This window comes from Phragmites australis, chromosome 21 (assembly GCF_958298935.1).
Source record: "Phragmites australis chromosome 21, lpPhrAust1.1, whole genome shotgun sequence".
In the NCBI taxonomy this organism is placed as follows: Eukaryota; Viridiplantae; Streptophyta; class Magnoliopsida; order Poales; family Poaceae; genus Phragmites; species Phragmites australis.
Genome location: NC_084941.1, coordinates 4,845,129 through 4,987,997, shown reverse-complemented (window position 1 = coordinate 4,987,997; position 142,869 = coordinate 4,845,129). Strand labels below are relative to the sequence as shown.

Genomic DNA, 142,869 nt, shown 5'->3' with positions numbered 1-142,869 from the left:
CTGTTCACATGACTATAAATATAGGGGACCTGAAGCCATTAGTTTTCACCCCTATCTCCCTTCGTCCACCTGTGCATTGCTCAGTAGTACTTGTGGAACCTTGAAACCATGGTCTCCACTCCACCATCATCTCCTGAGCAATATCCAGCATCCCAAGAAGTGGGATCTCTCACCTCAAGGCCTCTCTCCATGGTTCCGCCAGGAATCATCATTATTTCCTCTGACGATGTGGAATCGAGTGAGAGGCCTATGAGGAGAGGGAACAAAACATCTGTCGGAGGTCATCAACCCTTCACCTGGCACCTTTGGCTCTTCCACAATGCTGAGGCTATGGAGCGAGTGGCTCAAGAGTCAGCGACGTGGGTTTCACAAGAGGGAGGTGAAGATGGTGGTGATCTTGACAAGATCATCGACTAGGTCACCAATAAGGTTTTTGGTGAGGAAACCCCTAATCCTCCAGTGGTGAAGAAAACACAGTTGTCTTCTCCATCAACAACCGTCAGATAATCTCCATGTCCCGCGGAGGGTCATTCGGCTTCATTGGCACCGGTCAGCAGCTCTAGCGTAGGCAGGGTCTTTGTCTCGGCTACTCTTATCCACCCTTATGCTAGCCAGCGACCGACTCTCGAGGCGATCAACTGCTACCCCAAGGAAGAGCAAAAGAGGTTTCTTAACTCGTTTGAGGGCAAACAGGGGTCCACACACTTTTGAACTCTTGGAGGCGGTGAATTTTCACTATTTGCAAGAGCTAGGCGAACTTTTTGTCACTTTGCACTAGCCACGCAGGTTAGAAAGGAAAAATATGTAATAGACTAGTCAGTGCGATTGAATGTTGTTGGTGATATGCCCTAGAGGCGACCGCGTATGCAGATTGGATCTACGAATGAGATTTAATATGATTGAATGTCCATTAGGATTTAGAGTTATGATGGACTTTAATGAGATCAAAATCCCATTAGCGTACTCTGTATAAGAGGAGGCAGGAGCCGTGGGTGCATGGATTGATTTCGCCACCAAAACCTTGGCTGCCACCTCTTCCTGAACTCCCTACGAAACCCTAGTCGGGCGCGCGGTGCTAGCACACCGGTATACAACGTTCCATCCTTGTACATGTGGATACCATGGAGGCACTGCTGCGATTGCTGTGGTGCTGGTCGGCGATAAGGACACTAGGATGGGTTCGACTACTTCTTCATCGCAGTCGAGGATGTGGTCGAGGCTTCCTATTCATGGTTGATGAGGTGGTCGACACTCCCTAAACAAGACTGCTAGCTGGTATGGAGGGACTAGCTTTGCTTGCTCAGATGATCTAATTAATGGGCAAGCCCCACTCAAAGCAATTCAGTCCTAATCGACTACTTCCTCTACGTGGTCGCAAAGCTGGTTGAGGACGTGGTGCCCATGGTTAGAACTGGTTGAGAAGCATGATCACCTGCTCGGAGTTGGTCGAGGAGCGTGACCACCTGCGTAGGGCTAGTTGCGGATTTGATCGAGAAGATGCTCGAGGAGTTTGACGCGCACGATGTTGGATCGGTCTACTCCAACTCTTTTTCCGCTACACCGCGCGTCAAGTGATAATGATCTGTGATCTTCTACTTGCATGGTTTTCTTGGTGAATGCGGTAGAAAATTTTGTTTTAAGCTAGTGTTGCTAACCCGTTCCCCAACAGTGGTATTAGAGCCTACATGCATAGTTTTTGATCTAGATCGGTCACATATATATTATATGTGGTGGTAATAGATAGGATCTATTATTGTTCTTGTGATTGATTCATGTGATGGATTGGTCGATGCACAGTTTGGTAAAATTGGGATCAGATTGAGGTGTGAGTCATTGGAATCACACGACCAAAAAGATTAGCTCAATCTCCCCCATGGCCACGCGTGCGACTTGCCCCTACCGGCTGGAATTACCATCGGGGCTAATAGCGCGCGTTGTTGTATGGTTGGAAGAACAACAGATCGAGGTTGTGTGTGTTGTCGTTGTTTCTGAAAAATCTCACGTGATGATCAATATGATTGATCTAGTGGAAATTAAGACATTGTGAATGATTCAAAATCGACTTGATATGATCAATTTGATGAGATTTTCATAGCGATTTCATAGATACGATCTATGTATTTTTGAGAGGTTTTCATAGCTGTTGAGTAGCATACATGCATAGATCATTATAATAACATGTTCACGTCGTGATATTAGAATTCATTTCTATGTTTAAGTCATTTTTGCAGAGAATGTTGTGATAGGTATGACCTTATTATGTATGTGATGCATGCGTGTAATTTTTATGGCCTGCGTGTCACGGTTAATTGCAGCTAAAGGCTGTCATGTTATTGTATAACGGCCTGCGTGCCGACTTGTGATGCTTCTTTTTATCTTGTAATTTGTCTAGTGCTATATGGTGTAATAGAGTAGCACATTATCATGGAGACTTGGAGCATGATGGCACAGAGGACAAGACCGCGGCGATGGAGATCACTATGTGAAAAGGTCATACTATGTCATAGTTAATATGATTGTCTGTGATGTTTATTTATGTTCTTGTCATACTATTCTTTCATGTTTTATATGCGGCGGATATGATTACCATGATAGAATAGTTTCTCTCAGAAAAATTAAGAGTAATTAATTCCCTTCTAATAGCTGCACCTATATAGGTTTTGATCATTGTTTGATAGGTCTGTCAAAGTAGGGTGCCATTATTTATCTTAACTAGTTAGGGTGGGTGTTGGACATCTACACGTATAGTGTTGATTTACTTAACAAGCTATCAAAACGGTTTTGGGCTTGGGGCATGGTGTTGGGTGTTGGGGCATTGGATGCCACCCAACAAACAAGAGTTATATAGAGATGTTATTAGTAATGTATTGTTTACCTAGGTTTCTAGTAGTGATGTCAAAGCTCACTAGAACCTAGTTGAATATGGATCTTGTCCTATTGTATGGAATTAAAGGGAAACAATTTCAAAACATACAATGGGAGTATCTTCTGATAAATTGTTTATTGGAGGATACACACAAACATTGTGTTGAAGCGGTGCATATATTTTTGTTGTAGATTTTGGAAGTAGTTTCCCTTACCTTTTCGAATTAAATTGTAACGATTGATATGACATTGAATTGGGAATTGTTCTCACTCAATGATGCAAATGGTGCGTTCTAGATGTTCTTGTCCCTATGAACTAGCTTAAAGATGCTATCTTGTAACTCATAGAGTTTATAAGAAACACCATGATTACTCACTTTATGTCTATTGTCTCACATTGAATATGACTTTAATATGATTGAAGGGCATATTGCTTTGTGGAGAACCAAGCTTGGCTAAACGATACTTGACCATGAAAGCCTCACTTATGTATATGTTCAGAAAGTGTGACATAGCACTCAAAGAGCCATAGTCATACAATGATAGTTTAAAGGGAAACCGGGAATACTTGGAGGTTCTCAAGAAAAGGAAAGGAAGTGTGACTTCTAGACCTAGATACCAATGATATAGACTTAGATCTTGCCATTTTCTTTTGTAAATCTTGGGTAGTTGATACTAGAATCAAACTGGAGTTTTTGGCAAAATGTGAAGTTGATATATGCATCAGCAATATAGCAAATGGTTGTTGTGTTGGCCGATTGGCACTATAGCATTATTATTACCCTTAGAGTTTTGAATGGAATAATTGTTATTCCAATCTTAACTTGATTATGACCATAAAATCTGTTTTGGAAGTAGAGGATTGTGGACATATGTTGTTTAGCTTTCTAGCAACTTGGTCCAGTCATGATCTATTGGTGAATGGATTTTGAGGATATGTAAGTCTATAATTTTGATTGGCCCCACTTTTATTTGGCATTATTGCTTGTGTTATATGAATAAGAGACGTATGGAGAAGCTCCATAGGGATGGTTTTCAAGATTCATTTGATTTTGAATCATTTTACATGTGCGAATCTTATTTACTTAGCAAGATGACTAAGTTGCTTTTCACCAGTCTAGGAGAAAGGGTGAGTGAGTTATTAGCTCTTGTACATATAGTTGTATGCGGGCTGAGGAGCTCTATGGCTAAAAGTAGTTCTCGGTACAAATCTGAATTCTTCAAAAAGTTCGAGTTTCAAAATGAGGTACAAAATTATACCGGCAAAATAATTACATTCCAGCGATTGGATCGTAGAGATGAATACTTGATCCATGATTTCATGGCCATCTAAAGCAATGTGGAATTATTTCACAGTTGACTCCACATGACATGCCTCCGTGAAATGGGTGTCTAAACGGACAAACCATACTTTGTTGAACATTATTCGGTGTATGATGAGCTAATTTGATCTTCCATTTTCTTTCTGGGACACGCTCTAGAAATTGTTGTTTTCACGTTAAATATGGTTCCATCTAAGTCTATGGAGGAAATGCCATATGAGATATAGACCGGGAAGTATCCCGTGTTGTATTTCCTTAAGATCTGTGGTTGTGAAGCCTATGTAAAACGTTTGACGTCTGATAAGCTTACTCCCAAATCAGATAAGTGCTTCTTTGTGGGGTATCCTAGGGAAACCAAAGGATATTATTTCTATAACCGGGAAAAAAGAAAAGTGTTTGTCGCCAGGAATGATGTTTTTATAGAGAAAGAGTTTCTCTCAAAGAAAATTAGTGGGAGCATGGTGCAACTCGAAGAGATTAGGGAACCATAAAAAAATATTTCAGCTCCTACCGAACCACAACTAGATGTTGCAGAATATGTTGTGGAGACACCAGCCCCACGTCGGTCAGAAAAGGTCAGTCGTGCACCTGAGAGGTTTATGTTCCTAAGCACGGGGTAGTGTGATATATTATTGTTGGATAATAATGAGCCCAAGTACTACACGAAAGCAATGGTGGGACCAGACTCTGAGAGATGGCTTGAGATCTGAATTAGAATCCATACGAGAAAACCAAATTTGGAACTTGGTCGATCCACTCAATGGTGTAAAAACTATTGAGTGTAAATGAGTTTGAAGGAAAATGGGTAGACACTGATGGAAATGTTCACGTCTGTATAGTACGATTGGTGGTGAGAAGTTTCATGGTAATTCAAAGTGTTGATCATGATGAAACATATTGCATGTCGCAATGCTAAAAGTCTATCAGGATCATCTTAGCAATTGCTGCATATTATGATATGGCAAATGGATGTCAAAACGGCTTTCCTTTATGAAAACCTAAGTTAAAGCATGTATGTGATACAACATAATGGTTTTGATAATCCTAAAATATGCTAGGAAGCTATGCAAGCTTTGATAGTCTATCTGTGGATTAGGCAAGTATATCAGAGTTGGAATTGTCACTTTGATGATGTGGTCAAAGGAGTTTGACTCCATCAAGAATGAGTAAGAACCTTGTGTTTACAATAAGGCTAGTAGGAGCACATTTATGTTTCTGATCTCATAAATATGTATGACATATTATTAATCAGGATGACAATCTAATGCATTAAGTTTCTCAAATCTTCATTGAGAAATGGTTGACATTATAAATAAGGCATAAAGACCTATAGAGATAGATAAAAGGAGGTCAAAGTGTTGGCACTTGTGAGAATCAGTGTGTGATGACATCTGATGAGCATGATATCCTAAATAAAATACCCAGAAAAAGGCTAATGAGATTAAGCCGAAGAACACACATTGACAAGGTATTGAAATAGTTCAATATGCAGGATTCCAAATAAGGTTTCTCTTCAATGCCATATAGCGTCAATCTTTGCGAGACTCAACGTGTTGTGATACCTGATGACCAGAGAAATCTTAATATCAATCACAAGTCTTGTTGATAGTCATTCGGAAAAATCATCCTCTAGTACTGGATAAGAACGAGGATGTGACCAAGGTTTTTGGAGGAAAGAAAATGTCATTGTAAATGCTTACATCGATGCTAGATTTCAAACCAACAAAGGAATCATGGTGTGAAATCTGGTTTTATGTAAATGATGGAACAGTGAGCTAGAAATGTTCCATGCAAGAACCATTACCTACTCTACAACTATTGCTAAGTACACCACCGCTTTTGAAGTCGCATTGGAAATTGCTTGGATCAAAAAATTAGTTTATGAGTTATGTGTGGTTTGCAATGTGTTCAGTCCAATGAATCTCTATTGTCGATAGTTGACCTATTGCCCGAGCACTGGGTGCATTGGTACCACCATAATTTCGAGCATGTACTTTGTTATGGATACATCATTTAAATTGAATGGAGAAGTGATGTAAATATATGCAATTGGTATTGGATGCCTACTAGATTGGATCCATTAGCTTGTCTTATCCTACAACATGCAGGAAGGTGCACCAACGAGCAATATGTATTGGATGCCTATGTGACTGGCTCTAGTGCGAGTAGGAAAGTTTTATTGATATGTCGTAAAGGCAATCATGAGGATGATTGTACCACTTCTATGTTTGTGTTGTCTCGAGTAATTTGTTACTTTGTTCCTTGAATGATCATTATAGACATTGATTAGCAAGTATGTGACTTTCTCATAAGACTTATTGTTTGATATCATTCTAAAATGGTTCCTAGTTTCATATCAACATGTGGAACAATGATGATTCACAAACCAGCACATGTATTAATTGATGATCATGTTTCATGGATCATAGATATGGAGATATTAAACCAATAATGTGGGCACATATTAGCGATCATGGTGCTGGATAGACCCACCTCGAGACATTGCTAGGATAGTTATATGAAGTGTCATCAGTTGTGGTCTTGAGTGGTGTACCTGCAGAATTCTTTGACCTGAGATCGTTATTGATTCCAGAATGCGTAGTAACACACTTAGGGGCTTCCAAACGCTACTCCATAACTAGGTAGTTATAAAAGTTTCTTTTGGGTATATTATGAAACATGTCATGGGATGTGAGCAATCAAGATGGAATTTACCACTCCTAGATAACAGGAGAGATATCTCTGTACCCTTCGAGGTAGTTGGATTGAGAAAGTGCATGACCATGCCAATATGATTAAAGAGTTAATCATGATGAATCCACTACTTGATTGAGTGAATGATCGAGCTATCACAAGGGTGGCACGAATCTCGCCTTGCGCTTAACTGGTATCGTGTGGTAAAGGAATGGTGCATGTGTATATCAAGGTTCAGCCGATATGATCTTTATGTGTGCTCGGGAGTCAATATGTGTTGCTAGGTACCGCTATTAACTTGCAATTCGGAAAGAGTTTCCGGGTAGCATTCGTTTATACATGAACCTAACGGGTCATATACTTAAAGGGATGGAATTTAAAATTTGCATGAATCGACTCTAGTGCAAGTGGGAGATTATTGGTGATATGCCCTAGCGGCAATCGCGTATGCAGATTAGATCTGTGAATGAGATTTAATATGATCGAATGTCAATTAAGATTTAGAGTCACGATGGATTTTAATGAGATTAAAAACCCATTAGCGTACTCTATATAAGAGTAGGCAGGAGCCGTAGACGTATGGATTGATTTCGCCACCAAAACCCTAGCCGTCACCTCTTCTCAAACTCCCTGTGAAACCCTAGTTGGATGCGCAGTGCTAGCATAACAGCGCACGATGTTCCATCTCTGTACATGTGGATACCGTGTGTAACACCCTAATTTTTAGCTTTGTCAATTATTAAATTTTTTCCCACGAATTAGTTGATAACATCACCATTAGCATAGGAATAAAATAATATTTTCATCAATCAAATAAATAACTTATGTTATATTTTGATATGTTGTATTCATGTTGCTTCTGTAGACTGCATTAAAATCCTCCCTCCCTCTTTCTGTATTTATCTGGGTGGAAAAAAATTTCTAAAATAAAATGATAAACTTCGATTAACCTTTGTGCTGAAATCTTTAAAACTTAGCCAGCCCACCTTCCTTTTTCTTTTCTTCTGTTCCTTCCTTCGGTCCTCTTTCTTTTCTTTCGCTTTTCCTCGTCACCCCAAGAAAACCAGAGGCCGGCCTATTCTCTTTCTCACCGAGCTGAGCTGAAACCAGAGCAGCCCAAGCCACGCATGAACGTACGTACCCTGTTCGTCTCCTACCTCTTGCATCGTTTGTTTCTTCTCCCAGACCACCATGGCCACCTAGCAGAGATCGTATGAATGCGCATTCAAGTGCCCTAACACCCAAAAATGAGCAAAATGGGTCACCTATTCCACCCTCCTTCATTTCCCACCACCAAAGGTGCAAACCATCGCCCGTAATGGCCATAACTGTGACCTCTACTCGCTGGCATTGTACGTGCCTTGCCACTATTCTGCTCCCTTCCTGCAGCTATAAAAGGCACCACATCAATTACCCGGCCCTGCTAAACATCTCCGAACAACCTCTCACTCCCTACCGCCTTCTAGGGGCGAGTTCACGCCATCTTCCCCGGGTCCGGTGAGGCCGCTCGCCGCCACCACTGTTCTGGTGAGAGTTTGGCCACTGAGTCTATACAAGATTTGTTTGCTGACCGTTCCTATTCTACCTTTTTGCCGGAACCCTCTGCTGATTGCCGGACTTGAAGCTGCCTCAGCACGCCAGAGTCTGGACATTGTTATACGTGAGTTATTGCCGCCGGCCATCTCCCTTCACCATCGCCCGTCCCGTTTAGGTGAGAAGCATCACCATGCTGCCCTCTTTTCATCTTGCACATTGCAGACCTGCTGCGCCACTCCACGCCGGCAAGCTCGCTGCCCAGAGACGCTTGCTATAGGAAGCAGCTGCTGCGATCCTCCTTAACCAAAGCTGCAACATCAAAACAACCCACAATATTGTAGACTTGAACAAAGGATCATTAATCTCTTTTTGAAGCCTCGCGAACCTGTTTAGTTCCCAGCTGAACATCATGCTGATGTAGTAAATAGGTCTTTTCCCTTGGACGAAAATTTACAATGTCTGCCTTATCTTTTTCCATAGAGTTAAACCTTTAGAAAGTCTGTTCTAAACCGTCCAAACTCTGATTTGGACGATTCTTATGTCCAAAATTTTCTAAAACCACACTTTAGCCAAACACGACTAGCGTCTCTCGGAAGCTGGACTGTCAGTCACTCTAGGCTATCTTATTGAGACTTTCACCTTTGATTGTGGAGCTCTCTTGGTTGTGATGTGAGTTTCTTCTTTATAAGTTATGGTATGAGTTTCTTCTTTGTGGGTTGAGATGTGATATTGATCTTGAATTTCTTGGCCTCAAGGATAGTAGGTGTGGCAAAAACAGTCTTACCCTCCCCATTGTAAGCCATCCTGTCAAAACCCAACGCCGAAGCTAAATTTGTCTTAACTGCGCATATTTTTGTCTTGGTCAAAATCAACTTCATTTTTCCTTGCCTTCTGAGCATTTCTCCACAAGAAAAAGATATACTCATTCTCAGCCATGAACTTCTAACTTGTCCTCTAACCTAGCTGAGCTTGTGCTTAAGGATGATACAGGTGAAACAGTTTGGTTGTACATCATTAGAATTCTCAACACTCTCCAATTTAAACTCTAGCTCCTTTATGCACTTTGCTTTCACATCAACATCCTTTAAGAGCGAAAGGAAATTCTTGTAAGCGTCTAAGAGAGTAAGTCTAGACTTCTCAAAGAGCTTCTTCTCGGCAGTCTTAAGCCGACTAGTGACTTGAGCATGGAAAGTCTGAAGCTCAGCAAGCTCACTCATGACCATAAGCCAACTATCACACTCCTCATCCCTAGCCCTAGACCTAAGTAACTCAAGCTCAGAAGATGAATATTCGAGTTTAGACTTGAGTTCCTTGACTTCACGATCCGCTTTTTTAAGCAATCTATCCTAGCTAACAAGCGCATCATTCAAGGTATCGACCTGAATAGAAAGTTGGTTATATGAGGGTGATACCTCAGAAGAATTAAGCTCAGGTCACTGTTGTTGTCGTCTGCCATGAAGCAAAGTTCGGTGAAGTCCTTGTTTTTCTTCTTGTTCTTCATTGCTGACTCCTCCTCCTACGAGCTCTCCTCCTCGCTTCAGGAAGTGTCGACGTCACTGAGCGCCACAACGAAAGCTCGAGATGCCTCTTTGGCCACCTTATTGTCCATCTTATTGCGGTTCTTGAAGAAGGACTTCTAGTTCTTCTTGTGCTTGTCATGATCGTGGCCGCGATCTTTCTTCTTCTTGAGTTTTGGGCAATCCACCTTGAAATGAGTGGTATCATCATATTCATAACATGCCCAAGAGCCACCTCTCCTCTGGTCTCTTCTGTTGTTATAGAAGAAGGTGAATTTCTTCACGATCAAAGCAAGATCCTCATCATCAAGTGTGTCCACCTTCTCCTCTATGATAGAAACCAAGGAAGACAAAGCAAAGCCACTGGGTAAAGGGTTAGCACAAGAAAAGCCAACTCCAGCAGGACTACCATCACTAGGTCCTAAAACTAATGTCATGTTCTAAGACATGGGGCTTCCTAGGACTCTTCTAGACGCCTTGGCTATCTCGGTGGATTTGAGCTTGCTGAAGAGTTCATCATAAATCAACGTATCATAACTGAATGACTCCTTAATGCTTGAGATCTTCACTTCTCATATGCTACGGTCAAGAGCGTATCGAAGCTTGATCGCCCTCACATGGTAAGAGTAAGGTAGAACCCCAGTCAATCTAAAATTGCTAACAATCTCATCAAATTGAGCAGACATGGGCATCCAAAGACTCTCCAGGGCCTTACACGGGTATTTGATATTCTTGATTATTAATGCTCTAACGTTGAGTCTTGATTTGTTTAGTGCCTTCATGAAAAACACTAAGAGCAGTACAAATATCATGAGCAGTACGGAGGTGCTGAACTTTGTCAAACTCATTAGGACTCAGACTAGTGAACAATATATTTCTACCCTTGTTGTTTGCTTCGTATTGTTCAATTTGAACCTAAGTAGTGCGAGCGACTGTAATCTCATAGTTAGAGTCTACAACCTCTCATATTGCATTTCCTTGGCTTAGAAGATAAGCCACCATGCACACCTTCTAATAAGAAAAGTCATAACCTTCAAAGAGCATAATTTTACCATATCTCTCCATTACCGCCTACTGATCACAAAACCGGTTAGAGTCAACCAGTGATCAAACCCGCTTTGATACCAATTGTAGGATCGAGATTGGTGACTAGAGGGAGGTGAATAGACGCATAAACAAATTTCTTATAAAATTGATGGTCTTCTCCTATTCTTGAACCCAACACACCTCAAAACCATATGCAGAAGCAAAAGAGACAAAAACATATTGCAAGGCTTTTGTAACAAACGTTCCTCTTCAAAGGATGAGAACTCTAGGTTCCATTTAAGACCATATCAAGAGTCATGGCGTAAGAAAGCAATAAACTTGAAGAGAAATTCTTGAACACAAGAGAACTGGCTACTGGAAGAAGAAAATTTTCAAGTTGATGGATTCAGAGGGTTGGGATGGTTCAAGATCAACTCATATGCGAAGATTAACCCTATATCAACCAGAAGAATACCTCTTACAAGACAAAACAAGAGCAATGTTTAAGGAAAACGAAAATCAACAAAAAGACACCAAAAATGTGCACCAAAACCCGAGAGCCAAAAGTAGGAGACTAGAAGGAGATGAACTCAAGTATATGCAAAAACAACTTTCTTCATTAAGCTAAGAGGAACTCCCTCTTTTGACAGATTATAAAATATTTTTCTCACAAAAGCTATCACCTAAACATAGGCTAAGCACCCATCTCTCCCTCTCCACACAACACAAGTGGAAGCTCTCAAAACTCTCAAAGGCTCTACCAATTCCACCAGTCATACCTCTCTATTTATAGGTCATGGGGGCTTGCTTAACTCTTAAGCAATCATGCCCTTAAACTGTCCTTCACTTATAATGCACTCCCACCTACCATTAGGGGTAGTTTCGTCTGAATTTTTCTTCATCCATCGGATGGCTGTGGCGCCTGCATGACTTAGCTTTGTCCTGACGCAAGCTTCGTGATGATGCTACGTGCACTCCATCTCCCGAGGTTTTTGCAGCCAAACCGAGAAACTGTCTTGCACGCTTCTCAAAGCGTGACTCATAGCCACTTGCATACACCTTATGCAAGCATCCCGATGATGACACATATATTGCATCTTGCGATTTTGATCACCAGCAAATCTCTCTGGCTACCGATCCCTCGAGCCGCCTTGTCACTCGCACTGGCTTCCCTTTCACTTGACTTTGTCAACACACCATTTTTATCCTTCATCTCATGCTTTACTTGACCTCCACGTGTACAGCTAGAATCACCATTGGCTCCGCCTGGCTCCCTCAATCATCTAGCACCAAGCTCCCGCTTAGCCTCGATCTTCCTGTCGCCGGCCACCAAGTTGCATCCACCACCTACACATCATGATAAAATCTAACATGAACTTCCAACACCATTTAACTCCATCATAAGTTAGCCAAAATCAAAATCTCTGCAAAAATGACACATCTCTGAAAAATCGTGAACACCGGATGATCTGGTGTTCACTCCTCCTGAGCGCCGGACCATCCGGCGTGTTCAACTTAGCAGACTAGGCTGTTTGAAAACCTCTCTATAAGAAATAGTCCGGTGTGTATTTATGCCCATCGCTAGACCATTCAGCGTATCCATTCTTGCCAGAACCCGTTGTGCACCCTATCTGGAAAAATTAATTCGACGAAGCATCCGGCGTACACATTAGCCAGCACCGAACCATCCGGTGTATATAAGTTCGCCACAGCCAGTTTGCAACCTCTCTACAAGAAAAGCTTCGGCTTTCACTGATGCCCAACGCTGGACCATCCGGCGTATATTGCATATGAACACTGGATCATCTAGCGAGTTTATTTTCTTTAGCGCTAGATCATCCAACATGCACAATTTTCCTAGACTTAGAGACAAACACGCCAACTCTATTTTCTTTGTAACTTTGGTTAATTGTGACCATAATTACAATACATGACCATGCCAATGCAATATCAAAATCACCAAACCAAATCAACATCATTGTCAATCACCCATCCCATTTCAACTAGGTTTCTCAAGTTCATCCCTCGATCTTGGAATAGCTGCGGCTGGAGGCATGACCTGAATAGCAGGCATCCCTAAGCCAAGTTGACAAAGAATATCAAGGTTCACTCGACCCTCGACCGTCCATCGATGATGGGCGATATCGGGTGCTTGCAGAGGTCTAGTCGCGGTAGTCCCTAGTGGTAATCCTTCGGCGATGCCGATACCATGGGTGGCTGCTGCCGCTGCTGGATCTTTAGGGATTCCTACATCATTGTTCATCATAGTGTCTGGATCTTCTGTGCTTTGCTCGTTGGGGGTGCCGTCAGCTCCATCCATAAACACGAATCGATCTGTTCGGCTGCTCTGGTCATCAACGGAGTCTTCATTGCCACTTTCCTGACTCTCCCCATCGTTGTCGGTGTCTATGAACTAAAGAACGCTAGGCTCCTTAGGATCCCACTCGAGGTGCCCCACCTCGCAGTATGCGTCCAATGGGCCGGACTTGATGATCCCGGTATGGATCGGTTCACCTTGATCGTCCTAGCTGTATGCCATTGTTTCGAAGGTGACCTCCGAACCGGCAGGGGGCGATGTGAAGATGATCGCCACTGACTCGAAGTGGTCATAGAAGCCGGTATCAGATAATCCAACACAAACGTGCACTTGAGACATGATCGATCCTAAAAAAAAAATAGATACTTTCGAAGATTTGTTTCTAACAATATGTATGTAATTAGTCTGGGGTACCTTCGAGATCAGGAATCGAGTACGAAATAAGACACGCGATGTAGATAGGTTCAGGCCCCCAGCTGGAGTAATACCTTACGTCCTGTGTAGATGATATTGTATATGGATTATCTCAAGTACAAGTAAGGTAGCTAGTCCATTACAATGGAGTAGATCGGATTTGAACTAATCTAAGGTTGAAGTCACCGAGTATCTCCGCTAACAGGATCTTGGTGCTTGCGTCAAGTTATGTATGCATTGCTCTATTGTGTTGCGAGTTGAGTCCTCCCGGGGGTCTAGGTCCCCACCTTATATAGGGGTCTTAGCAATACTATGGAACTAGCCGTAGTCGATAGGGAGTCTTCCGTTTTGTCGGCTAAGGTAAGACAGCTGAATCCAGTCTGGATACTAGTTGTACTCGAATCGGTTAACCCGATCAAGACCTTCCTAGTATAGATTTTCATGATCTTCAAGTGTACCGAGTTCTGCAGATTCGGATCCACAATATCTAGAGTTGTCTATTAAGCATACGATATACCATATCCGTATATGATATACTCTTATACTTATATACACTATAATTAGATATTCAACAAGAGCAACTTATTGTATTCCTCAAACCAAATAAGAAAATTAGGAGTGAGATGATCATCACCCCCTGGCTCCCTAGGACTAAGACTAGTGCGCATTACTCGGAAATGGTCCGTTGGATGAGAATCGGACGTGTTTACAAGCGGATCCTAATTCCGGAGTGGGAAACATTGGTTTCTCCGATTGCACTGGATTGAACTAAGAAGGCTGAAGCATGGCGTGGGCTGCTTACTTGGCTTCTACGGGTTGAGTAAACTATTGTCCTCATAGATTTCACGGGTAATTACCCCATCGGGAATACAGATGGAGTTAGACTAACCTATAAACCCGTGGGGTTGGCCTTTCTACCATCTCTTCGGAGACATCCGATAAAATTAGAACAATACAGAAAAGATTAGTATGACCCCTGCGCAAGGATGATATGTACAAATGGAGAAATGGTTCAGATTTTTTTGAGTTTCCTAGCTTTCTTTTTTTTGGGTTGGTTCAAGTTTGCAATATTTCACAGTCAGTAGCCATACGGCGAGGCCGATTCTGCTTCTAACTCGCCACCCTTTTGCCTAATGCTTGCACTCCATAAATCGTTGTCCATCTGTTTGTTTTTTTTCGAGCAGTGTAGTCCATCTCTTTAGCTAATTGAATTCACTTACACCAGCACTCAAATGCCTACCGTTTCAACAGGAGCTCTTTTGCGGAATACCCTTGTATTTCCTTCAGAAGACATCTCTGTACATGATGCTACGCACTTTAGTTGAGTAAAAAGAATACTTCTATCTAAGTAATTTTATTCAAAACTTCCCAGAGTATACAGGTTATGCTGTCTGTTTTTTTATTCATTTTCCACCTGCAGCCGTGCATCTTTTTCATCCTGAAGCTTCACAGGCACTGGTCTTACCAGTGACTACCGAGGCACCGATACATTGTTTACATTCGATAAAATTGGAAGGTTTCTTTTCAGAGGATGACATTCACAAATAGAGAAATGCTCCAAATTCCTTTTTCATCTGTTCTACAATAGTTTGGTGGAAATTCCTATTATTGCATTAAGCAGTATGGCCTGTATGTATGTGTACGTCATGTTGAATCGCCATTTAATTTGAGGTTCCCCTAAAGGAAGTTATGCAATTGTCTTTACTGTTCTGGCCTAATTTGAAGCACAACTCAATAATAGAGCAATCAGACTGAAAACGGTAGGTACAACTGCCTGACTGTATATGAGAATGAAATTGTCATCAACTGATTCAGGACCAACTTGATTCTGCATAAGCAGTTCCATCCCGGACTAACATTCTCTGGAGCACTAAAATACACAAGGCAAGGACTACAATATGGATCCAACCACAGCATTGGATACCGATACCGAATTAGTTGCAAAACTTCTGTACAAAATCAGTTACATCTTCAGCCAAGAAACAGAAAACCTTTCAAGTCCTGACATGTTTGGTATTTGCTGCAATAAACTCGAGCAGTATAAATCTATCCCGCGAATGTTGGACTCACATTTACCAGGGTACTGTACGGTAAACGTTTGCGACCCTTCTCAGTGGTGTAAGTAATTTTGGTATCTTCAAGATCCCCAACCACGAGCTTCTTTGCAAGCTACTCCAGATCAGTGGTTCATATGGTGTGAGTGATGAAGAAGTTGAAGTCATGATGCTGGACTCCAAGCTGCTTAAGCCAGGAGTCTGCCGCACCAAAGAGGGACCCCATCCTTTTATAATCTCCTGTCCATGGGTTGGTCCAGAGAGAACCTTGTATCTTGTGTGCTGCAAGGCCAAATGGAGGGAGTGATACTGTGTTGCTCTTTTTATCCATATGGTCATTTTGTTTCCCATTGGCAACTGGATGGCAACAACCATTGGCCGTGATGTCAAGCGCGTGATCTGTGGACAGGAAACATAACACAGGTTACCGTGGTTCGAAGACAGTACTAAGGTCATCGTTCATGCAGCTGCGGTGAAGCCAAGAAGTCAGGTCCTAACATGCATATCATTGTCAAGCTCAAAGATCTGGCTTGATTTGTACTCTAAGATCTTTTTAATCTTCTGAAGTAGATAACTGGTGTGCCTAAGTGCTTTTGCGCACATTGCAATCCAAGTAAGCTTGCTCCAAATATAAAAGAACTCTTACTCCATGCTATTTGCTATAACATAGATATTTCTAGTCTTTAAGAAACAATTGCATGTATAAGAAGGAGCAGTGAAGTCATGGTACATGAGAAGGCAGTCTCTTTCCTCCTTTTTATTGGGAAAGAACTGCTGTCACCAACTCTTTTTTTTAGTAAGTGGTTTCCTTAACTATACACTTAAAAGCTAAGGCATGAAGCCTTTTGAATCTGCAGTTGACAATTTGGATGCAAAATAGCAAGCTGAACAAACCCTTGAAGAAAACTCCCATACTCTTGTAAGCTAAGGCATCTACTGATTTTAAGATAGTGTGGCATACCGGTATGCAGTAAAAAGCACATCTTGACATCAAAGTATATAATATGCATATTTTGCAATATAGAAACATAACTGAAGCATCAGTGCACCTTTTCCAAATATATAGTTCATTGTTTGAAAATTAAAGACCACTCAACCAACCAGTCTCAAGCAAGGTGAACCAGATTGCCACTCCTCTTTCTAAGTATACATAAAACATATGTATCAATTACTTAGGGAATTCTTTTCCAAGGCACACAGACATTCTGTTCTTGTGAATGATAATAATGTTGTAATGCATATCATCATGTAATTTGACGAAGGCAAAACTTTGAGCAAATGATAAATTTTGCATTAATTAAGGCTTAATGTTTTATGTGTGAATAAGTGCTAACTCCCAATAGAACAGAAGTATTAATATTAGAGAAAGGAGCTGTCATCATATCTTGTGACCTTACGGTCATGCTCTTTCAGGCACAACCCAATCAAATTCAGGAGAGACACACGGTGCAGTGAAATTTGAATCAATACGCCTACACCAACATCCTAAACAACATAAAGGGAAATCATCCCAAGGCCCAAAGATCAGAAGAATGTTGATAATAATATCATCGATGGCAATGTTCAAGCAGCAATGGTACAGAAGCCAATTGAAATAATGAAATTCTTGTGCCATGACAGTTGACAAAAATGGTACTAAGTAGTGCCCGCTGTGCAACAAAACATACCTTGAAATGAGGAGGAAATGGTATGGTACGTTAGGAAGCATGCAGATAAGTCCTTCACGTTGCGCTGGTAAGGAATGTGGTAGATAGGATACCTAGTTAAAGTAGCAGACGTGAATGACAATGGTGACCACTATCATCACTGAGAGGAAAATTAACAACAAATGCGTTTCTGGACCTAGAAACAATCACTACTATTTAGAAACTAAGGATTATCGAAGCACTCAAATCTATTGTAAAACTGATAAAGCACAAGTTGAGTGCCGTGCAACAGCTTCCAATCTAGAAAATCATTTGCAACGAGGAAAGTAGAAAAAGCATGCAAGCGTGATCTTATTTCACGAGACTCCTAGATAATTTAACCGTTTTATCTGCCAACTCTTTCTTTCTTCAAAATAACATAAGCAATGGATATAATTTCGACCGTACCAGGCAACTGACATCCAACTAACAGGCGAAAGGTCGCTACTCTTCAACGATGTCAACCCAGGAAAGCCCTGTGATAGTTCATATACCTAAAAAAGATAATGATATGAGAACAGTGATTCATAGCAGAGCTGAGATAAACTCACAGCAAGGACATAGAAATTCACCTTGTCCATGAGTGGGACCCTTCCATAAGGTGAGCCGACTTCAAAGAACTCAAAGTACAAATGCCCAGGGCGCTTCCTATTGCCCCCTAACACATCACAGTTAAACATTGATTCGTCAGAAGTCGAACTCCAGGATCTTGACATCTTCTCATTGTCCTCATCATCACTCCAGAAATCCATGCCATTATCTTCACCAAAACTCCTGCAGAAAACATAAAGCTAAATTGGCCTACAGTTCAAAATCACCATGAACTCAAAACTTCAGCACAAGCAAGGATCTCTTGTTCAGACCTAGATGCAGTCAGGACTTTGTTGGTGTATAGCTGTATCCCTGATAGGTAGGGAACATAGTACTGAACTACTTTCTCCCCTCCAGGGAGCTGCACTGTAGCTCCGGCACCGTACGCGCTCCACTCGTAGTATTGCTCCCAGAGATCTGCAAGATTGAAGTACTCGACGCTTTCTATATCGGCGTGGTTCCAAGCGTCGGCCGACAATCGTCCATTCGTCTGGATCAAAATGAACATCGTCTCACTTTCAGAGAGTAAGAAAAATAACATGCCTACAGTAGCTAGCTACCCTACATATCATCACCCAATAACATTAATAAAACAGTTGAAGAGCAGGCAGAATTGACATAAGGGAGCCGAATTTAAGATTGCCATAATCACCACAGCTGTATCACAAATTCCCAACTAGGCAGAAGGAAAGGGTAAAACTTCATACTAGTACAATTCTCATAATAAAGAAAAAAAAGCAGTACTAGAACACTGTCATAGTGTCATCAACCATTTCACGAAGACATTTGCCATCAGATCAGAAAAAAAAGGCAGAATGATCCATCAGTAAATAGATGAGCAGTAACTAAAAAACATTCCCCCCCCCCCCCCCACACTAAGCGGTGCAGAGAAACGAGTAAATGAGAAATCCGAAACTCCCAAGACGCCACAGATCGGCACGGACCATGTCAGCCACGGCCAGAAACTAGCAAGAACATCAGAGACACGAGCTACACGGGAAGCAATTGCGTCACCTTGGGGAGAATGTGCGTCTCCACGGCGGGGGTGGTGCAGTCCAAGAAGCACTGCAGGTTGGACGGCGGCCGCCCCTTCTCCACCATCTGCCCGCCCATGGCTCCTCCTTCCCTTCACCTCGCCTCTCTACACGGCTCCTTTCTCTCCAATCACCCACAACAATCCGTCGACCAAACCACTCCGGGCGGGCAAAGAACCCCCCAAGAAACCGAGCAGGCAGCAGAATTCCACCCGAATCTTGCAGCACTCTGCAGTTTACACCTCTGTGCAAGAACCGAGATTGTCAGGAATTGAAGCGAGGAGGGGAGTGGGAGGAAGAAGAGGACGAGACTTTATTCGGACCGAGGAAGAAGAGAATCGGAAGAGGAGGAGAAGCGGGGTATGGCCGTATGAAACGGGCTTCGGTTTGCTTTGCTCTCTCTCTCTCATTGTCGGACTCCAAGCCCCACCCCACGTCACGTACGCGGTGGATGCTGAGTCCGTGGGCTGGACCCGGCAACCCGATGGAGGCATCGCCTGCCCGGACCCGTTATGATTTATTCAGCGGCTTAGGTGTTGTGTTATTTAAGCCTAAACTGACATGTAACCATGCATGTGAACACTATGGACAATTTGAGCAAGTAAACATCAGCGATAAATCACCACCATAGGTTATTTTCAGATGAAGAAAAAAATATAGGTAGAATCATATCTTATAATTATCTTATGTAACTGAGTGTTATCCAGTGAGATATAGATACAACATAGTATGTATGTGGTGTCTATTTTAAGTCCGAAAAGAAAGTATTGCATCTTTTGTGCTCTAGGATGGTATATATGGTAGCTATCAGATAACAATATTATTCTTTGGTATCAATGAATCTATATAATTTTATACTTGTTCATATAGAAGAGGAAGGAAATCTTTTCCAAGTGAGGAAAAGGTGTGGTTAGCCAAAATTCGCAAGCAAAGTGAAAGAAAGAGACATTCTCTTCTTTCCATACACACCACCGGCCAGTATAATCCAATAACCTGTTAACCCTCAACGCAAAACCGCATCAGTTAAAATATTGCTTTCCAGCTTTGACTCGTTGTCATGCCTCCGGGCCCACTCGCTATCCAAAGCAAGGAGCCACTCGGCTGAAAGAAAAAAAAAACGTTAAGGCATGCTATTTTTTGTGGATCCAATAGCCCGTTGATTGACATACTTCCAACTTTGTCACATTCTTAGCTTTTTTTTGTCACACTCTTAGCTTTTTTGTACATACTTCCATCCATGCAGGATAAAACCATCTGGGATTTTTGAAAAGTTGCTTGGCTTTTTTGCAACTAAAAACTGGTAAGGAATTTGCTTCTTTTCTGAACCTTTTTCTCTTGCTGATTGAAAACACTACTTTAGGCTTTTGGTAGAAGGAGATAATTGCAAATTTGCCACTGCTTTGAACCGTTATTGTAAACTTGTCACTAGAAAATTAAAAAATAGCACCAGAATTGTCGTGCGAGTGACATTCTAGCAAAAAATAAAAAATCAGTGGCAAATTTGCAAATGCCCTGTTGTAGGGATGTTTCATCCTAATTGTACTCTTCTTCTTTTTTTTGCGGAAAGGGATTGAATTAGATTAAACCATCAAAATACATCCCCTTTTTGCGAAGAGGTCCCTGAGAAAAAAGAAAATTACATATGACTCACACAGAGAACTCCAACCCATCTTCTTCATCGAAACTGGCAACCACTGCTGCTTCCCACGATGACGGCGACGAAGAAGCAAACAGAGCCGATTTTGAGGCCACTAACCGCACCTGAAGTGGAGCCCACACATGTAGAAGCCACAAAAGATGCGCACAGACGAGCTCGGAGGCTCCGCCTCCGCCAAGCCCCTGTACGCGCAAAGAAACACTGAACGAGCATCGACCAGCTCCACTCCAGGCGAGGTCGGGCAAAAGACCGGCACTAGATCTCACGGAGCCACCAAAGAAACTAGCCCAGAAACGAGATCCGATGCCGCCAGCGGAAACACCAACGGCCCGGAAAGCAACGCTGCACAAGGGGACGGCAAAAGCCTCCAATCCTTCTGCAGAGAAGACTAGAGATACTAACCATTCCTCTGTCGCACCGAAGAAGACACGGAAACCACCGCCGACGCCGGAGACGACAGGGAAGGAGAAGACCCGCACGATATTGACACCGAGACCTAGCTCGACGAAGATCGCTGAAGACAAAATCTTCCTTTGCTTTCCTCCGCTCAGGATCTTCAATGAAGCAACGCCGGCAAAGAGATCGCCACCGGAAGATCCCACAACGGAGAAGAGGCGAAGGGAACAAAAGATCACCAGCAACCATGTTGCCATGGATGGATCTAACTACCTAGATCTAAAAACTAGACCCTAAAACCAGATCCATCAGCGGATCTTGCTTCCCCTCCCTCTCCGGCGCCGGAAAGGCCACCGGAGAGGAGGGGAAGCGACGGAAACCACGCTGGGAACAAGAACGCCGGAAAAACGCCTTTTCACCCGCTCCTTACTGTAGAGAAGGGGAAGCCCCTATGTTCTCCACGCACTTCCTAATTGTACTCTTCTGTTGCTTAATTTAGTGACCATTTTAGCTTACTTATTAGATGTGTCGAGAGTTTAAGCAGCCTTCTCCATGCCTTTTCTTCCCGGGGTCAATCTTTTATTGAAAGCGAATATATATGGTAATGAGCACAAAGTGACCATGTGAAAACAAAATTACTTGGCTCGAGACGGTCAAGATACGAGAGTATATGCATCGCATTTAAAGAAAAGAAATGGATATTAATAAAGATGAATACTGAGAAGATATGGATCTTAATTAATTTGTGAACATCCATTGTGGATACTTAGGTGTACAATTTAATAATTAGTGATTTGTATTTAAATAAATGGTCTGGGTATAAATGCACTTACGAATATTCTTAGTGAATATGACCTGTCACGGTCGAGCTCGAGTATTATTGAATTCTAATATGAAAGAAACCAGTATAAATTGCCGTCATGTCACGAAAGTTCCTATATTTTCTTTTATAAAAAGAAAAGAAAAGACGGTTAAGAGTTTTGCATTCAGAAAGAGATGAACGCCCGAGCTGATCCAAGAAGGCAAGAACACAGTCCCCCGCTCCCCCACACCACACAAGCCGCTGGCGTGCTCCCCGCCATGGCATGCTGAGTTGGTCCATGCAGAGGTTGCTGTCCGTCACCAAAGGTCCAAAACTATTAGCTGTCTCGACCACAAATTCGATGGAATTTCTTGGCTGGATAGTTAGGTTGTGGGCATGAGACCTTAGTTGGCAAACTGCCCCATCGAAAAAGAAATTACAAACTACCTAGCTGGAAATTGAATATTCACTACGTAAAAAAAAAACTCAAAAATAACGGATCATAATTATTATAGGTAACGGGTTTGTTACCCGTCACCTGGACACATTTCTGATGATCAGTCATACCCGTCACTAATAAGATCATTGGTGATGAGTCAAAACTTAACCGATTACTTATGACTTGTAATAAATGACGAGTCACAATTATGACCCGTCATTTATGATTTGATGAACTTTTTTCACGTTTTTAAAAACAAAAAAGTCTCAATTTTTTTTTTTTTACCAAACAAGCCAAGCCTTTTTTCAAAGTATTTTCAATACTTGCGTTCCGCGGGAATCAAACCCGCCACCTCTCTCACACGCGAACACCCTCACCAACTCAACTATTACGTTGTTGTGATACGAAGCAGATATTTTATCCTTTTAAGCTTTGTTACCGAAGGTTATAGATAACGAGTCATAACATGACCCATCACCTAATAAGTTATGACCTATCACCTATGTATATGTTACCAATTTTAATTATAGGTTGCTTCAGAGCTTAACTGCAAAGAGAATAAAAATACTTTTAATGGTTCGATTCAAAGTTTTGGAATCAGAGAGTGGGATTAAAGTTCAATTGAACTGTTCACTTCGGCCGTAAGCAGCTGCAGAATTGAAATAAGCACTATAACTAATGTTTCAAGTAAGTGATCCGGAGCGCTCTCGGTAAAACAGGCATAACTTTTGCATATGGACTCCGAATTCGATATTTTTTTGACTCTACGAATATCTACAGAAAAAATTACATCTATTTCTCCCCGATCTTATCGGGTTCGGTGAATTTTTCGAGGCCAAAAAATGACTTGGAAGATTGAGTTCTCATCCCCAGAAGTTTCTATACTGTTTTCAAAATGTGTGTTTGTGTCTATAGCCGTCACATCTTACATCAAACTTGAGCAGATATATACAATAGTTTCTATTCTAGTGCTACTAATATGAGAAAAAATAAGAAAAAAATAAAATAAAAATAAAAAAATTATAGCATCATTCTATGTACATATTTACTATATAATATGTAGTTGATGGGCTAATACATATAATATTTTATCAAACTGATTGACTAATACATCTAATAATTAAGTAATTAAAATTCCTTCATCTGCTTTGTTATGAAACTGGCTATTAGCGATGGATTAAAACTTGACCCGTCACTAATAACTCTTTAGGACGACCCGTCGCTAATGAGTTATTCATTAATGACAGATCACAACTATAACCCATCACTTTTGACATAAATGACGGATCATATTATAATATATTGCTAATTTTATGTCTCTTTTATTAGTTTTTTACGTAGTGATAGTCACGTTTAGTCGCAAAACAAAAGCAAAAAAGAAGAATTAAAACATTATTATCTTGTCTTGTCTTGAGCGAAGGGAGTGGAAGTCCTTTCTAATTTTCTGTGGAAGTCCAGAGGAATCTGGCCCACCTAATTTGATCCTTCAAGTGTGGGATGATGTGACAGGGAGGAGAGAGAAGATAGGGTATTTTCATTGGGGTCACTGGTTTCATTTCATTTTATTTCTTGGAGGGAAATTTATTTATTTATTTGTGTTTAGATTTATGTTAAAAGAGTAATGAAAAAAATATAAAATAAATGAGACAATCAACAAATAAATAGATATTAGATGAGAGGAATAAACAGCCGAGATAGATCCCATATATATAAGAGTACATAGAGTTGTATCTTCCCTTGTTTATTGGAGGGAGCATTTGATCCTCGAAACAATTCCTGGTAGCCTATATGGAGCACTTGACTGGAAAAGATGATACCCACAACAATCAGTGTGGTGGCAGCAGCATCTTTATTCGCATGCGGCGCCTGTTTGTGCTCTCCATTGCTCCATGTCTCGCATTGGCGAGTCCTTTTCTGCGAAAACTTAGCTTGGAGAATTGGGTTAATGGTGTCGGCCATTAGTCCAAAAAAAATGCAATTATGTAGACTCTAATATAGGTTAGATGAGCCACTGAGCCATCTTGATAATACACAAACATGCTAGTAATTAAGTGCTATAGTGCATATCACATTCTACACTAGGCTTTCGGAAGAGACTTAGATATTTGGGTGAATTTCACATGAAACGGCTCAGGACGCAAAAATTCACATGAAATCAACTATTCAGTTGAAATCGGGAAAAATCTTACCTTCCAAACGTGGGCTTGACATAGCTAGAGCATAATTTGTGCCATTTTTCCAAGATATGCATGAGGGGAAAAAACCATTGTGACATTTTTCATCCTCGGTTTTTCTGCCTAACTTATGTTTCTATCCAGACCGTTAACGATTGCGATCCCCAAAATTTTGACCTCTTGTTTGGATCACCCTGGAATTCTGTGCACATTAACAGCAAGCATCTGATGTCCCCTCGTCAAGGATATATAAATTATAGTATTCGTCTTGACAGGATTGACCTAGCTACACGGCTGTGCAGTTAGGCAGCTCAGCAAGATCAGCCTCTCCTCGATGCCATTAGGATGAAAGTGACACACTGGAGTGACCTGGCGCAGATAATCCAAGTCATAATCAGGAGATTATATGTGACAAACAGACCTTGCCAGCTCTGTCCTTGTCAGAAGAGCTGTGTTCTTGACAGGTCACTGATCACATGCTTGGTGGGCTTAAGTTTTTATTTTTATTTTGTCAATTATGCTACATGGGTTTATGGGACATACGAAGGATCACCCTTTGCGGACAATCTAATATGCCGACTTTAATTTGGAGAATTTTGGGCGCTTTTTGTCGTAAAGTTATGTGGCAAGAAATTACCAGTGGGCCACGGTGCTATCCACGTGGCGCAATTGTGGATTCCATTATTGTGTTTTAGAAAATCTTGGGGGCGAATTTTTGTAACTGGCTATGGAGTACAAGAGGAGGTTTTTTTTAATTGTATTACAAGAGAAGGAATTTCACTCGATTCTATAGCCTCATCATTGGTCATCACTAATGTTGTATTGAAATTTAGTAATAATATAAAGTGACAATTGCAAAGAAACCACTACTTCTGTTGTTATTACAAGCTTGCTACTAGAAAATTACAAAAATATCATTAAAACTGTCATTCGAGTGGCATCCTTACAAAAAATAAAAAACCAGGGAGGTATTTGCAAATGCCCCTAATATAAATGTTCCACACGAGTCCTCTCCAATGAGCTCATCCTCTCCATCCACGTCGGTGGTCGGGTAGCAAAAGGAAAGAATGGAGAGAGTTAGGGAATGAAGTCTCTCCTTCCTCTTGCGGCATAGCATCGAGTAGATCTTCAGGACTTCTTGTAATCCTCTTTCCTTCAGCTTACATGTAAAAAAGCTCGAAACCTTGTTAAATGAAAGAATCATATTTCTACGCAATGCATGTGTATGACTGTGAATCTTTCGTGAATACAAGAAGCATTCAAACAAGTATTCGACTTTTGTTTCTTTCGAGTAGCTTAGGGAGTTTTGGGATCTCTTGTCAGGATGTTCATCGCGAAAAGCATCTTAGCTTTTAGGAACCTGAGGACGCGATAAGGTTTTTCGCGGTCCCTAAAAGATGTTCTTCCCTTCTCGTTAGAAATATGACATGCACGACAATTTTTGTAGGCCGAGTATATCTGAAGCCCCCGACTGGTTATTGGGGAAAGATTCATGGATGGTATCGGTGTATCAGGAACCGGGGGTCCCCGAATCCCGAGGCCAGGCTAGCAATCCGCCACATGGCGCCATCCCACGAAGTCTCCACCGCCAGGTAAAAAAGATCGAGTCCCAGGAGAGGGCGCTCGGGGCCACAGTCGGTAGTCCCCGAGTACCCCAGTTCCCCGATGATCCATGAAGTCTAAGTGCCGGGAAGAAAGTGCTCGGGAAGGTGTGCGGTGACCTCCGAGCACCCAAGTCCCCCGACGACCAGAAAAACTAAGTACCGGGAGAAACGTGCCCGGGGCCACTAGCGGTGGCCCCCTGGGTACCCAAGTATCCCGATGACCCACCGAAGGAAGTTTCGGGAGAGAGTGCTCGAGGCTGCGTGTAGCAGCCCCCGAGCACTCGGTTCCCCGAGGATCCGTACAAGTGTGCCCGGGAGAGAGTGCTCGGGGAGGTGAACAGTACCCCCGAGCACTCGGTTTCCCGAGGACAAGAAAGGGCATTCTCGAGAGAGAGTGCTCGGGGAGGTGAACAGTGACCCCCGAGCACTCGGTTCCCCGACGACCCAGATAGCCCCCTGGCAGTGGCTCCCGAGGGGCCACTGATGAGGTGTCAGCCAGTCAAAGGCCCAAGGCCGTATTTAAAGAGCGTGCGTGGCCTGTCACCTCCAACTGCTCCCGCCGCGCTCAGCGTCAGTTCCTGCCACGTCCTGACAGAAGGGCGTGGGGTTATTAATTGCACGGGTCCCATCCCGTGCCATCCGGCCCGTCTCGGGATAACATCGTAAGGGCCGAGGCGTTCCGTCTGCCGCGTTGCTGTGGCAGGGGAACAAGACAGGGCGGGCACGCCGGGCCGCTCTGCGGCTGCCCGGTGGGCCCCCTCCACGGCGCCCGTTGCCAGTGCATTTATGGTGACGGATGACCGGGCGTGGGACGCATTTTTCACCCCCGGTCACTTCGCCCAGAGGAAATGATGATGCCCTTTCCATTTATGGTATCTCGGAACTCGTGCTCCCCCTCCCATTCGGGGCACGCTGCTGCCGGCGGGTATTTAAAGCCGCCAGCGGCACAAAGGAAAAAACGGCTCAGAAGTGTGGGAAAGCAAGTAAAAAAGAAACAACGGCTGAGAAGGGAACAACACAGCACAGAAGAGAGAAGAACAAAGAGCCCTAGGCTCTAAGATAGATAATCATTCTTGTAACCAGCAACATCCTTGAGGGACTTCCTCAGGGCATTTATAGTATCCATACAGGAGTAGGGTGTTACGCCCCCATGCGGCCCGAACCTGTTTAAACACCAGTGCATTTACTCCTTTCCGCATTAGATCACTCCGCACCGCCGGCCATCGCATTCATACCCATTTATTTCTCAGGCGAACATATTCAGGATCATCCCCCCGGCCGAATCTCTAAAAAGGGGTCCCCCAGGATCCCTGCGACAGGAGTTCACCCTCCGACAAATGGGCAATCTAGAAATCCGAGTGTGCGTATGGGCGTAAGTACCCAAATAGTGCCTTATCTAAGCTCTTGAAGGCATTGAATCGAAATAGGTAAAATGACATATATTGATTTGTGTAATATGACAACTAATATCACAAAATATATCTTAAGTACTTACACATAGAACTTACGAAGTTGGTTGATATTAAAAAAAATTTAAGGGCTTGACCATCCTCCATAACTAACATATACGATCTTAGTCTGTTAGACTCGACCACCCTATAAGGACCTTTCCACTTTGTAGATAGTTTGCTACCATTTTTCTGGCTCTATACGAGTAGTGGAACTAGATCTCTGGGTCCGAATGATCTTTTGTGGATATTCTGGTCGTGGTAGCACCAGAGAGCTTGCTGATACCGTGCTAATACCGCATTGATCTTATCAACACTTGCATCCTTTTTTCGAGAGTATTGAGGTCGTCCTGCCTTCTCGAGATTTCATCCTTGTCAGTGTACAGTTTGACTCGGGGAGATTTGCTATTTAGCTCACAGGGTAACATTACTTCGACCCCGTAGACTAGGAAGAAAGGCATTTCACTCGTCATCCTGTTGGATGTCATTCGGAGTGCCCATAGCACATTAGACAACTCGAAAGCCCAAGCTTTAGCGTAGGCGGATAAGCGGTTGAAGACACGAGTCTTGATTCCTTGGAGTACTTGAACATTTGCCTGCTTGACCTGTCCATTACTTTGTGAATGAGCCACGGACGCAAAGCAGACTATAGTGCCTAGTCCTTCGCAGTAATTGATGAACGCCGCACTGGAGAACTGAATGCCGCTATCGGTGATAATTCTACTCAGGGCGCCGAACTTTGTCATGATGCTTTTCATGATGAACTTCTTGGCAGCTTTCGAAGTGATTTTGCCGACTGGCTCAACTTCAATTCACTTGGTAAAGATGTCGATTGCGATGAGTAGGGTCTCAAAATAGTCAGCCCCTAAGTCACGAATGGCCACGATAAGCAGATCGTCTGTAGGGCTTGAGCGAGTTGATGTACGCGTTTCCTGTGAAATTGATAGTTGGTACATATTTTTACCAACTCACTCGTATCATGGAGAGTTGTAGGCCAATAGAAATCTTATCTAAATGCCTTCACGACCAAGGTTCAGAACGAAGAATGAGCTCCGCACATCTCTTCATGGATTTCTTCGAGTAGTTCTCTACCCTGCTTCTAAGAGATACATTTCATTAGTACTCCGTGAGCGCCTCTTCGATAGAGGACGCCGTCCACCAGGGTATACATCATGGATCAACGAGAAATTTGCTCGGTTAGTGCATCATCCTCTGGCACAACTCGATCTTAAAGGTACTTGTGGATTGGATCCATCTACGAAACTTCGCTTTCAAGCTGAGCCACGAGATCCCCCGCGACTCCTTTTGGGGCGTCGATCCTTAGCAAGCCCTCAAGCTGGTTATAGGTCTCGTAAATCACCACTTCTTCAGCTATAGCATCTGATGATTTCACAGACAGCTTTGAGAGTTTCTCTATAAAAATCCCGGTTTGTCCTGGAGATCGTAAGAATACTAGACAGGCAAGACTATCGGTGAGGCAATTATCCTTCTATGGGATATATTTAACCTCGAGTCTGACGAATTTCTTTTCCAGCTTCCTCACCTCCACGAGGTAGTCTGTCAGGACCCCGAACCCGAGTTTCCCTGTGCCTCCTATATCAGTCCCTGAATCAAGTAGCTGATACGCACAGAATTCAACAGAATAGTATCAAATACATACTTCGAATAACATAAAGTAAAATAATTACCTGAAAGGCATAAAAGATGGTCTGGTGGACAAAGATCCACAGCAGATCAGTCAAGCAGAAGAGCCTACAACGTAGCAGAGTGAAATGAACGATGCAACACAATGCAACAGGAAACTCGGGTGCAAACACGACCTTAGACTTCTTTTCTTCGACTTCATCTGGGTTGAGGTTGATCTCCATCTCAACAATTTGAAAGCAACAAGACTGAGTATGGAAGGTACTCAACAAGTCTTATACTACTTCACGGGGTTGGTAGATGCATAATGGATATTTTAAGGATAAGGCTTTACGGCATAGTTTTAAGCGTAAAGCAGGTTTTATGCAGGTATCCAGTTATATTATCTACTGTTAACCTTTTGAAACAAAGGTAACCTGGTAGCAAAGCTTTTGAAATAGTTTTAAAACAAGATAATCTGGTAACAAAGCTTTTAAAACAGTTTTAAACAAGGTAACAAGGTAATAAGCTTTCAAAACAGTTTAAACAAGGTAATCTGGTAACAAAGCTTTTGAAACAGTTTAAAACAAGGTAACATAGTAACAAAGCTTTTGAAAAGATTTTAAATCTAGAAAACAGTAACAAGTTATATCTGGGGGTTTTGATCCTGGGAGGGGCTACACCTCACTCCGCAGTCCCTATTATCTCATCTGGTGTACCTCTAGTACCACATAACTTCTGGCGGATTGAACCAGAAATCTCATCACACGGACATCTAGTCCAGACACTCACTCATTAAGACACACGCACCCTGATACTAATCAAGTGGGGTCAATGCTTCGCTTGTCCATGACCACGGATATGGCTGTTCGAATAGATTTACACTCTGCAGAGGTTATACACTGTACCCACGCGATATGCTCAGCCTCCATCCATTGTAAGCGGAGGAGTGAATCATACCGAGACACTTCAATCACTTTTCCTGCCGGACTTTTCTACGTGATCCATCAAGTTCTTCAGGTCTCGTATAGAGGGCAGACCCCCGAGGATCGACTGGGGTGGAAACTCCTTCGCGCATAACCTGAAGACACTTGGCTCAGCGTTGCCTCTCAAGCCTCCTAGTATTATGCCCAATCCAGTCTGATGAAAGAAGAGTCAAGTCCTGCCCATTCAGGACGCATGGTTGCACTAGGTGGCTTAGCATGACGGCCCAAGACTCGGTGCTTAAGCGGCCGAGGCAGGCATCTTCAGTGTTGGCAATTAGTATCACCTCAAGCCCCCAACGTATTAGATAGCTTCCAACTCTGAGGACTATCCCGCTTGCCCCCGCTAAAACAGTTTTCACCTATTTTTACACATCTCCAGCCATATCCCACATGACATCAAGAATTTCACAACCATCACAGGATTCACAACCATCAAGGATTCATGGTATATGAGTTATCATTGATAACAGTAAATCGATATCTCCGAAGAGACATATTTTAAAAGCGACATCTCCGAGAAGGTGTATTCCATCCTAAGCATGATAGATATCAAGGCATCGTCCATCATTAATATATTTAACAACAGGTACTCCTAGGGTGATATGTATTCTGGATGATTACATGTAAGGCATGGCAGTGTTAAAAGGATTAACTATTACAAGTAGTTTGAAAGAAAACGTAATACATAGCACATGTGTCGGTGTATCAGGAACCAGGGGTCCCTGAGTCCCGAGACCGGGCCGGCCATCCGCCACGCGTCACCATCCCGCGAGGTCCACCCTGCAAGATAAGAAGAAGCTAAGTCCCAGGAGAAGGTGCTCGGGGCCGCCGCCTCTGGTTCCCGAGCACCCCAGTTCCCCGATGATCCGCAGAGTCCAAGTACCGGGAAGGAAGTGCTCGGAAGGGTTCTCGCCTACCCCCGAGTACTGTAGTCCCCCGATGATCCAAACAGCCAAGTGCTCGGGAGAGAGTGCTCGGGGCTGCACGTGGCAGCCCCCGAGGACTCGGTTCCCCGAAGGTCTCCCCCAAGTGCTCGGGAGAGAGTGCTCGGGGCAGCACGTGGCAGCCCCCGAGGACTCGGTTCCCCCAAGGTCTCCCCCAAGTGCTCGGGAGAGAGTGCTCGGGGCTGCACGTGGCAGCCCCCGAGGACTCGGTTCCCCGAATGTCTCCCCCAAGTGCTCGGGAGAGAGTGCTCGGGGCTGCACGTGGCAGCCCCCAAGGACTCGGTTCCCCGAAGGTTCGCGCAAGATCGTCCGACGACTCAAAGGGTCCCATCGTCGGGGTGTCAGCCAGTCAAAGGCCCAATGCCGCATTTAATAGGCACGCGCGGCCTGACATCCTGATATCCTGACATTCTCAGCTGCCCACGCCCTAGTGTCAGATCCTGCCATGCTCTGGCAGGGGGGCGTGGGTCCATTAAATGCACAGGTCCCGTCCGGTTTCACCCGGGTGCCTCGGGATAACGTTGCCAAAATCGAAGCGCTCCGCCTGCCACCTGCCCTGGCAGAAGAACAAGACAGGGTGGGCGCACCGGGCACCTCTGTGGCTGCCCGGTGGGCCCTCTTAATGGCGCCGGAGGACATCCACAGTGGCGGGTGGTCGGATGCACGCCGTATTTTTCCACCGCCCCTGTCACTTCGCCAAAACGGAATGATGACGCCTTTCTCCGTGGCGCCTTGGCATTCGCGCCCCCTCTTTCCCATTATGGATTAGTCGAGGTCGGCGCGCCTATAAAAGGAAAGGATGGAGAACACATAAAGACAGACCGAAAACAAGGTGAACAAGGCAAGAAAGCCCCGACAACCCTCAAGAAGCACCCGAAGCCCAGATCAAAAGGCGAAGAACATCACAAACAAGCTCAAGCCAAGCTAGAACACGAGAGTCTCAAGCTCTCTGTAGACAGCTCGCCCCTGTAACCAGATACATCCTTGAAGAATTCCCTTCAAGGAGAGATATAACACTCACACAGGAGTAGGGTGTTACGCCCCCGTGCGGCCCGAACCTGTCTAAACCCCGGTGCACCCATCTTTCTTGCACTAGGTCGATCATCTCCCACCACCAGCCACTGTATTTATTTCCGTTCCCATTTATTTCCCAGACAAGCTCGTTCAGGATCATCCCCCCGGCCGAATCTCTAAAAAGGGGTCTCTCGGGATCCCTGCGACAGGAGTTCATCCTTCGACAGCTGGCGCGCCAGGTAGGGGGGAATATCCCTGAATTTGTTTGTTTCGCTTTTTTCCACAGGAAAAGATGGCTGGTGGGCACCGTCTCCAGCGTTCCGGCTCCACTTCCAGTGACGGAGTGCTGCCCGACGCCTGGGAGAGCCCAGTTGCTGCTGCGTTCCAGCAGCAGCCGCCATCCACGTGCGCGGTTTTTCCTGCTCAAGGGGATCAAGGCGCTGGGCCCATCAGGGCCACCGCCGCCGCTGCTGACGCACTTTCCGACCCCCAGCAGGAGGTCGGGACCCCGGCCGCTAGGTCCGCCTCTGGACCGCGTCGGGTGCCACCTCGGCGCAGGCTCGCATTCAGCGAGGTCGGCCCAGGGAGCGCGCTGCTTGCAACGCATGCTCTCCTCAGGCACCCGCCCGTTCAGGCCACGCCGAACACTCCGGAAGGCCGGTGGATCCAAGATGTCGTCGCTTTGGTCGGCACTGCCCATCGCCAGGTGCAGGCCGGGAGTCCTCGCACCACCTCTCAGCGTGGTGCCGCCAGAGACGGCTCCTCAACGGGCAACGCCCGCACGGGCCGAGGGGCCTCCAGGCGGAGTGCCGTCCCCCTGGCCGTGTCTGAAGCCCGGGACCTTCGCTTGCGCCTTGATGAGCGGAGGGGCCACGAGGATGCCCGAGTTACTCTCAAGCGCTGGCAGGAGACCCGGCAGGGGGTCGAGGCAGAGGACCAGGTTCCTCTCTCCCGGCCCGAGGCCACCGGGAATCCCTGGCTCGCCGCAACTCGCCACCAAGGACCCCTATTCGTTCTGCGGGGTACGGCACCGGCTGCCGTGCCTTCACCACCGAGCTCCGCCGGGTCAGGTGGCCTTCCAAGTTCTGCCCGAGCTGCCGGAGAAGTACGACGGGTCCATCGACCCCGTCGAGTTCCTCCAGATCTACACAACGGCCGTCCAAGCGGCCGGAGGCAGCAAAAAGGTGATGGCAAACTATTTTCATGTTGCCTTGAGGGGCTCCGTCCGCTCTTGGCTTATGAACTTACCCCCAAGGTCTATTAGCTCCTGGGATGACCTGTGCCACCAATTTGAGGCCAACTTTCAAGGCACGTTTACGCGCCCCGGTTTGGAGTGCGACCTCCACGCCATCCAACAGCAGGAAGGGGAAACGCTACGGCGCTTTATATAGCGCTTCAGCCAGGTTCGCAACACTATTCCGCGAGTGGCCCCCATGCTGTTATTGTTGCTTTCCGGCAGGGCGTCCGCGACGAGCAGATGCTCGAAAAGCTAGGTACGCACGAGATCGAGACCACTGCGGAACTCTTCGCACTGGCCGATAAATGCGCCAAAGCTGCGGAGGCCAGGGCGTGGCATGCTCCTCGCCCCGCCTCCGACCAGCCAAGTTCTTCCCGCTCTGACAAGCAGGAAAACAAGAAGAGAAGGAAGCGCGAGACCGCTCCCGTTGAGCCGACCCAGGTCCCCGCTCATAGGGTGCCGCAAGAGCCCGACCGCCGGCAAGGGCGCCGGTCGGGCGTCGACCGACGTCCCGCCAGGGCCCCTGCTAGGGCTCCTCCTCGGGCCTCCGTGCCCACGAGGGCCCCGGCACCAGCTAGGGCACCGGCTCCCGCAAGAGCCCCGGCCCCCGGCCGAGCTCCTGCTCCAGCGAGGGCCCCCGCTCCCACGGGGCCCGAGCCAGGTAAATGGTGTCCCATACACCAGACCAGATGGCACGACCTCACGGAGTGTCGTACGGTCAAAGGACTCGTGGAGCAGCGCCAGAGGGAGCGCGACGAGTCCCGCGGAGGAGGCGATGCTGAGGTCGCCCCCGACAACGCCGAGCTCGGCTTCCAGGAGCCCGAACACGCCGTCGCCTTCATCGACGGAGGCGCCTACACACCTTGCTCGCGCCGTGGCATCAAGGTCATGCGACGCGAGGTGTGCTCGGCAACCCCGAGCGAGGAGGCCGCAAGGCCCCTGAGGTGGTCGGATGCTCCGATCACATTCAGCATGGCTGATCACCCCGCCAGTACTGCAGCCGTGGGGTGACTACCTCTGGTAGTATCCCCCACTGTCTGCAATGTTAAGGTTGGCAGAGTGCTGATCGACGGTGGTGCCGGCCTCAACCTCCTCTCCAAGGAGGCTTTTGATAAGCTGCAGGTGTCCTCCAGACGCCTAAAGCCATCGCTCCCCTTCTGTGGAGTGACCCCCGGGCACTCCCTGCCCCTCGGGCAGGTCGAGTTACCCGTGACGTTCGGGAGCCGGGACAACTTCCGCACGGAGTGCGTCCTCTTCGACGTCGCGGAGCTCCCTCTCCCCTACAACGCCATCCTCGGGCGTCCGGCGCTCGCCAAGTTTATCATGGCCGTGCATTATGCATACCTTACGGTTAAGATGCCCGGCCCCGCGGGCTCCATCTCCGTGATCGCCGACTCCGGCGGTGCCATCTCCTGCGCTGAGCAGTCATACATGGCTCGGGTCTCAGCGCAGGCCGAGGTTGATAGCTCTCCAGGGGGCCCGGGACCCTCTTCATCCAAACCCCGACTCGCCGCCGACGCCTCTGTTCCGACGAAGGAGGTCGTGGTGGGTGAAGATACCACCCAGGTCGTCCGAATCGGCGGTGACCTGGGCAGCAAATAGGAAAGCGCGCTCGTCGCCTTCCTCCGGGCTAACGCAGACTTGTTTGCCTGGCAACCGTCCGACATGTCTGGGATCCCTAGGGAGGTGATCGAGCATCACTTGGCGGTGCGTCCGGACGCCCGCCCGGAGAAGCAGAAGGTTCGGCAGCAGGCGCCTGAGCGCCAGGAGTTTATCCGCGAGCAGGTCGGCAAGCTCCTTGACGCCGGATTTATCCGAGAAGTCCTCCACCCCGACTGGCTAGCAAACCCAGTCATCGTCCCGAAGGCCAACGGCAAGCTCCGCATGTGCGTGGACTACACCGACCTAAATAAGGCTTGCCCTAAACATCCCTTCCCCTTACCTCGCATTGATCAAATTGTAGATTCAACTGTGGGATGCGATCTTTTATGCTTTTTAGATGCAAACTCTGGGTATCACCAGATTCGCATGGCCGTAGGGGACGAGGAAAAAACTGCTTTTACCACTCCGGTGGGGACTTATTGCTACATGTCAATGCCTTTTGGCCTGCGTAACGCTGGATCCTCCTTCCAGCGCGCTATTCGTATTACCCTTGACTCGCAGGTTGGTCGCAACGTCGAAGCTTACATCGACGATCTCGTGGTAAAAACCCGAGACCGCGCCACCCTGCTCGAGGACCTTGCCGAGACTTTCAACAGTCTCCACTTTACCCGCCTCAAGCTCAACCCAGAGAAGTGTGTCTTCGGGGTGCCGGCAGGCAAGCTCCTTGGTTTCTTGGTTTCTGGCCGAGGAATCGAGGTCAATCAAGAGAAGATCCGGGCCATCGAGCAGATGCGACCCCCGGCTCGACTCAAGGAAGTCCAGCGTCTCGCCGGCTGCATGGCAGCCCTCGGGCGCTTTATCTCCAAGCTCGGGGAGCGAGGGCTCCCCTTCTTCAAGCTTCTGAAGAAATCCGGTCGTTTCGACTGGACGCCGGAGGCCGAGCAGGCCTTCCGCGATCTAAAGAAGTACCTCACTTCGCCACCCGTGCTAGTGGCTCCCTCTCAAGGTGAGCCCCTACTGCTCTACGTTTCGGCCACACCTCAGGTCGTGAGCATAGTGCTGGTGGTGGAGCACGACGAGTGTTCAGGGCCGGGTGCTGGGTCCCAGCTCCTAGAGGTCCCTAACCACTCACCTGTCCTCGCGGCTCCCCCTGGGCAAGGGGTCCAGCCCGAGCACACTGCTCCTCCCAACCAGGGAGTCGAGCCCGAGTGCCCGGCCAGCCCCGACCGTGCCGCCAAGCCTGGGGGCTGCGGCAGCCCCCCGGGTGGAGCCGCCGTCCGGGCTCACCGGGTGCAGCGACCGGTGTACTTCGTCAGTGAAGTCCTCCGGGAAGCCAAGACAAGATATCCCCAGGCTCAGAAGCTGCTCTATGCCGTGCTCGTTGCTTCCCGGAAGCTGCGCCACTACTTCCAGGCGCACAAGGTCTCGGTGGTTACCACCTATCCACTGGGACTCATTCTCCTGAACCGGGAAGGTACTGGGCGCGTCGTCAAATGGGCAGTTGAGCTGGCGGAGTTCGACCTACATTTCGTCAGTCGCCAGGCAGTCAAGAGCCAGGCACTCTCCGACTTTTTGGCAGAGTGGACGCCCGTCCCCTACATCGTCCCAGAAGAGATCTCTGCCTATCCCGGGCACGACGCGCCCGGGTACTGGGTCATGCACTTCGACGGCTCCCTCTCGCTGAAAGGCGCAGGGGCCGGAGTGGTTCTCACCTCCCCAACGGGTGAAGAGCTCCGGTACGTCGTGCAGTTGCAGTTCCGCGCATCCAACAACATGGCGGAGTATGAAGGTCTCATCGCCGGCCTCCGTGCTGCGGTGGGGCTCGGGATTCGTCGCCTCCTGGTCAAAGGGGACTCCCAACTGGTCGTCCACCAGGTGTCTAAGGAGTACCAGTGCACGGATCCTCAAATGGCGGCGTACGTGGCTGCGGTCAGGAAGCTCGAGAGGCGCTTGATGGCCTGGAGTTGCGGCACATTCCTCGCCGCGACAACGCTCTGGCCGACGAGCTCTCTCACCTGGCCTCCTCACGTGCGCACGTCCCTGCCGGAGTCTTTGAAGAAAGACTCGCACGGCCTTCCGTCCTGCCTGCCGAATAGGATGAAGGGGAAACCTCGAACTCAATTCAGGGGACCCCGGCGGTGCCCTCAGTGGGAAGCCCCGTCAGGGCGCCGCCGTCCGGCGAGTGTGCTGCGCTCGCCGAATGTTCTCAAGATGCCTCGTGGATGTCTGACATCCGAGGGTACTTGAAAGAAAAGTTCCTACCCGGGGATGAGGCGTCTGCCGAAAGAGTTGCTCGGCAGTCCAGACGCTATGCCATAGTAGATGGGGATCTCTACCGGCGTAGCGTAGGAGGTGTACTCCTGAAATGCATCTCCCGGGCAGAAGGCGGCGATTTTCTCGCTGAGGTCCACGAGGGCGAGTGCGGTGGCCATTCATCGTTCCGCACGCTTGTCGGGAAGGCCTTCCGGCAAGGTTTCTACTGGCCTACAGCTCTCCAGGATGCTTCCGAGCTGGTTCGGCGCTGCAGGGCATGCCAGTTCCACGCAAAGCAGATTCACCAGCCAGCTCAGGCTCTTCATACCATTCCCCTGTCATGGCCTTTCGCGGTCTGGGGTTTGGACATTCTGGGTCTATTCCCCCGAGCAATCGGGGGCTATGCATACCTATATGTTGTCATCGACAAGTTCACCAAGTGGCCGGAGGCGGTCCCAGTCATCAAGGTGACAAAAAACACGGCGCTCCAGTTTATCCGCGGTATCACCAGCCGCTTTGGCGTCCCGAACCGGATCATCACCGACAACGGCACCCAATTCATGAGTGCCCTGTTCGGGGACTATTGCGAAGACCTCGACATCAAGCTCTGCTTCGCCTCCGTCGCTCATCCTCGGAGTAACGGGCAGGTCGAGCGCGCCAATGCGGAGATACTGAAGGGCCTCAAAACCCGGACCTATAACGTGCTCGCTAAGCACGGGAAGGGATGGGTGGACGAGCTGCCAGCCGTGCTGTGGGCTAACCGGACTACGCCAAGCCGCACCACCGGGGAGACTCCGTTCTTCCTCATCTTCGGCGCCGAGGCAGTCCTCCCCTCCGAGCTCACTCTGGGCTCCCCTCGAGTGCATGCATACTCTGGGGGTGAGCAGGAGCAGCAAAGGCGCGACGACGTGGACTACCTGGAAGAGCGTCGGCGGCGTGCCGCCGTCCGGGCGGCTCGGTACCAGCAGAGTCTGCGGCGTTATCATCTGCGCCATGTCCGGGCCCGATCTCTCGAGGTGGGGGACCTAGTTCTCCGACGCGTCCAGTCACGCGAAGGAATGAATAAGCTATCCCCTGTGTGGGAATGTCCCTTCACCGTGATCGCTGTCCCATGGGCAGGTTCTTTCAGGTTGGCGACGGAGGAAGGACAGCCACTCCTGAATCCGTGGAACATCGAGCATCTCCGACGCTTCTACCCGTAGATGGTCGTGCTCGCGGCTCAGGTCAGCAAGGCCGGGGGCTTCTCCCCGCCCAAGCAGTCCGAGGGCTCCGCCCCTTGGGTAAGTCACTGTCGCCCAACCTTGTAAATATTGCACATTCAGTATTTCAATAAGCAATCGCTATGTCGAAATATTTTTCTGGATTCCGTATGTTTAATCTGTCTGGTGAGGTGTTCGGTTGTGCGAGAAAAAGTTCGCTCTCTCATTTTCCCCGCTGATAAAAGAATCTCAATCGGTATGCATGCGAGCAGTCGCCGCTGACTTACGTCCGGCATGGTAGGCTGTGGTGTTCGGTGTCGTGGCAGGCTCCCGGGCACTACCGAGTTTCGGGGTGCTCTGGGTAATCCCATCGCTCGAGCTGCTCGAGTAGTCCGAAGCTCAGGCCCCCGGAGCGGGCTGTCGGTGCTCGGTCTAGTCTGTCATACCCGGGCGCCACCGAACCATAGGACCTCTGGGTTATGCCTCTGTCCGCTCTTGTCCACCGGTTTGGGTATTCAAGAGGTCTCGGGTCGAAAACGAGAGCAGTTTATAGCAAGTACCGCACTAACAGAGCGCACCAGACAAAAAAATTCTATATTCTCTCTTAAGTCACAGGCTGGCAATCACGAGCAGTTCGCCCGCGAGGGCTTCAATGCCCCGGTCTCTGGTCGGCCCCAAGGGTCTTCGGGTGTTCCTACCACTTAGGCATGGGTGGTCGAGATCACCCGACCCCGGGAGCCTCGTATGCCTCTGGGCACTCGGGCGCTCCGTTGAAAGAACCAAGTCCCCGGGCACCCGAGCTCGGAAGAACACCCCTCCTGGATCGGTTGGCCGGAAGGCCGACAGCTGTCCGGTGAGTGGTTATATTTAGACAAGTCTGCTTTCAGTAAATTTATATTCCCGAGTCATTCCCGGGGGCTCTCGCGCTTTAATCTGTTCGGCGAGGTGGTCTCCTCGCACGCAAAACCCTGCCGCGTGTCTACTTTTTCCCAGAACGACAGAGCGGTTTGTAGAAAGGAGTACCGCGCGTGCGGTAATGTCTGACCGAAGCCCTTCGTGGTGGTCGTGGTGTTCGGTCCGCTTTTAAGGACCCCGAGCACTACCGAGTCCTCGGGTGCCCTGGGTAATCCTATCGCTCGAGCTGCTCGAGTAGTCCGGAGCTCAGGCCTCGGGGGCGGGCTGTCAGTGCTCGGTCCGGCCCGTTTTAAGCCCAGGCACCACCGGACCACGAGGACTCTTGATCACATTCTCGCCCGCACGCGTCTCCCGTCTACTAACTGAGTGGTCGCGAAGTGAAAAAGTGTTCACCGGGCACAGCGTGTTCCGTGCTGGATCGATCTATGTCCCGGGCAAGGAAGTCTGTGTCTTTGTTTCTTAACTTAGACAATGCGGACTCGCGAGAACTCGAGGGCCGACTACGCCAGCAACAGCGATCGGGACAACTTCGTTCTCGGGGATGGGTAGGTCGGGAACGGCCCGACTGAATACTCCCCGGAACTTCCAGGCAAAACATCAGAAGAAACATCAAACACTCAGAGAAATTGGAGTTGCGAGCCCAAGGAAAAGCTGCCATTATATTCACAAGACATATACAAGGCATTTTTTAAGGGTTCACTCCTATATTTACATTCATCAAGACGACAAAAGAAAGAAAAAAGCTACAAAAGATCTAGTCGGCGGCGGAGGCGTCGGCTGAATCCTCTGAGTCGTCCCCGGGGGCTGGCAGCGGTGGCACCTCTCGCCAGAAGCCAGCCGCCATCACGGCGGCAGTGCTCCGGACCGCCTCCCGGGCGGCCTCTCCCTCAGCTTCGACCACTCCCTCCCGTGCCAGCTCCAGCGGGAAGTTCGGGTCCCTGCTTCGGTAGCAGGCCAGGACGTGCTCGGCCACTGCATGTGCCAAGCCACGTCCCTCCCGGGCGGCAAGTTCTTGGACCGCCCAAGGCAGGGCCTCAAGGCGCTCGCAGACCTACTGAAGCCCTAACACTTGTCGTGCGGGGCCGTCGCCCTTCTGGTCTTCGACGAGCCGTCCAAGACCGCCCTTCTCCACGGCCCGCTGCATCCGCCAGAGTATATCCTCCAGCATATGCTGCAGGTTGACCCGCGAGACGAACGCGGTCTCGAGCTTCTCCTTGGCAGCCCGCAGCTGCGCCTCAAGCCCCTGGTCCCCGACCGGACCGGAAGAACCGCCAACTGCTGCGGAGCCAGCAGCCTGCTTCGTCTTGGCCACCATCTCGGATAAGTCGCGTTCACGGGCGGTCAGTTCCGCCTCGTGCTTCGCGTTCTCCTCCGCCCTGGTAGCAGTGGCCGCTGCCGCCGCAGCAGCCTCGCCCTCTCGACAACTCAGTTCACCTTCTCGGCGACTCAGCTTGCCCTCCCGCCGGGCCAGCGCATCCTCCTGTTGGGCCACCGAATCCTCCCGGGCGCCGAGGTCTGCCGTCGACAACTCATTGTCCACCTCCCGAAGGGAGACATCCTCCTCCCAGCGGCAGATCTCTTCTCTGATCTTCCGGAGGTCGTCTTCTCAATGCTGGAGGTCGGCGCGCGTCTTCTCGGCCGCACCCTCCCGGCGGGTCAGCTCAGCTTGCCGCTCCTCCGCCGCCTGCTCCCGAGCTGCGACTGCCACCTCCCTCTCCTGCGCCTGCCCCATCCTGGCAAGAGCCTCGGCAGCTTGCTGCCTCGACGCCTCGGCCAGGCGGGCAGCGTCTTCTCGTTCCCGCGCGGCCTTCAAAATTTCTTGTTCCCGCGCGACTTCCGCGCGGGTGTCTTCTAGGAGCTTCTGCTCCCGCGCGGCCGCCGCGCGGGCCTCCTCCTGGGCGCCCGCCAGCTGCGTTATCCCCAACGCCAGGCGGGCGCGCTCGGCCTCGAGCTCCTCCTCCTTGGCGTTCACCGCCGCGCCCAACCGCCCAACCGCCGCCTGGACGCCTTCGATGACGGCCAGAAAGAGGTCGGCAGGCTGGCCGGGCACCGGTGGGGCCCAGGCCTCCTCGCAGAGTGCCTCCGGGGGGTTCGAGCTCTCTGTAGGGCCCTGCACCGCCATCCACCCCGGGCTCTGCCTGCCCGGGGTAGGCTCCGCCGGCGCCGAAAACTCGGACGGCGGCCGCGTTCCCGCATCGGCCGCCCTGTCCGCCGGCCCTGGCAAAACATCCACCTCCACCGTCATCCGCCCCGGGCTCTCCGCGCCCGGGGTAGGTTCCGCCAGCGCCAAGGATTCGGACGGTTGCTCCGTCCTCCTCTCGGTCGCCGCCTCCGCCTCTCTCCCAGTGGCCGCCACGACAATTGGCGCCTCCGCCGTTCCTGTGCCCGCCTCCGTCGACGCAGCCGGCGGGCTCGGCCCTGGCCTTGGCGCTCGCACCTTCTCCGTCGCAGTGGCGCCCGCGGCCGGCCTACGGGAGACAGATGAAAAATGTCAAAGCTTAGTTCGGGCCAGAAATACCCAGGAAAAAGCAAGAAAGGAGACTCACCGATACTGCCACTTGGTCGCTGGGAGCCTGAAGTCCGGGTCCGGTGCCGTCGGTCCGGATTCCTCCCGCCGCCTCTTCCGCTAGGGGCTCGGTGGGGCTGCTGCGCGGGCCTCGGGTGCCGCTGCGCGGGTCTCAGGTACCGCCGCGCGGGTCGCGAGCGCCGCCGCAGGCCCCATCCACACCAGCCGCAGCTCCAGCACCGGGAATGCTACCGCTGCCGTCGGCGACGGCGGAGAATTCGGCAATAGAATGAGGGCTCGGGGACGCTTTCTCCGATCCCCCGGCGCCACCTCCACGGCAATTTCGGAGGCGCCCTCCTCTCTGGCACGGCGGCTGCTGCATGCAGCGACCCCGTCGCCAGCCAGCGCCGAGCTGATTGTCGCCTCCTCGCCAAGTAGCTCCTCCAGCCCGGGGAGTTCGGAGGCCTCGGGACTCCGGCTTCTCGGCCGGTCCATGGGCCCCTGGACGTCGAACTCCGGCAGCCTCGCCATGATGGCCACCCGGTCGGGGTTGGCGCAGAGTGCCATCTCCGGCCACTGGAGTTCCGCCCGGCCCATGTCCTCCGTTCCGGTGATCACCCTTGTCATCCCCCGCAGTTCCGCCGGCCCCAGATCCCAGCTCGCGTCAATCTGGGTCGTGGCGATGTCCTCCGGCCCGGTGTAGAACCAGCTCGGCCGGGCCATCCGCCACGCGTCACCATCCCGCGAGGTCCACCCTGAAAGATAAGAAGAAGCTAAGTCCCGGGAGAGAGTGCTCGGGGCTGCACGTGGCAGCCCCCGAGGACTCGGTTCCCCGAAGGTCTCCCCCAAGTGCTCGGGAGAGAGTGCTCGGGGCTGCACGTGGCAGCCCCCGAGGACTCGGTTCCCTGAAGGTTCGCGCAAGATCGTCCGACGACCCAAAGGGTCCCATCGTCGGGGTGTCAGCCAGTCAAAGGCCTAATGCCGCATTTAATAGGCACGCGCAGCCTGACATCCTGATATCCTGACATTCTCAGCTGCCCACGCCCTAGTGTCAGATCCTGCCATGCTCTGGCAGGGGGGCGTGGGTCCATTAAATGCACAGGTCCCGTCCGGTTTCACCCGGGTGCCTCGGGATAACGTTGCCAAAATCGAAGCGCTCCGCCTGCCACCCTGCCCTGGCAGAAAAACAAGACAGGGTGGGCGCACCGGGCACCTCTGTGGTTACCCGGTGGGCCCTCTTAATGGCGCCGGAGGACATCCACAGTGGCGGGTGGTCGAATGCACGCCGCATTTTTCCACCGCCCCTGTCACTTCGCCAAAACGGAATGATGACGCCTTTCTCCGTGGTGCCTTGGCATTCGCGCCCCCTCTTTCCCATTCTGGATAAGTCGAGGTCGGCGCGCCTATAAAAGGAAAGGATGGAGAACACATAAAGACAGACCGAAAATAAGGTGAACAAGGCAAGAAAGCCCCGACAACCCTCAAGAAGCACCCGAAGCCCAGATCAAAAGGTGAAGAACATCACAAACAAGCTCAAGCCAAGTTAGAACACGAGAGTCTCAAGCTCTCTGTAGACAGCTCGCCCCTGTAACCAGATACATCCTTGAAGAATTCCCTTCAAGGAGAGATATAACACTCACACAGGAGTAGGGTGTTACGCCCCCGTGCGGCCCGAACCTGTCTAAACCCCGGTGCACCCATCTTTCTTGCACTAGGTCGATCATCTCCCACCACCAGCCACTGCATTTATTTCTGTTCCCATTTATTTCCCAGACAAGCTCGTTCAGGATCATCCCCCCGGCCGAATCTCTAAAAAGGGGTCTCTCGGGATCCCTGCGACAGGAGTTTATCCTCCGACAACATGCGATAATAAGTTCAGTTTTAGTTGATCATGTAGGTTCTTTAAAAACATAGGTTCAATATGATCAAGGAAATAGGACTTGCTTTCTCGAAGGTCAATTCAAGATTGGTTTTGTCGCTTGAGTCATCCAGGCTAGTTATTAACCTAAGAGAAAATATAATCAAGTCATTAACGACTAGATGAGCGTTTATTAGCTTAACTACCGGAATGCGTCAATTAAGGTTTCTACGCGTAGGGAGTGCACGTGTATCGACATAAACGTATGTGTTTACGTCTATAGGTATGTGACCACGCATACATATACACGCAAGTATAACTCTAAGTGATTAAAACTATATGTGCTCAATATTAATATTCTAATCTATAGCACTAACTAAGTCTATCTAGTAATTAATCTTAATACCTAGTGTTACCTAATTGCCTCTCTAATTAAGCTATATATCATAGCTATGCAATTAATTAATTAATTAGGGTAAACTATTCTTTAAAACTAATTAATTAATATTTAATAGAATATTCAATTAATTATTACCAACATTAAATTATTCTATTACATTTTGATGATTGGTATTTATTTATTTATCTGCTACAATGGTTAATCTTATTAACTTAATTAAACCAAGATTAAACCCTTTGAATTAAAGCATGAAATAACAATCTACTCTAACTATTTATTTAAAAGATTAATTCTTTAGTTATTCTAATTCTAAAACTATTCTTTAGTTAACATAAGGATTAAACATACACTTAAGCTAGATTAATACAAGCAACTAATCTATTATTATAACCTAAACATGGTTATCAATTATCTAACTCGATTTTATTTATCAAAAGGTGAAACCTAATTCTAGGTTAAACGCTGCAACACGAAAATAAATACCGAACAAGAAATTAAACGAACTCCAAAAATTACCAGACTTGGCACGGAGACAGACTATGATTTTAGAGGAATATCGGCGAAAGAATCGTCGAAATCGGAGTTGAAACGGAGGAATTGTGAACACGGGAGATTTGTCAGAAGGATAATCCCTGGAAATTGGAAAAAACTACTAGTTCACGAACTAGGTCTATAGAGCTATGGACCGGTGGGATATTTGTGAGGGGGTCAATGGTGCACTGCATTTGTGGACCGGATGGGTACTGTTCCGCGGGCACGGTGTATAAGCCGGTGGACCGGAGTTGGGCGCTGGTGTGTGGTCTACCATGGACCATGCCGGTGGGCCAGCCCTTGAGCCCACCTATCGGTGTGAGCCAAGAGATAAGGCTAGCTGGTGCCTTTTTCCCATGAGGCCGGAGAGAGTGAGAGGCAGATGGGAGAGGGGCGTCAGAGGAGATGGTGGCACCGGGAGAGAAGGAGGTAGCCGGAGGGGAAAGAGAGGCGACTCCGGAGGGACGGCGGTGGCGGCTTGTTTGAGGATGAGCAACGGGAATACAAGGCGCAACATGGGGCGGCGGAGAGATGACACTGGCTAGGGAGAGAAGAGGCCGAAGGCACCGGGAGAGATGGCCGGGAGGTGGCTGGCTGAAGGGAAAAGGAGCTGGCAGGTTGAGCTCACCGGCGGCGGAGTCCGGTCAGGTGGCTCCCGGGGACGACGTAGCGTGGCGGCTTGAGGCCCGGCGCGGCGGCGCAAGAGGGGTGCGCGGCACGGCGTGACGTCGGGCGACGGAAGAAAGGAGACTGCGGCACGACGTAGACCAGCGGCGCACGAACACGGTGCGGGAGGACGGCGCACGAAGGTCGGGACGGCGCACGAAGGTTGGGTCAGCTGCACAACGGTGCGGAAGGGCATGGCGCAGCTGCTCGTGTGGCAACGGCGTGAGTGTGTGGCAACGACGCGCACGGACAGACCAACTGCAGCGTAGAGGAGCGCGTAGCGGCTCGGGCCAGTGGCACGAGGACAACGCGGCGGTGACAGCACAGCACGGCCAGCGTGGCAATTCGATGGGGAGCAGAGAAAGGAGAGAGAGGCTCACTGGGGATGAATGGTGACGGTGATGGCGCGCGCAAGATGGCGACGCGCACAACGACTGCGACTTGCATGGTGGCTCAGTGGGGAGCCAGCGGTGACGAGTGGCTGAGCAGTGGCGATGATCGCGGTGGAGCTCACCTCGGTGAACCGCTGATCTTACGAATTTGTAGAATAGATAGGGGATGCCTCGAGTAAACGAATCAAAGGAACACACATAATAGTTTTTAGACAGGTTCAGACCTCCCTTAGGATAATAACCATACGTCTTGTTTGTCTTGAATTGATCTAAGCCTGTTATAAAGGGGGTGCGTGACTAGTCTAGATAGATCTATCCTAGTTGGTGACTTTCTTGCTCGGCTTGTGGTATCTTTTGACTTCCGTAATGGCTTGGAGAGATCTGTCCTTTGCATGTTCCTCAGGCTCTGTATTTATAGGAGGCGTCATATGTCATCTAGAGTCTTCCTTCCCATCATTGGAGATAAAAATTTCTTATTTACGAGATATCCTGGATACCTACGGGTAGTTTCTTTTCATACAGAAATCTATTTCCCGAAGATAGATATATACCCCCAAGAATTACGAAAAATTCTAAAATGTATATATATGATAATTATCTAGTAGTCATTGTTCAAGTTCTATAGTGCATATCACATTCTACACTAGGCTTTCGGAAGAGACTTAGATATTTGGGTGAATTTCACATGAAAAGGCTCAGGACGCATAAATTTCACATGAAATCAACTATTTAGTTCTTCTAGAAATCGGCAAAAATCTTACCTTCGAGACGTGGACTTGGCATAGCCGAAGCTTAATTTGTGCCACTTCTCGAAGATATGCATGAGGGAAAAAAAACCATTGTCACAATTTTTTTTCTGCCTAACTTGTTTCTTATCCATTGCGATCCCCCAAAAATTTGACTTCTTGCGATCCCCCAAAGCAGACTGTAGTTCACATTGACAGCAAGCATCCGATGCCCCTCGTCAAGGATAGATAAATTCTATTCGTCTTGACAGAATTGACCTACACGGCTGTGCGGTTAGGCAGCTCAGCAGGATCAGCCTCAGCTCAGCTCGTCGATGCCATTAAGATGAAAGTGACACACTGGAGTGACCTGGCAGAGATAATCCAAGTCCTGATCAGGAGATTATATGTGAATAACAGACCTTGCCAACTCTGTCCTTGTCAGAAGAGCTGTGTTCTTGATAGGTCACTGATCACATGCTTGGTGGGCTTAAGTTTTGTCAATTATGCTACAGGGGTTTAAGTTTTGTCAATCTGAAGGATCCCTTTGTGGGCAATCTAACATGCAAACTTTAATTTCGGAGAATTTTGGGCCCTTTTGTCGTAAAATTGTGTGGCAAGAAGTTACTGGTGGACAACGATGCTATCCACCCGGCGTGATTGTGGATTCAATTATTGTGTTTTAAGAAGATCTTGGGGGCGAATTTTTGTAACTGGCTATGGATTACAAGAGGACTTTTCACTCGATTTTGTAGCCTCATCATCGGTCATCACTGATGTTGTACTGAAATCTCGTAATAATATAAATGTTCCACACGAGTAACACGGACCATAACTTGCAAATATTGCTGATACCAGCTGACTGATGACAGATCTCCCTCCATGAATTAGGCAAAAAAAAAACAATTCACTCCCATCTACATCTCGTGTCGATCATCCAGCGATGACGTGACATCAGGTAACAGATGTTGCTCATGACAGTCTAGAAATGTTGCTCATGTCGGCTGCTCAGTCTAGGATAGACAGAAAAAAAATGTTGCATTGAAAGGAAAGGAGGAAAGGGCCGGACGGTTGGGCATGTTCAAGTTGTTTTCGTTATCTGATTCGGAAGCCCAAAAAGATAGGCAAGAAAAACTTGGGTGTTCAAGTGGTTCAGTAGTGCCCACTCCACAACATGTGTCCGTAAGTTCAGTTCCTAACAGTAGGGTTTCTACTCCTGTGAAAGCTTGCGCCATCTGAATGCAAGTTTGCAGCTGTGCACATGCCCGTCGGAAACGGCATGTGAATATGCTTACTCGATATGGTTTGCATTTTGTCGGATTATTGGTGCCGTGTGTTCAAAGTACTGATGAAGCATACGAATTTTCCCATCTCTCCTAGCCACTATCTTCTAATGCTAAATTCGCCACCATCGCCGCACTGCTACCTCCCCTCCCAATCCCCCTTGGTCCAAGGTGGTAGTACCACCATGCTACCGATATCATATGGGTATGATTTGTTGTCTCTATAGAGTTTTATTTCCGTGGATCGTATATGTAGACTAAAGGGAAGCAAGTTGAGTGGTGTTGTATTTGTTGAAAATAAGAGTTTTTAGTTTATTGTATCTGTCTGGATAGGTTGAGCTGAATTTCAATTTGGTTGGCTAAATCTAAAGCTGTATGAGGGCTTGGATGTGCCTGACTTATGGGCCCGTTGCATCACGTGGTGCGATGCAACTGCATCCACCATGCCATGCCCGAGTGAAGCTCGATTCTTCTATCGCTTTTGGGCCAGGATAAAGACGTATATTTGCACCTACCACATCAAATCAGAACAATGAATGCATGCAACCAAACAACTTTTGCTCGGATGAATATATGCTTCCATTAAGCTAGGATGTGCTTATCAGGCCAACCAATCATGCCCTATGTAACCTGAGAAACTAAGTTGAAATATGTCTTAATTTATATATAATGAGTGATTAACAATGTTGTCGATTTGGTTTGCCGAGTTACGGATTGTCTGGGTTGTACGAAGACTTCTCAGTTTTAAAGTGAACTGGGATGTGCGGAGAGTCCACACATTTTCTCGTGGAGTCCGCAAAATTATTCGGAAAGTCCGTAGTTTTGAGGTGAACTAGGATGTGTGGAGAGTCCGCATATTTCCTTGGAGAGTCTGCACTTTTGCGGATAGTCCGTAGTTTTGAAGTAAACTGGGATGTGCGGAGAGTCCGCATTTTGCGGAGTGTCCGCTCTTTTCTTCGGGGAGTCCGTAGTTGAGCAAAATTTGAATTTTGATTGGAATGTGCTCTAAGTTTATTTGAGTTTTCAATTGAGCATTTTTATTATGGACTAACTATAGATGGAGTTGGAGATCTATGTTTGTTTTTCTCATGGTGTGTAGTGATGGATATAACTTGCGGTTGACGGCAGGTGATCTAGGCCAAGTGGGGTGCTTGGTGCCAAACGATCAATGAGGCTAGATGGAGTCAAGGGTGATGCTAGCAGTACACGTGGAGGTCAAGAAAAGCTTGGAAGATGAATGAAGACAACGTGTTAACAAAGTCAAGCGAAAGGGATGCATGTGCAAGTGACAAGATGGTCTGAGGGATCGGGAGCAGGAGAGACTTGCCGGCAATCAGGATCGCAAGACGGAATACACGCGTCGACATCAGAGCGTTTGCTTAATGTGTAAGAAAGTGGTGTGTCACGCTTTAAGAAGCGTACTGGGGTTTCATAGTTTGACCTCAAAATCGTGGGAGGGCTGAAGGAGTACGTGTCACCATCGCGAAGCTTGCATCGAGGCGAAGCTACGTCGTGGAGAGGAGAATAAGTGCTTAGTTTATGTAATAGGTGAGAGTTTTAAGAGAAAAATCTTTGTAATCCGCTTAAAATAGGGTTGATCTCTTTGAGTAATGAAGTTTATTTTGTTATATATGCTTGAATTCCCGTGCTTCTAACTTTCCTCTATTGGTTCTCTTGCCTTGTGTGCAAGTTTTTTCTTTTCAGTGTTGATTTTTGTTTTTCTTTTTAGCTAAAATGTTAATATTTTTGGAGGTTGTTCTTCTTGATGCTAAAGACATAAAATTCACATACACATGCATATATAATAGGATCTTGAATTCCCTTGTCTTTGGACCATCATCTTGAAGATCTTATTCACCTAGTGTTCATCTCTTGATCCATGAGTGATCTTTTCTCAAGATTCAACCTTTTCGTGGGGATGAGTTCTGGATTGATTTGCTATGGAACATAGTGTTCGATTCCAACCATGAGACCCATATTTTGTTGAATCTTAAAGTTTGGTTTTTGATCTTTCTCGGAATCTTCGACTCTCCGGTCCAATCTCCGGACTCTCTGATCCCATCTCCGAAGTTTCTGGACTTTCTGGGTAGGTGTAGTTTTTCCGCTGCATATTTGTGTTGCGTTCTATTGTGATTCTCTTTTAAAGGTGTGTTGAGTGATCGAATAGGAGAAGACTATTAATTTTACAAGAAATCTGTTGAGACACCTATTCACCTTATCTAATCGCCACTCTCGATCCTACCTAACCAATAACATATTTAACCAAACCTTGAATTTGACTTTGGAACTTGCTCGGTCCAATTTGACACGAATGACATACACGTCATTTCAAAATTCAAAGCCGTGTCCATGGTAGGGATAACAAATTCGTCGGTTACCGCTCGAAATTCGCGGTAACCGACCTTACCGCTCCGGTCCGATAATATAAACCGATCATTTACTGAATTTGAATTCAAAAAATTCAAAAACAAATAAAAATAAAAAATTTAGAAAAAATCCTAAAAAACTAGAGATAATTCTAAGAACTTCTGTGAAAAAAAATTCAAAAATAATATCGTTTGCATCATATACTATAGGGGAGAAAGTTTGAAGAAAAGAAAAACTTGAAGCACGCAGCTCTATTAACTCATGTTAAGGAAAAGCTGAACATGCAAATACATATTTTTCTTGCATAGGGTGTATCTTAAGAGGATTTTTAAAATATGTTTCACTTCGGTTAGAGTTTTATTAATTTCTCTATGATTTTTACAAATTTAGAAGCATAAAGTGAATATGTTAAGAAACGGAACTATAATTACATTTTTCATGTCTACCATTATTTTTACTACATAAAGCATAGTATAAGTAAACTAATAAAAGTAGCTTCACTAATTTTGGAGGAGTGATGAGTTAGTTATGAATTAATCTAGTTGCAACACATTTATACAATCCTGCATGTTACAATAACTATTTCATGAGTTAATGTATTTTTAAAATACATAAGATCATATAAGAAGACTAAAAAATTGGTTTCATGATTTTTTATTAAGTAAAGAGTAAACTATGCATTTAACTTGGTTTAGCAAATACATTTATTCATGAAAAATATTCAACTTTTTTATGAGTATAAATACTTTTATCATGTATATTATGTTAGAATCAAACTAACAAAATTTGTTTCACTTGATTTGAAACTTACATGAATTAGTTATTGATTTTACAAGATTGAGATATTTTTTTGGTTTTTTTAATATCTCTGAAATTTGAGAAAACCACTCGATAAATCGTTAAAATTGAGCGGTTACTAACAAAACCGATCGGTTACCGACAATACGGAAAATTCAGAAAATACGCTCGATAAATCGACGAAACCGCTCGGTAACTTGTGCAAACTGAGTGGTTACCGTTCGGTCGATTCGGTCTGAATTCTTACCGAATTTTAAATTTAATAGAGTAAATTTTGAGTGAATTCTCGCCGAATTTCAAGAAATTGTCGTGATAATCGCAATTTTTTGTTACCACTAGATCCCGATTTTTATGCTCCAAATAATTTTACAAACCTTGGTCCATAGTTCCATAGGGTACGCCCGGCATGGTTAGAACTATTTAAGAATGCAAACCCGTACGACACGTACAATATGATACTGCAGCACGTACGTAGTGTGCTGCAAGCCTGCATCACACAGGACGTACGAATCAGTGCACGTTGACTAGATCGATCGATATGATCCTGTCAAAACTCTTGCAGCATGAGCCCGTGTGATTTCTTAGCTCCTTGTTGGTAATGCCTCAACAATAGTTGGAGTCGTACAAAGTTTAGTCGAATGCGGTTTTAGTCGTCTTTAATAAATATTTAAAAATTTATCCTCTATAATATTATTATAGTATCATCTAACATTATTATAGTATTCTCTACTTTTATCATCTCTAATAATTATCTTATTTCATATCTTTAATTACTCTCTTTTTTCCTCCGATCGTATAGACATACACTCAGCACAGTAATACTAAGCATCTAATGGATCGGTAGATTTCCAGCTCCCGGCGCTACAGTATTTCGGTCACGTTTTCCTGTAGCGACTGAAACCGAAGCTGCTGGAACTCAATATCCATTGGCCGGATTGGTAAAAGGATGCTCTGGCACGCTGCACAGGAATACGGATCGGAATACCGATCCTGCTGGGATAGCCTTATAAAGAACTTATATAAAGGCTACCCTTTAATCTTGTACACGTATCATCCATAAGATTTGTTTTCCGTGGTTTTCTTACCTTCTCTTTGAAAGGTTTTTTTCACATAAAAATCCTCGTCTCTCGTGTCACTTTTTAACACTCGTTGTGCTGACCTTTGCTAATCGGTTTGACTTTGTTCGTGGCACGTGTTTTTCTCTCTAGAGCCAGTCTACTTTTTTTTATCGCGAGCTCGTGATTGAAGAAGGCTGCTTGCTACTGCTAGTTGGTGGTGCTGTTCTGAGCTGAACGTTTCAAGATCAGAACTATTCAAAGATGAAAAGGTCGGTGCACCCGGTAAGATCGTGTCAAATTTGAAATTTTCTCCGTGGTTTAATTTGTAAACAGAAACGCGTAATAGACCCGGTAAGCAATCGTTGAAGGGATCAATTTCAAGGAGCGGAGTAAGAGTTTTTTGTTTTTGTTTTTATAGGCCACAATATCGACGAGGCAAATGACACTGTAGGGTTTAGTTTTTTGGGGTCTTCTCTTTTGAGGCCTAGAGTTTAGCTGATTGGGAAATGCAACAGGATATCACGATCATGAAACTGGGACCGACTTGTCATCCTCTATCACATTTTGACACGACACAATTGCCTCTCTTTTCTTTTCTTTTTTTAAAAAAGAGACAAAATGCATAATATCGTGGAAGGCGATGATGGACCCTGGAAGGTTCAAAACAGGCCCATTGGGCTGTTACCTTTTTGTTTATGAACTTTAGGCTTCTAGGCCCAATAGTGTTCTGTTTCTTCGGCCCAGTTTTCCTTCGTATCCGGCCCAGTCTCACACTCCCGACTGCACTGCACAACAGCTCCAACCATTGCTACTAAAAAATAAACAGCCGCAACCATTTTACTTGACGTTGATGCTCTACAATCAGACGTGGCGACAGTAATGAAGAAAAAGGAAATTAATTCAAATCAACGCTATTCCATCTTATTACAAATGACCTCGTTGTGTTTTATTTATACCACATTGGAAAGAGATGAGTCATTATTTATGTGTGAGTAATAGTATTTACTATTTAGCAAGAACAAATAAGGAAGAAAAGAAAGAAAAATAAAATTGCAAAAAAACATCTGCAACTTTAGAAGAAAAAATTCTATGCAGCGGCATTGTAGACGCATCCTCTTCCAGCACCGTCTGGATGACCGTCACATATCCCCAACGTGGATATCAAAACAGTGGATGAGATCCGTTCAACGCTAATTATATATGTCAACTAATGAGCATGCAAGATAATTTTACATTTAGACAAGATCCACAGCTTTAAGATTCATGTTGGGGATATGTGACAGCTATCCAGATGGTGCTACAGAAAGATATGTCTGCAGCACCATTGCATAGAATTTTTTTTTTCAACTTTAAGAATTTGTCAAAAAATAAAACTACAACTTTTTTTTCTTCAAACTTCAATTTACAACTTTAAGGGTTTATCAAAAACACCATATGACTATTGACCGCACAATGTAGTACTTGTGTGACTTTCTAGGGTTACTAGAGTGGCATAGCGATATCTAGCTTCGCTTTCTACAACTCGGGGATCATTTAAATAGGCCTATTGTTCCATTATTTAGACTCCTTATTGACATACTTTTAAATATCCATCTGATTTAAATGTGCAAAACTGAAGTGACATATCCAGTTTAATAGTTAATGAGACTATGAAAATTCATTATAGAAGTCACCATATTATTTCGGAAGTCATGTAAGCACAATATAATATGCTAAGGGTGTATTTTATATTTCCTCTGGTTGCAAATGTAGGTCGTTTTAGCCTCCTTAACTATTCTCTAAATATAAGTCATTCTTGAATTTCTATGCATTTTTTTCTCTTTTTTCCCCATCTTGCACTTGTTTAATAAATGCTATCACTCTCACAAATAAATGAGTTATCTTTTCCAATGAAAAATAAATAAAGGACAACAAGGTCATTTGATCTACTTCTTAATCCCCATACACAAGTCTAAAACGAACTATATTTGCAATCGAAGGGAGTACTAAATAAGAGTTGTAGGGGATTGACCTATTAAAAAAAGTTGTAGGATTTTTTTAACAAACCTCTAAAGTTACAAATATGTTTGAAAAAACAACTAGGTGTTCTAGGATGACATACATTTAAAGAAAAGTTGAGAAGTGCAAAAGGATATACATTTGGAATCGAAGTGAGTACCTCCTCCTCAAGAATTAGCTTGCAAGATGATTAAATGGGAGATAATCCATACCTAGATGAACAAATTAAATCTGAGCAGAAATTAAAGTAGCGGACACAGTTGATAGGGTGGGACCATGGTTTCGCTGTAGACGAATTTACTCAAAAGGTTTGGCCGGATGCTCGCATCAAGTCTGGGTGTGGATTAGGGCGGATGCAATGATGCTGATCCTGCTGTTTGGGATACTGTCAGGGAACAGATTAAAGCACCTGGAAATCCTTTTTTTTGGGGGGGGGAAATCTGGAAATCCAATTAAAGAGGAACGATCAGCACAAGATGAACAGTGATGTGTTCTGCACGGCCTCTTTGCGTACAGGGCCCATGTTGGCCGTTGCGACTTGCGAGACGGGCTCGAATCTGAATTCGGCTAATTTCAAAAATAGAAAATATATAAATAAAAATATTCAATTGAAAGCACCCCACACTTTTCGGCTCCTTTTATTATGTTCCTTCCTTTCCCCTGTCGCTGAGCTTATCCGTTCCACCGGGAAATTGGGAGCTGTAGATTCCAAAGAGTGGCCAGAGCATGGAAGCGTGACCATGTCTTCTGTCTCGAGCTTTGTACGGTGGACACATTGACGATTAATGTAGATGATTACTGTTTGTATAGCAATATGAGTCTGTTGCCACAGTTATCGGCGTTAATTGATAACTGTTTACTGTGTGTACTGTACGTACAGTGTTTAATTCTACTGTACCATAGACTTGTACTGTAGCATCAGGTACTGTACCGGACTGTAGTAGTTGATCAAATCCATCCATCTCCAAATCAAACTTCGTTTCTTTCTTAGAAGCGGTATTACGGTATTCTTTACTGATACTGGAAGGGTTTTCAATGAAAACTCATTTTCGATATTTTAGATTGGTTAACAGTGACATCTTTAGCATCATGCTCTTTTGAAGGCGTCGTCAGGAGAGACCCTCTCAGCAGGTTCAGCTTTCTTCTATTTTGGGGTGTTATCAATTATCTCATGCCTAGTCTAGCTAAGATAGATGGTTAGTGTCAGGTCATTTCTACGGTGCGCTAGCCTAGTTAAGCTAGTTTGTTTGTCTGCTGTGTCTTGTCGTTTTTACTCGGTTTTTCTTTAATTAACCTAGCAGTTCACTACGTCAAGTTTTCCTCTTATTTAATACAATTGGCAGTTTTGCTACCGGTTTGTCTCAAAAAGAAAAAAAAAGAAAAGACAAAATTCTGGACCTTTTATTTGATTTGAGAAAATTCACTCCAAGGGACGCTCGCTCATAAGAACAAGTGCAAGGTTGGTCCAAGAAGAAAAATTTGGACTCGATCTTCGCTGGATGGTTAGCTAGGCAATAAAGCCAGCCTCGAGGAAAATGATGCACAGGTGACAGGTTGATCCTTTCGCGTACCGTCGTGTGGTACCGTACGTGCGCGAGAAGCCAGCCGAGCCGAGCCGATCGACCGCCACGGTTAGCCTAGCCCTGAGGCGGGGAAGCCGCGACGCGGCCGGCCGGCACGGCCCATCACGCCTGAGCACGCAGCCTGTCGGAGCACCGCTGGCCGACGGCCGACCCACCGCTCGCCTGCTCGCTGCTTCTTCCAGTCGGCCGCCGTCGAGACGTACCACGTGATCGCGCGTGCGCGAGCTTGTTGCGTCGTTGGTCCATCGATCTCCCAGCGTGTTCCCCTAGGGCCGGCCTTCCAGTAGCCTGCATGCTATGGTCAACATCTTATAATTTGTCTGGTCAACTGTGAACTCATCAGCGACTGTCAGAGCATCTCCAACCAGCTCTATATTCGGCTCCTCATCACTAGATATAGCGATTAGGCCAAAAATACCAGCTACAACCGGCTCCCTACTCCCCCTCGCCATTTTCTTGCCTCGCTATTTTCTCTCCTCGGTCGCCATTTTCGTTGCATGCCAAGGAGCTTGCCATCCTGCTGCGACTGCAACTGCCTCCCGCGGAAGTGTCCTGCGCACCACCCTTCTTGCCGCCGCCTCGCCACGACTTGAAGTATCGGCCGGCATGAACGGATGGGATTCACGCGTGGTCAACTTCCCAACGTGTTTTCAAGCTCAGTTGGGTGGTGAAAGGAGCTTAGGCACCGGATTTATAGCTCGGCTTGTGCTGCAATGGTGGTGGTCAGGTTCTGTTCGGGTTTAATCCGGCTGGGAGGGAGAGAAGAGAGAGAGAGCAACACGAGAGAGATGGGGAAACGTGGGAGAGAGCAGGACCCAGGGGATAAGCTTCGAGGGAGGGCTGCCAGCTTAGGGGGACTGTTGCGATCATGTAAATGCTTAGCCACCCCTGGAAGGAAGGAGAGAGAATGATATGTGGGCCTATCAATAATTGATCCTCTTAAGCAATTCTTCTCTCTCTTTCTTTAACTAAATAAAGGGCTTACTGCTATAAAAAATTCTGAACATTTTTATAGGTGTTATATAATTCAAATACAATCTATTTTACTTGGTTTGGCTCAAAAAGTCTGAGCTAAATAGAATTAAAATTTTTAAAAGTTGGTTGTTTTCAAAACTTCCACTAATTTATAGGGCTTCAAGATAATTCTAAATTTTTTAGTAAAAATCACTAATATCCTTCATAATTCATGAAATAATAAATAAAATTAATTTCAAACCTAAGTTGCATAGTGTTTTTGTGAGTTCTTTAACAACCCATCAATTTAACATTAAGTTTTAATTGTTTGTAATTTTTTTGAAATTCTTTCTCTTTTCAATAATTGCTCAAAGTTTTAAATGAGGTGTCAAATGATGTAACATGAGTGCTCATTGCATGATAAGAGATCTGAGGATGTGAAAAATATAGATGCGTAGAATATATAGAGCCATATTTAGAAAGTCGGTTGAAGCATGAATAGAAAGTGAGTTTTTTTTAGAGCCTCCCTATATGGAGATTTAGAGAGTAAGATTTAGAAAGTCCACTAGAGATCTCTTAGGGTGCCTCAACTCATTATACTCACGAGTCGGCACCACCAGCCTAAATCTCAATAGGTCTGCTATACACAGTTTCAATCGGAGTCATGATCAAGGTCATAAACCAACTCAACCCAAAAGACTAACATAATGGTGAGAGACCTCTCTAACATCTCTACTGTCACACTTCGGGTCCTAATTATCTCTCCCTATGACCGTAGAGATGTTTCAAGCTCACTCGCAACTGTACGACACTGAAAATATTTAGATTTATACCACTTGGTAAAGTGCACAGCAGCCTCACCAAACTCACTATACCCACGAGTTAGCTCCCCTAACTCAAATTTCAATAGGTATGCTATACGCACGTGTCCAACCAAAATCACGGTCAAGATTATGTGCCAACTCAACCTAAATGATTAGCATGATGAGTGAGAGACTCTCTACTTCTATATAATATTCATTTGTTATCGATTTTCGATGTGGGAGTAAATGAGCATTTACGTAATTGTGGCCGCATGCAGGCAGCGTACTTGCCGAAATTACTACTGTACTGCCGTTTCTGCGCATCGTAGCAGCCTAGCAGGTACTCGGTCGCAGTCCCAGCAGTCCCAGCAGTCCCAGCTCCATCACCCCAGCCCAGCCCAGCCCTGCCCCCTGAGGCTGCATCTGCAAGCAAGCTCGCCGCTGTTACTCTCTCCTCCCAACTCGCAACTGCACGACCAGCTACCACTGGCGACGCCTTCACTTCCCCACGTACGTACGCACAGCTACCTCGTGCGGTGCTGTCAGTGAGGCAGCGGTGCCACATTATACTCTGCGCTACTATAGCTAGCAGGAGTGGCGCCGCTACAGATTCGATTTTAACCTTGCGCCACTTGGTCTCTGGAGCATTGATCGACGATCCATCGACGCTGGATAAGGGGTGGCTACACCTACATGGGCTCGTTTGATGCGTACGGCCGGGGCCCGGGGTCATGGTAATCCGTATTGTACGACGCATGGGTTTGCTTTGTTGGACTGGTGATCAACGCAGAGCCTGTTCAGCAGTCAGCCAACACGAAGCAGTTCTTGCTCGGTTCTCCGATCCTGCCATGATCGAGCCCATGAGATAGATGAGGAGATCCTTTTCCTGGGTTCTCCAAGCCCTGCTGCAGCCAACACCAAAGGATGGGCTGAAGAACACAACAGAACAGCAGCAATGTTGATTCAGTGATCGATTCGCCATCATGCAGGCTGCACTGCAGCATCGAATCCATTTCTTTTCCGAGGATTCCTGAATCAATAGATACAAATTAAAACACTCCATATCCATATACAATTCAGAATCCTGTATCCCTATCCATATACAGATTAAAACACTCCATATCCCTCGGAATTCTATATTCCATCAGCTGGTGAGTCGTGGTTCAAGCTAGTAGAATTCAAAGGCTAGCTTAGGATTCTGCTGAATTCATCAGCACGCCACAGTAGACAGCAGCAGCAGTGGTACTCACTACTCACTCACCCCCCCCCCACACCCAGCCAGCTTAGCTTCTTCACGCAGCGCCCGCACTAAATGCGTGCGCGCCAACACCCACCTGCCCCTGCTTCAATGCGGTTGAGGGCCTGCATCCATCTGCATGCGTTCGTTTCATTTCGTTTGCATGGGAGGTCGGAGATTGGGAGATCCATCCATCCAACCCCTGGATCCAGTGCACGCCTCGCCTGAAGCTTACTGGTGAAACGGTGAAACCCAACCTGCCAATGGCGACGCTCCTCTTCCTCTTCCTCTTCCTCGGTTCCTCTCCTCTCCTCCTCCCAGTGGGCGGGCAGTGGCAGCGTAGGGGTAGATAGATCGCAACCTCTACCTGCTCGTGTGGCTCACACGTTGAAAACCACTGCGAGCCATACCGGTTTCCGCCGACCGATGGAGCACTGCTACACGTACAACCTGTATTTTGATTAGGAAATGTGTCTGTGAAATCCTCCTCGAAACCGATTGATAGATGACCCATAGAGCCCGTGTGAAGGAGTTTATACATGAGTAAATTTCAGTCTTTGTAATGTAAAATTACAATTTTTAGATCTATTTCATAAAATCACAGTTACTTATGTCTTTAGTAATGTAAAACTATAATTTTTTTTTACTTAGTTCACCCGTCAATTACAAATTACTCGTTTTCCCTATTATGCTAAAAATATGTGGCTGATGGGTGAGAGCAGACAATTTTTTTTTATTTTTGCGTTACTAAAGGTACAAGTAATTATAGTTTTATGAAATATGTCTCAGAAGTTGTAGTTTTACGTTACAAAGGTACAAATAGATATATATGTTTGTGAATTTACTCTTTATAGATATTTTAAAGAGATTTCACAGAAATCAGATCAAGATTTGTCAATTAAGCAAATATTGTGAGTTGGAATTGATCGGGAGGAGGCATGTTTGGCTTATCTCCGAGGGACATTTCTTTATATGCCATCACAAAAATTCACAAATTATTGATATGTCATCGGTGTGTATATTACTTGTGAGGTCCATCTCAATCACTGACCGCAGCATTCTTGGAATTTAAGTTTTATCACAATGCATGTGAGGAATTATCCCTATCTCAACATCCTACATACCGAATTTGGATTGCCTCCAGAAATGGGCCAACCGGTTAAATGTTATGGTACTTAGAGTATAGTACAATAAGATAATAAGTAGTATAGTAACCGGAAAAGCGGTTAGGTTCTTTCACTTCTTTGGGTAAGATGCGTCACAAAATTTCACATGTTGCTAGTGCTATTACCGGTTTCACGTTTCTCGCAGCTTCCAATAAATTTCTTTTGCAAAATTAGTACTTTCTTTTTCCTACGAGCATCAATTTACCAAGAAAATGTTCATGCCAAGCTAGGACTAGGAGAGTTTTCCCTCCAAAATTTGGTGTTTTGTTTGACCGAGCTCTAGTTCCAATTTTCAGACTCTAGAAGCTAGCTTTGTAGAAGCTGAAAGTTTCAAACTATATGCTTATCTCTGGTGGTTTATTGTGTGTTTCAGAGGTTTTAGGGTCTGTTTGATAAAGGTTTAGATCTAAGAATTATTAGAGTTAGATATTTCTAATTTTAGAAATTTATGAGCTGAAGCTGTGGATACATTGAAGTTGTTTGGATGAGTCATTTTGTTTCTATTTTAATTTAAATAGATTTAAATCACTTTACTTTAGCATACAAACTCAAAATCCGATGTGTCGGATTTCATAGACTAGTGTTTGGTCGATTTTTTTTATTTTCCAGCTTGAACAAAAAGAGCTGGCAAAAATTCAAAAAAAAAGACAAGATACCGGACCATATTTAAAAAATAGATAACAATATGTAATATTTATAAATATAGCATGGGTATTCAACACATTATTCACTAAAAATATATTTTCGGTACCCCTTTCACCGAAAAGGGCGGGTCCAGGTGTTTTTGGCATCTCATGTGTCAAATACAACACTGTGCACCGTATTCAGCACATGAGATGCCGAAAATCGACTGTATGCGGCACATGAGGTGGACCTGTGGCGTACCTCTGCCATGTGCTGTCGGTGCTTTTCGGTGCCTCTTGTTGAGAGTGTTGCTGTTGTCGGCTAACTTCGCCTAGCCAGTGCTATAAAATGTGAGGTGGCTTCAATTGAGAGCAACAGTGCGAGAAGAGAGCAGCATGAGGAGTGGAGCACCAGTGCGGAAGAGTAGGAGCAACAACGTGAGGCGAGGAGCAGCAGTGCGAGGTGAGGAGCAACACAAAGAGCAGTAGTGCGAGTTGAACTTCCAGAGCGATTCCTTCAGTTATAGTAAGTACTTAGAGTACGTATTTAATTAATATTTAGATTATTAATAGTAATTAAAGTAAGTAGATTGTTTAATATGTTCAATTATATTTATTTAATTATATCAATTTGATAAATTAGAGTACTTAGATAATTTGCTTAGTTTGATTATATGAATTTGATTAGTTAGTATAATTAGATTATTTACTTAGTTTAATAACATGAATTTCATTAATCACTGTAAATATTTATTATTGTTTTTAATGTTTATAATATTTAATCATAATAGTTGTATATTAAAACTTAGTTAATATTTATTAAATATTTTAATTCAATCTTAAATATTAATTATTTCATTTGAATTCAATATTAATTATTTAATTAGCATTGTTAATTACTTAAATATTTAGTATTGTTAAGTGTTGTACTATTCAATTTGCATTGTTAATTTACTTATTATTTATTGAGGGATGTAATTAGTTGTGTATCGTACATACATTTAAGTAGTTATTTTATTATATGCACATTTGTTTAGAAAATATGATATGACTATTCATATTTATTATGGAGAACGTCTCGCTATTTTGCACGGAAGACTCATAATAAATCAGAACTGTCAACACATAGAGAGTCTGGTTGAGCTACTTATTGACCTAGATGGTCTGAAATAACATGTTATGAGCCTTTTGCATGTGAACCGGTAGTCCCATATTGTTGTCTTAGAGGGTGTGTGGCCACAGCTTGTTTCAAATAGTTCGGCCGTTGTCCATACGTTATTCAATATGAGAAGAAACAACACATGAGATTTGTACTCACGCAAGGCATTGAAGGGGAACATTGAAATAGGGGTGTACATAAATATAGTGCCAGAACTGGTGCAAGGTGATGCAGTGACTAGCATGGAAGGATCAGACCAGCAAGTGATGTATGAAGAGGAGGGCGAGCATGTCGGGGAGGGTAGTTCTGGTACAGAGGGAGCTAGAGTGGACCCTCCTTAGGTAGATGCAGGATGTATGGATGATGAAGCCAGTAGTAGTGGAGATGAAGAAGCTGCTGACAACAATGATCCAGTGCCGGTGATCTAGTACTTTCATAGTGCTGAGCTACTGGATTGTGTCGTCATTGAGTATAACACCTTATCTAACTGGGGATACCAGAATAGCGACATCCAAATCAGACAACGGTTTCATAACAGGGAGGTGATCATCCACTTTATTAGCAACTATATAGTAATCACAATAAGGAACCATAAGTGCACCCAATCTAACCCTACGGAGTATGAGGTTAGGTGTATGAAGCACCCGAGTTGTCCTTACTTCATTCGAGCATATAAGCCAAAATATGAGAACTATTTATGATCAATAGACACACATCATATACATACAGCAAAAAGGTTGTTAGGAATGTGAGCCACGCTATTGATGCGAGGTGCATTCCTTATGACCCTTGTTGGCATAGACATATGTTTGCTGCCAAAATCGATTATGGAGGAGGTGCACACTAAGACAGGTATGCTGATCAATTACCACACCACATGGCGAGCAAAGAAGAAGGCGTTGAAGACGATATTTGAAAGATTTGAAGAGTCTTACAACCACGTGTCACGTCCCAAAATGCTAATCACATGATTAAGCATTCATAATCATCATGGCATTATGTTTATGTGTATTCGTTTGATAACTTGAGTTTAAGTATGTTTCAAAAGTACTTGAAGATAGTTTAGAGTCCTTTAGGAAAACTCTAAATGCCTTGAAGATGAAGATGAATAGAAAAGGGGAATAAAATCAAGTTTTCAGCACAAGATAGCCCTCACGGTCTGACCAAGATTCCCCGCGGTTTGACCACCAAGGGGCAGCCACGTAGGCTTGCCATGTGGGCTTTCCGCGGTTTGATCGACACTTCCTGTAGCCTGACTGCCACAACGCAGAGGCTCTACTTAACCAAGTCGGCCAACTCTCTCTCACACTCTCACTCTCACTCACTCCACCCACAACAAGAGAGAGAGAGAGAGACCACCTCAACGCCCACAATGACTGGATATCAATGGAGGGGACTTCCTCGAGCTTCCCGAAGGCTTCCTTGAGCTCATCCCCTTCACCCTCGTCATCGGTGAAGTTTCTATACGAGTTCATCCACCTCAATCCCCAAACCACCCTAGAGCCCGATCTTAAAATCGGAGCTTTCTCAGAGTGATACCCTCCAATAGAAGGCTTCCCTACACTAAGGTGAGCCATCCCCTACTCTTTTTTTGTCATTCCCAAGCTCGAGTCGATCCCCATATCGTATGGAACCAAGTTCAACCTAGCCTAGGGCTTATCCATGGGGTATTTTGAGTTTAGCTCGGTGAGTGTTATCCGAATTACTTTAGAAGCACTTCACTAGTCCCACAGAGCATTTTGGTACCCTTCATGATCGAAGACCTCGCTGAAGCCTTCATCGATGGTCCCACAAAGTGGCGCTGGCAGGACCAATAGGGTCGGTCTGACCGCCAGATAGCGGTTTGACCACCGACATACTGTCGGTCTGACTGCCAGAGGTCAAAACCTTCTGCACGTTGGTGGTCTGACCGCCACTTCAACAACGGTCTGACCTCCAGCCCCTTAAAGCTATATGCACTTAGGTTGTATTATCCGAGGTTTCAAACTTCGGAACCCTAATCATTTGGTGGTCTTTTGCAAATATTTTCAAAACTTGATGCTCTATTAATTTTCAAGCATGCATCATATGCACACTTTTTCATCATTGATTATTTTTGTAATGCATTCTTGGTTCCTTTAGAGAGCGTTACGCCGACGGTCTAAGCGAGTGAAGGTGACACCAATCTACCAGAGTTCTGTGAGTGTTGCGCTGGGAGTATCAGGCAATCACCAGAGCAACAAGGCAAGCATCTAAGCATACTTAACCTACTACTTTGGATCTTGTATTGTATAACTTGATAAATTACGTTTTATGTATGTTTGCATGAGTAGTGGGTCCATTGTCGGGTTTAGATGGGTAGAACCTATTTTGATAAATTGCATTACCTCTATCTTGAGTTGTTGATTATCCATATCCTTGTAGCCTTAATAACATTATTGATGTCTAACTTACAATTTATTTCGATAGGATTAGCAATGCTTAGGTCATCAGTAGAAGTCGAGCAATGGTTCTACCGTTGTTCGTGAACTTAGGGATTATTTATTGTTTACAAACACAATGACAATGATATGGGTTGTATGAGATGTGAGGATAAGGCCAGATGTGGGCGGTGCTAGGGGTGGGTCGAGAGAGGAGCCCAGATGCCATAGACAGCTTGTATCATTTAAGTATCATCTGTTGGTACTGTTGGCTGTAGCACTTTCTGTACAACCACATATTCGGATACTGGATGAATGAGCTGAGTATCATACGTCGTGCTGATGCTTGCCATGCGGCCCTATGACGCGTAAGAAAAATAAAGGAGAAGCAAAGTGGCGGGGAGCCAGAGGTGTCCGAGGCACGCTCACGGTAACCCTGGTGCCATAGGGGCATGTGCAAGTGGGTAGTTCCGGGTATGAGAAAGGTTGTCTCGGGGGCCAAGGGGATGGACCTGAGTCATGTGGGTAAAGTTGTACCCCCTGTAGGGTGTAAGAACAATTCGAATTGTCACTCTCTCGGTCAAGAGCATGCTTCTGTCCATCCGCATCGGTCGTAAAGTCATGAATGTGGGATGTTGTGGTATGGCATGTTGGGTTATGGTTGGGCTAGTTCTATTTACAGATATGCTTATTATGGTTCTAGTTACATATGTTCTTGTAATAATTATGAGATAGAATGATACATGTGGTCAAATATAGAAGCTCACATGTGTATGTCAAGTTATATTTCGCTTATGAAATTTACTTAACCATGTGGCCAATTCCTTGCTAGTACCTCAATGCATTCTCCTTGGAGTTGGTCTATTATATGTACCCATTATGGATTAAATCTTGTGATTACCTTTGTACTCATCCTGCTCTTTCAGGTTCTACCGGTGAGGAGGAGCTCGTGTTTGGCTACTTCACACCAGCTGATGTAGGTGGTAGGAATGAGTAATGCAAACTACTTGTGTGGCCTGCTTTTGGGTGGAGCCTAAGGGCATATGGCTTCTCCTAACTTTTGGTGTCGATAGATATTACCTTTTAGCTGCGTAGTTTCTCAAATCTTTTGTTGTAAATGGTTGAATGCTTAAGAACTTGTAATATAATTTAATTACTCGCTCTTTCTTAAGCTTTGTCATGATGCTATATGTTGGAAAGACATTTGTTCCGATCTTGGGCACAAAACACGTGCCGAAACTACCGGGATGATATTCTAGTTAATCATCGTGGTCGTGATTAAGCAAATGATCATCCTGATAATTAATTGGAATACTATTTGGATGATTCCTCACACTATGCTTCGAGGCTACTATAGAATATTGCCATGATGAATCTAGGGACTTAGTGGGCCATGATGGATGAACCGATCAAGCTATAGGATGGGTCATATAGCACCACTGACTGATATCTGATTAGGTTATTTAGGTCCTTTGGACAATGCATCGAAGTTTTTGGATATTGCAGGACGGTTGTATGCATGGATGCCACATTTTTGAGTGACAAGTACCATGGTACCCTTATAACAACAATGACGGTGGATGTAAATAACATGATCATTCTTCTTGCCTTTGCAATGGTTGAGAGTGAGAACAATGATAGCTGATTGTGGTTCCTCACCTATGTGAGGACACGTGTCGTGAGCAATAGGGATTGATTTTGCATCATTTCAGACTGCAACAAGGGCCTTTTGCATACGTTGAATGTGCTGCATGATAGCATAAACTACTCCATTGCATGGCCTGATGTGGAGAGAAGCTGATGCATGTGACACTTGGGCATGAACATGTGCACAAGGTACCACAACAAGTCTCTTATAAAGAGATTCAAATGGTTGTGTCTCCAGAACCAGCAGACGAAGTTCAATGAGATATGGTGAGAGTTAAATGAGACCACTTGCAAGATGATGACAGAACAGCAAGCACAGGAGGACCATCTACAGACGCAAATGATGGGGGGGGGGGTCAAACTATCGTTAGTCATTCACGTGCTACATTAGCCAGTGAATAATGGGGAAGCCGGCGGAGTGTTAGGCCCTAATCTATGACACTGAGGGTGCCATGTTAGTACATAGTATTTTAATGATCGTATTTACCCTTTCTTATGCAAATAGCCCTTCTAAAATTATCGTATCCCATGTTAGGTACATCATCATGACAACGAACATAACGGAGGCATTCGACAATGTCCTAAATAATATACGAGGACTCCCACTGTGTGCCATCATTGAGCTCACATTCTATAGAATGACGGATTACTTTCGATACCGTGGTAATGCTGCTATAGAGTGTCGTACGCGATTCGCACCTAAGGTGGAGGAAATTATATTCAGAAGGAGGAACAAGGCACATTTTCATCGAACCAGGATCTATGACCTAGCCAACAATAAATTCAAGATCATGTACCACCGTAGTTATGCTTCAGGGTATAGCGCAGGGGACACCCTGCAACAATATCAACTTGGGCATCACGAGTTGAAGTGCACATACAATAAGCCAAAACGGCATCATATCCCGTGCTCTCATGTCTTCGTCACTTACAGGGAGAAGAGTGGCAACGACAGATCACAGTACATACTACCATACTTCATGATTGATGTACTGGAGACCAAATGGCTTCCAAAGATACGTTCGTTCAACATCAGAAGTAGCTATAAAGTGATCAAGGAGCCTAAGTGAGTACCTTATCCATGAGCATGATGAACGGATCGTGAAAGACCTAGAGCCACGAGGTTGCAAGGTGACATAGATGCAGCAGATGTTGTTGACAGCCTACACAAGTGCAAAATTTGCAAACAACCTAACCATGACAGGAGGACTTGCCCAACCCGACAATAAACTATCAGGCCACTATCGAACTATATTGTATTAGAGTTGTTGCAATTTAGTTTATTTTATGAAGTTATTCGCAGACATGGTTTGTATTCTAAATTGTTATTCACCTATTGGTTGTACTACCTATTTTGTAATATATTGTATAGTACTGGCATCACGGATGATGCTTTTTATTGAACCATTAAGCTCAAAATCATTGCCATGGCTCATGGTGGTCTTCCTGAGCTTCTTCAGCAACGGTACGACGAGAACCATAAGGGAAGGATGATTTTCACAGGGTAACAGGTATCATGATTATATGTGATTTTTAATTGACATGATAATTTGTTACTTACTCAGTATATGTATTGGATACATTTGCAGTTGCTTCCGTTGCATGCCTAGAGTGTCTACACGATTAAGGAGTTAGACCCTCGATTCCACGAGCCACTCGTATAAGCATGACTACTAGCTTTCACCCTCATGATGGTTGGAGCTCCCATGGTGGGCGATGGTAGGACACCTCTCCCACTGATTAAGGTGACACAGCTCATAGGTCTCTTCGACCAGTGGCATCTTGAGGCGCACACGTTCTACTTTTCTTTTGGCGAGATGACCGTGACATTGAGAGACGTGGCCATGCTGACCGGGCTACCGATTAGGGGTGCCTTGTTAGTAGTTTCGCGATTAGCAAAGGAGCAATGGAAGGGTTAAGTTGATGGAAAGTAATTATTTGTTATGTAATGCACTTCAAATATTCTAGTGTTATTCAAGCTTCATTGACCATCTGCATCTCTTCTTGAACCACACAGTACCTTGATTGTCCTCTGTAAAGCCTGGCTCTTTATCATCCTTGATAAGCTGCCTAATTTTTTGGAGCTTTTCATCTTCAAGTTGACCCTTACGAATATCTTGCTCTAACGTGCAATCAACTTCCATGGTAGTTACTTCCAAATCTACCACAAATACAAGGTTGAGCTTCTCAAACTCTCTCCATAACTCAGGTTGACTCTCTCGAACCATCATTACAGTAACTCTTCTGACTCAAAGCATCAGCTACTACATTAGCCTTTCCTAGGTGATAATGGATTCCAACATCATAATCCTTGATTAACTCTAGCCATTGGCGTTGACAAAGGTTTAGATCCGGTTGAGTGAATATATAGTTCAAACTATTGTGATTCGTATATATCTCACATCGTTTTCCAATGAGATAGTGTCTCCAAATCATATACTACAACAAGAGAGGTCTTGGGTGCTTCCCAACCTGGTGGAGAAGATCACCAAGTCACCAGAAATCAAGAGTTGCTTCATCAAGGAAGTTGGTTCATATTGCCAATATTGTGAATTCACCGGCCACCACATAAAGGAGTGTCCAATTCCTACCGAACTCCTCCCTACTTTGCCTCCTAAATATAAGTCCACTTTCAATGATCATCATTTTCTATTGCAAAAGCGGTACTGAGTAAGTCTGGCGGTTAGACCGGGTCTGGCAGTCATATCGCCTTTAGTTGCGGTCTGACTCCTGACTATGGTGTTTGACTGATATTTTGAACCAACTTATCCTCAACGGCGGTCAGATCGCTGTAGTTTAGGCTCGATCTTGGTCAAGTGAAGCTATTGGCTTGTTAGTCTTGGTGTTTAGAAACATCTAGCCGATCTTTGGTGATTGGAGATGTCTTGATGAGCTTTTGGAGTTCTTGTTAGAGCCCCGAGAAGAGTGATGTACTTGGTTTTTTATGCCCGTTAATCCGGAGATAGAGAAGTGGTAATTATGAGGGAGCATTTGAGTCTTGGTGGCTTAATGGGGAGCGATATCCTTAGTGGATACTCCAACGAGGACTAGGAGAGAGTACTAACTCCTCGATACCTAGGGACAATAATAGTGTCTTCTTATCCATCTCTTTACTTTTCCGAATTTACTTTGAGTATTTACATTCTTACAAGCTTTCAAATTCTACATTTACTCTGTGTTCTAGCTTGCTTGATTACTTGCTTGATTGTGTAGTTGTATTTCTTATCATCTAGGCTAAGGTTACTAATTGTTCTAGAATTTGGTAGAAGTACTTTTTAATTAGGGCCCAATTTACCCCCTCTTAGGCCATTCAATCCTTTCAACAGATGTCGTGGCCAGGGGCGGCGAGCTGAAGGCAGCAGCATGGTCATCGACGAAGCGCACGGCGCGCGTCGCATGGATGAGGGAGATGGGGAAGTAAACACGCTCGTGGAGATAGACCGCGAAGGCGCGGATGAAGGCGGAGTGGTCCCACAACGCGGCATGCGCCTCGTCGCGAAAATCCACGATCAGCACAAGGACGGGCTCGTCGGTCCATCGCCCATTTGTCGTGGGTTGCAGGACGTTGTGGTAGAAGTGTGGGTCCCCTTCGGAGACTAGGTGGTGGAGCAGCACGAGGCACTTGGTGGCAACAACGTAGTTGCAAGTCGTCGGCGGGGCCGTCGTTGTGGGCGGTGGTGCGGACAATGGCGACGTCGATATAGGGTGCGACGGCACTGGAGGCCTTGACGATGTTGATGGTGGTCTGATCCTTGAGAGAGAGAGATAGGGAGAGAAGATGAGAGAGGGAGGAGAGAGGCTACGTCTGTACCGCCTTTGCCAAGCAAACATCATGTGGTATGCCACGTCAATGTCAAGATCCTTCTGAACCGGTATGGATCTGATTGACACAGTTTGACAACATTAATTGTCTAGAAATGTATTTTCAGAGTTTGTGGACATAAATAACATAGCAGGACAAGTTCGATGACTGCTGCTGCATTTTACTCAGGAAAAAATACCACTATTTTCTATGTATTGGAACCTAAGACAACATTTAAAAAATGTACCCTCAAGTTATAAATACATGTCATTTTTTATAAGATATGGTTTCTAATGCATAGCTTTCACCATTATTTTTTATTAAAATCTATTTATAAAATCTATTAAATCTATGACATTATGAAAGTATTTTTAAAGATAAATCTTGTAGTAGCCAAAGGTAATCCTGTCCACTTGTTAGATTGAATTGAATCTTCCGCCCTGGGTGGATGACCTGTTGGAGCTAAGTCGAAGATCTCGGTGTTGCCGTGAGGCTTTTCCTTTCTCATTTCGCAACCAATCGCCAATTTAAAAGGGGATGGGATTGGATTCATTCACTTGCTCTTTTGTAAGTCTACTCATATGATTTAAGGTTTCCAAATTAAATATTTTGAAAGTTATTATTAGTCAAAGTTTTAAAAATTTAACTAAATATGTTTTTAAATAATATGTATTTATAATCGAAGTGAGAGAGGGAAGGGAGTACATCAACTTTTTATTTGAGAGGCTGTATGCCAATGTACCCAATAATATGCATGCAGACAGAGCCGCTCAAAGTCAAAATCCTTCTATAGAACACATGAGTAGGCTACCGCTACTAGTAACTTAGTTTCCCCTGATCTGATCTGATCAACCCATCCGGTCTGTGTGTGCGTGCGTGCGTGTGTGCAGAAGGAATGCACCAAGACGTGTATGCATGCCAGAAAAAAAAGATTCGAGAACATGCCCTGGCGTGTTTTTGCATTAAGAGGAAAGAAGAAGACAGTAGTATAGTTTATTGTTCATCACCGACGAGAGCGGTTGAAGAATAGGAAAATCGGCAAAGTGAAACGGTACGATTACATGAGAAAGGCTACGGTGACCTAAAGCTACAACTGAAAGAACTGCATCAACCGATTGTTCCCGGCCATCATCCAGCAACGACCCTCTTCCCTAATCAGCGAACACAAGTCTGCCGACAGTAAGGAAGTGCGATGGAAAGTCCATTTGTTCCTCTCATTCCAGATGCGCCACCAACCTAGAACGAAGATATAATCAAAACCACGCCTCAGATCTTTTGGGAGTCATTTGCAGGTCAGTAACCACCAATCGACAAGCTCCATGTCAGCCTGTGGAGGGAAGCGTTGAAGGCCAGCCGAGCGCAAATAGACAGAACCAAACCTCCCAACTGTAAATGCATCCAAGGATCAGACGCTGGATGGTCTCCCATGCCTGTTGACAAAGGGTGCATGGACCTCCATTTCTCAAGCTATGCCTCTGCAAGCGGTCATTCGTCCAGCAATGGCCCCAAAGAGCCAGCCAAACGAAGAACCTACATTTGGCCGGCCTTCGTCTTCCACAATTGCTTGGCTCCGAGGAGCTCCGTTTGGCCATGGAAGAATGCCTTATAAGTTGAAGAGGAGTACTGGTTATCAGACGACCATTTCCAAAGGAACATATCTGGGGAGTCAGACAATTGAACATGTTCAATGGCCTCCCAGATTAGAAAGGTAATCAACAAGCACGGGTACTGTCAAGGCGCCAGTGATGTCCCTGACCCAACCCCGGCTGCAGATAGCATCAGCCACCGTTTGTGTGCGCGAGGTGTGCTTACCCACTGCTTGAAAGAGGTGTGGTGCCAGATGCTGAATCGAGTTCCAGATAATCCATTTATCCACCCAGAATAAGGTCCTTGACCCGTTACCAATTTGGACCAAGAAAGAAGCCTAAAAAATGGTATGTACAATGGCTTCAGTTCTGGCCGGCAGCTGCACCCAAGTTCGCCAACAATCAACTCTGCGAAGCCATTCCCAACGTAGGCGAAGAGCATAACCAAGGTACGAAAGATTGAGAACCCCCAAACCACCAAGAGATAGCGGATGGCAAACACGTGGCCAAGATACTAGACAATGCCCACCGCTCACCATATCTGTGCCACGCCATAGGGACGCGCAACGCAACTTGTCAATTGCTTCAATCGCCTATAATGGCAGGCAGGCTGCGATGGAGACATGGATCAGGATCACCGTGAGAGTGACCTTGGTTAGCACGACACGACTGACTGTGGTGAGCAACCCTGATTTCCAGGACGGTAGCCTGGTGGCAACAGCATCGATGATTGGTTGAACGTCGCATTTCTGAAGTCTCATCAGCGACAAAGGGATCCCAAGGTACTTTACCAGGAAGGACACAATTTGACAAGGAAAGGTTTTGATTACAGCCATCAAATCCTCCACACGGCACTGAATTGCATGCCAGAAATGCAAGATCACAACATGATATGCACACATTTACTATTTGAGTCGTTAAAGTGTTTTAAGATTATGACCGATAAATAAATTATAAAAAACCCATATACCGGAGCAAATGTATAATTAATCGGAACATTTACACACCATATAAAAAAAATCAGAAAGTGTGGCTAATTTTACCATAAAACTATCACATTCCATTGAAATATAGTCGTATAATAAAAAAGCCAAAAATTGTGGCTGATTAAATCGTAATACTACCGCATTCCACTGGAATATGATTGCACGACTTATACATTTACACATCGATAATTTTCAACAACTTTTTAGTTTGTTTCAAGATTAATACACCAAAATATACGACCGGTAAAAAGAGTAAGGGTGTAAAAATATACGACCGTATACGTAGGCTGAGGGGAAGCAGACTGAATAGATGCAAGAGTGTTAAAGAGAAGAGTATTTGGTTGGTTGTATCTGTCTGAACAGGCTGACGTGAGTTTCTGTTTGGTTGATTGAAAATAAAATCTTATAAGTGAATACAAGAGCTAAGATTATAATCGGTTGCTCACATGAAGGTGATTTTGTGACACTAACAAGTGGATCCACTTGTATAAGCGGATGCAACAGCCTGCATCCGCCCAGCCACTACAACAGAAATAGTCATCCGTACCGCCCCATCAGTGTTGGTTCTTTCATAACTTTCCGTTCTCGATCAATGAAGTATCAGTGCTAGTTCATAACTTCCCATTCTCGATCAACGATCGAGCTGGGTTGAACCAGTGCCGGCTCTTAGAACAAACCAGCACTAATACTTCATTGATCGAGACCGGCTCTTCGATCCATGTTCGTGCAAGTGCTCCATGGATGCGAACCGGCTTGTACTCCAACTTGAAGAGGTAGTGAGCAGCCTTCAGAAGTTGGCAATTCAATCGGTCGAGTTGCTGGTGTTGGTGATATGCCCTAGAGGCAATCGAGTTTGCGGATTGGATCTGCTAATGGGCTTTAATGTTGATTAAAGGACCATTAGGGTTTAGAGTCATAATGGACTTTAATGTTGATTAAAGGCCCATTAGCGTACTCTATATAAGAATAGGCAGGGGCCAAGGCGCATTGAGTTTTTTTTTCCAAAAAAACAGATCTTGCCACCAAAAACCCTGGCCGCCTCCTATTCCCGAACTCCCTTCGAAACCCTAGCCGGGCACGCGGTGCTAGCACACCGGCGCACAGTGATTCCATCCTTGTACGTGTGGATACCGTAGAGGCGCTGCTACTATTGCGGTGCTGATCTGCTCGGGGGTACTCGGGACGTGCTCGGGGTACTCGGGACGTGCTCGGGACGTGCTCGGGATGTGCTCGGGGGTACTCGGGACGTGCTCGAGGGTGCTCGGGACGTGCTCGGGATATGCTCGGGGTACTCGGGACGTGCTCGGGGGTGCTCGAGTCGTGCTCGGGGGTACTCGGGACGTGCTTGGAGGTACTCAGTTTGTGCTCGGGAGTACTCGGAAGGTGCTCGGGACGTGCTCAGGACGAGGTTGACGATCGACTACTTGACGCGCACGACGTTGGATTGGTCTGCTCCAACTCTTCTTCCGCTGCACTGCTCGTCAAGTGGTAATGATTCATGATCCCCTACTCGCATGGCTTCCTGGTTGAATGCGGTAGAGAAAATTTATTTTGTGCTAGTGTAGCCTACCCGTTCCCCAACAGCTGGACCTTCAAGATGTTGGCCACCTTGAGGGCGATGATGCACATTCTAGCATGGACCCGGACGACGTTCTTCCTTATGACTACAACAGTTCTGAGAGTTTGACGGTAGGCGACAATAGCGATGAATATTGGTGGTTACCGAGTGAATCTGATGCATAATTTGAACGTAGGGTTCGGTGTAGTTTTATGCTATCTCGGGTGGTTATGTTGTTTGTAAGGCTAATTATGTTGTTCTGATGACATTTGTAAGGCTAATTATGTTGGAAATACTGAACAAGTACTGATCAGGAGTACATGACCTGACTTACCCTCTCATCTCTCGTTTCTGTTTGGGGATATATATATGGTTTTGTTGGCAAAAATTCGTGCTCAATCTTGTCTCGCTTCCCTTCTTTTGAAGTTTCAGAGTTTTTGCTCTCTTTTGGCTCTTTCTGTGAATCCTTGTGTGGGCTGTGTTTTGGAGAGAGGGGAGGGAGAAGTCACTCGTGTAATGGAGTTAAGGTTTCGGTATACTTGTGAGATAGAGGAAATACAATAAAGCTTGAAAATACTTGACCAGTGGGAGAAGATGGAAGAAGATGTAACTAAAAGTGGTGTCATACCTATGACGGCTGAGTTGATTCCCCAAGCGAAGAACTACCTGTCTGGGAGAGGGGTGACTCTTGCGCCTGATGGAACCTTATGCTTCAAAAGCAAACGAGAACTGGAAGTCACGCAGAATATTAGAGATGCCCACGCCCAGTGTTCCCAGGGCTCTTTCCAGGCAGACAGGGAGAACGATGAGCTAACATTGGCACTAGGAAACAAGGAGCACACCGATCGCACACGCGGCAAGGGTTTGAGGCCTTGGAAGGTCGAATTCGAACAAAACGCCAACACTTACAAGAAACAAAGAAAAGAAAATATTTCATAAATGATGGCCATGCTAAAAGAAGAACTTGCAGAGGAGAGACGGATGACAGACGCAAAAATAGAAGCAGCTATGTAGCAAGCCAGGTAGCAAGCAAGGTAGGAGCTGTTAGCCGCCAAAGAGAATGCTTTGGTGCCGAGCCCTGGTGGTCCCCAGAGCAGCTGCGCGTCCATGGGGCTTTCAGGAGAAGCCTCGATCCGTCACCCCGTGGACGACATCATAGAAAACACACCATGCAAGCTTTTCGTGCGAGTCTTGGGTGTTCCCACCACGGTGGCTAGGGGTCTGGCTGAGCAATGGGTGGAAGGGACACTCTTTAACGGTAGTCTGATACCACAGGGATATGTCAGGGTACATGTGGACACTGTAATACCTAAGTACCATAAAAGCAAGATGGATTGCCCTGGAGAGGCGGGGGAAACGAGGCTCTCGAAAAACGTAGGTCATGACATCTTGTGGTGCAAGCGACATATTATTTGGCGAAGACACAGATGAGTCTGGGTCTAGTTTGGAGTCGTCGGACGCACCTAGAGGATCTCCGCCTCCTCCGTCATCGCCTCCACAGCCACCCAGAAGCTCTCCACCTCCTCTGCCGCCGCCTATGCAGCCACCCAGAAGATCTCCACCTCCGTCGCCTCCTCCACATGCACCAAGAAGATCTCCACCTCCATCTCCTCTGCCTTTCCCGCTGCAAAAGCCGATAGCACCTGCACAAGCACAGATGTCATCTTAGAAATCGACTTCATCACAATAGCGAGCAACATCTAAGAAGTAGTAGTCGGCATCTAAAAAGCTGGCATCTCCTCTGCCTTATGATTTAACTGAGGAGGATACCAAAAGAAAAGTGAGCGTCGATGTCACTGCACACTTCAAACGTACTAAGCCAGAGAAGATTCCTATGGATCTAGTAGTGGTCGGCAAGTTTCTTAACTCTTTGATGACAAGACCTGGGCCTCCACCGCAAAAATCTAACTACGCGCGCATCATGGGTAAAAGCCAGTTGACGAAGACGTTGATCAATAAGGTAAAAAAAACAAAGAGCACTACAACAATAGGAAGAATTAGAAAGAAACTTTCTAATATTGTGGACTGACAAAAGAAGCGCTTTATGACGAGTCTGAGGTTGAAAAGGGAAAATTGTATGGCATTTTAAGCTTAGCGAACCACTGGTCGAGTCCCTGTTAGAGCTAACAACCCAAATGCGGAGATTCCATACCTGGTACTTGGAATAGTCGAAGGCTAGTAGAGAAATGTTCGCGTTCAAATACAAACATTGTGATTTCCTCCACGGTGACGGTGAAGTCTGGATTCATTTCGACGAAATGTATCAATTGTACCACCAAGACGCCCTCGGCGTTCAGCTCTTAAGTTTGTGGGCTCTGTAAGTATCTTACATGTACCATTCACAGTATATATTCTTGTGCCATTAAACTGAATATCTTAACTTCTTGTGTATGTAGAATGGAGATACATACATGTGGTCAAAAGGGAATCACTCATGTAGGATTCCTCGACCCAATAAAGATAAACTAGACGACGGTCAAAACCAGGCCACAGGAAATCGAGGATTATGCACTTCAATTTATTCAAACGTACCAATTAAAGCGATACAAACTTCTACCTTACAACTTTGAGTACGTGTTTTCTTCCATGTTTGTACTACTCTTTTTTAGCATCACGGCATTAGGACTTACGACTAATTACCTACTGTGACATATGTGTAGATTTCACTGGGCCCTCTTTGTCATCTAGACTGACTACAGCTGTATCATTGTCCTCGACGGGAAAAGAAATCCATTAGCCAAATACCAACCCGTCATAGACTTGTTACAACGGTAAACTAATTATTTCATTAACGCTCTAGTAAACTTTGAATTGATTGAATATAAATCTAGTTAGGGTCAATAATCACACTCCTACATGGTGTACGTGCGCTACGTCAAGAGGAAAGGACGTTATTTTCCGTTCTGGAAGGAATGGAGGATCGTAACAGACTTTCCTTGTAGGTTTCAGACCCAGGGCAATAATTTATGTGGCTACTATGTATGTGACTTCATGCATGGATGGACCGAAAGCAATTATAGTGACATTCTCAAAGCTGAGGTTAGTGGTATAGATATTGATGTTTAATTTTCAGTTCCTACTAGTGTTCAAATAGATTAATTTCTTCAATTCTGGTAATTGCGGGACCTCTAGCTGGAAACAGGTATCCTCAAGCCGCAGACAATCAGTGCAATTCAGGAACAACTATGCGGGTTCATCAATGACGAAGTCATTCTAGAGTCCGCGTGGTACCATGTTCCCAAATGGTGTATTTCGGACAAAGCTGTCCATTCACAAGACCTGTAGAGTTCGTTACCTGATTCTTTAAAAAGGCAAAAAACGTAGTTCAGGGTCCTCGGTCAACAAGAACAATTGAATGACATCGTTTCTTATTCTTTTGTTGTATACTTCTGTTAATTATAAACTTTTGTTGCAAATTATTATTAGTTATGATCTGTAGTCAATGACATGTGAAATAATATTGTTACATATGCATGAATGAGATGAGATGAGAATGAATTATGTATGTGTGTGATACATTATGTGCTAAAATGATTATATGTGCATGTGCTTTATGTGATATTATTTGTGTTGTTGTCGGTAAAGGTTATATTCTGTATAGGGGGAGCAGTTATCAGTGCCGGCTTTTAGTAAAAGTCAGTGCTGATATTCTATGTATCAGTGCCGGTTTTTATTCGTCAGCCGGCACTGATACTCATTATCAGTGTCGGGTTAAAAAACGGCACTAATAGTCTATGACTATCAATGCCGAGTAATCAGTGGCGATTTTATGACTATCAATATCAAGTAATCAGTGTCGGTTCAAAAACCGTCACTAATAGCGCTTTTGAGTCGACACTGATGACCATTTCTGTTGTAGTGAGCGAGGCTATGGAGGGAAGCTCGTCCAAACCAAGCTACGGACATATATTTGCATCCATCTAAAACAGTACATGTGAATAACTAAACACCCTTCTGTAAGATTATACGTATCCGTAGAACTAAAATCTATTCGTGTAGTCACCTAATCACACTCTTAATTATGTGCACACCCCATTATGAAAATTTCCATTCCGTATGCATGCGGTTTCGCACCGCGGTCTCCCTGCACGCAGGGTCATGTGGTACGTATCCATCCATCCCCAAGAGGTTTTGCTCATGCGTGTCATGCATGCAATCAAATGTGAAGCGAGGAAGGGCACAAGATTGCTCATGCATGCAACCCGAGACATGTATGCATGCTGTTTCGCGCCGCGGTTGCATGGCCTTCGCCCTTCGCGCACACCAAACGGAATGCCCTCATCTCCATTGCGTGCTACCACCCCTGCTTAACCCCAGGTCAAACCCTGCTCTCTCTCTATTTACTCCATCGTAGCCACTAGCCACCCCTGCTTCCCGCTCATAAAACTCGCCGCCTCGAGCAGAGGAAGCACGCACAGACACCACCAACTCGCTTGCAGCCTACTGCTAGTAGTAGTTGCAGAGGGGACAAGCTCGGCCCGGCAAGGCAGCCAAGAGCCGCCACTCCCCTCGCGTGAAGCTGCGAGGAGGAGAACGAGGAGGAGGAGAGGAGAGCCATTCTTGTGGGCAAGAAACACGAAGGTTTCCAGCTGCCTGGATTCCTTGCTCGGTGCGGTCTGCTCTGCTCGGAGAGAAGAGGAGCGGGGATGATGAGGAAGGGGGGAGTGACCGGGATGGGGCGGGAGGCGGCGGTGGCGGTGGCGGCGGAGCTGGAGGACGCGGGCAGGAAGGCGGCGGGGGCCGAAGCCGCGGCGGCGGTGCCGGCGCTGAGCCCGCTGAGCGAGACACTGTGGCGGGAGAAGGCGGCGGCGGGTGCGTTCCTCGGGGACGTGTCGGCGCGGCTGGCGTGGCGGGACCTCACGGTCACCGTCGCGCTGGGCAGCGGCGACACGCAGGCCGTGCTGCAGGGGCTCACGGGCCACGCCGAGCCGGGAACCATCACCGCGCTCATGGGACCCTCGGGGTCCGGCAAGTCCACGCTGCTCGACGCGCTCGCCGGCCGCCTCGCCGCCAACGCCTTCCTCTCCGGGACCATCCTCCTAAACGGCCGCAAGGCCAACCTCTCCTTCGGCGCCGCGGTACGTGACACGCCTTCCTATGCGCTCGTTCGCCGCCTCGCCGTCGTTGCCACCCGCCACCGTCTGGCTCGTCACTGGCCTTCTGGACCTTAACCCTGATTAACTCTGCTTTTTGTTTGTCTATCAAAACTGCCGTCCATCGGATTTGCTTTTAGATTTTTTATTTTTGTTAAATCTTTAGCTTAAACAAAGACTGTGAATGCTACACCTCTATATCCTACATTTTGATGTGTAAAATGACATTTTTTTCGAAGCAACTCATTCTGGACTCTGGAGAGAACTAGCTCTAGTTAATTATACATATGAAAATTGTAAAAAAAAAGTGAAATAAGTACCATTTTCCCCTTTTAGAAAGAACATTTTCTGTGTAAAAAAAAGGCAACTGACCATGTGTCTCCCATGAATTTTGGAGTGGATTTGGGCATGTCAAAAAGTGCAACCAGCTAGCTAGTTTATGGTGTACTACCCATTTGGGAGTACACATCTCACTTTTCTTGTTCTTAACCCCCTGATCGTGTCTCTTTCCACAATTCCATTGGTGATCTTGAATTCTCATTGGATCTTGCCACCTCACCTCACCTGAAACATCAAAACTCACAAGAAGAAAGAAACTGGTCTCTCACTCACTCCTCACATGCCAGGTTTTGTAACCTTTACCGCCTTTCGACACCTGCTTCCGAGTCGCATCTGCCCATCTCAGCTCAACTCCATTAAACCCTTTCAGTGGCAGTTAGATCAGTAGCCATCTTCAGTGAAGATTGGGCGATCTGCCTTTCACCGGAGCCCGTCTGTTTTCGGATGGGATCATCCTATTTTCTGGGCGTGTGTTTGGTGATGGAGTTAAGCACTCGCTGGTTGGTGAGGAGACACGCCAGTTATGCTTCCTGGAAAAGTGGATTTGGGGTTGGGTTATGGTTCACCGGTTTTTTCAGCACTGTGGTCACCATAAGCTCATGATCTGTTAATACCTTAGTGCTCTTTTCCTATCGGGTTTTATTTTTATTTTTATTTAAAATATATTGCATATTCTCTAAAAAATTGACTTGAATGTTTTAAAAAATATATACTTAGCGTGTTTCCATGTTACCCAAGCATTGTTTGCTCAATTACTCGCACTTGTTTTGTATGGAGTACTCGTATGGAAGTATATTTTGTATATTTTGAGTTCAGGGGAAAAAGGTTGTTGATGTTTTCTTTTTTTAAGGAACTGTTGTTAATGTTTTCATTGCCTGTGCTTCGTTGGTTTCTTAGTACTGAGTCAGTACTAAGAAAACGTGTGACTAAATTTACAGTTGTAAAAGGTAAAATATGATCGATATCATACAAGTTCTGATCACAATCCACACAACGAATTCTCACCTTGATACTGAAAGTTACAGTCAACCTGCAATTTCAGGCCTATGTGACACAAGATGACAACCTGATCGGCACACTGACGGTGAGGGAGACGATCTCATACTCGGCGCGCCTTCGCCTCCCGGACAAGATGCCCAGGGAGGAGAAGCAGGCCCTGGTTGAGGGCACGATCGTCGAGATGGGGCTGCAAGATTGCGCTGACACCGTTGTCGGAAATTGGCACCTGAGGGGGATCAGTGGTGGTGAGAAGAGGAGAGTCAGCATTGCCCTGGAGATACTGATGAGGCCCAGGCTGCTATTCCTGGATGAGCCCACCAGTGGTCTTGATAGGCATGCACTACGATTTCTCATATATTTATCTCGTCTCTTTCAATTTTTCTGGATTATAGTCTGGTCGTGTTCGACTCATTTCTTGCATCATTATATACCAAGGTGCAGTGAAAAGTTCAGTATCTATCATCTGTCTAGTAACTGAATTGCCACAAAACTGTGCAGTGCTTCAGCATTCTTCGTGACGCAGACGCTGCGCGGGCTGGCGAGGGATGGTCGGACCGTCATCGCGTCGGTCCATCAGCCGAGCAGTGAGGTTTTCGAGCTTTTCGACAGTCTGTATCTTCTTTCAGGGGGGAAAACAGTCTACTTCGGGAAGGCCTCTGAGGCTTGCGAGGTAGTGTGTCTGAGATTGCTCATATCCTAGTCTATGTTTCTGCAATGCCAATGGGATCCCTGAACCATGTGGTCTCTGTGCATTCTGCAGTTCTTCGCCCATGCTGGTTTCCCATGCCCGCCACTGCGCAATCCATCGGATCATTTCCTTAGGTGCGTCAACTCCGATTTCGACAAGGTGAAGGCCACTCTGAAAGGATCAATGAAGACAAGGGTAAGTTTAGAATCCAGTCAGCTCCCTAGTATTTGCTTTATAATGTTACTACATGCCTTGACTGAGCTTTTGCTCTCCTTTTGCATCAAAAGTTTGAAAGATCTGATGATCCTCTTGAGCGAATCACAACTTCGGAGGCGATGCGAAGGCTGATCAGCTACTACCAGCACTCACAGTACTACATCAATGCACAACGGAAAGTAGATGAGATGGCACGGGTTGTAAGTACTCGATTTTCTTCAGCAGTTTCTGACAATTCGAACTCGGCTAGAACATTGCAATAGAGCTAAGAGGATTCATGTGGTTTGCCACTGCAGAAGGGAACGGTGCTGGATTCAGGAGGGAGCCAAGCTAGCTTCGGAATGCAGGCGTACACGCTCACGAAGCGATCGTTCATCAACATGTCAAGGGACTTTGGGTACTACTGGTTGAGGCTTATTATCTACATTGTTGTGACAGTCTGCATTGGGACTATCTACTTCAATGTTGGCACTGGATACAGCTCCATTCTGGTAAAAGTTCTTTCTTCTGTTGATACTAACATTTTTCTTCAGTTACATCTTAGGCACTGAAAGTATCTACTTATCCTGAACTGAATATCTGATGCTAAGTTTTGTGATCTGATAAAACTGATGAAAACAATTAGGCTCGGGGCGCGTGTGCTTCCTTTGTCTTTGGCTTCGTCACATTCATGTCGATCGGAGGGTTTCCATCGTTTGTCGAGGACATGAAGGTTTGTGGAACCGCTGAAGCATCAACAAAATTAGACAAGTTCATCATATTCTAACCTTGCATACTGAATTTTCATTTTTCAGGTCTTCCAAAGGGAGAGGCTCAACGGTCACTACGGTGTGCTGGCATTTGTCATCGGCAACACGCTCTCGGCGATGCCGTTCCTGATCCTGATCACCTTCGTGTCGGGCACGCTGTGCTACTTCATGGTGCACCTCCACCCGGGCTTCACGCACTACCTCTTCTTCGTCCTGTGCCTCTACGCCAGCGTCACCGTCGTCGAGAGCCTGATGATGGCCATTGCCAGCGTGATCCCCAACTTCCTCATGGGCATCATTATCGGTGCAGGGATTCAGGTAAACTGAACATCCCAACAGCTTGATGCCGATCATCATCTTTCAGAAACTGTTTGGGAAAAAGCAGTGCATCCGAATTGAAACTGGGATTAATTCTGACACTGCACATGGAACTGCACATCATAATTCTGATGCTTATATTCTCTTCTGATGATAACAACGCACATTTAATGGTTAACTTTTTAAAAAAAATGGACAGGGGATATTCATGCTGGTATCAGGGTACTTTAGGTTACCACATGACATCCCAAAGCCATTCTGGAGGTACCCCATGTCATACATCAGCTTCCACTACTGGGCATTGCAGGTAAAAAAAAATCTCATTTTTTCAGTCATTGAACAGGAGCTATCAGTTAATCATATGATTCGGATCAAATACTCCACTAATCTGCTAGAAAGAACAGAATAATGCGACGCATGGACCGTGTTCTTGATCTTTGCAGGGGCAGTACCAGAACGATCTGAAGGGCCTGGTGTTCGACAACCAGGACGACGAGCTGCCCAAGATCCCCGGGGAGTACATCCTGGAGAACGTGTTCCAGATCGACGTGAACCGGTCCAAGTGGCTGGACCTGGCCGTGCTCTTGAGCATGATCATCATCTACCGCCTCCTCTTCTTCATCATGATCAAGGTGAGCGAGGACGTGACGCCGTGGGTGCGCGGCTACGTCGCGCGGCGGCGGGTGCAGAACAGGCGGCAGCGCAAGGCGGAGCTCGCGGCGGTCCGGTCGCCGTCGCTCCGCGGGTACGTGGTGGACGCGGCCAGCCTGCCGGCCGACCACCCGTGAAGCAATGCAACGCGTGTAGCGCAGGAGAACCGAAGGATGTTGGTGGACACAGAGGCTCAAACTAAATCTAAACTGAACACTACTCTGATATGAATGTGTGTTGTGTTATAGTAGCAACTGCTGAAGCTGTCTTTGTGTATTCTCCGATACACTGCTAAGGTGTATATCAGCAGCTGAATGCAAGGTTTGATGGTCTCGTTCTCTGTTTCAACTGTAACCGCACGCTGTGTGCATCTCGCGATGCAGAGGCCGGATCGTTACTCCGTTATTCAGAAACTATCCCCTCTGGTGTTTCTTCTCCTTCTTGGTGCACACTCTCATGGCGCCAAGAGAGGTAGGCCTTGGGCTATCAAGATACCAGTACTAGCATCTTGCAGCATGGCTGTGTGCATCCGAGCTTAAATTAAAGGTGAATTTTTACATGGTTATATCTTATTAATGTAACAATGAAAGTCAATAACGCTTCTATTATCGAAAAAAACTAGCATCTTGAAGCAGTGGGGTGTCAAAGTAGTGCTATAAATGGCAACAATGCGTCGACAGCTAGTGTACTGAACATTTCGCCGATCGATCTCGTCAGGGCAGCAAGCACGCACAGTGCGGGATTTACGACAAGAACAGAGGATGCAAGGATGCGGGATGTTTATGGCCATTGAGGACCAAACTGTTTGCCACCATGGCTCATTACTGATCTTCAAGCAGTGCTCATAGGACGTAACCTACATGTAGGAACGAGAATGACGGTCAGAAAGGGAGTGAATAGGCGCCTCAATAAATTTCTTTCGAAATAGATGATTTTTTTCTATTTCTTACCCAACACACCTCAAAACGTTCAAACGGAAGAAAAAAATTAGAGAGACAAAGCAAGAAGACTACTTCCATAGCAACATAACTCCACAAATGGAATATGAACCATAGGTTCCATTCAAGACCATTCCATGTATATTTGTGCATAAAATCTCGTAACTTCCAAAGAAACTAGATAAGATGGATACCGGATAAGGTTATCCTCCAAGATGATAGTCTAGTGGCAAGAGTACTCAAGACCCGCTCAAATACATAAGTATGTGAGTGTTTAAGCCACTAGAATCAAGAAAAACAACCCTACAAAGGTGAAATATTACAGCTCAAAGAAAAAGATCACCGGGTAAGAAACCTCTCCAAATTGATGATCTAGAGGCAAGGGTACTCAAGACCCATGAGCATACAATCGTATGTGAGTTTTTATGCCTCTAGCAACAAGAAGAATGATCTCACAATGTGCTGAAATTTCAGCAAAAAAACTAAAACAAAAATCAAAACCAAAAACTGAAAAATTTGCGAACTTGTAAGGGAACCAATAGAGAGAAACTAGAAAGAGGGGAATTCAAGTATATGCAAAAACATAAACTAAATTACTCAAAGAGGTCAGCCCTATTTTAAGCGAATTACAAAGATTTATCTCTCAAAACTCTCACCTATTACATAGGCTAAGCACCCATCCTTCTCTCCTCTAAAACCTTAGCTCTAAGGCTCTCAAATGAGTGGCACAAGGGGGCTTAAGTGGCTGGTTCAAAGCTCTCTCTAGCCCTACCCCTCTATTTATAGGCCTAGAAAACTTGGCCCTTAAGTTTCCTAGCTTTTCCCCAAAATACCCCTCTCTTGTAGTGCACTTCTACCTACCACCGAGGGTATTTTGGTCTATTTTCTTCTTCATTCATCGGATGGCTGTGGCGCCTTCACGACTTAGAACTTAGCTTCACCTCGACACAAGCTTCGCGATGGTGCCACATACTCCTCTAGTACTCCCACGGTTTTGATGCCAAACCGTGAAACCGCCTACACGCTTCTCAAAGCGTGACTCACCGCGTTGCTTACACCTTAAGCAAGCGTTTCGATATCGACGTGTGTACTCCGTCATGCGATCCTGACCGCCAGCAAGTCTCTCCCGCTCCCGATCCCTCGGACCACTTTGTCACTTGCACCGGCATCCCCTTCGCTTAACTTTGTCAATACGCCGTCTCCATCGGCCTTCAATGCTTTGCTTGACCTCCACGTGTTCAGCTAGGATTAGCCTTGACTCCGCCCGGCCTCCTTGATCGTCTGGCACCAAGCACTCCGCTTGGCCCCGATCATCCCACCGTTGACCGTCAAGTTGCATCTATCACCTACACGCCATGAGACAAGCAAACACATATCTCCAACTCTAATTCCAATTAATCCATAATCATTATGCTCAAATGAAATCTCAAATCAATTTAAATCACATCAAAGCTTATTCAAAATCGAAGATCATCAAAGTAAATAAATAACAATATTAATCACTAAAAAAATCAAGATATAATTTTACTTAGTTTCTCACTAGCAGACAAGAAAAGATGCATCCTTGTCTAGCTACAGGATCGGATCTCCCAACACGCATGAGCTGATCGATGCTTGCTGTGGATCACATGGAGAAGTTATTGCAGTGAGCAGCAGCGGCAGTAGCTTGATGCGATCCCGTCCTTACCCAGCTGCTGCAGCCGTATTGGAGTACAGCGAAAAACTGCAGGTGACGCATGGATTCAGTCAGTTCTCGGTGATGAAACGGATTAGAACCTTTAGATATCTTTGCAAACAGTGTTCAGGAAATATCCTTGATCACCTGCTGCTGTAAAAGACATGGATGCACGAACTGGATTCCGTTATTCTGTAATGGAAATAGGGCTACCCGGTGTTAAAAAAAAAAGGAAATATCCTGCCATGGATGAAGTGCAGGCCAGAGATTAGGTGCTGGAACTTACTGCAAGCTATGCTCTTGTACTCAGCTGCATTAACAAGCAAGGGAGACAGGAGAACGAGCAGAGCTGAGCTCCCCTCCTCAGCACGGCATTCCGCAACTCAATTTGCAGCCCGTGCCTTTGGCAATGCATGTGGATCCATCGACACAACGCAGCCGAAGCTGGTGTGCAATTACTGGCAGAGTAATTACAGGAAAATCATGTCGTCTTAGTCAACTAAAGTATGATTGGTAGTACCTGTCATTGTCTTTTGGGTGTCTGCAATTTTTCTGAAGTTTTGCACTGCCTGTTTGCTCGTGAAGAACTTAACTACTATCTGTGATTTTAAATAGATATCATTTTAAAATTTTGATTTTATTTTTAAATAGATATCATTTTATATTTTTAAGTGATGTTTTACTAGAGTGTTCATATTAAAGACTATTGGAAAGTCTTGAGTTTTAATTAAATAAGTGTGATAAATTGGTAGCTTATATATAATTAATTAAATATTGAAGAAATTGAGAGGAGTAAATATATGAAAACGAGAGAAGTAAACATATTATGTATGAAAAAAATTATTGTAAACTTATTCTGTATTGAATGCTAAAACAACATCTAAAAGAGAATGGAGGTAGTATATTTCAAAGAAAATAAAAATAAAGATTGAAAAACAGGCATGTTGTTCTACAGGGAGAGAAAGAATGGGAGCTGAAGGCTGAACAGGCGCCCATTAACTCTGAGCCGTCACTACCTAACTGCTCAAGAAGAGACGCAACATAAGCCAGCTTGCGTGATTAAGTGAGCACAGCGAAAATGATTAAGAGAAACGGAATCCCATTCTGATCGAGAGACGAGAAACATTCTCCGAATGAACAGGGGGTTTGTTGCCTGATTGGTTTGAGGCGCAACGAAACAATGGGCAAGGAAGAGGAGGAGACGGATGGCCGGTTTCAATGGTGTCGGGATGCGGTGGTTGAGGCGTGGAGATGGGGAGGGGAAAGTCAATTCCACAGTGTAAAAATATAGGTTATCCTATCTCTGCTATTTATATCCATCAATTCGATAATTTATTTTTATATATTTTATGATTTTTTTTATCCATCTTTTTTATACAAATCTTAACGTAAATAAATAATTCTAATAGTATATGCGTCGCAAGGGTTAGTGCACTTTTTCCATCCCTGGAGAGGGTGGCTATGCAGCAGATGAGCAGAGCACAGTGTTCAACCAGGCAATGACTCGTCAATACGGTGGCATGACAACCGTACGTGTAAGGACATGTTTTCAAGTCTGGTGGTGATTTCACACGACATTTACCTTTGCCCTGTACCGTTTGAATTTTAGAGAGATTTTATGATATAACGTTGAATTCACATGTCTTTCAAGATTTGTCCATCGTATCATAATGATATATAGAATCACTCTGAATCTTTGATATACGGGGTAGGGTTTCAAATATAAAAAAAAACATATGCGTTTAGTGTTATATTCTGAATTTTTGGTAGCTTGTGAGTCCTAATTCCTAGATTATGATGCGGTAAATTTGCCGTGGAAAAGTAGTTCTAGTATGAACATTTTATTTAATAGCTAGCACACTATTTTTAGTTACCACTTGAATCTAAAGAATCAGCGTGAAATTCTTGTAATGCCCAAAAATTCCTGAATTTTCACTAATTTTCAATTGACCACTTTTTTTTAAACTGGTTCAACTGATTATCTGCAGATGAGAAAACAACATAAAAGAAAGCTTGTTAGGCGACTAAAAATTGGCCATTCCTCGAACGACCATTGATTCGTGATCAGACGATGCCTGTCTGTCTTCTTTCTCCAGCTCGTGCAACCGCTCCCACAATGCTCCCTCACCCCGCCTTACGCGCCTCCGACGGTTCTCCCACCGTAGGATCCGCATCCACCACCCGCCATCGCGCTAACCCATCCCTACCGGATCGCATCATTGTATCCCCCTCTATCAGCATCATCCACTGACCGTCCTCCACCCCCACCGGCAGCTGCCGTCTTCGTCGCTTGAGAGACTCCTCTCATTTTTAGACACATGGAATTTAGGAGGTGTGGAAAAGAAAACAGTTACTGTATTACCCTCCAACGGTCCAACCTCACTGCCCAAGCGGGCCAAAACCGCAAGTCTGCTTCCGAGGCCCAACAAGCCGAAGTCCATTTCCAAACGAGAAAATAAACCCAGCAAAAAAAACCAAGAGGGAAACAAAAAAGAAACCCTAGCGATGCTGCAGATCCGCCTGAGCAAGATCGGCTCGTCGGACTCCGGCGCCGCCGCCTCCGGCGCGGCAGCGGCGGGCGGAGCCCCAGCAAAGTCGGCGGCAGCGGCTGCGGCGGCGCTGGGCGGCGTCCCGGAATCGGTGACCGTGGCGTGCCCCGACCACCTGGTGATCGCGGACCTCCCCGTGGCGAAGAGCCTCGGCGCCGTCACGACCTCCGCCGCCTCCGCCAAGCGCACCATCGGCCGCCGCTCCCGCCGCCCTCTCGGAGAGCGCGTCCACATCTGCTCCCGCTGCGAGTTCCCCATCGCCATCTACGGCCGCCTCGTACGGATTCCTAAACCCTAGCTTCTTCTCGTGTTCATGCGCCCTCTCAATCTGCGAACTTGGGCTACTCGTGTTGCCGCTGAGCGAAATTAGAGGATCAATTAACTACGTGGTGATGCTTTGTCATTTACCATTTAGTAATATAGTCGCCAACTTGCGTGGTTAAGCCATTGACACTGAGACGCCAATAGCTCTCATCATCCTCTGTTGGTAATAGGTTGTAAAATGAAGCGGAAGATGTATGGCGTCTTTGGCTTTGCTTACTTTTTATTGTCTAGGGTTTTAGGTTTGGACCAAAAATATCAAATACTTGTAGCTAGTTCTCTGGGAATGGCTTGTTATGCTAGCAATGCGTTTGTAACGAGAGCCATTATTATCTCCTTCTGTTCGTGGCAAAAAAGGGAGGCTTACAGTCTACTGGTCTCGTTTAATCCGTATAGATGAAGGTAGTATTGTTTCTCTGTTACAATGTTAATGTCATAATGTGTCTAGCTGTACTCCGTTTGCTTGTTGGATAAATACTGTGATCTGATCTGTTTGATGCTAAATGGACTATTCACAAATTTGCATCATGAGATGAGCTTTTGGTTTCACTTGGTACTGTGATTTGGTATGCTTGAAGTAGTCATATTGAGTTCGTTTGGTTTTTGTTTGAAGTACTGCATAAGTGGAACAGCCTTATTGTGTGTAAAATCGGTCAAAATCATCTAGCTTATTGTGATGTTTCAGTATTCCATACTTCATGTTCCTGCGGTTTTACCTGTTGCCTGAATAACCAGCCTATATGTGGCCACTCACTTTATAGTTCCTTTTCTAATATATGCAGTTGGGCCCTACAGTAGCGTTCTGACTTCTTTTTTATTTTGGTTTCAGATTCCTTGTGAACATGCTTTCTGTTTAACCTGTGCAAGAAGTGATTCCAGCTGCTATCTGTAAGCATTCTAACTCACGAACTTTTCCTAACTTGCTTTTTTCTCATTTTCATCTTCATGGTATATTGTTTTACTCAGTAGTTCATGGTAGGGTAACATGCAGCAACGCAGTGCTTTATCAGCAAAACATGATAGAGTTTGCTCAAGTGAATTGACTTGTTATGTGAACACTGAGCGTCTGAGCCTCGTTGCAAGATATTATAATCAATAATGTGCATATGTTTGTATTGATGTGGTACTGTTGGTAACCTAGTCGCAGTTTGCATATTTCTTTATCGAATCGTTTTCTATCCTGATGTATTGTCGTGTACATTTATGAGATGTTCTGTTCATTTGGACTGATGGCTATGAATATTGGTTAAATATTGACATGTCCTGTACCTGTACTTTGCATGATGCTGATGTACCTCTGGAAATTGTACTTAGAATGACGAATCTTAATTCATATTGATAGCTTCTGTGCTTCTCTTAAATGGTTTAGCTTGGTCTGAGACTTTGTCGTTCTGAAACTTCTGTTTACTTATGCAGTTGTGATGAGCGCATTCAGAAGATACAGAGTGTGAAAATGATGGAAGGGATTTTCATCTGTGCTGCACCAATGTGTCTCAAGTCTTTCCTTAAGAAAGCAGATTTTGAGTCTCATGTGCCTGAAGCCCATTCCAACCTCCTCCAAGCTAATGTAGAGAAGGAAGAACGTAACGAGTCAGATGCTCCTAACATCTCCCGTGCTTCTGCAGGGGATACTCAAAGGCAATCTCAAATGCCTGAAATGTCTACTGCACGTGCTCCTCCAAGGCCAGGTGTTTCACCCACTTCAACTTCTCACATGCAAGATCGTGAAGAACACTCCCGCTACCACCAGTCCAGGGAGCAAACCCCACTGAGGCCCCCAATGCTTGCAAAACCGCCGTCATTCCATGGTCACCACTCATACCCAACAGGAGATACTCAGGCTGAGAACAACCCACCTCAAGGATTTGACCGGCCCTACAACTGGGCTTCTCAGTCACACCAGGAGAACCCAGGTGCAGCAACTCCGCTTCGCCAAGATTCTGATCACAGTACTCAGGACAAGCAACAACTGATGGCTAATGCACCGTTTATGTTCCCGCCAATGCCTCCTCATCAGCCCAACTTTATGATGCCCATGAATATGAATCAGCCTTTGATGCCCAATGCGTCATTCAATTACCCTCCTCTCCAGCAAGATGGAAACCCGCAGTATTTTGGTGCACCTTTCCAGATGCAACTACCAGATGCTCGATCAGATCAAGGTTCCGTGTCAGGGATCCAGCCTTCACCTGGTCCTTTAAGCTTCCATGAGGGGCTTCAGCGACCATGGGCCATGGGATTGATGGGCAATCCATTTCAGTCGATGCCCTTTGGGCAGGGAATGGCTGATGGTGCAGGTGATCCTCAGGGTGTTGGTGGTATGGCCTTCATGCAGGCTGGTTTTGGGGGCATTCCTGATGGTTCCATAAATCCAGGCATGCCAGGTCAAGCTGATCGAGGTGATGGAAGAGGTATTCTAGCGCAGATGCCTATGCCGATGCAAATGCAGATGTCATTTCCCCCACCCCTGCCGCCTACACAGCCTCCATCAGGCTCACAGCAATCTTTTAGCAGGACTTGATTATTTTTGTGCACCAATTGATTGTTCCTGCCAAAATTGCATGTTAATTCATTGAGAAATTGTAATTTTGTCGTTTTGGCATGTAACTTGTGAGAATTCGATGGCTCAGTTCAATCCCCTGGCTTATCCCTGCTATTGACGGATAGGGGCATGTATTATGCTATGACTTGTTCTGTTTGAATGAAATGTTTGTTCTGGATGGTTGATTGTGTGCCATTGTCCAATTGGCGAATTGATCCTGTTAAAGAAAACGATTATGTGATAGATCATAGATAGGATAGGTTCGCGACACGTGATTTATTGTTCTGAAGTTGATCTAGCCATTTTTTGAGGTATATTTTTGTTTGGATGGATTTCTTGAGGTATTTTACTTTAGCTGCATATGTAAACTATGATTCTGATTTCAGGGAAAACGGTGAAGGGATATATACATGCCAAAAACAAGGTGACAAGGATCTGATTGTAAATAAATAGACTAAAACGTGGTAGAATTAGAATAGAATAAGGACCCTATCGAGTCTGTTTTGTAATATTTGGTATTTTTGATTAATCACGGAGATTTAGACAATCATTGATAAAATATTTTATGACCAAAATACTCCTTGTATCATTAGTATTGACTTACACGGATAACGAGGTGAAGTATGATTGATAGGGGCAAAATGAGAAAGTGTGGTAAAAAATATATTGGGATACGTGAAATGTTTTTAGAAAACCCTTTTGGTTAAAAATGTAAGTATTACAAAATGGAAGGAATAATTTGCTCGAGTGTAAGACAATATAGCACAAAAAAGCAATGATGTAAATAAATGTTACGTAACATAGTGGAACGATTTGTTATCGAAAAACAATAAAGGAGTGGAACAATTAGTAATAACCTCTAAAGCTCCAAGACCTTAAACACAACGAAAGAGAAGATTCAAGGTGAAAAATACAAGTGTACTGGGGCTGAAATGGATGAAACACTTCCTTTCAGGGTGTACATGTAAAGATGGGACGTGGCTAGCTGTGTAAAAGGACGGACGACGGCCGTGGCTGTAGGGACCTAAGTGCAAGAAATCGTAAACCTAGAGGGGCCAAAAGAAACGTCGCAGGGGCATACTTGAGACAGGAAAAGGACCGGAGCAGAAAATCTCAAAAATATTTGGACCATTTCTCGACTTGTGCGTGTCATCCTTGCGCAGGGGCCATGCTAATCTTCTCTGTATCGTTCCAATTTTATCGGATGTCTCCGAAGAGACAACGCGGCTGCTGCGTCCCACGTTATAAGATAGTCCACGTTATGTTTTCTCGGCTGTATGGTACTAAACGGTGGCTCAGCATCATCCCGTCCGCTTCCGCGGGTCGTCCGATTCGCACCGAAGGGAGCTGGCGCCCGCGGCCCACGGGCCTGGGAGGGGGGATCTTCTGCGGCTGTTGATGCCCGTTTGGATTTAACGCTACACACGGCCCACGGGCCCGCTGCGCTGTGCATCTTTTTCAGTTTTTGTGCGAGTATATGAGCGTACAGAGTCCTTTTCTTTTATAAAAAAGGAGCGTACATAGTTTCCGAAAAATCAGCGTACAGAGCATGGTACATGTACATCTACGGTGTACAATATACGTGCATTTTTACACAAAATAAGTAATGTTTCGTTCAGCATAAACTTTTCGGGATTATATGTAAAGCATACGGTCTAGTCCTAGAAAACAGTAGTCTATAGATTAGAGTACATGAAGCAAATGCTCAGAGATCAATAGAACGAAAATGGGGTGAAAATTTGACACTTTGTGCAGCAAACTGCCAATATGAAAGTTGAAAAATGTCATATACAATTGCGAGGCACACGCACGCGCGCTATTCGAGGGCGTGCAGTCACGATGGTAGAAATATGAAATCTCTGAATTCTCTATCTATCATACTATCAAAAGGGAGAAAAGATTAAAAAACATGGAAGCTTCACTTTTGTATACCACTCCTTATGCCGAATGGTCCAAACTGATGCTACCTTTGGTGAGATTATGCAGATTGTCTGACTGCAAAGCCAATGGCACCAGAAAAAAAAATGCTGTATATATCCCCAAGATGGCATGTACTACAATGAGATTAAACTCATTTTCTCTCTTCACACATACTACAATGATGATTCTAACAAACCACTGCGTTTTAGCCAACTCTCAACCTCAAGTGGCCATCTAACATACTTTTTCCTCTCACCTTCCTAAATAATATAATTAAATACTACAACGGTTTAAATGGTACCAGATTAAACTCCTACCATCCTAGATATAACCACATTACCCTAGAAGCAAGCACAATATTACGTGGTCACCGATCATTGGGTAGTATGTTTGCAATTTTCCCTAAAAGATACCACCTCCGATATTTTTTAAGATGCTATTTTAGCCTCAACACATAGACCAAGGTGACAATCAATACTCTTAGTTTTAACATGTCTACCTCTTTTATTACTCTAATTTATACGAGTAATTAATAGCACCAAATCAACCATATTCAATTAGTCCTACTCTAACTTTTAATAGCTTTTAACATTGGCTCTTTAGAAAACAACCACCTAGAAAACCTATACCAATATCTATTTGAGAACAGAACTAAATTCCTATAATGACATCTATTTGGGAACCGATAGAGTAATTAGTAGATGTTATAACAGTGAAATAATGACTGGCCCCAAATTGTTGTCAAGCAAATAGCGGAGCACTTCTCTTCATGTAATGTCACTTTTTTTTTTGCGATCCGCATGTAATGTCACTTTGGTTCAGGAAAAAACTACAAAATAATCAAGTAACAAGGAAGAGACCTGTCGTTTGTACTTCAAGATTAACAAAGGATTCAACTTCTCTTTCGGGTCTCAATGTGGGATGTATGATCAACATGTTGGCGGTATCCTGTATTCATGTGCTTGATGAACACAAGAAAACTGCTAGCTTCCAGTTATTCGAGAAGCTGCATGCTCAAATCTACATATTTTGGTTGCTACTTGGGAAACTTCGTTCAAAAAGGCTCATGCAAATTTAAAAATAATTATGCTAATTTTGGTTGAATACCAACCGATATAAACGTGCATGAACTCCTTATGCTGGATCAATTTATGGATCTTATTTCTACAACTTTTCTTTTCCTGTGACCTGAAACCAAACTTTTCTATATTTTTGTGTGGGCAGGGTCGTCTGGATTCATGTTGCCAGCTCCACAGGGCGATCGCCATCACTCCAATCTCATTGGGCTACTTCGGCTCCTCCCATTGCTGGATCAATTTATTCCCTCTGATTTAGCCCTGTGGAGATTAAAGGTCCGTGTCGGTTATATGGGTGGTGCCTGTGCGAGGTGTCAGGTTTATTTCATGGAACAATAGTCCCGAGACTAGTATTTGTACATTTTGGAGGTAGTGGTGTTGGCTCTATGGGTGGCGCGGGCTGACGTTTGGTTAGTTTGGCGACAAATGACGCTTCAATACTCCTCTTGTGGCGCTCGTTTTCGTCCTAACCTCTCCAGTGCTTTACGGGCTCCTCCTCTTGTTGATTTATTTCTTTCGCTAGATATGGCCTGCGGGGAGCTCTGCAACTTGGCAATGGCTCTTTGGACTGCACGTGCTTGGGAGATCGTCGGTTGTATCGTCAACGGTGTGTCACCGGTGGCTGCGATGAGCTTGTGGCATGACCACTTTTTGGCGCCCCTTGACATGGTTAGGTGCGGGGCCACTAGGCAAGAGCCCCTTGCTTGTCGATGCCAGCACCGGTGATACCCTCATGTACCGCTCCCTCTATGGAGACAGTGATGTGGTGTTCCTTGTCAACTTTAGGAGGTCCTCCGAGTGAAAACCTAATTCTGATTTTTTTAGATATGCGATGGTGGCGTTATTAACGTTGTGCTCTCTTTGAAGGTGTCGCCAGGGAGTTTCCTTTCCCACGTCTTTGGGTGGCTGCCAGCTTGGGTCTGGCTTTGGTCTGTCATGTGACGTTGTTAACCATCTCTGGTCTAGTTTTAGCTAGATAGATGGTCAGATGTTACGGTTTTTTGGGTTGTTATCTGTGGTGCTCTGGGTCTAGTCTAGCTAGGTAGTTTGTCCGTTGTGATTGTGATTTTCACTTGATTTTTTCTTAATTAATCGAGTAATATAGCACGTCAGGCTCTTATTCTTATTAATATAATAGGTAGCTCTCCTGCCGATTCGATTTAAAAAAAATATTTTTTGTATATTGAACAGTCCGTTTGTGCTACTTATGGACAATTGAATACAACAATTCCTATGCCAAATCTAAATTATCGAGCGAAATGCTGTTTTGTGAATTTGCTGACAACCCTTCTTTTTTGTGTGGATCAGCAGTTCAAAACAAATGTGCACTACAGCAACATAAACATCGCATTTACACCATCACAGATGATACATACAACCAATTCAGTTCTAATGTATGTGGTAGCAAAGCCTAAGGGAAAAAAAAGGGAAGACAACGAATGCACAAACAGAGAAGAAGGCACGCGAATTTCAGAATCGTGGCCATGACTTTTGCCGGTGGACAGCCATTAGGTGCAGCAATAGGACTCAACCTCATCAGATGATCCACAACATGAGTCGGGAACTATACCTGAGCTCTTTCCAAAATCAGAACAGAGTAGTCATAACAATGATCTTCGTCACCTGTCTCTAGTTTTTCCTATAACGATACCATAGCAACCACAATATTGTAGCTTTTGAAAAAAAAAAAAAGAACACCAGTCCAAGTTCAGTTAGGATCCTCCAAGAGTTATGAGTACATAAAAAAATATGTATTGGAGGGGACTTTAACATCTTGAGGTTTAGACGGGAAAAAATAATGGAAGATTCTCAAACCATTGGTTGTCCCTATTTAATATTGTCATTGACAGTTTAAATCTCAGGGAAATTGACCTACCTAAAAGACAGTACACTTGGGCAAACAATCATATCAAACCCACTTTTGAGAAGCTGGATCGGGTGTTAATGTTCACAGAATAGGAAATAAAATGCCCATTAGTAACCGTTCAAGCGCTAGAAATGATAGAGGTTTCGGATCACACCCCTATGCTCTTTGATATCGAATGATCGGTCCCTCAAGGCGGTCATAGACCCTTTAAGCTAGAACTGGGTTTGCATATCGGGTTAAGGAGGTATGGAACAAAACGAATAAAGGACAAATACCAATCAAAAAATGGACAAACAAACTAAGCACTTTGAGACACCATCTCAGAGGATGGGGCTGCTCACAGTAGCGGAACCTATAAGCAACAAAAAAGAGAATTTCTAGATACAATAGATGTCCTTGACAAAGCTTCAGAGTCAAGAGACTTATTTGAATCTGAGCTTCAGTTAAAGAACCAAGCCAACAAAAAATTGGTCAAACTACTACGCGAAGAGGAGACAAAATGGTACAAAAAAGAAAAGGCTGATCAATTCCTGTAGGGAGATAACAACACACGCTATTTTCAAATGATAGCAAATGAAAAACACAGAAAACAAATAATACTCTACCTAGAGCAGGATGAAGAGAAAATTGATAGTGAAACTCAATTAAATAAATACATAAAAAATACTATAAATAATTATTGAGACCACCTGTGATGAATAAATTCTCTATGCAAGAATCATGGACCGAGGGTATATCACAGGTAAATGAGGCAAAAAATGAAATTCTTACAGTCCCTTCATTGAAAAGGAAGTCTGAGATGCTGTATTCCAAATGGAACACAACAAAGCCCCTAATCTTGATGGTTTTCTAGTAGAATTTTATCATACATTCTGGGATGTAATCGAGGAGGACTTAAAGACACTGTTCCACGAGTTCAATTGCCTAAACTTCAGGAAAATCATCCTTATACCAAAAACTAAGGAAGCCTATGGTATTCAATAATATATGCCTATTTGCCTATTGGATATTAGCTTTAAAACTTAAATAAGGTCTTACTAAAAATTTACTTTGAGAAGGCTTATGCAAAGTTAAATGGACTTTTCTGCTACAGAGCCTCCAAATGAAAGGTTTCTCACCGAAATAGTTCTCTTGGGTTGAACAGTTTATATCTGACGGAAGTGTAGCCATCAAAATTAACGATTCAACAGATCATTATTTCCAAACTAAAAAAGGATTACGTCAGGGAGATCCCCTTTCGCCGATATTATTTAATATTGTCACGGATATGTTAGCAATACTGATCGAGAGAGCGAATAGAGTAGGTCAAGTAAAGGGAATAGTTGCTCACCTTGTCCATAGGAGTTTATCTATTCTCCAATATACTGACGACATAATTCTCTTTATGGAACATGATTTTGAAATGTCCATAAATATGAAACTCCTGCTCTGCGTTTTTGAGCAATAATCTGGTTTAAAGATCAATCTCTATAATAGCGAATTGTTCTGTTTTTGCAAAATAATAGATAGTGTGAGCCAACACTAAGATTTATTCGGATGTGCTAAGGGAGAGCTCCCTCTGTGCTATCTGGGTATTCCTATACATTATCGCAAACTTTGTAACTCAGATTGGAAAGGAGTTGAGGAGAGGTTTGAAAAAAGACTGGGTAGCTGGATGGGCAAGTATTTCTCGTCGGGAGGTAGACTTATCCTTCTCAACTATGTCCTTATTAGCCTGCCAACTTACATGATATCTTTCTTCATGATCCCTCGAGGGGTACTTAAAAGACTGAATTACTTTTTCGCTTTGGTACCTTCATAGATAAAGATGACTCAAAAATCAGATTTTAGGAAGATACCTGACTAGGTAATGCGCCTTTGAGCTGCCAATATCCTAGCCTTTACACATAGCTCGAAACAAACAAGACATAGTAGCCAATGTTCTTTAATCCTTTCCACCAAATATCACCTTCCGCCGAGACCTGAGCGGACCCAAATTGATAGCGTGGAACGAGTTGCTCCCTCACCTCATCAATATCAATCTTGCACAAGAACCTAACGAATTCTGATGGAATTTGAACAATTCTGGAAAATTTTCAGTACAATCTCTTTACCGGATACTCATAGATAATGAAGAACCTAGAAGGAACAAGAAAATTTGGAAGATAAAAATCTTCCTTTGGTAAATTCGCAGATGGGTGCTTCTAACAATGGATAACCTAATTAAGAGATAATGACAAGGTAGTCAAGAGTGTTTCTTCTGTCACAGAAATGAGATGATTACATATCTCTTTTTTGATTGTCGATTTGCAAGATCTGTATGGTTTATCATTTAAGTTGCTTCCAACCTTTACCCACCAAGAAGTGTTCTAAATTTGTTTGGCAACTAGTTTTGTGGGATTAGTAAGCAAAGGAAAGACAAAATAATGGTAGCTACGACAGCATTTTGTTTGTCGTTGTGGCTATGTAGAAATGAGACGATTTTTAATAAAAGAAAAATTGATTCTCCTTTGCAGGTTATCTATACATGTACGCGATTGCTCCGTTCATGGGTTGTGTTGCAGCGGCAAGAGCACCATGATATGGTGGCGTCGGCATGTATTCTTTTGGAGCGGATGGCCAAGGAAATATTTACCCGGTTTGGATGTCAGTAAATATCTCCTTGGCCACCCGCTCCAAAAGAATACATGCCGACGCCACCATATCATGGTGCTCCTGCCGCTGCAACACAACCCAGCTCGCGGACTTCGGATTGAAGCTCCACCATAGCCCGCAAGCTGGCTATTTCTTTTTTTGTTCCTTTCCTTGTGTTTTGATCTTTTTATGGTCGTGTGCATCCATGCTATGCAGAAATCGGAAGTGAACTCTTATGTATTTGTATCACCTTAATGTAACACTAAGGGTCAATAAAGCTTCCTTTATCAAAAAAAAAAACAAAAGCGTGTGTAAATTTATACACCAAACAAGATGAATAGTTCACTAGTTTTTTATTTTTCTCCAATTTCTAGTACGTTATACTTCTAGAGAACTCCAAGCTAGCATTGTGGTGGACAAAAGTTGGTTAAGGAATCATGCAAGCAAATTCTGTAAGCTACTAAGTAACACATAATCTATGAGTGAGAAAGCAAATTATGCTACTTAACATGCCCAGAATTACATGGATGTTGTTGCAATAAAGAGTAAAAATTCCATGCTCTTAGGACAATGGACTAACAGACAGACTACAAAATGTGACTCCTACTACCACGTCTTAGCACTTAAAAGTAATTAAACACAGTTAACAACCTAGGAATAGGGTTAGCATGTTATTTGATTTTAAACATCACGCGCCTCAACTGGATTCTTCACCTAGATGCAGGTTGAAAAGAAATTAGCTTCCAATATCGCATGGGCATTTCGATTCATTTACTCAAAGAACAAAGGGATTGATTTACTAGGTTATTTTGCTCTTCTTCTTCCTCATGCCCGATGCTTAGGGAGTAGTGCATTTCTCATAGAATCTTAATGGTTTAATCCATCCATATTATCAACATCATCCCCTGGATGCATCAAGACACCAATGACATGGGCTGGGGAACGAGCTTTGATTTGGGGGCGGAAATCTTAGGGTGAGGGATCATGCTACAACGATTGGATCTCAACGGTCAATGACGTGCGAGCCTGTGTGGCTGTAACGGTGAATTTTTTAACATTGTTTTTGTACATAGGGATATGATATCGTTGTGCAATGACTATACGGCGGATTAGCAGCTCTTCCCCTCGATTGTTGCATGTGATTTGGACACGTGGAAACATGCTGATGAGAGTGGGTGGCCCTGGCCACATCATCAAAAGCTGCATCGTCGTTGGATCAAAACGAATGATCAACGTCGTTGATATGAAGAGATTATCCTAGCTATATATAAGGAAATATTTCAGTTCCTTCGGACCCTATCGCACCACCACCTTTCTCACCATCTCATCTCCCCCGCTACGCTCTCCCGTCCCCGCCCCTGGCCACCTACCACCTTTCTCACCATCTCATATCCCTTGCTGCCCTCTCTCGTCCCCGCCCTGACCACCTACCACCTTCTCATGATCTCATCTCCCTCCCTGCCCTCTCTTGTCCCCACCCCTAGCCACCTACCACCTTCTCATAATCTCATCTCCCTCGCCACATACCGATGTCTGTCACTTCTCCCTGAGAAATTTTTTTTGCCTCTAACTATGTTAGCCTTCTCCTCTTCCAGCGCCCCCTTCCTCTAATGCCATACCATGAGAGGATAGGAGTGGCATGCATGGGAGGAGGAGGTGCATAGTGAGGTTGGTCCGGAGAGGGAAGAGAAGGTGATACTGGGGTCAGAGGGTGCAGAGATGCTAGAGTACGGACTATAACGCTATGATAAGTTGCTACATGAAAAGACTATATCTCTTATCGTCTTATGATATATGATCATAGTTTATAGGTTCGCTGTGCGTGCTAGGATATACGAGTGTGTTGCTACATACATATGATTTATAGTTTTATACCTAAGGTCCAAGGAAGAATGGAAAAAATAAAACGACTGATCAGGATATCCATCCACTCATCCACGTTTGGAGACCCGAACCCATCCCGTCAAGTCGGGCCGCGCCGCACCCGCACGCATCTTTAAACGCGCTCCCCGGTGGGGCCCCATCTCCAGAAACCTCCCTGAGGCCTTGCCCTAATCGCCAGAAGCCTCTGCGCCGGCGAGTCGGCGGCGACTAGGGCGACGACGACGAGGAGGCCTCCTCGCGCTTCGAACCCATCAGGTAACCTGCCTTCGGAACCTAGAAGCCTGGCCCGTGCTAGTTGCTTGCCTCTCCCCGCAAGCGCGAATCTCTGTTTGTCTTCCGGCGTTCTTCCTCTGGGGATTGGTGGCTTTTCCCTTGAGTGGTGTTGCTGGTGGTGGGGATTGCTTGGGGTCCGTACAACCGGGCATCCATGGCGCCGGGGTGTTAGCTTCCGCGGAGACTACTCCTTCCCCTCGCGGCGTCGAGGGCACCAATCGGCCCCTGTTGCGTGCTTCCTCCCGGCCGGGTTGCCTGTCTCAGACTCGCGCCCCATCGTTGCTCCTAACACGCAGGCATCACTCCGCCGAAGAGAAGAGCGCCACCTTGAAGGAGTTTTCTGGTCGCTCTTCTCTGCTACACCGGTGTTGAGGTGAAGACCCATCCAGTGCGCTTCAAGTCGTTCTTTTTGGGGGGGGGGGGGGGGGGGTTGAGGAGGACCTATATTGCTTGGTGGGAACTGTTACAAGAGTGACTTCGGTACCGTGCGATCTTTTCTGTGCTGTGACTGTGAGCAATCAAATCCAAATATTTTTTGCTGGGATAGGAATTTCAGCCCATCCAGTTTGACCCTTGCGGGTCCTCTTTGGCTGTAGCGAATTTGTTTTCGAAAAAATTGGGGTTCAGTTTAATTCCATGTCCCAAATTAATTCTGCCCCGGGCCGCAGCTCGAATCATCTGTGCTAGTGCGCTCAGTTCGTTATCTTTCTCGTGATATTGACCAAAGGTAAACCGAGGCTTCTGAAATCTGTGTAATTAAAATTTGAGTTTGAATGCTATAATGAGCTGAAATGTGAGGTCAAACCGCAGCTTTGGCGTGCTAGTATTTTCTACGTAAGCAGAGTTGCTGTGGATTTTTGTACACGTGCTAAAGTGCTCTAAATGACTAGCCTTATGGGGTATTTTTTTTAGTGTTAGATTGATTTTTTGGGTACATGCTAGTAGATCTGCATCAGGATGTGCAGTTGGCAATTTGCATTTCTTCTTAGGTGGTGGCCTGATGAGGCATGATTGTTGCATCATTCCTTGCCATTTATGGATACAAGGCGAAGCTATTGTAGAGGTCACTCTACAGAATCGCTGCAAGTCACATATTCTAGGATGCCTTTTGCTTATAATGCAATGTTACTATGTTAGTGATGATTTGCCTTACTTGAGCTCGGGTTTGCAGCTACCACATTTTACTTATGATTTTATGCTAATTACATTTGTATAAATTTAAACTGGAGCTTTCCAGTTGCCTAGCAGCCTTTCCACCCTGGTACAACTAGGATATCTTTCCATGTAGGAACTGATAGAACTGTAATTCCATATATGTTTTGATCATTTAGATCTCTATGAAAGGATAACTGGCTATTTTTCATGCCATAAATCTGTTTATTCTATTTTGGTGAAAACATCAATGAAGCAATCTTGTATCAAATCATTTATTTCTGCCATATTCTCTGTCCCTTTTCAATGTTTCATCTATCTATTTAAATTTAAATTATGCGTGGTACCTTACTATGATGTTCCCTTTTTGCCCATGCTGGCATTATATCTGCATTTCTGGAAAACTGGACTTTCAAAATCCTACTGTGACTATTTCTTTGGCTGGATTGCATTGCCAAAACACTTCATTAGTTTTTTATACTTCGGCCACACATTGTTATTCACTATCTCTTTTGGCCAATAAAAAAATCAAAATGATGTTATAATGGAACAAAATTACATAGTGGCATTTTTTTTATTTAAAGGAAATAAATATTGCAGAGCGCTGCTTGAATATATGTTGAAAGTAAACAGCGGGTAAGCATATATTTTAATCATTGTGGCTTGTGGTCGCCAGGGTGTCTTGATATTTGCGGGGTCAATACCTGTTGTTGTACTTGTAAACTACCTATACTAGTACTCCGTAGTCCAAAATAGCGACATGGACATTTAACAGCGGTTCTGACTTTGGAGGTAATCATAAACTACAAGGCTATGTATGAGTGATCATTGGAGATGCCCTAGACTCCTGTGCATGCTACACCCTTTCATTTCTGCATTGCCTTCTTCTATACCTATTCAGTTTGTTGATGCTAATGGATCATTCTTTATGCAGACAAAGGTGTACTATAACGTTGATTTTGATGGATTATGGTAATTCTAGAAGTAATTCCAAAAAGAGGACACATTTCAATTCTGATGATGGAAAGAGGAAACGGTTAAACTCCAGGCATGATGACACATCTGTGTCCTCTGAGCCAATTGAAACCATTTACAGGATATTGTGCTCAGTAAAAAAGATAGGCAGTGTCTTAGGGAGAGGTGGTGACATTGTTAAGGCCCTTAGAGAGGAAACTAAAGCAAAGATAAGGGTTGCTGATTCCATTCCTGGTGCAGACGAGAGAGTAATTATCATCTTCAACTACCAAAATCAATCTGAACGAGCTGACGAAGCAGCTGAAAATATTTCTAATGATGGCTTAGAGAACATGAAGCCTCATTGTTCTGCCCAAGATGCCTTGTTGAAGATACATGATAAGATTGTTGTGGACGAAGTTGTTCATGACGGAGCCCACGAAAAGTCTGAAATTGTTGATGATGTGACTGCTCGAATTTTGGTTCCAGGCAATCAAGTTGGCTGCCTGCTAGGAAAAGGTGGCTCTATTATACAACAACTGCGGAGTGATACTGGTGCAGGGATCCGTGTCTTGCCATCCGAAAACCTTCCCCAGTGTGCAATTGAAAGTGATGAACTGGTGCAGGTAAGTTTGCTTTAGTAGTAAGAAATCCTCTGTTATCTTATTCAGCTTAGTAATGACTTTAGCTTCCATTTATACCTGTGGCCTCGTAACATTTCTTAACTTGGATTTAGTATTCAACTATTCTTGCATTGATTATACGGAAACAAATAATTCACTATGGGCATATATCAATTGATGTCATACTCGGAAAGTTTCTCATGTTGTTGATAACTTGATATGCCCTGTTAAGTAATTAATGAACTAAATAATGGAGTTTTTGATCTGGCCTGTTGTTCTCATCTCTTGGAACTTTTGTCCTTATCATGTATAGTTTCACTCCTGGACATGAGTAGCATATTGTGCTTGTATTATTTCAGATATCCGGAGCACCTTCTCTTGTAAGAAAAGCTCTCTATGAAATATCTACTCGTCTCCATCAACATCCTCGTAAAGAAAATCCACCTCTTGAAGAAATAATAGATGCAAGCACACAAAGGAAACGCGAGTCTCCACCACCATTACAACATGGGAATCCAATGTTGCCACACCTGCGTGTTGATGATCCACCACCTGTACCCTTGCTTGATTCATATAGACATGGACCATTGCGATATCCTGTTGCTGAAGCTGAAGAGTTTTCTGTCAGAATTCTGTGTGCTTCTGAGCTCATTGGTTTAGTTATTGGGAAAAACGGGGCCAATGTTCGGCAGGTAGAACAGCAGACTGGTGCTCGCATTAAGGTTCAAGAAGTTGACAAAGATGCTTCTGGAGAAAGGCTGATTATTATTTCATCTAAGGAGGTAACAATGCAGATGGTTGTTCCAATTGCCAGCCCCTTGTCATACCAACTTTCAGCATGAGTACTTATACTTTTATCTCCTTTTATTTATCCAGATACCAGCTGATCCAATATCCCCAACAATTGAGGCACTTATTTTGCTCCATAATAAAGTAAGTGCACCTTCTGAGAAACACCATTTGAGTACAAGGCTTGTTGTACAATCAAGCAAAGTTGGCTGTATTCTTGGGGAAGGTGGGAAGGTAATTACTGAAATGAGAAGGCGAACTGGGGCTGAAATTCGAGTTTACTCGAAGGCAGATAAACCAAAGTACTTGTCTTTTGATGACGAGCTTGTGCAGGTGATTTAATAATCACAGCTACACCAAGATATGTATATTTATTGTTTCTATATCTGGACTTTTTATTTGTTAACTTTTTGTTGTGCCTTTACATTTGTTCCAAGCTTTCAGGTTGCTGGGCCTCCAGCTATCGCAAGAGGAGCCCTCACAGAGATTGCTTCGAGACTTAGAACTAGGACTTTGAGAGATGCAAGTTCTGCCAATAATCCTCCACCTGTTGCCCCTTTTGATGGTCCTCCTGTTGATATATTGCCTAGCAGGGAATTCACATTATATGGAAGACCTGCCAATTATCCACCATATGGAAGGCCCGCACCTGCCATTGATCCACCATATGGAAGACCTACCAATGATCCACTGTATGGAAGGCCTGCCATTGATCCACCATATGGAAGGCCTGCCAACGATCCACCTTACGGAAGGCCTGCCAACGATCCACCACACGGAAGACCTTATAGTAATATACCATATGGAAGACTAAACGAAAGTGCACATCGTGATCCTTCCCATGCATATCCTGTAGATTTCTTTTCTAAAAGAGAATATCCTAGTGGAAGCCCTCTGTTTGTTAGTAATGTCCCATCATCTGCTTATCAGAGATATGCAGCACCTGCTCGCTTGCCTAGTAGAGAACTTCCCTCGTCTTTTAGTCCTGGTGCGGATTATATATCCCATCGTTCTTATCGTGACCATGTGCCTACTGATAGCTACTCTAGTAGGGGTACACAGCAATTAGGCGTCACAAGAGATGGAAATTCAAATGCTTATGAATATACTGAGGTACATCTTTGACGCATTAGCTTCTTTTGCAAATGACCATCACCTAAATTTTTCATTGGAGGCTTGAGACCGTACACAGGGCTGTTCTACTGTACCTATTTTGTATCATAATTGGGTGGTATTGCTGAATAAAGAACAAATATCATATGTTAGTCTTACGGTGATCCATCCTTACAGCTGTCACTTCTGTGGTAGCTATGTTTACTCTAATGTGGACAAGATGGTGCAACACTATATGTTTGTTGTTACTTGGCTGCAAATCCTAGATCTGCCTGCTGAAATGTTCTCTGCTGCTGTTGGTTTCGACCAATTTTCTTGATTCTGTTTATGCCTATCAGAAAATCTTAAGTTCCAACTAGTTTTAAATTTCGTTCTTGTCAGGCTGCTGGACAGATGCATGGACGTGAGGACTATCGAGGACTTGCTGCCACTGGGTATGACTTTGGAGGCCTGCTTCCTTCCAAAACACAAATCTAATTTTACCTGAACAAATTTCATTGATAGATGATCCTTTGGCAGCAGGTTCTCAAGCACTATTGAACTGAGGATTCCAAATAATTCCATGGAATCTATTATTGGAGTTGGTGGGGTCAATCTAGCGGAGATCCGTCAGGTATATAAGCTATGCTTTTTATTCCATTGGGACTGCAATTTGGAGTGCATCCTCTGTGATGGCCCAGTAGTTTTCCTCATGAATTCTCTCCTACTTGATTCCAGATTTCTGGTGCAAGACTGAGGTTACTTGAAGCTCATGCTGGTTCTTCCGAGTCTGTAGTGGAGATCCGGGGCACGCTGGACCAAGCGAAAGCTGCGCAGAGCCTTCTGCAAGGCTTCATTAGCGCTAACAGCCGAGGCACGCAGCAGCCATCCCAATCCCAGTCTTCTCGCATGCCACATTACCCAAGCTGGGTCTAGATTCTGGTCTCGTAGCAGAGGAAAACAGATCGAGCAGGGTTGCTGTGTGCCTGGAGCTATCTGACTGCAGATTAGTTGCCGCGTTGATGTTCTTGGTGGAATGGTAGATAGCTTTTACATTAACCGTGCAATAACTTAGATTATGTCTTATTGCCAAGTAATGTCATCTCTCTCTCTCTCTCCTGAATGAAATACCTAGTGACAAGAGCTGTATATGGGTTCTGAATGTTTGAACCTGTTGTTATAACGGCTGTTATTTGAGGTCAGAGGCCAAATGAAACTGCTCATCTGATACTTGCTTCGCTCGTGCTATTTAGCTGATAGGAGCCTAGGCTACTTCGGAAATACCGGAATTTCCAGTTCTTTTATCTGCAGAAGGGAAAAAAATCTCCACATTTTTTTCTTCCCATTACTACCAGGGTTTGATTCAGGCTTTGAAGAATCAACGTTTTGAAATACTCGATAACATTGGAGATCATGTAAATTTCACTCGTACGCATAATGTAGCAGACTAGCAGCAAGCACATACATTGACATATCTAACAAGACCCATAAGGTTTGTCTGCACTCTGTAGTACATTGCGAGGTCTGGAAATCAATATTCCTCACCATTTTGATTTTGCATTGTGCTGTACCAAAAATGTCCAGGAGGTGTTCAACATGCTGAGAACATGTAGCCATGTAGGTCAAATAATCACACAAAATGCATGCAGATCCAATCAGCATGGTTGGGTTTCTACATGTTCTCAGTGCACAATAGGTGCAGGCTCTTGCTGCAGTTTGCTTGGAGGCCAACTGAATATGAGAGATTACTATGCCCTACGTACTGCAGAATTGTTAAGGCAAACTGCACCTTGCATCGTTTCTTCGACGAGAAGATGACAGTATCCATCAGGCTGTAGCAGAGAGACAGAGAGAGAGAGAGAGAGAGAGAGAGAGAGAGAGATGAGGGCATTCCGTTTGGTGTGTGCGAAGGGCGAAGGCCATGCAACCGCGGCGCGAAACCGCATGCATTTGAAAGAAGCAGAACTCACAGGGGCATTTAACTTTTTGCCACCTCAGAAGGTAGTTCCGAGTGCAGAAGTATAGTCTTCTGCTGCTGATATAGCCGTGATTATACGTTTACAAACAAAATACAAACATCAGCATTCATATGTTCAATACAACTGGAACAAAATGCGGATGGAAAAGCAAACACACCTGCAAAGTCACATAAAAATTTAGGCCCTCATTGAAGTTCTTCTTAATTTCCCGGTATTTAGCAACAGCCGCAGCAATTTGCCTTCTCTCGCGAGCAGCTGAAAAACTTTGACAAATGCTCCCAGACCTAGATAAGCTCCCAGACCTACAGAAGTTATCAGACCAAACGGCAAATGCTGCATCTAATCAAAATGCAATGAATATTCTGCACAAGTATAGAATCTAATGAATATTCGAGTTAGCGAGGGACCTACAAGGCAAGAGATCACTGAAAATGTCATGCCTTAAGTCCTGACACCAATAATGTAGCAGACTAGCAGCAAGCACATACACTGACACAGTATCTAACTAGACCCATCTATAACGTTTGTCTGCACTCTGCAGTACATTGCAAGGTCTGGAAATCGATATCCCTCACCATTTTGCATTTTGCTTTGCTGTACCAAAAATGTCTAAAAGTAAGATAATGTTCAACAATGCAGATAATGTCCAGCCCAATTTTACGGCAACAAGTTTTGCACAAACAGACAATAAAGGGAAGAAACAGGTGCATTGTCGCAAGGATATTTACACTTTGCTTATAGAGAGCATGCTCATATCAGGCGCGAAACCATTGCTGGAAAATGATTCATCCATTGCTGCCTTTCATAGGAAAACGATATTTTTCAGGGAGCGACCTCACAAGTTCCTGACATTTTGCCTTGGGGGAAAGCGATATTAGCATTGAAACAGTGGAAGCTTCAAGTGAGAAGTCCTTTTCAACAATTCTGGAGAGGTAAGCCCCAGCTCTGCTTAGGTCACCCCTAAACAATAATCTCCTAACTGTAGCATTAAGCATACGTGAGTTTGGAGCACAGCCACTATTCTCCATGTCTAAAAACATCTTGTCTGACTCTTCCAGCAACCCTTCTTCTATGAGTTTTTCCATTATTATGTTGTAGGTCACCACGTCCGGTACTAAACCATTGTTTGAGATAGCATCAAACAAATTCATGGCATCGTCCTTTCTGCCAACATTGAACAATGCATCAATCATAATATTGAAAGTACTAATATGAAGTTGAAGATCCATAGAACATAGGCTCTGGAACATTCTAAGCGCATCAGCAACACAGTTATTTTTACAGAGTCCATGGAGAATTATGTTATAGGTAGTAATATACACGCAAGTTCCACTGTTAACCATCTCCAGATAGAGTTCCTTTGCAGCAACAGTTCTTCCAGTCTGAAATAATGCTTGCAGAAGTATGCTATACGTAATAGATCCTGGCTTAACACCCTTGCTCAACATTTCTCTGAAAAGAGCTAACCCATCCTCTGTCCTTCCGTTCTTACAGTAGCCATTAAGCAAAGTATTATAGGTAACATCGTCAGGTTTCAAGTCAATGGTGGCCATACCAGCAAGTAGCTTCGCCGCTTCATCCACCTTTCCTTCTAAGCAATATCCATCTATCAGTGTAGTATACGAAACAACATCGGGCTTTGCACCTACACATGTCATCAGGTCAAAGAAATTCTGGGCTTCCATAACCCTTCCTTCTTTGCATAGGCTGCCTATGACTGTGGTGAAGAATACATTGTCGGGATGGATGCCTCTATTAATCATTTCAAAAGTGAACTCTTCAGCCTTCTCCCATTTGCCACAGGTACACAGACCATGAATAAGGGTGGTAAACACAACGATATTAGGAGTCAATCCTTCATTAATCATCTGATCGAATTGCAACAGAGCATCATCCACTCTGCCTACCTTGCAAAGCCCGTCTATTACTGTGGCGTAGGTGACTACATTCGGGTTAATTCCTTGCTGCCGCATTGTTGTAAATATAAGCATTGCCTTATCAACCATTTGGCGTTTAGCATATGCACATATCAGTATGTTGAAGGCACCATGATCAAGGGCAATACCGTCACGTATCATCAAATTCAGGATATCATGCATATCAACAAAATCTCCTTTGGTTGCGTACCAGTGAAGCAGAACGCAACAGGTGGTAACATTAGGTTTTGGACCCCTCTGGACCATATAATAAAAAATCTTCCTTGCTTCTGTGCATCTTCCATTCTTGCAAAGATAGTCCATCAGCAAATTACAAGTAACAACATCTGGTCCATCACAATCTTTGGACATTTCTTCAAGAATTCTAACCGCCTCTTTCCACTGTCCTGAAGAGCAATACCCGTGGATCAGACTGTTATATGTGGTGCAGTTCGGCACAACACCTTTATCCAACATCTGTTGTAGGACCTCCTCAGCTCTATCCATTACTCGAGCCTTGCATAGGCCATCAATAACTGAGTTGTATGTCACAACATCGGGGGAAATACCATGATCCTGCATTTCATGAAATAGGCTACGAGCCTTTTCTGCCTCGCCCTCTTTAAACAAGCCATCAATGACGGTGTTGTACGAAACCACGTCTGACCGGCAGCTCCCTCTGTCAGCAGTCATCATGTGGAGCAGCTCGAGAGCCTCTTGACTCTTCTTCTCGTCGCAGAGCCCCTTGAGAAGAATGTTGTAAGAGAAGACGTCGGGTGTGCAGCCGAGCTCCCGCATTTGTCGGAGCACTATATCCATTGCATCGCTAGTCCTCTCCTCGGCACATAGGGCCCTGAGCAGGTGCGTGAAGGTGATGGCACCCATCCTCCATCCCGTCTTAATAATGCGGCCGACGGCGGCGAAGCCGAGGTCAAGGCGGCCCACGCGGCAGCAGCAGCCGATGACGATGCTGTAGGTGTATATGTCGGGGGCCACCTTGTTGGCGCCAGCTCGGGCCATGCGATTGAAGAGGGAGATGGCTAGCGCAGGGCCGCCGCGCACGGATGAGTCCGCCCGCGCACGAGCGACGGCAGTGAGGAGCTGGTTGATGGCGTAAACGGAGCCGGGCCTGGCTAGCGGGAGCAATTCGTCGAACAGGCGGAGCGCGTCCTCAGGGCCGAGGCTTCCCGAGCGGTAGCGCTCCCCAATGACCCGCTCCACCTCCGAGCAGGGCCGAAGGCCGATGCGCACCCGGCGCGACACGTCCGTCGCGGCCGCGGTGGCGGAGAGCCGACGGGGCACGGCCATTGGTGGGAGGGGAGCTACCAGCTCGCACAAGGGGAGAGGAGAGGAAACGATGGCCTCATGTGCGCGCGCCGCTTGATCGGTGGGAACAGCCCGTCGCGATCGAGATGGCCGGGGAAGGATGGCGGCTGCGATGGGGCAAAAGTTAAATGACGTTTTCAAGGATAAAGGAGCTCTCTAAATCAACCTCCTCCTCTAACCCTGCTGGCGTTCTTCATCGCCTGATCAACCTCTCTCGTTTTCAAGATGTGCACTTATAAACCTGATGAATTATGACATCGAATATTTTAAACTCCTGTACTAATTTCAAATAAACATTTTCTTCTCTTTGGGAGAACTTGATCTTAATTTAACAACATTTGATTTGGAGAGTTGAAATTTTGGGGAAATTGATAGATCGAGTGTCACTGAAGAAAATACCGATAGTTTGTCGCATTTGGTAGATGACGCTCAGGATCGTCTTGGGCTCTTTAGAGTTCACATCATGTTCACTCGACCAACCTTATAGCGTGGCGACTGCATGTGAACGTATCCGTGTATGCCACATCCAACACATTATTATACGCCTAAACATACAAGTTGCCGTCTAACCAACCTGGTATTACACCACCAAACTCGAATGCAAAACACCAGAGAATGACATGACCCAATGAAAATGGAGCAAACAAATAGTTGCAGCGACGGCAAGATGATCGATCACTCATTGAGGCCTGTAGTAGCTCTGGTGGGGAGGGTAAGGCCCCGGGGCATTGTACGGTGGATGAGGATATGGCCCCGGTTGCTGCGGCTGCGGTTGATGCGCATTGTAGTACGGCCCGCGCCATCCAGGATATGCTGGTTGTCCATAGTCATGACCGGGTGGTGGCTGCTGCGGCGGCTGCTGGTGGTACTGACCGGGGTGCGGTGCGCCATACGGAGGCTGTTGCGGTGGCGCGCCATAGGATGGGGGGTATGGCTGTGTGTATGCAGGTCTTGGCTCCGGTTGAGAGTATCCAGGCCTTGAGTCTCCCCCAGGTGTAGCAGCATAGGGGGGCTGAGCGTGAGGAGCACGCGGCGGTGGTGATGGACTGCTCTGATCAGGTGGTACAGAAGAGTTCCTCTGCATAGAGTTGTGGCTGGAGGATGAGAAGTTGAAACCCGCTAGCTTCCTCTGCACATCTTCGATCATTTCCCGGCATTGAATGTTTCGGGTCATTATAAAGTCACTACACTGCTGTTTTATTTTGCCTATTGCTTCCTGTACACAGGGATTATTAAAGAATCAGTAGCCCTTCCGAGAGGAGACATCAGCATCCACATGTTCAATACAACTGGAACAAAATGCGAATGGAAAAGCAAACACACCTGTAAAGTCACATAAAAATTTAGGCCCTCATTGATGTTCTTCTTAATTTCCCGGTATTTAGCAACAGCAGCAGCAATTTGCTTGTAACATCTCTCGCGAGCAGCTGAAAAAGGAGTTTCAGAAATCAGAATTGCAAATCACATTGTTTGGAAAGATCTAACTCCTACAGTCCAAACAAAAGAATGAAAGATAGGCATACTGCTACATAATAGCATCCTACTGTGGTATCATTTCCATATAATGATTATTAGAATTTAGAAATTAAGCAACGTTGTGGCACACACTACAAAGCAGCACCAGCAAAAGAACAAATGATTCTTCATATGGCATGTTAAATTTGTCAATAGGGGTGATTATTAAACAGAGGCAGTATCAATTGAAGCAACTTCAGAACATGACGCACAAAGGAAAAGACATGCATGCAAGCAACACATACCCTGCTACCTGAAGTATACAAGTAGCGAAAGGCAGAAGACCATATAAAAAAACTCGATCACCTAGGAGGAACTAGGTGGGGCATTGCCTATAAGAAGAAATAGGCACCCAAATTCAAGTTTGAGATGGACTCAAACCTAGGTGGTGGGGGCGTACACCCACACATCCCACCAACTAAGCTAGGCTCAGTTCCTGACCATATAGATAACTGGAGCAGATAAATTGCTGCAATTGGCGCAGAAATTCTGCGAATCAATAATTGTCCAACCTTGTCAATACAAGATATATCAGAACAAGTCTAAAGAGTCCCTGTAATTGTGGGACTCAAGAATGGGCATCGAGCCCACTACCAAAGTGCATGATATCTACCATCCAGAGGATGAACAAATGCAAAAGAAAAAAAATGTTACCAAAGTACACAGGTGGAGAGTGGTGAAAGGCAGCAGTACATCATATGGATAGCTAAAGCAGATAAGTAATCTAAAGAGCCTGTTGTAACTTTTGGACTGAAGGTATAAAGCAAGCTACAGAAGTCGCTATGTGCTGATATCTATCATAACTGTAAAATGAAAGAAACCCAAAATGGTTACCTTTGTAATCCTCTAGATTGAATACAGTAGCGAATTGCTCATTTTGTGCCTGTGCAAGGATCCAAGTGTTAAGACACAAGCAGAAAGAACATAGCAAAATATAGCACACTAGGCTCTTACAAATACTTCTCAATTGTCTTTCTTTGCTCGTATCTACTGAGTTAACTCACTTAATTGCGAAAAAATGATGCTACTATTCACTCAATTTCAATACACACATGTTTTTAGAGGGATATAATATATATGCTTTTTATCAGCAAGGATATTTACCCAAACTTCTAGCACAAAGAAAATACTAAAGCGAACTACACTAATATTTATCAGGAATGTTTGCTTACCTGTATTTGTAGCAATAATTGTTCCTGTGCCACAATGTTATCTGCAATTTCAGCACATATAGGATCATACTTTGCAATCTCCTTCTTAAAAAGATCATCATGTGATCCAACACCAGCCATCAACTTAGGCAGTATATCATCCTGGTAGAAATGAATATTCTCAGTGCACAAGATAGTATATGCCACATCACCAGTTATTTATCACTAATATCTTAGTAATGAAAGATAAATATTGAATTTCAGTTATTGCAAGGACTAACAAACTTGAAAAGCAAAGCATCAGGACCTCTACAAAATCGTGTCAAGTGGAAGTTGGAAGGGGCAACGCAAAGCAGAAAATTACTAACTACAGCAACAGTAGCACATAAAAAGGCACTCATAGAAGCTCATGATGAATTAGTATAAACACAGCACTCCCAGAACACTTCATATTTTACATAAGCACAATTTTTCCACTGAGAAGATAAACTGGCACCATTGCTTGTAAATCACTGCTATTGCCAGACTCAGTATTCTACGGGCACAACTATCAAGAAAAAATCACAAGAAGCAATAATTGTACCTTTCTCTTCATTTCTTTGAGCATGTCTTCAAGACCTGCCCTTTGTGCTCCTAGAGATTCCAGTTGCCTCTGTGTCCACATATCAAATTAGTTTTGCCAAATTTAAAACAAATGGTCATACTGCACGTTTTATCAGCTAAGAGAATTAATGTGCATTACCAAGCTTTGTTTCAGGGCTCCAACAATAGCATCTTCATTCCCATCCAAGGACATGATTGGCCTCGAAATGCTTGGAAGTGCAGACTCTATCTGCAACATATAACAGGAACGTGTAACTATCTAGAGATGAAATGGTGATAACAAAAAAGAGGGCCGCGGTTCATTGTGAAGCAAATGAAGAAAAGTAATCCTCTTAAATCTTAATAATACTTTTAGTTTCATGTAATGTTAACTCTCACCGGTCTTTTGTCAAGAATAGACATCAAGGGATAGTTCTCCTTCACACCTCGTTCGATCAGAGAATCACTATCAGAAGCTTTCTTAAGATTAGCAGCAAATAGATTCAATCGATCCTGAATATTTTTTGTTAGGGTGCTTGATTGAGGTCTAGTCCAACGACTCCCAAATTGCGTACGAAATTGAGCGTCTTCATTCGCCTCCTTCTGTAGAAGCTCTTCAGTCTGAACAAGTAGTTCCTGATTGACCCTCCTCAAATCCCTAAGCTGCTGCAACTCAGCTTCCAAGCCAGCAGGGCCACCGCTTATCTGCACAGCCTCTATGTCTTCCTTCAGATCAAAGGGTAAGGTGATATTACCTTCCAATGAAAGAATAGAATCTGGTAAGTCCATTTCCTTCAGCCTGACTCTAGTGATCTCACTAGCTTGCTGCAGTTTCTCCGCCTGGGTCCGGATAATATCGTCTACCATTTCAGTGTACTTAGAGAGTGCTTTCATGCTGCCATCGGGTACAAGTGATGAAAAAAGCCTTTCCTTGCTAGCATCTAAAGCTTCAGCCAGAGAAATAGGCTTTGCAAGGGGTGCTGCAGGGAGGGCTCCCAAGGAACCAGCAGCTGGAACCCGCATCAGGTAAACACGCTCATTCTCCTTCATAGCCCTCTCCAAGTTGGTTTTCATGTTACCCTCCAGCTTGTTGACAGAATCCAGAAGCTGGGCAGCAACTCCCCTTGCAGCCTTCTTGGCATCTGCCAAGGCGCCCATTCCAATCTTTAAGCGTGCAATTTCCTCAGCAATTTGTTCTTTCTCATGAAGATCCAACGAATACCTATAGCAAGCATCAGCGTAGAATTGAGCTGCCTTCAGCTGGACATGAGACACCCATGTCTTATCGAAGTGCTGACTAAGAGGAGGTGCGCAGAGAGGTGCATAAGCTTCCTCGTAGAATATGCCCACCTGAAAAGATACATATACATGTAATGACCAAGAGTAAGGCACATAGCACATTGACATCAACAAAGTTCCACAGAAGCGAAGAAATGTGATGGTATCATGATAAGAATGTGCTGAATTAATAGTAGCAAAATATCAACCATGCAAGTCATACCTAACTAAATCAAATCAATAGCAGGAACTAACCTCACTGCCATCAGGATACAGACATGAACTCCAGCAAATCAGTCATACTAAAATCTTTACTCGATGAATTACCATAATATTCCTATCGATTGTCTGCTAAGTCCTAAATATGTTTCAATCAAACAATTTAACCACCCCATGGGATGATTCCATAATTAGGTTTACCATGATGTTACGATAAAATGGACTTGCCTAGCTTAGGGTCAGCTTATCATAACTTAGTTATAATCATCTCGTAACTGGATAAATTCCCAATACTACAGCATATCAAATTCACTTATGGCTGGTAAACATATTTCACTGTTCAAACAACTTCAGAAACATTCCAAGCTCCACTCCAAATCAATCCAAAGTAAGATCTCTTAACGCGTTATCAGTATCACTGAGTTCAAAGCAACAAAACAACCTGAGCAATAGGCAGTAATCACGCACCTGCCGCGCCACCTTCGAGCACAGCGCGGGGGGCTTCCCTCCAGCTATGACCTTCTCGAAGAAGCACTCCTGCGCCTGCGCCAGCATGAGCTTCTCCAACATGCCTGCACACTCGGGCGTGACGTCCACGGTGGTGGCCCCCGCGGCGACGGCCTTGGCCGCGACCCCGCTCTCCTTGAGCCATGCGAACGTCCCCGCCGCGCTCTGGAACGCGCCGCACGCCGTCCTGATCCCGACGTCGGTGGAGCGGTCCCCGGAGAGCGCGATCTGGGAGTAGACGGCGCCAAGGTTGAAGAGCACGGCGGCCTTCTCGAGGTGGACGGAGGCCAGGGCGCACTTCTTGTTCCCCTTGAAGGCGTCGTGCCAGGTGAAGGTGAGGGAGTGGACGTGCGCGCGGTCGGGGGAGATGGGGAAGCGGGGCTCCACGAGCGCCAGCGCGCGCGCGTAGGCGAGGAGCGCGTCGCGGCGCTGCTCGAGGGAGGAGGCGTCGGGCAGGGAGGGCTGCTCGATCGCAGCGCGGAGGTCGCGCACCGCGCAGAGGTCGTCGTCGGCCGCTGCGGCCTCGCGCTCCGAGTAGGCGGAGGCGATGTAGAGGCGGAGCGGGCGGTAGAGGTCGGTGGCGGTCGTCTTCTTCTCGTGGATCGCGAGCATCACGTTGGACGCCGACGCCATGGGGGAAGGGCGCGGTGGGCGGAGGCGGGGAGGGGGATCGGGATGGGGCGGGTGCTTCAAGGTGAAGGAAAATTGGGGGGAGTTGTCGCGCTGGAGGTTTGGGTAGCAGAGGAAGCAAACTGGGGAGGAGCCGAGGAGGATGCTTCACCGCGTAGAGGACGCTGGGTGCTTTGTGATTCGTGCGAGCGGCTCGCCTGACCGGGTCTTTGGTCCCGGCCTGGGTCGGAACTCGGAACAGGATCGTTGTTGGGCTTTGACACCTGGGTCGGTCAACACATACGGTCGGTGAAATTGAAAATTACCGTGGCTCAAATAATCCTACGAGACCATAGTCTATTCATATAGTGTGATATGTAGTGAGAGTTATCATAAAATTTATGATAAAATTAGAGGAAATAATGTGTGATGACTAATGAAAGAAATAAATTATTATATATCACGCTATGAATTAAATTTAGACTGTAAATATATAAGATATAGGATTATTTTTTAGCAAAAAAAATCTACTTCGTGCCGTGTCATCTCGGTTCTATCATCGTAAGAACGCGTTTTTCCTTTCTCACTTAATCTCGTAGTTCATTCTACTTTTATGTGGCCCGGCAAGAACAGATCTGCAGAGGTGGATCAGTGCAAGGAGCCTGCTAGTGTGGTCACGGCCCACTACGCCAACTAATCCAGACTGTGTTTTCTTGAATTTTTTATTTTCGAAATTTACAAATATATATGCACCCGTTTTAAAATTTTAGATATATATATGTCAGTAACCTATTGCCTATTGGATGAGCGATATGGACGTCCTATCAGTCATCTAACTGGCAACAAGTCTACGTGATATCCGTCCATTACTATCAGTTTACTTTTAAAAGGCTAACCGACCGAACTCACCTTTTGCCACGTGGATATGTTACCCATCTAATGACTAGAGAAGTATAAATCTATAAATTTTTGAAAGGAAGCACATAATTGTAAATTCCAGAAATAAAAAATCGTGTTTTCTTGAACCGCAAATTTCACTATATAAAGTATCAGCCGTTTTCCTAAAAAAAAGTTTCAGCCGATTAATGGCTCTAATGTTCCACGAAACATGAGTCGTTTAAATTTGCTTTCACACTCGGATTACCACTGGGCCGTCATATACTGCAATCTTGCTGCTGCGTTTCAAAAGGAACTGCAGAATGGGAGCGAAATGAGGTATACTGTAGTAGTATGTTTTTGCTGGTTCTTGGGGAACAATCTGAGATTGTGCAACAGGAGGAAGAAGAGATCGGAAACGATACAAATGTTATGGAATGATGTGTATCTGGATAACACTTGAATGGAATGAAAATGACGCGGTAGTAGCATACTCGGTTCCTTGCATCCTAACTTACAGATGGGTGTGGAGCGATCTATAAATTCATTTTAGTTCAACTCAATTAACTAATTAGTTATTTTGGCTAAATTAAAATAACTAGCTAGTTAATTAAGCTGGACTAGTATAGAACCATAAATATGTATTTGATGCTCACGCCATCCCTAAACTAGAGTTTATATGTGTTGTCAAGTACACAATGAGGTTTTGTTTTTTTGGCGAAAGTTTAGCATGAGTTCATACAATCCCGAGTCTAAACTATTTGGTTCTCTCTCCAGAGATCACGATCAATCCTGAAATTTTATGTGCTGTTGAGTGCACGGTTCACAAATGCGTCGGTAACCGCCCAAAAATCATGGTTACCGACCTTCTCGGTCCGGTCCGGTTTCAGAAACCGAACGGTAACAGAAATTTAAATTCAAAAAATTCAAAAAAAAATCAAAAAAATCTTTAAAAAAACTAGACACAATTCTAAGACCTTCTGTGAAAAAAAATTTCAAAAATAATGTCGTTTGCATCATATTCTATAGGGAGAAAGTTTAAAAAAAATTGAAACGTGCAGCTCAGTTATTAACTCACGTTAAGGAAAAGTGTAACATGCAAACACATATTTTTCTTTTGTAAAACGTATTTTAAGAGAATATTTAAAATTGATTTCATTTTATTTAGAGTTTTATTAAATTCTCTATGATTTTTACAAAGTTCACAAGCATAAAGTGAATATGTTAAGAAACAGCACTGTAATTAACTTTTTCATGTCTACTATTATTTTTTCTACGTAAATCATAGTATAAATAAGCTAATGAAAGTGGTTTCACTAATTTTTGAGGTGTGATGGGTCAGTTATGAATTAATCTAGTCGCAATACATTTACACAATCATACATGATGCATGTTACAATAACTAATTCATGAGTTCATGTATTTTTAAAAGACATAGGATCATGTAAGAAGACTAACAAAATTAGTTTCATAATTTTTGGATTAGCAAAGAGTAAACTATGCATTTAACTTGGTTTAAAAAATACAATTTCTCACGGAAAATTTTGAACTTTTTTATGAGTATAAATACTTTTATCATGTAGATCATGTTACAAGGAAACCAACAAAAATTATTTCACTTGATTTGAAACTCAGATGAATTAGTTATTGATTTTACAAGGTTGAGCCCTTTTTGGTTTTTTATTGAATTGCGCTGAAATTCGATAAAACCGCTCGATAAATCGAGAAAACCGAACGGTTACCGACCCAAACCGCTCGGTAACCGACCAATTCAAAAATGCGAGAAAATCGCTCGATAACCAACTCAAACCGCTCAGTAACTGACCAAAACCGAGCGGTTACCGAACGGCTAAAATCGCGATTTTTTTTTTGCAAAATTCAAATTTTGCCAAATGAATTTTCTCCGGATTTTTTTTTTGAATTTTTGACCGGTAAGCACGGTTATCGCGCATTTTCGATTACTGCCGGAGCTCAGTAACCGAGCTCCGGTCGGTAACATAAACCCTGGTTTAGTGTTGATACATTTCAATTCCCCAGCTATATATTATTGTTTAGATTTTTTTTCTGTCACGATTTGGTTGTGAAATGGGGTGGTCGGTATTGTCTAGAATTTCTTTTTTTTTCTCCCTTCACATATTTAATTTGGCAAAACTTGCCATAGAACACTGAACTCTGTTGGGTTTGTCATTTCACATCGAACTAATTGTATTTAGCTGGACACTACAACATCGTGGCCGTTTGCCGCAGAAGCTACCAGCATTAAAATATGTTTTCAAGGAATCTGGAGAGAGGGAGAGATCATTCAAAATCCCCTGATTGCCCTTACTCTCATGAAATGGTGGTGACGAACTGTTGTGCTCGTGCGTGGGGTAAGAGAATGGAGGAGGAAGAAGATAAAAGGAAGAGAATTACATATGAGTCCATGTGGTAAGAAATGCATATAAGAAAATAAAAAAATCTGACAGTGGACCCAACTAGCTAAGGGGCAAAATAGACTTTCATATCATTTCTCTCTCCTCTCCTCGCTAGATATTATATTTATTAATGGCGGTATTATCCAGTGAAAAACAACCACGATTTTGCAATATCCATCAAGTAAATACGACAAGTTCAGTGTGAAATGGCAAATGCCAGTAAAATTCAATGTCCTGTGGCAAATTTCTCCATTTTAATTCTAAGTTGGTTGGGTCTGAAACTTTGTAGGATAATTCTCCGTTGTATTATCCATCACAATGATTTTTTCCAGATTTATTCCGCATGATTGATTGAGAAACAATGTGATATATACGAGGACATATGATGGTTAGTATTTTAAATCGGCATAGTTGCACACTTAAATATTTTTCACCCAACGCTCAGGCGAAGGTTGAGCCATCATCTGATGGCTCGCCTTCTTTTTTTTCCTCCTCCAGTCTTCTTCCCCATGTGTTGCGTGTCCCAACATCGACGCCGGTCCAACTCGTTGTTACCTCAGTCCCATCCTCCTCTTGTCATCCTCGGCGCCTCCCGCCGCTGGATCCGCTATTGCCACTTGTTGCCATGCTAACCTGGCTCAGCAGGGTAGTTGCTATGATATCCCCACTCTAACTGGTTGTCCTCTGTCGTCTATGGCTACCATTGCTAGGTGGATCTACCTCTCATGGCATCCCTCTAAGCCCAAAGATTGGAGGGAGCTCGTAGGAGCTTGAACCCTAACCATGAACCTCCAAACACTAAGCTTGTCAGGGATGAGCACAGATCTCATCAAAGATGTAGAAGATAGGTCAAATCTCACCAGAGTTAGAAAGGAAGATGAAAGAGAGGAAGAGAAAAAAATCAGGTTTGAAGGAGGTGAGAAACACCGGATTATAATATAGCAATGCCATTCAAATCTCGACCCGTGAGTCCAACGAACTTTAACCAATTAAATATAAATATGAGGTCAACATTACATATGATGTATATATGATTGAATTCGCTATCTAGTGTATTCGTAGTTGACCTAAACTCAAACTAAAAAAAGTCATACAGAAGATCTCAAGTATGTATCCTATACGAAATGACAACATACCGTCAAGGGGCTCAGTAGTAGTAATTGTAGTGTAACCGTCCTACGAAGAGGAACCGGGGCGCCTCGCCGCCGGTGTCGCAGATCGGACTCCAAGCCGTCCGAGGCGACATATCTTGGCGCGTCCCACCGCTCTGCGCGCGCCTCGAGCGCCTCCATCTCCTCCACGCACTCCTCCGCCGTACCGCCGGGGCCTCCGCACCGGCGACCTCGTCGAACAGCGCTTCCCACCCGTCATCCCACGGCCCGCTCGAGTCGCAGAGCTCCAGCGTGCCGTTCCGCCACTCGGTCCACGCACCCGCCGGCGGCAGGGCCGGCACTTGGCCCTGCTCAGCGGGCTGGGGCTCCCCGCATGGCGGTCCTGGACCACGGCGGGAACGAGTAGGTCCGGTCGCTGAGCACGCAGATTGGGAACCGGTGCTCCCGGGCCGGCACGCCGGCCACCCGGAGCTGCGCGCGGAAGGCGGACTCGGAGTTGAGGTCGCGGTAGCCTGCGGCGGCGAGGCGTTGGAGCGCGAAGAGATGGGGCAGTGCAGCGTCGGAGGCGACACGGCTGTCGGCGCCGAGGCGGTCGTTGAGGTCGCTTAAGCTGGAGCCCTCTGGCACGACGTATGCGGCGGGGTGGAAGGCGTCGGTGGGGTCGAGCGGGGCGGACCAGAAGCCGTTGACGTGCGTGCGGAGGGTTTTATTTATCTGGTAGCAGAAATTTATTGGGTAATTGATAAACGAGATTTTTAAATTTATCATGATTCTTTGGGTGACAGATAATTTCTTTTCAAAATTTAGAAAAAAAGTCTAATTTCTTTGTCGGCGATTTCTCAAAAATAATATAGAAAATAATAAAATTACGCTGATGGTCTCCAAACCATTTGACATCAAAAATTTTATATAATAATATAAAAAATAGATTACGGTTAGGCAGGGCCGTGGGTGATTTTTTTTTTCTAAATCAGGTGGCAGGAGGGAATTAAAAAATTAAAAAAATTGAAGATAAAGAAATTTACGGAGGATAAGTTTTTCCCAGGATGAAACGGAAATATCGAAAATCTCGTAACTGTATCTCTGATAATTTTTTTCCCAAGATCCAGGAGTAGGTGACGTTGTCTCGCGATTCACGCTCGCGAATCAGGTCCAGGCACCCATCTACCAACTGGAAGTACTGCAGCAAGGCCGAGAACGTCGGCGTCGAGCGGGGAGTGCAGGAATACGTCGGTGGCGCCCGCGGGGAGCGGCGCCAGGACGCGGCGTGCGATGAACGGGCTCGTGAGCTCGAACCGCCGGGCGCCCCCCACCGGGCACACCGCCACCCTCTGCGGCTGCTCCTCGTAACGCGGCGGTGGAGCAGCAGAAGAAGAAGAGGAGGAGGAGAGCAGTGGCGGATCCAAAGGGTGGCACGGGTGGGCCGTGAACCACCCTAAGGATTTAGCCGTATGCAACCTGTATATACGTAGCCGTGAGTGACCAGAGAGAGAGGAGCCGGTAGAGAGCTGCAGAGGTAGCCTAGCCTGCGCTGCGACCAAGTGTCTCTGCATGTACAAATGCGCCTGTCCCGACGGCGCCCCACGCGCGCGTTTGCATGCATGGATGGATGGATGCATGCATGGATCCCGCGGAAATCACACGATGCTGGATTTTTCTTTCTGTTCTTTTTGGCGCATGGCTCTGTGTGGCTTTTGCTACTTGCAACACGGTCATTCACGCAACCTGGTCGTCTGCGGCTCTGCGCGCTACGTTACGTTGTTTGTGCTCTTGTTGGTTTACTGCACTGCCTGCATCTGCATGCCGGTCATGGCTTGCCCGTCCTTCATGCAGCTATGCAAGCACATGTTTGTAGGCTTGTAGCCCAGGAAAGGAAAAATATTTGCTGAAAAAATTGCAATGAAAATTGCAGACTTGATTAAACTTTAGATAGTAGAGTGTAATGCTGAAAAAAAAGGCTCTTAAACTATCAAGATAATGGCAATGAAAATTGTACAAGTACTTAGTATACTATCAAGAGGGTTACGGCAGGAGTAGCGGCGGCCGGTGGGCGCATGCGCACCAGGCCCAGGCCACCAGACCGGGCGAGGTTCCATTTCATTAGATTTTAGCAATTATAATTTGTAGGAATGTAGGGAATGAAATAGAGAATTGAAATATTGAGTATCATTGTGTGTAGATTTGTATGATGCTTTTGATAAGTTCTATATTTGTATGTTGGCATGTTACATACGTGATGTTAAAAAAAATTATATCAAATTGGACCACCCTTAACTAAAATGCTGGATCCGCCACTGGAGGAGAGCGGTTGTCACGAAGCGCAAGTAGCAAGAGCGAGTCGAGGAGGCGGTGCGAGGAGGGGAAGGAAGAGGGGCAGCAGCACGAGCACCGCGGCCAGGCGGCGGCGCGAGGCGTGGAGGCTGAGGTCAGGCGCGTCGAGCCAGGTCGTGGGCTTCATGGCTGGCGGCGCGCGCACAATGTGCTTGCTACGCTAAGCAGGAGATCGAGGAGCAGATCTATTCATGGCGTACGTGGCTGCGGCGGCGGTGGCCAAGAGGAGAGGAGGCTACGAAGCGAAGCTCGGCAGGAGAGCGGAGGGGTGGTGAGGATAGGTGGTGCCGGGCGCCATCATCGACAGGTGGACGAAGCTGCATATTGCCGGGCTTTCGAGCAGTACTGCTACACGTACAACCCGTTTTGTGCACATCTCTTATGACCAAAGATGGAAGAGCTTTGGGGAAAATGGTAGAGAAAACATTATCGATGGAGGTGCCCAAATACTGAATCACCAATTTATCAAGTGTCATATCCTGAAATTCCTGTAAGTCGTTGACTCTGAGCAGGGCGACGCTAGAGTTTTCCAGGTTGGTGCACATGCACTAGGATAAAGAAAATTTGTGTTAGTAATTGGCTCGTTTCTATCATAATAAATTGTATGTTTTAGATCTATAGTAAAGTGGTGCACTACCTTCTGTTTCGGCGCTAGCTTCCCCCCTGCCTCTAAGATGGAGTTGAGTAGTCAGTTCATTGTATGGAAAGTTCGAACCGGCGACTTATCTGGAGGAGGGCAGACGTCGGTCAGGCAGCAACTAGCTTTAGGCACACAAAAGAATTATTAACTAATGCTAGGATGTTATTGTTGTAATATTTGCGATATAAGAGCATATATATACATATTCCAGAAGACATATAATATGAGTAGAAGGAACATAAAACAAATATATGAATATAGAAACAATGACTGTCAAAATGTAATAACAGAACATAAACAATATGTATCTGAATCTGAACTGAATGTCATGCTTTATTAAGGTGGCTCTCAGATCACTAATATCAGTTGGTCTCAAATCTTCAAAGATTTGTACCATAACTGATCTAATTAACATATCATCAATTAAATTAGAACATGAGATCACACCTAGATAGCATTCTTGATCTAGTGAGCTCTGAAAATGGCATACACTTGGGCAAAAGAACAGCACCTGTATAAACAGATGAATACACAACAGATGAACCAAAATATCTATCAACAGCACAACCCAAAGATGAATGGAACATCTCAGAGACAGAAACGTTCCCATGGCATGCTGCGGTTTAAAGCAGGTCATCAAATCTCATAGCACAAACATATCACAGCATAATGTTCCTGCCCAAGTATAGCGCTCCAGACAGTGACAGCAAAAGAATAATGCTAGATCCAAAAGACTGATAGTGATCTTGCCGAACAAGTTCAAAATCAGGTCACTGCCTAAACCAAACAGAGCATCAAGAATACATCTATTGTACTCAACATCCTAATTTAATCTCATTAAATTGGATCATCATAGAGCATGGTATAAGAGCATTCTATAGTTCAGATCAAAGAGGGAAACTCATAGAGAGAGTGATGCAAGTGAATCAGTCACAGAGGATAAGCACGGCGAGGAAGCCGCTGCCCCAGAAATCCAATTCGCTGTCGTTGACGCCGACGTGGAAGACGGAGGTACAAATCCTCACCGTATCGCTGATGGCGCGTGCGGGCGAGCCTAGACAATCGCAGCACCAAAAAGCTCCAAACAAAGAACTCCCTCACAGATTCCTTCCTGAATCATCAAATCACAGCCCAAGCCCCGCACGGATGGACTAGCAGATGATTCCTAGAACCACCTAAGAAACCAGTGAAGAAGAGCAGAAGTATATGGGGAAAACTCATCCTGAGCAGAGGAGGTCGACGCCCCCAAATAGCAGGTGCGACCAGGCGCCCTCCAGCCCCCGTTCCCGAAGGAAGCGGAGGCAGTTGCGCCGTCCGCCGCCAAAGCTCAGCAGCCGCCAGCCCCCTTCCATCACGCCCAGCTCTCCCAGGAATGCCCCGAGCACTAGAAGACCTAGGCATCTCCGATAGCCGGCTAGCTAAGGGGCTCGGCCCAAATAGAAGAGGAAGGCCCGACGGACAGAAACAAAAATGAGCCCATTAAAATTTTCAAGAAAATACAACAGTTATTACATGCATAATATGGTACTACTTGACAACGTGTCACGTGAGTAGGTATAAGCACTGGCAAATAGTTTTTTCCCCTTTCTGATCGTGTCAACGTGAGGGCAGACCGGTTCGAGGAAGAAGATCGACCTAGATGCGCTCTCTCCTCTCGAGAAAAGAAAATAAAAGATGAGTTCTCAAAATTCTTGTGCGACAAACTCAATTGTGGAGACGACACTAGTACCTAACATCTCATTAATACCGGTTTAAAAAATATTTTACTATCAATCTTTGAACTGATAATGATTAAGCACGGTGATTTTTTAACCTTTTTATAGTAGTGCAGCATTTTATAAGTAGTGGAGCAGTTCATCGCAAAACATTTATAAAACGAAATCGTCGCAGAAAATGAAAAAAACGAAGAAATCAATCACAAATCATGGCTGCACCGTTGAGCACATGATTGATTCGGACTCGATCAAGAACAAACACACAAGCAGCAAGGAAATAAAAATCTTTGACCAATCTCCATCACAGAGCGTCTCAATGGCGAATCGTCGGCGCCCCGCCGCTCGCCAAGGCCGCCTCGCCGTCCGCTTCCCGCAGGACCCTCTCCACCGCGGTGGGCCGCACCAGCGGCTCCGGCAGCCCCGGCAGGTCCGCGAGCGCGTCGGCGGCCGGCACGCGCTCGCAGTACACCTGGCAGTTGTCCGCCTCCACGGCGGCCAGCTCGGCGTCGACCTCCCTCCGGAGCCGCGCCGCGGCGTCCCTCACGGCCGCCGGCGCGGCGGACGACGACGACGACTTCTTCAGCGGCCCCTTGCCGGCGGCCTCCAGGACCGACACCGCGAGCCGCAGCCGCGCGACCGCCTCGCCGGCGACGCCGGGGCCCTGCTCGCGCAGCGCCCGCGCGCGCAGGAGGCACGCCTCGGCGTGGAAGTAGGCGGCCTTCGCCTGCGCGTGTGGCGCCCACGACCTGTCGATCGCCTGCTGCTGCTGGAGGCTGGCCAGCGCCACGGACACTTCCACGTAGTCGAGGCTCACCTGCGAAACGCGGCGGGCAGAGACCGTTAGGAATATTCTGGACGGTTCGATCTCGATCGGACGGTTGTTTCTGCGACATGCATGCTTCCTTTATGGGAAACAACGATTAATGAACTAGTCTACGCGTGCTATATTGGCAATTTGCAGAGCGTAGCTTGACAGGAAAAATGCTTATTCCATGCAGAAAAATAATTTTTTCTTTAAAAATCTTTTGGTCAAGACTTGACCAGGCTGCTCATATTGGAAGCTAACTTCACTTGCAATTAAAAATGGAGAATCTGAATTTCCGTGACATTGCAGTGATTTTTTGAAAGCTTATACGTTGTTTTTTTCTTTTTCGGGTGCAATAATTAGTTGAAGGCTTCACAAAGCGCAATATGATAGTGCAATGCAACATAGCAAGCGCAAAATAAACCCTGAGATTAACATGCTCTCATGTCCAATATAGTGCATTTTTCGCAAAAGAAAGGATTTAGTAAGACATGATTTTAATTTAACCAGTAGAACTAGTTTTTGCCTTGCATTATAATGGCGGCAAGTGATTTTAGTAGGCATGACCATGAGTGCGCACCTGCCGCGCGATCTTGGAGCACAGCGCCGGAGGCTTGCCTCCGGCGAAGGCGAGCTCGAAGTAGCACTCGAGCGCCTGCGCGAGCATCAGCCGCTCGAACGCCGCGAGGCACGCGTCAGTCATGTGGCACAGCCGGTCGCTCGGCAGAGCCGAGCGTGCCGCCGCCGCCCTCAACGCTCCGGCCGCGTCGCAGAGTGCGGTGCATGCGCGCCGTATACCGTCGGACCCGCGCCTGTCCTCCTCCGCCGCCGCGCGCGCCAGCTCCGCGGCCAGCGCGAACAGCGCCACCGCCCACTCCGTCGACAGCGACGTGTGCCCCTGGCCCTGGCCAGCCGCAGCTGCCGACGCCGACGCCTTGGCCTTCTTCTTCCCGCTCCCGGCGTCGCGCCACGCGAAGCGGAGCATTTGCTGCATGGACCCGCCCATCATCTGTGACGCGTAGATGATGCGGAGGTAGGCGCGGAGCGCGGCGGCGGTCTCCGCGGCGCTGGCCTTGGCGCACTCCGAGGCGAGCACGACGTGGCTGCGGGCGTGCATCAGGACGGCGAGGTCCACGTCCCTCTCCGCGGCCGAGGTGTCGCCCGTGAATCTTAGCGCCTTCTTGCCCGGGAAGGAAAGCATCGGCATCGGCATCGGCGCCGGCGCCTTGGCGCGTCGGAACAGCGAGTGCATGGCGGGAGTACGTTGCTCGGCTGCGTTTGCAACTCTGCGCTAGCTGATCGCGATGAAGAATTAATAAAGGAAAGGAGTTGGGTTAAGCCTGCGATTTGGATTCGAATTAAGACTCTTAAGCACGAGACGGAGGCGGATTAAGGAGAGCAAGCGAGTCCGGAAGCGAGGCGGGGGCCACGGCGAGGGCGGGAAGCGAGCCGGGCCCACACGGTTCGGTTTGGTGCGTACGGCCGCTTCGTGCAAATGTCAACTGCTGCTGCTGGAGTTTTCCACTAAGCTCCTCTAAAAAAATAAATTTGTTTAAGCGCAAGTACTTTAGCACTGAGAATCAAAAGAGAAATGATCAGCGTGCTGATAAATTTGCAATAATCGTTAAAAACCGAACATACCGAACGTACAGCCCAACTCTACGCTAACCTATCTCTGATCGACGATACAGAGCAATCTTTTGTGCACATTTTCACAAACAAAAAAGTTCTTCAGTGTAGGTGACATCAAGGGATCGGCTACTTTTACAACGGCAAGAAGAAATCTTAATTTTCATATACAGGTTTCTTGTTCAGAATCCACAGTTTCTATATTTAGCCCAGAAAAATTATGGGTAAATTTCCGTGGAAAATACTTGGCAGTTAACTCAGTACGATTCTGCCAGCAAGAACGATACATGGAACAAAACAAACAATATCGCCCATGTTGAACGACCAGACATACATAAATACTAGCTATAAGAATAATCAGGGAAATGAAAGACAAAACGACTAAACTTTTCTAACAAAAGAAAACAATTTTTCGTGTAGAGGCAAAATGTTTTTCTTGTAGAGGAAATTTTTCGTGCAGATGGCGCGCATGGGACGCCAGCTCACATGTCGCCCTGCGCAATGCTTTGCCCCCATCAAGGCCGCCGATGGATGGGGCAACCGAGGAAGGCGTTGCGGTCCCTCACACCTCCCCCATGGTGGCCACTTCACGCAGAAGGTGGGTCATCCCCGACTTCTTGGCTCCACTGCGCCAGCTCAGGTGGCCCCCACATGGGCTCATATCCTCCTCTCCCCGCGCCACCAACACGTGATGTCCGCCACCCCGCCCCCTCGCGCTGCCCGCCGCCGTTGCTACTCCGCCTCACGTCGCCACAATCGTGGCCACCCTGGCGACTAGGGCTTGGAAACCCTATGTGGCCTCGGGCTGCCGCATGGGCTTAGGAAGAGGCGACGCGTGGCGTGGGGTTGGGCGATGAGCTGGAGGAGACGATAGAGGGGGATTCAATGGATAAACAGCCCCAGGGTGTTATCCGCATAAAACACTAGAAATCTAAATTTTCTCTTGTTTGGCTAAAAATATCCGGGACATTAGGAGTCTTTCAAAACAAAATCGGACGCATTTACTATTCATACCTAGTGGATTTGAACAGCGGATTGATTCTAGAACAATGTAGGGGTTTTCTCGAAAGAAAAAGGGTACGCGCAACTAAATCGTGATGGCGCGACCCGGTGGAACGGACGGCTCAGCAAAACCGGCGACGTGCCACAACCATTGGCCCAGCATTAGCGCACTATTGATAATTCTGTAAAATTTGATAAGCAATAACCAAGTTGGGACAAGATCAATACTACTTCAGGGCAGAAATTGACCAACTCAGAAATTGATAGTAGTTAGTTTTTATTACTGTAACACGTGGATAAAAGAGAAGTAAGTGGGGTAAAGATAAAACTGATGGAAAAAAATCTTGTTAATGTGAAAAAGATTCTTAAATAAGAGAAAATAAAAAATAACTCTAAGTATTGTGAGATATGAAAAATTGAAAATAAAATCTTTAAAAAAATATGTTTTAAAAATAAGAGATAGTGGCTGAAGATAAATACAGGATGCTCCAAGGGTGTTCACGTACCTTTATTTTGTGCCAACCTGAGCAATGAGGTTTCTAGCCCCTTGTGGGCGTGTTTCCTTAAAAAAAAAAAAACGGAACCGTGCGCAGGTTGGATCACGTTCCGCTTCCAACCATTGCAGTACGGCAGCAAAATCACGGCACGAGATAGGGCAAAAGGGGTCTAGAAACTTTCTGTGGACACGACCAAGGGCAAAAGCTCACGCAGGCCACCTGACTCAACTCCAATTCGAACCTGACTCAGGAACGGACCAGACCAATACCATGCCGATCTGGGCCTCTCCTTGTGCGCGCAGGAACATAAACAGACTCAACTTTGAGCTACAAATCATGTCTAGCAAATAATATTATGCCGCGGCCATGCAAATACAACTTGCTAATCATTTTAGTTCGACTTGACCAATACATGCATAGAGCCCGAAGATATTCCATTGGTTTCTTGGCCTGATTGTTTTCTTAATTCTTGTGCAAATTAGCTCCAACAAACATTAGATGGCTCGGCATAATGACAGCAGCAGGTAGGTTCGTCTCCCCCTTTTCACCATTGGCATCAAAAGAACCAAACTGCATATAAAAAGTAGCTGCCTTCTTGCAAGAACTTCCAGAAATACTCGACTTATTTGGAGAACTGAAGCTCTTGGCCGTGCATGCTCCTGCATCAATTTGCACACAGCAAACCAGTTACACAACAAAAGGGGGGCATTACATGCAACATCTCTGTGCAATACTATGAAAACTATGTACAAAGGGGGTTGCAGCGGTGATCTATGTAGCGGTGCAAGAAATAGAGGTGCCAGTGTCCAAGGCCATCTAATGGTGGTGAATCGATGGCGGCTAGGCTGGGCTGGTCGGAGATAGAACCCACTAGATGTGGAATGAACCCACTGGATGTGGAGTGGGGACAGGCGGCTGGGTTATGGCCGGCTGCAGACACAAAATGCCAGGATTGTATCTGTTAGGCCTCGTTTGCAAAAGTGCCGCATGTTTCTAATATGAACTAACTACCCACAACGTGCAGACTGTAGTATCATGGTACAAATTGAACCTTGAGAAAAGTGGTCATGGTGTGTGTGCAATGCATTGCATGCAATTAAGCATGTGTGCAAGTGTTCCCCCGGTGCTTTGAGTCGATGGTGCCTTAATGAGGGGGCTCATTTTTGTTTCAGATTGATTTGGGAATGGGTTGTATCGCTGACATGTTTTTCATCAATGCATACTCTTTGTGAAATTGGAAATAGATTAGCAGTATCTGACAACCCAAAATAGCTTGAATGAAATAATCCACCTCTCTTTAAGAGGAAACAATACAATGCCAAAAGTTTCAGAGCAAAGACATTGCTAAAAGCAGCGACAAGCAATCTAGCTAACCATGACATGGGCCTTCCTATAATTAATTGCATAGTAGGGGAACGCGCATCAGTAAAATTACCTGGAGCCTTGCCGAGGTACTTGGAGAAGTCACAGTGCATGTAGTCGTGATCGATATACAACCTTTCAGCAGAAAAAGGCATAGCTTTCTCCAGTTTCTTGTTTCCAATGTCAACAGCAAGCACCCAACCGTTTGGGTCGCGAGCGTCCAGCTGGGACATCATGTAGACAACATCGCCGTGGTATACGTCCAGCATGGGGGCTGTGCAGACAACATTGTTTAGCTTGTTCTCCTTGTAGTTCCAAATCTCAGGAAATAAATAAGGGAAACATGGGCGGCGGGCAAGAGGTCAGCAGAGTTCACAGTGCAGCACTTCATCCCATTTCGGAATCAATAATCCTCTTGGATATGGTGGCCACTCATTGAAACTTTGTGGTGTGGCTATCATTCAATTTCAGATACTCCTTCTCGATGAACCTGATCATACCGTTCCTGCAGGCAGAGGCAGAGTCGGGATTGGACGATAGGAGGGGAAGGCGAAGAGAGACAAATTTGTATTGGTTTTATAAGAACAAAATATAGGTGTTGAGACAAATCCATTTTCCATGATCAACTTAAAATATCTTTATTTTTGTTCAAATATAAATTCACTAACAATAGTAAATATATGATCTTTCAAATAATGGATGATGATAATATACTGATATTGCCTTTGATAGTTCGATATGGGTCTAACATAAAAATTGCTAATAAAATCTCTATAGCTGAAAATAACTAGAGTTCAGATCGATAAAGAGTAGAGCAACGAAACATGAATCATGACTAGTAAGGACAAACGCTTTAAACTTAATAAAGTTTGGTAAGAAAAAAAACACTTTGTTATATGCATTCACAATAACCATGGATAGTAAATTTGTGTTAAAAAAGACATATAATACTTAAACATATATAATAAATAAAATAAGTTTATAGTGAGATTTTATGTTCTGATTGTTGGATTATTAATTTATTTTCTCGAGGAAAACAAATACAATTTTTACATTGTTAATATATGCATAGGGGGGCTAATACATGCATAAGGGGGCTTGGGCACCCCCTTGTCTCCGCCCCTGTCTGCAGGTAACATCCCAAATCGGGCGCAGATCAGGTCTGGCACCATCCAAACCACCCCAAAGTGCACCTGGTTGTTGGGCATCAATGGGGGCAGTTGGATCAGACGCATCTCGGGGTCCTTGCCAAGTACGTCGCACATCAGAATACCCTCATGGAGATCAACCCAGGTCAGCCAGCCTCCTCCGATGGAGAACACCTTGGTGGGTTTATGTTGAACCAACCCACCATAATGCCTCTCCAGGCCAGAAGCCACCTAGGCGACCTTAGTGCTCCACGACTGGGTCTTTGTCGATAAGACTTGGAGATCATAGCTCATCCGGCCACCATCGTCGAATCGCGTTCGGGGACAACAACGATGCAGTGCCAGTCGCCACAGGTTAAGACGCCAACGTGGTCGAAGCAGAGATGAACCGGGTAGGGGCGCGGGAGAAGGTAGAGCGACGGCATCGTACCGGCCCTGTAGACGATGACGTCGGTGAACATCCTTCAGCTACTGCGCCTGGGGAAGAACACGTGTATGAGGAAGAAGGCGCCATCAATGACGGTGACGAAGGGCGGTGCACTCAAGTCGCCCGCCGTCAGGTAAGGACAGTAGATGACGCAGCGGGAGACGCCGGGCGGATCGACGACCACGAAGGACACCTTGATGGGTTTGCAGGTGCTCATCTCGGTTTCAGCGATGGTCTCGTTGTCACAATGGCCGATGTGCGGTACCGTGTCGAGGAGGACCCAGTCAGGAAAGTTGGAGCCTAGAGAGGAGGCAGCGGATGCAGGTTTCGACATGGTGTTGCCCAACCACCCATATTTTTTGTGAACGTCGGATGATCCAGCATGCACAGTCTCCAAACACTGGACCATCCAGTGTGAATTGTCCATTAAGAACTAGCTGTTACAAATCTGAATCCTCCAGGGAAGCCTTAAAAGAATACGTCGAACCATCCGGCATGCATAAGTCTATTTTCCACTTCAATAGAAACCTTCTGGACTATACGCCGGACCATTTGACATGTATAAATCCGTCTTCCTGTGAACACAAAGAATTCCTCTGGATTTTACTCCGGCGACGCCTCTGATATTGCGCCAAACCATCTGGCGTGTTTAACTTGAAATCCTTCTTCTGAAAAATCCTCCGACGTTGCCAACTTCTTTTCGCCGGATCATCCGAAGTGGACAAATGCATCGAGATAAAAGCTCTGACATATACAACACCTTCACTGCCAGACCATCCGGCGTAAAGAGATTTTTCAGGACATATCCAATTCAAACTTCTTTAAGTCATATCTTCTTTTCAACTCATCTATGAGCTTCTCTGAGATAACTAGTGCTAGAATTTCACGTGTGCATCCAACCAAATCTAGACTTAAATAGATCAAGCTACAACTCTTAGCCTATCTTTATAGTACAATCAAAAAACAAAGAAAGAAAGCATATACTACTCTAAGTGCCCTTCATCTCTTTATGACAGTTAGAACTAAAATGTTCTTAATCTTAACGTTCATATCATTTGATAGCTCAACCATTTAATTAAAAGACTAAGATCACCCAACAACATTGTAAACTAATCTTTTAATTACCTTTCAAAACAAACTTATTAGTTAAAATGATATAGTTGTCATTAATCAACGAAACACTTAACACTTGCGTAAGGGCCTAGATGTTGCACATGTTCGCATGCTGGCTAAGTACACAAGTCGATAAAAGTTTGCAAAAACCATCATGTTATCTCTTTTTCTAGTTCTGCACTAGTCTCTTTGTTATCCTTTCGGCTACCTCGAGTAATTACTCGAGGGCCAATGCATTTAATAAATGAGTCTTGTTGAGCTTTCAGGTGCCAACACATGTGAGTCAACCGAGTCTAAGGATAATCCAAACATGCTAATTAATATTACATCTATTTATGCTAACTCTATTTCATCGATAAGGAAATAGTTGCAACGGCATATTAGACTAGCAAAATAATAGCAATATTTACAGGACTTCTCGGATATCAAATCAGGTTCAAACTTTCACAGACGCCAGGAATACATAGAGGGTCTCTTTTCGCCCTCATCATCGGATACGTGGAGATTTAGACTCTCGACGAACAGTTGGACCAGGAGATGACTTTCATTGATCAACTCATGCGCCCTATCCGCCTCAGAAGTGAAACCAACTTCGATGATGGAGGTACTCAGTTCCACATTATGACTCCTCAGAAGGCCAAACAACGTACAGGCGCTGATGGCCACTGCTTCATTGGAACGTTCAATGGCAGTGTCCCTCTCAGCTTTAGCGGCTTGTGCTCAAGCTTCTGAGGCCACCTAGCTGTCCTTGACTTTCTCCAGTTTCTCCAATTTCTTGATGGCGTTGTGATTCTTCTGGAGCTCCTTGCTCGTTGTCTCCGCCATTGCATGTACCCACCTCTCCGCATCGACCTTGAGCGCTACAGACAAAGTACCAGTTATGCCTGGTCGGTATTACAAATCACAGCTCTAGTGAACATAAAGTACGCAGGATACCTGCTATCTCTTGTCGATAAGCCTCCCCATCCGTGATGTTTTTCTAAAGAAGGGGCACAGCTTGATACAAGGCCTAAAAGGACAACGTTAGGGAAATTAGGAGCATACGGAAAAGGCATAAGCATTATGATAGGGCGAGATACCTTGATATGGTCCTTCACCATTGTCCATGGCATGCTCGGGTCAGCATCAGCAGGAGTCACGGACGGCGATGGGCTACCAGTGCCAAGTTAGCCCGTGCTGCTGATGCCTTCGGTGGCTCGACCTGAAGCTGCTTACTTGAGAACTCCATTCTTCAACCGGTTATAACTAACATCAAGAAAAGAATATCGCTCAAGTTGTAAGATGTTTTCTACCTACAAGGAAGCATGCTTCTGCATGAACCACACGTTGGATTTCAATCCTTTCCTTAAGATCTTTTTCATGGTGCCTCGAGTGGAAGCAGTTGTCGAGGGAGCAGCAGCATCAAAGACAACTGGAGACGCAGGCGCCGTGGGCGATGGGACAGTGGTTGAAGGATCAGATGAGGCGAAGGCAGCCATTGCCTGCAAGAAACCCGCTAGTGTGAGGGGGGCAAATCTTAATCATTCTGGACCTATCGAACAAATCTTCAGTAAGAGTGACTAGTGTGACGAGGGTAACTTGATACGAGATACCTTCCTTACCGAGTCATCAGGCGTGTCAGTTACTCAAGGCGGCGATCGAGGGGGAGTTCCAGCTATCTCCGGCAGAGAAGTCACCTGCATGGATCGACCGTCAGACGATATGTACTTGATAACTAAAGCAACCGCTAAATGAGTGATCACCTGACAACTCGAGTTCAATACCAGTCGTCTTTTTCTTCGTGTGCGCTTGGGGTGGCTGATCAGATGGTGAAGACGATTTCCTGGATCAAGGAGACCCTTTGGCCTCCTGATCGGGCGGCGCCTTCCCCTTGGCCCAAGCCTCTTCTGCAACAGTACTGGTTGCAAGGTGAGGGCCTTGCTGATCGCTAGCACCGGAGGAGGTATCATTGTGAACAAGAACCTCAACCTTAGGGATGTTGTCCTCTTGGTCGAATACACAACAAACAATATTGTTCTTCTTAATGGACAATATTCTCACATGTGGACGAGGATTCATAAGAGAGTATAGCTAAACAAAGCAGGGCGATGCTTCTTCATAAAACAGTTTGCTCAATTGAGCAGAAGTGTCCTGCAGAGTTAGGGCTACAAGATGTATTAGATAGAGACAATTCTAATGTTGAAGTTTCAATTTGTCAGTCGATATTACAAAACAGCATCAGATTTTATGATACAGCGCTCTATGTCCACTGTAGGGTCTCAACCAATTCGTCACTCGAGATCATCTACATCCACTGTAGTTGCTTCAACAAGTGAGGTGCTGTAGGAACTCAGGGACACAGTGTCTCAGTTCCAACAAGTGAGGTCTCATCCATAACAACTTATCTCCATTCTATGCATCTTAAGTAGGAGTTCAAAGCCTCAGTTCCTACAAATCAGGTCTGAAATTGATTCTTCAAGTGGACCACCTTTATTGCTCATATCATGTGTTAATATCACCCGTGTGGAAGCCAAAGCCAAACATACAACAATTTCTAAGAGTGGTTACTGAAATAGTTCCATCAATTGCCAAGCTAAGGTTCAATGCATGCATCATCAACTAGTTTGGCTAATATGACAAATTAGATCTCTGTAACCGATTCATCACCACCTTTTGTGGAAGCTCCAAGCTCGAGTGCCTTAGTTTCTTTGAGTCCGGTCAGTGAAACTGGTGAAGTTAATGCCCAATTGCTCAGATATTGCTGCAGTTGAAGAAGCATTAACTAGTGTGTCTGATATGAACTTGAAGGATTTTATAATCAAGAATGATATACTTGTAAGATGGCACAAACTCTTCATTTTATATTTATCACTGGTATTGACGAGCAAATGCAAAAGGTTTCTTTGCAATGCACATAGGCATGTGATTGACATGTTCAGAATTGGACATAGTTGGGGTGGTATGTTTGAAGAGGAGCACCTGATAGTCACAAACAACAATCAATTCTATATTAAACTTGAGACGGATCAAGACCCTACCTTAGAAAACCTGTTGACTGATCTTAAAAGACTAACAAATTTGATAACATCTTATTTTAGAGGTAAGTATATCTTGACTCGTCAAATGAACGCTATCTATATGCATCACTTGTTTGAGATTTGAAAGCCCCCTCCACAAGTGATAAGAACATCAGGTCATGCATTGAAAAAATTCTTGGATTTTATATGCTATCATTTAAAAGCGGGTGGAAGTCTGATAAGACGTTGTGGCACCCGTGACGCTAAGTATGTTGAGATGTGTCTCGAGGGTGCACTTGATAAAACTTTCTGGCCAGGTGATTGGAAGACTGAACTAAATGATATCCATATTCTTGATGACGTTATTTGGTTTGGTTTCACAGAAGAAGACAGACGATTTGGTTCTCGACCTCGCCTCTGCAATAATGCTAGAGATCTGTTTGGTTATTGAAGACAGATTCCTAACATTATTGCGGAGGCGAGATCGAAACCAAGTCGTTTATCTTCTTCCGTGACTCCAAACCAAAAAACGTTATTAAGAATAAGGACACCATATAGTTCAATCATTTAATCACCTGGCCATAAAGTTTTATCAAGTGCACCCTCGAGACACATGTCAACATACTTAGCGTCATGAGTGCTACAACATCTTATCAAACTTACACCCGCCTTTAAAAGATCCGATCGGTTAACTTGATGTCCAAAACTCAAATGATAGTATATAAAATCCAAAAATTTCTTTAATGTATGACCTGATACTTTTATCATTTGCGAAGGAGTCCTGCAAATCTAAAACAGGTGATGCACATAGATAACGTTCATTTGACGAGCCAAGATGTACTTACCGCTGAAGTAAGATGCTATTATATTTACTAGTTTTTTAAGATCAGCCAATAAGTTTTTTATATGGTAGTCTTAATCCGCCTCAAGTGTAATATAGAATTAATTGTTGTTTGTGACCATCAAGTGCTTCTCTTCAAACATATCACCGTAACTATTTTCATTTCTGAACATGTCAATCACATGTCTATATATGCATTACAAAGAATCTTTCTGCATTTGCTTATCAAGATTAGTGTTAAATATAAAATGAAAAGTTTGTGCCATCTTACAAGTGGACAATTCCTGATTACAAAATCCTCCAAATTCCTATCATGCATACTAGTTAATGTTTCTTCAACTGCAGCAACATATAAGCAATTGGATATTGACTTGACAATTGATTGACCAGTTCGACTGACCGGACTCAAAGAAATTGAGGCACTCAAGCTTAGGGCTTCAATAAAAGTTAAATCAAGCACAAAAGGTGGTGGTGAATCAGTTACAGAGATCTGATCTGTCATATCAGTCAAATTGCATCAACTGCACTGGACCTTAGCTTGGCAATTGATGAAACTGTTTTAATGACGAGACTCTAAGAAATTGAGATACGTTTAGCTTTGGCTTCCACTCAGGGGGCATTAACACATGATAGAAGCACTAAAGATGGTTCACTTAAATAATCAATTTCAGAGACCTAATTTGTAGAAAATGAGGCTCTGAACTTCTACTTAAGGTGCATATATTGGAGATAGGCTGTTATGGATGAAACCTCACTTGTTGGAACTGAGGCCCTGTCTCTGAGATCCTACAGCACCTTAGCAAATGAAGTGGATACAGATGATTGCGCTACAGAAACAGACATATTGTAGCTTAGCCTTGAGTGATCAATTGGTTGAGACCTTACAGTGGAAACAGAGATCCCCTGTTTTGTAACATCGACTGACAAACTGAAACTTCAACATTAGAATTGCCTCTACCTAATACATTTTGATACGGTGACGAATGCAGATGGGACGGGTATCAAGGATAAGGTTGTTGCTCCCCCTAAGAAACATATGCATATGGTAGCATGGATCGATCTAGTGGATATTGACCATGAGCCCCATAGATGTTTGGTGCAGGTACCATGTTGGGCGGTACGACTCGATGCATGCCAGCAAAAGCCAAATCTGGAACATACTGACCGTGGGGCCCATAAAAGTCTTGTGCAGGTATCACGTTGAGTAGTGCAACTCCATGCATGACAGGAAAAGGCGAAGACTGCTGTGTAACCCTCCACTGTAGGGTACTAGGGTCCATACCATAAGTATTGAACCGCCGCATGTAGAATCTAGGGTAGAAAGAACTTTGGTCATGCCCACCCCGTTGATTGTGGCCTTCATCCATCACAAACAACTCAATACCTGAGGTGACAAAGACAATAGATATTAGCTTTCACTTGTGGACTGGGTGGGGTGTGTGTCAGTGGGTGTTCAGGGCATTAGAGGGGGTGACTGGGAGGGGTGTTACCTAGACGTTGTCAGCAACAAGTGGCGAGTTAATGCTAGCAGCAACTGTGGAGCAGCAAAGAGAGCGTGGGAATGGGAAGGTGTGAGCCGAGCTTGGAGTGGTGATGCTTTCTTCAGTCCATTTAGGTGGCAATAATCATCCTGCATCACATATATCTCTTATAAACACTTCACACGTATGAATAAATAGAATGAATAAATTTGGATGACATCACGTATTGTGTAGTTGGACAAAGTGTAGACATCTTAAATCTGCTAAAACATTAACGAGAATGGAGGCATATACAACCTTAACATTTTATGATCAGATTAAACATAAAGAATGCCTAATATACATTTGAACATATTCAGAACAATGCACTGGTAATTAAATGAACCACATTTTGCAAAGCAGCATGTACCCGAAAACAAAAAATTGGATATCATCTTGACAAGTTTTTGCCACGATCAACACAACTCCTAGTACGTACCAACCTAGCAGGTAATGCGAAATACAACTCTAATCAAAACAACGTAGGACACTACGAACCATCAGAGCCACAGTGCCACCTTTGCATATTATAAAAGATTTACTCATAAACAACATCCATATGACCAGGTTATAACCTCATACAATGTATCAATCGAAAAATAGAAGCAAAAAAATCTGAGTAAAAGATCGGAGAGCCGCGCTACCTCCGCGGCGTTGGTGTCGAGAAGCCGGCGGCGCTGCATCGGGAAGCCGATCGCGACGGCCTTGGGGACGGCGGCGACGTCGCTGAGGACGAGCGGTGGCGACGGCCTTGGGGACGGCGGCGACGTCGCTGAGGACGAGCGGCGGCGACGGGCTTGGGGACGAGCGGCGACGACTAGGGTTTGTTCGCTCTCACCTCGCAGCGAGTGGGGACTGGAGCGAGTGGGTTCACGGGCCTATGAGAGGCACCGGCAAACAGCAACGAGGAGTCGCGGCCGTGTGGATCTTGGGGGCTGGCGACTGGGCCTGACTGGGCTAGATACGGCCCGACTTATGGCTCGCGGCCTCGCGCTCTCCTTTAGAAAAAAAAGGTTCGCGGAGAATCGCCCAGCCCCGCGCGTGTCTCACCGGCGTTTTTCTCTAGTAACGTAGGATTGAGTTCGGATTAGACTATAGTACATACCGCGTATTTTTTTTCTTTTTTTTCAGCTGAGGAGGCTACAAAGAGTCTTTCGGTGTCAATGTTGGGGATCGAACCCAGTTCTCCGGTTTGAGAGGGAACCTAAGGAACCAATTCAGCTCAGCTTCCTCTCTAAATAATATTTAGATAGTATTGTATGTTCTGTCACATTGAAAATCTCAAACTTTTCAATCTCATCCTAGTGTATGTTTGGACGTGCACGCGTGGGTGTACTCGTGTGTAGGTAGTATGCCTCATATTGTATCCTCTCAAAAAAAAATGGTTCGTGCCGATAACCAAAATTTGTTTTGTTATTGAGTTGGTTAGCGAAACACAATTTGCTACACTAAAAAACACAATTTGCTGGTTAAATTCACAAGTTGGTATGGTTTTTTTTAGAGCCAGTGGTTCATTCATGTAAATTCACCCGCTCGCCGAAGACTTTTGGTAAGGCATTCCCAGCTGTCTGCTGAAGACTTATGGTAACTGTTTGGGCACCGAGGGAGAGGAGCTCGCCGCGAGGGCCAGACTAGCCGCTCACAGCTCGCTCGTTGGCTGCCAGGCTACACGGCCGCTGGCCGTTGCGATCTCCCCGGATACAACATGGCCATGTATACAACAGCGAGACGATTGCACGTGAAATAACAAAGCAAATGATACAACATGGTCATGTATAACTCGCATTATCGTCCTATGCACCAGGATAAATGACGTACGTATAACTCACATTATCGTCGATGTTTCGATATAATGATACAACACGCCCACGTATGGATCAACACAACTCAAATGGGACAGAAGACAGATTTCCACTTTGAACAAAATTTCTTTGCTGGGTGTATGTAGAGTTCTATGATTCTTTGCTGGGAGGACATTCTGTTCTGCTGCTCAGGCGGATACGGCATCGCCACGGTCTCCATACCCTTGCTCGTTTTGCAGGCCTGGCACGCAAAGTTCTTTGGAGGTCTCATGGAGGGGAGCCCAAGCATCTCGCGTTTGGCTTTCTTCTGAGTATCGGATTTGATCACCGTTGCTGTCAGTAAGCTCCCGCAAAGGGAGCACACGTCTGCGATATGGTAATCCGACCAGGAGTGGAGCCTGTCATGCAACAGATAGCCTGTCATCTGAATTCAGAACCATAATTAATGGATATACAGCTGCAAATGCAATTATCAGTTGCTGTCTCGGCACTCCTCGATGTTTTTTTTATTCTGATGCAGAGAACCACTGTTCTATTTATCTGTCAATGCATTCAACTGTTTCACCATGAGAACACAATACCAGAGTACACAAAAACTAAAGTTTTGGGCATAAAAACACAAATAGAATAACTTACAGTTATTTATATCAAAACTTTGTTCTTTGCAGCCTCTTCAAGGATTAAACGCTTAGACTTTCTCAGCCAATCTTGAAGTCTATCCCGCAGATATCAACAACAAAGAGAAATAATTAGGAAAGCAATATGAGAGGTTAAGAAACCAAATTTTGCCCTAAGAATTTTTTGGCTCCGGAATAAAAACCAAAGAAACAGCACCAAGCATGAAATAAATAGGGGAAAAAGGTTGACAGCACTGCAAAAGTGCCACTTTTGTAAAATGGCATTACAGTTTTTAAGGTAGACAATCATGCGCCCCTTCTTCAATCTTCGTTTTCAACCACATGGACTACCAACCCTTTCTTGCCTCTATCCCAAATATTAGGTACTGTGATAAGACAATAAAGTATAAAGTAGACAAGAAGATGCACATTGACAGATCCATGAAAGAAATCAGTTCAGGTGAAGGTTCTACAAGCCTCACCGAGAGGCAGCAGGCTGAAGATGATAGGATCTGTAGCAAAGCTGAGCACACAATGGCTGATTTTGGGATAGCCTTAGCATCTTAAACTCACACACAAGGGGCAGCACCCACTCCAGGCAGTTTCAAAATGGACATCTTGTAACTAACATTCACCAACATCGGCTATTCGCTGGTTCATGGGTAATGTGGAAAAGAAGGTATATGGGACAGAGAAAGGTAAAATGGTCACTCTAAAAAAATGTATTATTTTACAATACAAGGAACTTTTATAGTGGACATTTTTGCAGTGCTATGAAGTTAACGACAACAACAAAGCCTTTTAACCCAAACTAGTTAGGGTAGGCTAGAGGTGAAACCTAACAAGAGCCATCAAAAAAAGAGGATAAAAAGTAAACAATGTCTGCGTGGAGTGCTATGGAGTTGTTTCCCAAAAACAAAAGGAGCATGCATGGCACCAGAGGGTTCAGTAACCTTCAGAAAAATTGTGATCAAGTGCCCAGGCAAGAGAGCCTCCTGGTATTGTAGTGCGTCAGCATTGTCAGGTGAAGCAGTTTGACCTATGAGAGCATAAAGTTTCTGCAGCATATATCTATAGTAGGAAAAGTAACAAGAAACAAATGATTAAAAGTGGTCACAAGGATAAAAACTTCACAAAACAAGACAATTGAACTTTAACTCACATCAAAAGATTAAATTTTTCATGGTTGTATTGCAGATGCACAAAAATATAGTCCCTCAGAACTGCTTCAGCAACCTAAATGATGTAGAATGGCCAAAGTGAAGCATGGTCCAAAATTCAACAGCACGCCAGGGTAAACACAAAGAGAACATTAAATATTACAGTTTCATAATCATCTTTTTCAAATCCCTCCATCACAGATTGGAAGTACTTTCCTGCATTTGGAATATCATTATCAATGTCAGCACATGAAAGTGCTTCAAGCGATTCTAAACGCAGAAGAAATTGAACTCTCAAAGTACCAATATGCACCAAGCACTGAGTGCGAGTGAAAATGGACAGATCCCTGACTTCGTCAAGAATTATGTGTGCCCTTTCACCAATTAGTTGAGTACTGACAAGTCCCTTTCCTCTTCCATATTTATCACTGTAGCAGCATGTCAAGCTTGTAAAGATTTCCTGGTCACTTGTCTCGATAAGGGCCTGCCATTGGCAATTCACAATCAAGTAAACACAATGCTGAAGCAACATTAACAATACTGTGAATCTGGACTAAAAATTACTCCATCTAGTCAAAAATACTTTATGTTTTAGACATGACATGGTCTCCAATGTGTACCTTTGATCATTATTTTCTACTAGAATATATTTAGAAAATTCAATAAATTTGTGAGATTATGAAAGTATTTTCCAAGACAAATCTACACATATGATTTTTCATGTTTCCACATTACATATTTTAAAAATTATTAATAGTCAAAGTTTCAAAAGTTTGACTGAATCTTATCCAAAACGTCAAGTATTTGTGACTGGAGGAAGTATAAGATAGAAGCATGACCATTTGCAAACCATGTGACAAGTCAAACCCTACTCCAGAAAATGCATGATACGTATTTCAACGGAAAGATCCTAAGCCTTCCCGAAGATGGAAATAGAGATAAAAATGTACTAAGCTACAGAAATAATTTGTATTAAACAAGCAGATTGATAACCTTAGAAGACAGAACAAAATAAGTTAATGGATT

General features: G+C 45.1%; 7 protein-coding genes, 1 long non-coding RNA gene, 2 other non-coding genes and 1 pseudogene across 21 annotated transcripts; 4 read left to right on the top strand and 7 right to left on the bottom strand.

Annotated features, from left to right (window-relative positions):
- Positions 1 to 14,610: 14,610 nt before the first annotated feature.
- On the top strand, positions 14,611 to 14,713 carry LOC133904173 (U6 spliceosomal RNA). The gene has a single exon (XR_009907409.1). It is a non-coding gene; the product is annotated as a U6 spliceosomal RNA (small nuclear RNA).
- Positions 14,714 to 15,476: 763 nt separating this feature from the next.
- On the bottom strand, positions 15,477 to 19,462 carry LOC133903849 (uncharacterized). Its single transcript, XM_062345317.1, has 6 exons — positions 19,036 to 19,462; positions 18,294 to 18,511; positions 18,003 to 18,204; positions 17,839 to 17,924; positions 17,413 to 17,504; positions 15,477 to 16,144 (listed from the first exon to the last, which is right to left on the bottom strand). Exons 1-6 carry the CDS (start codon positions 19,132 to 19,134, stop codon positions 15,879 to 15,881), a joined length of 963 nt encoding a protein of 320 aa, XP_062201301.1. The 5' UTR covers positions 19,135 to 19,462; the 3' UTR covers positions 15,477 to 15,878.
- Positions 19,463 to 77,654: 58,192 nt separating this feature from the next.
- LOC133904047 (ABC transporter G family member 11-like) lies at positions 77,655 to 83,029 on the top strand. The gene is made up of 10 exons (XM_062345527.1): positions 77,655 to 78,511; positions 79,908 to 80,197; positions 80,363 to 80,534; positions 80,625 to 80,747; positions 80,840 to 80,968; positions 81,065 to 81,259; positions 81,394 to 81,480; positions 81,563 to 81,835; positions 82,035 to 82,142; positions 82,279 to 83,029. Exons 1-10 carry the CDS (start codon positions 78,080 to 78,082, stop codon positions 82,621 to 82,623), a joined length of 2,154 nt encoding a protein of 717 aa, XP_062201511.1. The 5' UTR covers positions 77,655 to 78,079; the 3' UTR covers positions 82,624 to 83,029.
- A 4,508-nt stretch (positions 83,030 to 87,537) lies between these two features.
- Positions 87,538 to 90,694, top strand: LOC133903757 (E3 ubiquitin-protein ligase HAKAI homolog). Its single transcript, XM_062345215.1, has 3 exons — positions 87,538 to 87,925; positions 88,799 to 88,857; positions 89,386 to 90,694. Exons 1-3 carry the CDS (start codon positions 87,605 to 87,607, stop codon positions 90,488 to 90,490), a joined length of 1,485 nt encoding a protein of 494 aa, XP_062201199.1. The 5' UTR covers positions 87,538 to 87,604; the 3' UTR covers positions 90,491 to 90,694.
- A 934-nt stretch (positions 90,695 to 91,628) lies between these two features.
- Positions 91,629 to 91,731, bottom strand: LOC133904172 (U6 spliceosomal RNA). Its single transcript, XR_009907408.1, has one exon. It is a non-coding gene; the product is annotated as a U6 spliceosomal RNA (small nuclear RNA).
- Positions 91,732 to 99,972: 8,241 nt separating this feature from the next.
- On the top strand, positions 99,973 to 105,986 carry LOC133903021 (KH domain-containing protein At4g18375-like). 5 transcript variants are annotated; one of them, XM_062344356.1, is made up of 8 exons: positions 99,973 to 100,126; positions 102,231 to 102,876; positions 103,233 to 103,655; positions 103,750 to 103,995; positions 104,107 to 104,775; positions 105,157 to 105,209; positions 105,298 to 105,388; positions 105,493 to 105,986. In XM_062344356.1, exons 2-8 carry the CDS (start codon positions 102,259 to 102,261, stop codon positions 105,688 to 105,690), a joined length of 2,298 nt encoding a protein of 765 aa, XP_062200340.1. In that variant the 5' UTR covers positions 99,973 to 100,126; positions 102,231 to 102,258; the 3' UTR covers positions 105,691 to 105,986. The 5 variants fall into 5 exon arrangements, 3 of the variants coding, with proteins under 3 accessions (XP_062200340.1, XP_062200337.1, XP_062200338.1); XM_062344353.1 differs by having other exon boundaries at positions 105,295 to 105,388; XM_062344354.1 differs by lacking the exon at positions 99,973 to 100,126 and adding an exon at positions 100,174 to 100,517 and having other exon boundaries at positions 105,295 to 105,388.
- Positions 105,987 to 106,348: 362 nt separating this feature from the next.
- On the bottom strand, positions 106,349 to 110,215 carry LOC133902991 (protein Rf1, mitochondrial-like). Of its 2 annotated transcripts, none has more exons than XM_062344320.1 (2): positions 106,891 to 110,215; positions 106,349 to 106,789 (listed from the first exon to the last, which is right to left on the bottom strand). In XM_062344320.1, exon 1 carries the CDS (start codon positions 109,955 to 109,957, stop codon positions 107,519 to 107,521), a length of 2,439 nt encoding a protein of 812 aa, XP_062200304.1. In that variant the 5' UTR covers positions 109,958 to 110,215; the 3' UTR covers positions 106,349 to 106,789; positions 106,891 to 107,518. The 2 variants fall into 2 exon arrangements, with proteins under 2 accessions (XP_062200304.1, XP_062200303.1); XM_062344319.1 differs by having other exon boundaries at positions 106,349 to 107,035; positions 107,145 to 110,215.
- A 278-nt stretch (positions 110,216 to 110,493) lies between these two features.
- Positions 110,494 to 115,984, bottom strand: LOC133902990 (vacuolar-sorting protein BRO1-like). The gene is made up of 8 exons (XM_062344318.1): positions 115,189 to 115,984; positions 113,623 to 114,573; positions 113,384 to 113,473; positions 113,225 to 113,293; positions 112,663 to 112,803; positions 112,325 to 112,373; positions 111,299 to 111,402; positions 110,494 to 111,191 (listed from the first exon to the last, which is right to left on the bottom strand). Exons 1-8 carry the CDS (start codon positions 115,858 to 115,860, stop codon positions 110,655 to 110,657), a joined length of 2,613 nt encoding a protein of 870 aa, XP_062200302.1. The 5' UTR covers positions 115,861 to 115,984; the 3' UTR covers positions 110,494 to 110,654.
- A 4,318-nt stretch (positions 115,985 to 120,302) lies between these two features.
- On the bottom strand, positions 120,303 to 122,696 carry LOC133904056 (uncharacterized; annotated as a pseudogene).
- A 2,541-nt stretch (positions 122,697 to 125,237) lies between these two features.
- LOC133904055 (vacuolar-sorting protein BRO1-like) lies at positions 125,238 to 126,981 on the bottom strand. Its single transcript, XM_062345532.1, has 2 exons — positions 126,310 to 126,981; positions 125,238 to 125,738 (listed from the first exon to the last, which is right to left on the bottom strand). Exons 1-2 carry the CDS (start codon positions 126,979 to 126,981, stop codon positions 125,238 to 125,240), a joined length of 1,173 nt encoding a protein of 390 aa, XP_062201516.1.
- A 2,042-nt stretch (positions 126,982 to 129,023) lies between these two features.
- Positions 129,024 to 139,171, bottom strand: LOC133903287 (uncharacterized). Of its 7 annotated transcripts, none has more exons than XR_009907204.1 (10): positions 138,909 to 139,171; positions 138,235 to 138,374; positions 134,650 to 138,128; positions 134,509 to 134,583; positions 134,200 to 134,388; positions 133,987 to 134,114; positions 133,844 to 133,916; positions 133,558 to 133,767; positions 130,293 to 130,724; positions 129,024 to 129,516 (listed from the first exon to the last, which is right to left on the bottom strand). It is a non-coding gene; the product is annotated as an uncharacterized LOC133903287 (long non-coding RNA). The 7 variants fall into 7 exon arrangements; XR_009907206.1 differs by having other exon boundaries at positions 133,987 to 134,108; XR_009907208.1 differs by having other exon boundaries at positions 133,987 to 134,388; positions 134,650 to 134,793; positions 134,876 to 138,128.
- Between the last annotated feature and the right edge of the window lie 3,698 nt (positions 139,172 to 142,869).

Bases quoted from the DNA above. Each gene is read 5' to 3' on its own strand.
- LOC133904055 (XM_062345532.1), bottom strand. From the start codon at position 126,981: ATGCACTCGCTGTTCCGACGCGCCAAGGCGCCGGCGCCGATGCCGATG. The intron at 125,739-126,309 runs GTGCGCACTCAT...CGCGTTTCGCAG, and splicing joins GCTCCAAGATCGCGCGGCAG to GTGAGCCTCGACTACGTGGA.
- LOC133903849 (XM_062345317.1), bottom strand. From the start codon at position 19,134: ATGGGCGGGCAGATGGTGGAGAAGGGGCGGCCGCCGTCCAACCTGCAG. The intron at 18,512-19,035 runs GTGACGCAATTG...ATTTTGATCCAG, and splicing joins AGACGCACATTCTCCCCAAG to ACGAATGGACGATTGTCGGC. The intron at 17,925-18,002 runs GTGAATTTCTAT...TATCTTTTTTAG, and splicing joins GGGTCCCACTCATGGACAAG to GTATATGAACTATCACAGGG.
- LOC133902990 (XM_062344318.1), bottom strand. From the start codon at position 115,860: ATGGCGTCGGCGTCCAACGTGATGCTCGCGATCCACGAGAAGAAGACG. The intron at 114,574-115,188 runs GTGCGTGATTAC...GTATCTTTTCAG, and splicing joins GCTCGAAGGTGGCGCGGCAG to GTGGGCATATTCTACGAGGA. The intron at 113,474-113,622 runs GTGAGAGTTAAC...TATATGTTGCAG, and splicing joins CTATTCTTGACAAAAGACCG to ATAGAGTCTGCACTTCCAAG.
- LOC133903757 (XM_062345215.1), top strand. From the start codon at position 87,605: ATGCTGCAGATCCGCCTGAGCAAGATCGGCTCGTCGGACTCCGGCGCC. The intron at 87,926-88,798 runs GTACGGATTCCT...TTTTGGTTTCAG, and splicing joins TCGCCATCTACGGCCGCCTC to ATTCCTTGTGAACATGCTTT. The intron at 88,858-89,385 runs GTAAGCATTCTA...TTACTTATGCAG, and splicing joins AGTGATTCCAGCTGCTATCT to TTGTGATGAGCGCATTCAGA.
- LOC133902991 (XM_062344320.1), bottom strand. From the start codon at position 109,957: ATGGCCGTGCCCCGTCGGCTCTCCGCCACCGCGGCCGCGACGGACGTG.
- LOC133903021 (XM_062344353.1), top strand. From the start codon at position 102,259: ATGGATTATGGTAATTCTAGAAGTAATTCCAAAAAGAGGACACATTTC. The intron at 102,877-103,232 runs GTAAGTTTGCTT...GTATTATTTCAG, and splicing joins AAAGTGATGAACTGGTGCAG to ATATCCGGAGCACCTTCTCT. The intron at 103,656-103,749 runs GTAACAATGCAG...TTATTTATCCAG, and splicing joins TTATTATTTCATCTAAGGAG to ATACCAGCTGATCCAATATC.
- LOC133904047 (XM_062345527.1), top strand. From the start codon at position 78,080: ATGATGAGGAAGGGGGGAGTGACCGGGATGGGGCGGGAGGCGGCGGTG. The intron at 78,512-79,907 runs GTACGTGACACG...CTGCAATTTCAG, and splicing joins ACCTCTCCTTCGGCGCCGCG to GCCTATGTGACACAAGATGA. The intron at 81,836-82,034 runs GTAAACTGAACA...AAAAATGGACAG, and splicing joins TTATCGGTGCAGGGATTCAG to GGGATATTCATGCTGGTATC.